The 137528-nt window shown below is 40.1% G+C and overlaps 2 protein-coding genes across 12 annotated transcripts; both read left to right on the forward strand.

Moving 5' to 3' along the window:
• The first annotated feature begins 9894 nt into the window (after positions 1–9894).
• On the forward strand, positions 9895–43300 carry LOC128694019 (scoloptoxin SSD14). Of its 6 annotated transcripts, none has more exons than XM_053784003.2 (13): positions 9895–10347; positions 14969–15693; positions 18025–18113; positions 18285–18340; positions 22287–22432; positions 23150–23349; positions 24151–24346; positions 25007–25204; positions 33854–34088; positions 34340–34560; positions 35128–35240; positions 35578–35804; positions 41256–43300. In XM_053784003.2, exons 2-13 carry the CDS (start codon positions 15578–15580, stop codon positions 41412–41414), a joined length of 1956 nt encoding a protein of 651 aa, XP_053639978.2. In that variant the 5' UTR covers positions 9895–10347; positions 14969–15577; the 3' UTR covers positions 41415–43300. The 6 variants fall into 6 exon arrangements, with proteins under 6 accessions (XP_053639978.2, XP_053639977.2, XP_053639980.2 ...); XM_053784002.2 differs by having other exon boundaries at positions 15007–15693; XM_053784005.2 differs by having other exon boundaries at positions 15007–15693; positions 25010–25204.
• A 17483-nt stretch (positions 43301–60783) lies between these two features.
• Zip48C (Zinc/iron regulated transporter-related protein 48C) lies at positions 60784–119337 on the forward strand. Of its 6 annotated transcripts, none has more exons than XM_053784013.2 (11): positions 60791–61141; positions 74988–75129; positions 75339–75573; positions 76797–76874; positions 79328–79384; positions 79705–79854; positions 82512–82581; positions 102768–102866; positions 106505–106663; positions 113485–113590; positions 119186–119319. In XM_053784013.2, the coding sequence occupies exons 2-10, from the start codon at positions 75022–75024 to the stop codon at positions 113561–113563; spliced, it is 1035 nt and encodes a 344-aa protein (XP_053639988.1). In that variant the 5' UTR covers positions 60791–61141; positions 74988–75021; the 3' UTR covers positions 113564–113590; positions 119186–119319. The 6 variants fall into 6 exon arrangements, with proteins under 6 accessions (XP_053639989.1, XP_053639990.1, XP_053639988.1 ...); XM_053784012.2 differs by lacking the exon at positions 119186–119319 and adding an exon at positions 73798–73837 and having other exon boundaries at positions 60794–61141; positions 113485–118775; XM_053784015.2 differs by lacking the exon at positions 113485–113590 and having other exon boundaries at positions 60786–61141; positions 119186–119337.
• Positions 119338–137528: the final 18191 nt, after the last annotated feature.

The raw sequence follows: 137528 nt of genomic DNA on the forward strand, positions 1-137528 counted from the left end.
CTTTGGAATTGTATTGTTAATTGGGTTGAATGAGGCTTGTTGGTAACATAAGAACATAAGAATGGAGGAACACTGCAGAAGGACTACTGGCCCATGCGAGGCAGGTCCTCATCAAAACGACCTCTACCTAAAGCTACCCAAGAAATAACTCCCGTACCCAATGACACCAATCAAACCCAGCCCCTCCCACTCATATATTTGTCCAATCTCTTCTTAAAGCTACCCAAGGTCCTAGCCTCTATCACCCCACTGGGAAGATTGTTCCACGCATCCACAACTCTATTAGAAAACCGTACAACTCTGTTAGAAAGGAGATGTTTCCGGCTTTACATTCTTCTGAGACATTGATTGGTGGTACTCCATTACCAGTAAGGAATGAAGGGATAAGAGATGCCGGTTCCTTACTGTCACAATTTGAGAAGAGGTGATTTTGTTGTTGCCACTTGGATCATTTATGTACGTTAATTTGCTTGGTGTTTGGGCAGAGACTAAAGCAGCGTGAGTTTCTGTGGTGGTTGATTAAGGTTAGTGGTGTTTCTTCCACCAGGGGAAGGTTTTGTGTTGTGGAGAAGTTGGTAGGATAAAGTTCTTTTCCATGTTCCGCCAGTGGAAAAAATTCATTTGAGTCGACTCCAAATTTGAAGGATGTAGATTAAGCATTGAAGACTTTGCTGACAGAAGTGTATTAGTTGGAGCTGAAATGTTTTTTTTTTTTTTTTTTGGGGGGGGGGGCGAATGGTGAAGGTATTCTTACAGGTCTGTTTCTCCAAGTTATATGAAGAGTCTTCCTGACATTACATTGCAGATGCTCGCTTTTGTAGATGGAGAATTTAGTAGAATTGTTTTAGCCTTTCCACACCCGGATCACCATGGCAGTGACCTCCATCGAAGACACTGCGAGACTCCAAGTGGACATCAACTAAATCTTCGAATGGGCCACTCAAAACAATATGAATTTCAACGAGGAGAAATTTCAACTACTCAGATATGGAAAACTTGAAGAAATTTAAAATGTGTCAGGGTATACCACAAATTCTAACCATACAATAGAGCGGAAAAGTAATGTGAAGGACCTGGGAGTGATAATGTCAGAGAATTTCGCCTTCAAAGACCACAACAATGTATCTACCTCATCTGCTCGGAAAATGATAGGATGGATAATGAGAACCTTCAAAACTAGGGACGCCAAGCCCATGATGATTCTTTTCAAATTGTTTGTGCTCTCTAGGCTGGAATACTGCTGTACACTAACGGCCCCCTTCAAGGTTGGCGACATTGCAGACCTGAAGAGTGTACAAAGAACTTTCACGGTACACGTAAGTGCGATAAGGTGCCTAAACTACTGGGAACGGTTGAAGGTCCTTGATCTGTATTCCCTCGAACGCAGGCGAGAGAGATACATGATAATATACACTTGGAAGGTCTTGGAGGGATTGGTGCCAAACCTGCAAACGAAAATCACTCCCTATGAAAGCAAAAGACTCGGCAGGAGATTCAACATTCTCCCGATGATAAGTAGGGGTGCCACGAGTACACTGAAAGACAACACAATAAGTGTCCGGGGCCCAAGACTGTTCGATTACCTCCCAGCATACATAAAGGGGATTACCAATAGACTCCTGGCTGTGTTCAAGAAGGCACTGGACAGGTACCTAAAGTCAGTACCTGACCAACTGGGCTGTGGTTCGTACATCAGCTTGTGTGCGGCCAGCAGTAACAGCCTGGTTGATCAGACCCTGATCCGCCATGAGGCCTGGTCTCAGACCGGGCCGCGGGGGCGTTGACCCCCGAAACACTCTCCAGGTAAACATACTTTATTTCGATACTTCAGGATGAGATTTGCTCTGTATGTTTGCAGTCTGTTATGGTGTGTCTGAGTGGTAATACCAGTAACATTGTGTTATCAAGTGTTAGCTTCTTTGTGCAATTTATACGTTGGTATAGTGGTGGAAAATATCAGTATTTTTTTTGTTAAGAAGTTTGTTATCATCTTGCGCTGCCAGTCTTATTCTAAGTGTATTTGCATAAGTGGGACTCAGTTACATAGCAATGTGTCATCTCCTGCTGATGTTATTGAATAGTTTAATATAATATAATATCTTTATTTACTACAAGTACATGTACAAGGTATACAGTCCCAGCTGACATCAATAACATACTACCGGGGATTCGAACTCCGGACCTCAGTGTGTGAGATGAGTGCGCTAATGATCGATCTGAACCATGTTCATCTACAACTATTTCTGCTTGTACAAAGACGATGTACTGGTTGCCTTGTGTTCTTCTGATCATCTGATGATGAAGTCTGATTATTTGTTGGCGCCATATACTTATGTATATCTTTTATCTCCATTAAGGTTGACCTTTATATCACAACTTATTTTGAAGAAGTTAATTTGTGGTGTTTGGATGGTTTAAATGTGTTGTTATCTTCTTCAGTAGGAGTTGGACTGTTAGCCTTAGTTACGAAGATATCCAGTTGTTATATCACTGTGGCCCGTGGCCTGGTGGCCAAAGCTCTCGCCTCATACGGTGAGGGGTCCTGGTTCGATTCCCGGCTAAGGAATCGAACACCGGTTGTCTATGTTCACCCATCAGTATAAAATTGGTTCCTAGGTATAGGTCAACTGGTGTGGGTCGCATCCCGAGACAAAATTGACCTAATTAGCCCGAAATGCTCTGTATAACAAGCGGCTTTCTATATAGTAGTATGTCATTGATGTCAGCTAGGACTGTATACCTTGTACATGTACTTGTAGAGATAAAGATATTATTATTATTATTATTATTATTATTATTATTATTATTATTATTATTATTATTATTATTATCATAAGATGAGTCGAATCACTTGGTATGATGTTTGCTCAGATGAATGGTTGTTAGCTCTGTGAAAGTTTCAGGGTCCTAGTTGTTAATATAATTATAGACACGTATGTGTGTTCTTGTCTATATTGTTCCCCCAAACTCGCACGACCATGGGGCTCTGTGACGGGTCAGCTTCCGGGTTGAAGCTCGAGAAGAATAAAGTGACACTTTCTTACCACACCAGCAATGGCGAATGGAAGCATGTAAGGGAAGAGATTTGAAATATACTGGCCAGCGTCTGGGAATCCAGTATCAGCTCAGTGGTAAGGTGGACAATAAAGACAAGACAGCTACAAACGTACACAGATGTGTCACCAACACCAAGCAACAACAGTCATTTGAGTCATCTGGAATTCACAGATCGTCAGAGATGAAGAAGCTGTTTATTATGTTTTGAAGCTACGATTATTTTAAGAGACAGTCCCTCCGGGGTGTGTGTATGTGTGTGTGTACTCACCTAATTTTTGTTTCTGGGGTCGATTCATAGCTCATGGCCTCGCCTCTTCACTGGTCGCTACTAGATCCACTCTCCCTGCCCCATGAGCTTTATCATACCGCTTCTTAAAGCTATGTATGGATCCTGCCTCCACTACATCACTCTCCAAACTGTTCCACTTCCTGACAACTCTGTGACTGAAGAAGCACTTCCTAACATCTCTCTGACTCATCCATTCCCTGATCCATTGCAGTACTTTCCCTCCTATTCCTGCCTGCTCCTCTAGCTTTTCAACCAGTCTCTTGTGTGGTATTGTGTCGAAAGCCTTCTTACAGTCCCAGAAGATGCAGTCTACCCATCCCTCTCTCTCTACTGTCTTACTTCTGATAACTTGTCATAGAGCTCTAATAGGTTTGTGATGAAGGATTTCCCTTCCCTACAGCCTTGCTAGTTGTCATGTATGAATCCATTCCTTTCTAGGTGCTCCACCACTATTCTAATAATCTTCTCCAGCGACACTGGTCTGTAATTTAGTCCAGCCTCTTTGTCTCCTTTCTTAAAAATAAGGACTGAATTTGCTCTCTTCCACACCTTAGGCAATTGCCCTGTTTCAGTAGATTTATTGAAGATTGTTGTTAGTGGCACACACAGTGCTTCTGCTCCCTCTCTCAGTATCCAAGGAGAGATATTATCTGGGCCCACTGCCTTCGAGGTATCTAGTGGCCCCTAGCAGTTTCTTCACTTCCTCCTCCTCCTCGGTTGTGTGTGGTGTGTCCAGCACTTGCTGGTGCACCCTACCACCTCGGTTTGCTGGAAGCCTCTCTGTCTCCACTGTGGATGCCTCCCTGAATCGCGAGCTGAGCTCTTCACATACTTCCTGGTCGTTCTCCTTGAGCTCCCCTCCTTCCTTCCCCAGCCTGATTACCTGGTCCTTAACTGTTGTTTTCCTCCAAATGTCGCTGTATAGCAAGTTTGGTCAGATTTGGCTTTTGATGACATGTCATTCCCGTAATGACGCTGGGCTTCTCTCCTTATCAGTGCATTGTCATTTCTGGCTCTTTGCTTCAACTCACTGTTTTCCTGGGTCCTTAGCCTTCTATACTTTTTCCATACTCTAGCACACTTGGCTTTGGCCTCTCCACACCTTCTGATAAACCACGGGCTCATTCTGGTCTTCCTGTTGTTTCTGTTGCGCTTTGGAACGAACTTCTCCACTGCCTCCCTGCATGTTTTGGTCACGTGTTCTATCATTTGATTTACTGTCTTTCCCTCTAGCTCACTTACCCACTGCACCTCATATAGGAATTGCCTCATGCTTATGTAGTCCCCTTTTTGGAAGTTTGGCTTCTCTTGTCCTTATTGTACTGCTTCACTTTCCATTGTTACCTCTACTATGCATTTGAAACTCAAGATCACATGATCACTAGCTCCTAGGGGCCTTTCGTGTGTGATATTCCCTATGTCTGAACTGTTCAAGGTGAATACGAGGTCCAGCTTTGCTGGTTCATCATATCCTCTCTTTCTGGTTGTGTCCCTAACATGTTGATACATGAAGTTTTCCAGTATCGCCTCCAGCATCTTGGCTCTCCACATCTCGGTTCCCCCATGTGGCTCCAGATTCTCCCAATCTCCTTGTGGTTGAAATCCCCCATGATAAGTAACTTTGCCCTGCTCATGTGGCCCTTCTGGCAACATTGACTAGTGTGTCCACCATCACTTGGTTGTTCTCATCGTATTCCTGTCTTGGCCTTCTGCTGTTTGGTGGCAGGTTGCACATCACTTCTGTCACTTTTGGGCCCACCAGCATGAAGTGCTCCTGTTAGGTAAGACACATATGCAACAGTTAGGTATCTTTATTGTGAAACGTTTCGCCTACACAGTAGGCTTCTTCAGTCAAGTACAGGAAAGGTTGTGTCTTACCTAACAACCTGTCGGTATTTTATAGCATTTTAATGTTCAATCTGTCAGACACTGCAACACAAGGGTATCTTGGTACAGACCTGCAATCAACTTCGACAACTTCCACTAGTGAGAGGGGCTGGATTTGAGAGGGACCTCTCAACATCTGAGTTCTTACCTCTCCTACGTCTCACCTCTTGGCGCTATAAAAGCTCCATCCTGTCACTTCTTCTCCATATTGTTTCATACTTTGGAACAATGCTCTTCTCCAGACTGAGGGACTGACCACCTCAAAACTTTAAGGGTGATGGACTGATTACATCGTCTTCAAGTATCTTCTGCTTCTATCAACCTTTCCTGTACTTGACTGAAGAAGCCTACTGTGTAGGCGAAACGTTTCACAATAAAGATACCTAACTGTTGCATATGTGTCTTACCTAACAACCTGTCGGTATTTTATACCATTTTAATGTTCAATCTGTCAGACACTGCAACACAAGGGTATCTTGGTACAGACCTGCAATCAACTTCGACAACTTCCACTAGTGAGAGGGGCTGGATTTGAGAGGGACCTCTCAACATCTGAGTTCTTACCTCTCCTACGTCTCACCTCTTGGCGCTATAAAAGCTCCATCCTGTCACTTCTTCTCCATATTGTTTCATACATTGGAACAATGCTCTTCTCCAGACTGAGGGACTGACCACCTCAAAACTTTAAGGGTGATGGACTGATTACATCGTCTTCAAGTATCTTCTGCTTCTATCAACCTTTCCTGTACTTGACTGAAGAAGCCTACTGTGTAGGCGAAACGTTTCACAATAAAGATACCTAACTGTTGCATATGTGTCTTACCTAACAACCTGTCGGTATTTTATACCATTTTAATGTTCAATGAAGTGCTCCTACTATGTAGTCATCCACAACTCCTCTGACTAGTCCTCTCGTCTCCTCAAAACTCCATTGCTTTTTGTTGAACACTGCAATTCCTCCTTTCCCCCTGTTCCCCCTGTCTTTCCTCTGGATCTGATATTCAGACAAGAAGATTGCTTCCGTTATCACTTCCGTAAGCTTTGTCTCTGTGATTGCTATGATGTCCAGGGATGCCTCGGTGATTCTTTCCTGCAACTCCTCACTCTTATTTGTAATTCCATCTGCAATGGTGTACCATACCTTCAGCTTCCTTTCTATAACTGTATTCTGGAAGGTGGGATGGGTTAGTGCTGGCTGTGGGTGTAGTAGGCAGGTCTGGATATTATGGTAATCCGCTGGTGTTTCAGTATTAGTGCTGTAAAGTAAAAGGACACAAGTGCAACTAATGTGACATTTATTGTAGCAACGTTTCGCTCTCCAGGAGCTTTATCAAGCTTGATAAAGCTCCTGGAGAGCGAAACGTTGCTACAATAAATGTCACATTAGTTGCACTTGTGTCCTTTTACTTTACATATTGTCGGTAATTCTACCAACTTTATTACAGTATTAGTGCTGGGGGGGGGGGAGACTGTGGGTGTGGAATGTGGCTTGGCTCTGGGTATTGTGTTTGGTCAGTGTGGGGTTGAGGGGATGCTGTGGGTGGTTCTGTGGGCGGTTGTGTTTGCTGTTCTTTTCGAGGCTGTGCTCCTCTGTCTGTCGGTACCTGCCTTGTCCCCCCCTTCCTGCCTCTGGTGCCTTCTTACTCTTTCTCTCAGTTGTTCCCTTCCTTTATGTGTTCTGTTGCTGTCGAGGTACACTCACTGGTATTTCTGGGAACCCTTTAACAATGTGTGTATATACTCACCTATATGTGGTTGCAGAGGTTGAGTCATAATTTGTGGCCCTGTCTCTTCACTGGTCATTACTAGGTCCACTCTCTTCCTGGTTCAAGAGTTTTATCATTCCTCTTCTTAAAGCTATATATGTATCCTGCCTTCACTACATCATTCTCCAGATTGTTCCACTTTCTGGGGTCTGTGTGTGTGTGTGTGAACAGTTCACAGGTGGTGAGTGTGAGAGTCATAGACTGTCAGATGGTAGTCACTGCTAGTGCATTAATCACTGTGAATGGTGGTATTTTCCATTACGTTGTCACCAAGAACGTAATGGAAGTGTGGCTCGTCCCAGGGTGGGAGCGGAGAGGTAGAGTAACAAGAAATTCAGCGGTGACTGCGAGCAGTCTAGTGTTTCGACGAGCATGACTCAGTGTTGCCTGTGGCAATCTGTAAATGGTCCAAGTCGGACCGAAACGTAGTCATAAGCTCCTCTCTTCTATGTGCGAGTTATTTGTGTATAATACATAAGAACGTAAGAATGAAGGAACACTGCAACAGGCCTACTGGCCCATACAAGGCAGGTCCTTATGAAAACCATTCATTCCCACCCACTTATTTGTCTAAGCTTTCCCCCAAACTACCCAAGAATTTGGTAGGTAAGACACATAGGTAACTGTATTCCAAAACGTTTTGCCTACACAGTAGGTTTCTTCAGTCGAGTACAGGAAGTAGGCAGGAGCAGTAGAGATTCGAAGGCGATGCAATCAGTCCATATCCTTGGAAGTCGTAGATTTGAGGTTGTCAGTCTCTCAGCCTGGAGAAGAGTTCTGTTCCAAACTCTAAAACAATCTGAAGATCAAGCGACAGTGTAGAAACTTATATACTGCCGAAAGGAGAGGTGCAGAGTAGTAGTAGAGAGAATGTAGTCACTGAGAGGTCGCGTCCCTCTCAAATCCAACAATTCTCACTTGAAAAAGTTGTCCAAGGTGTTTTCTCTTCTGTACCAAGATGCCATTGTGTTGCAGTGTCTGACAGAGTGAATATCAAAATGTTGATGGACTGATTACATCGTCTTCGCATCTCTACTGTTCTTGCCTACCTCCTGTACCCGACTGAAGAAGCCTACTGTGTAGGTGAAACGTTTCGGAATAAAGTTGCCTAAATGTTGCCTATGTGTCTTACCTACCAACCAGACAGAAGAAGAGTTGAGAGAACAATGATACAGAGAGAGAGAGAGAGAGAGAGAGAGAGAGAGAGAGAGAGAGAGAGAGAGAGAAGGAGAGTTGAGAGAACAATGATACAGAGAGAATAAGAGCTAAGAGAACAATAATTCAGAGAAAGAGAAGGAGAGTTAAGAGAACAATGATATATAATAACAGACTTGAGATGCGAGGGGCGATTATCACGTGACTCTTCTTTCATCCCTCTCTTCCTCCTTTACCAACTTCACCCTCCTACACCTCCTCCTCCTCCTCCTCCTCCTCATCCTCATCCTCATCCTCTTCCCCCTCCGTCTTCTTTTATTCCCTCTCATTCGTCCTCTTCAGCTCTCTTCTCCGGCTCCTCATCTTTTCCCCTTCTCTTCTATCCTCTCCTATGTAGATGAATGGTTCAGAGAACCGACATGTTGATAAATTAGACACATGTGCAACTCTTGGGTATCTTTATTGAGGAAACGTTTCGCCACACAGTGGCTTCATCAGTCCACACAAAGGAGAATCTTGAAGAACAGGAGGAGAATGAGGTAATCAGTCCCTCAACCTTGAGTCGATGTGGTCAGTCCATCAATCTTGAATAGATTGATGGACTGACCACATCGACTCAAGGTTGAGGGACTGATTACCTCATTCTCCTCCTGTTCTTCAAGATTCTCCTTTGTATGGACTGATGAAGCCACTGTGTGGCGAAACGTTTCCTCAATAAAGATACCCAAGAGTTGCACATGTGTCTAATTTATCAATCATCCTCTCCTATTCCTAGTCTTCCTCATCCTCATTTTCATCTCTCTTCTACTCTTAATCTATCTCTTCCTCATTTTCCTTTTCTTTCTCTTCCTCCACCTGCTTCCTCTCTACCTCAGCCCTTCTTCTTTCTTCTATCTTTACTCCATTTACTCTCCTCCTCCCTCTCCCTCTCCCTCTCCCTCTCCTCCCCCCTCTCCCTATCCCTCTCCCTTTCCTACTCCTCCTCCTCCCTCTCCCTCTCCTACTCCTCCTCGTCCTCCTCCTCCTCCCCAACTTATTAAACGTACAGGAATCACGATACACAGCGTCGAACACAAGTTCGGTCTTGTGTAAATTACCTGGAAAGTAACATAGGACAGAGACGCAGCGTAGTGCGCCGGGCAGAACAGGTGTTATAGTGTGTGGATAGCACTTGTGAATGTTCTAGCATGCGTAGAATACACTATAGGATGTTATAGAAAATGGAGAACAGAGCAGAGGCTGTTCTAGTTAGTGTAGAACGCCCCCAAGGATGTTATGTTTATGCCGAAGGCAAATCGGGATGTTCTAGTATGTGTATAACACATATAAAGGTGTTCTAGTGATTGCAGAACACACCAGGGAGTGTTCTGAGTCGTTCTAGTGGTTGAAGAACACACTAGAGGCTGTTTATAGTAATGGAGAAAATACTCGAATATGTTCTAGCGAGTGTAGAACCCATCACCCCGGGGTGTTCTATTTTGCAGAACACTCCAGATGTTATAGTGTGTGTAAAACACTTTCGGAAGATGTCCTAGTTTATTCTAGTTACCAAAGCACTTCACGGTATGCAGCGGTGTTCTCCGTTACTCAGGACGGAACGGGAGATATCCGGTTTGGTGGGCTAAACCATGTTGTTGAATTCTGAGTGACAGTGCCAACGACACGAGCCTCACTGCAACAGTGATAACAGGAGCTGCTGCAGTTCTAGACTCCTTCATACCACTGACAACGGGAGAGTTCTTCAAGTTGCCATAAAAGGAACTGCGACAACAAGAGCAGCTACGACAGTAGCTACAACTGGAGCAGCTACAACAGGAGTAGCTACAACTGGAGCAGCTACAACAGGAGTAGCTACAACTGGAGCAGCTACAACAGGAGTAGCTACAACTGGAGCAGCTACAACAGGAGTAGCTACAACTGGAGCAGCTACAACAGGAGTAGCTACAACTGGAGCAGCTACAACAGGAGTAGCTACAACTGGAGCAGCTACAACAGGAGTAGCTACAACTGAGCAGCTACAACAGGAGTAGCTACAACTGGAGCAGCTACAACTGGAGCAGCTACAACAGGAGCAACTATAACAGGAGTAACCACAACAGGAGCAGCCATAACAGTAGTCCTTCACACCGCTTCAACAGGAACCGGAAGTTATCCGCCCTTGAGGGTTGTGAGACGAAGTTGTCGCGCTGTGCTGTGAGTCTACCTGTTAGATATCATGTAGCAGCACTGTGCTGTGCTGTTGTGCTGTTCTGCTCGTGTAATGTGCTTGTGCGCTGTACTGTGGTGTATTAAGGTCATGGTGTAATGTGTTGTAGTGTACTGTGGTGGTGTACTGTACTGTGCTTGTGTGCTGTACTGTGGTGTACTTAGGTGCTGGTGCACTGTTGTAGTGTACTGTGGTTTACTAAGGTGGTGGTATACTGTGTTGTAGTGTACTGTGGTTTACTAAGGTGGTGGTATACTGTTATGTAGTGTACTGTAGTGTACTAAGGTGGTGGTGTGCTGTTATGTACTGTACTGTGGTGTACTAAGGTGGTGGTGTACTGTTATGTAGTGTACTGTGGTGTACTAAGGTGGTGGTGTACTAAAGTGGTGGTGTACTATGTTGTAGTGTACTGTGGTGTACTAAGGTTGTGGTGTACTGTGTTGTAGTGTACTGTGGTGTATTAAGGTGGTGGTGTACTGTGTTGTAGTGTACTGTGGTGTACTAAGGTGGTGGTGTACTGTGTTGTAGTATACTGTGGTGTATTAAGGTGGTGGTGTACTGTGTTGTAGTGTACTGTGGTGTACTGTGGTGTACTGTGGTGTACTGTGCTGTACTGAGGTGGTGGTGTACTGTGTTGTAGTGTACTGTGGTGTACTAAGGTGGTGGTGTACTGTGTTGTAGTGTACTGTGGTGTACTAAGGTGGTGGTGTACTGTGTTGTAGTGTACTCTGGTGTACTAAGGTGGTAGTATACTGTGTTGTAGTGTATTCTGATGTATTAAGGTGGTGGTGTACTGTGTTGTAGTGTGCTGTGGTGTACTAAGGTGGCAGTGTGCTGTGTTGTAGTGTACTCTGGTGTACTAAGGTGGCGGTGTACAGTGTTGTAGTGTGCTGTGGTGTACTAAGGGTGTGGTGTACTGTGTTGTAGTGTACTGTGGTGTATTAAGGTGGTGGTGTACTGTGTTGTAGTGTACTCTGGTGTATTAAGGTGGTGGTGTACTGTGTTGTAGTATACTGTGGTGTACTGTGTTGTAGTGTACTGTGGTGTGCTGAGGTGGTGATGTACTGTGTTGCAGTGTACTGTGGTGTACTAAGATGGTGGTGTACTGTGTTGTAGTGTACTGTGGTGTACTAAGGTGATGGTGTACTGTGTTGTAGTGTACTGTGGTGTATTAAGGTGGTGGTGTACTGTGTTGTAGTGTACTGTGGTGTATTAAGGTAGTGGTGTACTGTGTTGTAGTGTACTGTGGTGTATTAAGGTGGTGGTGTACTGTGTTGTAGTGTACTGTGGTGTATTAAGGTGGTGGTGTACTGTGTTGTAGTGTACTGTGGTGTATTAAGGTGGTGGTGTACTGTGTTGTAGTGTACTGTGGTGTATTAAGGTGGTGGTGTACTGTGTTGTAGTGTACTGTGGTGTATTAAGGTGGTGGTGTACTGTGTTGTAGTGTACTGTGGTGTATTAAGGTGGTGGTGTACTGTGTTGTAGTGTACTGTGGTGTATTAAGGTGGTGGTGTACTGTGTTGTAGTGTACTGTGGTGTACTAAGGTGGTGGTGTACTGTGCTGTGAATCTACGTTTTGATAAATTAGACACCTGCAACACCTGAGTACCTTTATTTTGCAAATGTTTCACCAACCAGTGGGTGAATCAGTATAGTAAAGTGACATAAACGGAAGACTTGTGTTTATGTCCCCGTTACCGTATTAACCGAGCCACTGGTTGGCCACACAACTACAAAATAAAGTTACCGAGATGTTTGGCATGTGTCTAATTATTAGCTTGTATACCATCGATAAATTACTGGTGTACTGTGCTGTGGTGCATGTGTACAGTGCTGTGGTGCATTGGTACTGTGATGTGGTGCATGTGTACTGTGCTGTCGTGCCTGTGTACAGTGATGTGGTGCATGTGTACTGTGCTGTGGTGCATGTGTACTGTGCTGTGGTGCATGTGTACTGTGCTGTGGTGCATGTGTACTGTGCTGTGGTGCATGTGTACTGTGCTGTGGTGCATGTGTACTGTGCTGTGGTGCATGTGTACTGTGCTGTGGTGCATGTGTACTGTGCTGTGGTGCATGTGTACTGTGCTGTAGTGCATGTGTACAGTGCTGTGGTGCATAGGTACTGTGTTGTGGTGCATGTGTACAGTGCTGTGGTGCATGTGTACTGTGCTGTGGTGCATGTGTACTATGCTGTGGTGCATGTGTACTGTGATGTGGTGCATGGGTACTGTGCTGTGGTGCATGTGTACTGTGCTGTGGTGCATGTGTACTGTGCTGTGGTGCATGTGTACTGTGCTGTGATGCATGTGTACTGTGCTGTGGTGCATATGTACTGTGCTGTGGTTCTGGCGTGATGCTCTGGCTTGCATTCTAATACACTTTATAACATTCAACTCTACGTATTGTTTTGGTATGATACGCATATGGAACAGGCCGGCAGAGGAACATATCTGATGTGCAGTAATTTCTTGGTATCAAACATTAATGGCAGACAGTACAGACAAACTGATATAAAGAAACAAGTGTAGCTCAGATCCGTTTCGCCTCTGCAGCAGGCTTCTCCAGTGGAATAAATAGGAGACTTTTACAGTGGAGACAGTGGAAGACGTGGGGAGATCATTATAAGGTGTACAGTCCCTTAGCCTTGACGAGTTTATAAAAGCAGTTCAGTCGCATTGCCTTGATTGAAGGTGTTCAGTCCCTTAGACTGATCCCTCTGATCACGGGTAGAGGGACTGAATACTTCGTCTTGACAAGATATATCGCGCTGCTTTGCAGGCAAAGTGTTATGTTCAGAAAGTTATAGTGTGGTGCACATCACAAGAACAGTGTTGTGTTCTGAAAGTTATAGTGTGGTGCACATCACAAGAACAGTGTTGTGTTCTGAAAGTTATAGTGTGGTGCACATCACAAGAACAGTGTTGTGTTCTGAAAGTTATAGTGTGGTGCTGCTGGCAGCGTAATCACGAAGATGGTAGCTACAGAACAAGCTTTTAGTGGCAGTATGTTTCGCTCTGTGGAGCGAGAGCACTGCACATTACGAAACGTTGTCCCTTTAAAAAAATTCTGCAATTTGTGTTTTTTCCTGTTATTTTTCTGCTGCAGTGAATGCGCAGAATGAAAAAGTATTGTAAATATTGAGAACCTTTCTTCCGATCGACTTCAAACTTCCTGGTTAGGGGAAGATTCAGATTGTGGCTGGAGTGTACAGGCCTAAGTTGGATAATTTTATTTTTGATATCGTGTGCCTTACTTTTACTAAATAATAACACGAGAGTGTTATTATTGGTCAGAAAGTCTCAACCTTGAGAGACTGACGCGTCTACCCTGAAGCAAGATTAGTTGTACTTTTCGACTGTGTAGGTTCAATTTTTTTCAAATTTACAAAGTTAAAGAGTGATTGGTTTCACCGCAATAACTAGAGAATGCTTCTTCTAATCGACTTCAAACCTTCAGATCTGGTGTATTTTACTCACGTGAAGGTTTTCATTTTTTTTTTTTGAGGGGGGAGCAGCTAATTTGCTAATTTACAGTAAATAAATTTTAATTTAGACTTCAGTGCCATAACTGGAGAATGACTATGCTGATCGCCTTCACACTTTCACGGCTGGTGTGTCGTAGAGGAAGATTTGGATTGTTTTTGGAATATTTAGTTGCTAAATTGTTAATTTTATTAAGAAATTTTGAAAATTGAGACATTGGGTTCCATCAGGATCGGCGCCAGAATTTCTGTACCAGGAAGAAGGGAACTTAGGGGGAGAATAAGAGACGAGTTTTTAGAGGGTTGAGCTATAGCCCCTGGGTCTATTGAGGGGGGTTTAGCTGCGGCTCCCCAGCCTCTTTGGAGGGTGAATTATAGTACAGCTGTGCGTGCACTGATGTACAGGTGTCTGGGGGTCTGGGATGCCTGTGAGGACTCGCTAGAGTTGTAATGGTTAGACTGTCTGGGAAATGAGAGATAATCGTGTTTGATCCATAAAAAGAATGGGTAACTCCAATTCTTTGGAGGGATATGAATGGTAATAAACATCTGTGAGAAATGCTCGCTGGAAATTCATGAAATGCGTGAAATACTAGAGGGAAATGTGGAAAGTAATTTTATAGGTAACGTAAAAAGAAATATATGTAAACATGCAAAACAACACAGGGGGAAGTTGAAGGATGTCTTTATGCCTTTCGTGGTGTAAGCAACACATCTTCAGGAGCTTGCAATGTTTCAGAAATGAGTAGGAGTCCTAATTGATTAGTTCAGTGTTCAATTTCGTAGTCCAAGATGGGATGCCGCCCTTTTTCCCCCTCTTTACCCTATATATCATTGGTTATACATTGCTAATTTATCCAGTCTTGATAAATAAATAAATATGCTTCCTTGGTTACGTAAGGTGGTACGCAGGCAGCCATTCCTCACACCGCTGACATAGAGTGAACAATCACTGATAATTATTGAACAACACAGTGAACAATCGAAATAAACAGCCATGGAAGCGACCACAATAACAAGAAAATAAATACTCTATACACATTCAGAGGTTTTATTCATAAAAAAAATATTTTTTTATCTAGTTTACATTCACTGACCAAGTTTACAATTACGTTTACATCTTACAGGTATTAAACTCTTATCAAAATTTTCTTCTGTGTCTCAGCTTCAGAAAATCATCCACGTTAAGAACCACTTAACAGTTTATAGAGACAGACGCCACCAGTGTTTGAAGATAAAGGCCAACCGTATATAGAGACAGACGCCACCAGTGTATAAATATAGACGCCATCAGTGTTTAAAGATAAAACGTCAGTAATGTATGAAGATAGACACGAGCGGTATATAGACTTTAGCAGTGTGTAAAGATAGACGTCAGTAATGTATGAAGATAGACGCGAGAGTGTATAAAGATACACGCCAGGAATGTATAAAGATATATGCCAGAGTGTATAAAGATAGAGGCCAGCAGTGTTTAAGGCAAGACTCCTATTTGAAGGGTCACATTTTAGTACAGAGAGCAAAATGTCGACATAACAGGTAGACGTCACCAGCAGGAACTATGCAGGCAGCAAACACGAACCTTGATCCCTAACCATAAGTGACGACGTGAGTAGCCGCTATTCTTCGACAGACAGAACTAGACATCCGCATATTTTGACAGCTATCGAAGCGTACACTCATACGTCGGTGGTGCATTCACCTATCAGTCGACGCATACAGCCAGTTAAAGTAAGATGGGACGACGTAGCAAGAGGCTACGTGCTCAACTGTACCAGTACTCTCAAGATGAGACTGGATCGTACTCAGTCATCACACAGTGGCCGCCACCTTCATCCCCGTCCACACCACCGTAAGTAGATTTGTTAGTCAGTCAGTTAGTTAGTTAGTTACCATTTTGTCCTAGGCACATGTCAATTAGACACTAAGCCTGTTGTATATGCGTGCGTGTATGTGTGTGTGTCTGTAATAATAATATAATATCTTTATTTACTACAAGTACATGTATAAGGTATACAGTCCTAGCTGATATCAGTGACATACTATTACACAGAAAGCCACTTGTTATACAGAGCATTTCGGCAAATTAGGTCAGTTTTGTCCCACACCAGTCGACTAACACCCAGGTACCCATTTTACAGATGGGTGAACATAGACAACCGGTGTAAGGAAACACGTCCACTGTTTCCACCCCTTCGCCGGGAATCGAACCCGGACCTTCACCGTGTGAAGCGAGAGCTTTTGCCACCAGGCCACGGGGCGCATGCACATAACTCTTCTCACTTTGTGTAGATGGAGCTCACCTTTCTGCATCTCCAACTTCTCGGGTTTTGTTGTATATACTTGTGAATTCTTGTATGAATATTCCCCCTAGTTATTGAATGCCTCTTTTATCTGTCATGTTATGGTCTCTAAGTGTACATTTATGTGCTCCTGTGATCAGCTGTCTGTGAAGCAGCAATATTACGGAGGAAACAACTTTATTAAAGAAAACTTATAGTGGTTGTCTGAATTATTTTTTCTTCATACAAAGTTTTCGTTGAAAACTTCAGATCAGCAAATACGATGAACTTTTTATTTTCAGCGGTAGTGAACTATAATTAGAATTACAAGACAGTTCGTGAAACTGTTGGAAGAGCAGTTTTCTTTTTGTCAATTTTATGAAGCTTTTTCTGATTTTGGTTTCTGTGCGACAACTTGAGAAAGCCTCTTCTGAGTGGCTTCAAACTTTCAATAATGGTGTATCCTAATTGTAAGAAAGTTCACATTGTTAGAACACTGTGTACTTCCTAATTTAACACATTTATTCTTAAAATGACGTAGTATTTTTTCCATGAAGAGACTTAAGAATCGCTCATCGAAAAACTTGAATTTCTGATTGGTTTCAGCCTTCAGGGATGACTGTTTCTACTGAAAGAAAGGTTTATGTTGATAATTATAATTATTGGGCTATGTAAAATGTAATTCGCAAATTTTATTAAATTGGTTTCTCTACAATAACTGGAGAATGACTCTTCCTATCGGCTTCAAATCCGAAATTCTAGTATATCTTAAATAAAGAAAGTTTGGGAGTGTTTTTGAATAATGTGCCAATTTTCTCATTTTAATAATAAAAAAATGTGGGGTATTGTCTGTGCGGCAAATTGAGAATACAACTTTTGAACAACTTCAAACATAAAAACTGGTGTAATTTGCTCATATGAATATTCGTATTGTTGTTAGTCTAGGTCTTAATCCGTCAGTTTTATTAAGCAAACAAAAATATTGATTTCTATTCAGCCCCTCGACACTCCCTCTTCCGCTTAGCTCTAAGCTTTCAAAACTTAGCTATCTTACTGAAATTTACAGATTGGTTTTGGGCTTTATAATAGCCAAATTTGGTTCAAGAATTGTTACACTAACTATATCAATAATTGCAGCAAAATGCCACTATAAGTTATGAGATGTTTTAATTCTCAACATACCACACTTATAATCTAAATCTCTCTACACTTCTTTCACATCTAGTTCGTGATATTCGCAGGACTTGCCATATTTTTATTGAAACTGAGGTATTAATTTCCATGCGATAACGTGGATTGGGATCCTCTGATCAGCTTCAAATTTTCAATATTGATATTTAACTGCATTAGAATCTTATGCTGAACTCTTTACTGTTTATTCTGTGTAGGTTAAGGTAGGCAGAACTATAACATGAAGTATGTATACATCAAGAGGTGTTTCTCTTAGTATATATACACTAAGAAATTAGATACTCTTAAACACGTCTGGTTTAAGCCTTACGAAGCTTTATCAAATCACCGGCCGAAACGTTATCTGAAACCAACGTTATTCCTCACGTTTATTTCTCATCGGCAGTCTTGACCATCAGTCGCCAGTAGTGGTAGTTACCAATGTGGGGAATCCACAACCCACGACTCTCATACACTATACGTTTTCTCTCATAAGTGAAGTTTGCCTCCAGTGCTTGAGTACCACTTATATGATAAGTGTTAAGTGATTTCTGCATACTGTACTCGTATAAGTATGGTGTAAGTGTAACTACCGTCCACATCATATTTGTGGTGTAGCTACAGACCACATGATGGGTGTAGAGTGCCCAGCACCAACCAGATTGGTATGAGATGCATAATAATGCTATAAAAGTTAAAAATCAAAATCACTACAGCTCCTTCATCATCAGGAGGCAACGGATCAGCCAGAGGAGGGCGCTGGCGTGTGTGGCTGCTGCATTTATCTCTCTCATCCTAGTGGCCGTCGGGGTCACCCTTGGTGAGTAGTACAGTAGTAGTAGTATTTGGTTAAAGAATTGTTACACTAACTATATCAATAATTACAGCACAACGCCACTGTAACTTATGAGATGCTTTAACTCCTAACAAACCACACTTATAATCTAACTTTCTCTACGCTTCTTTCACCTCTAATTCGTGATATTTACAGGACTTACCCGAGACAGATGGGCAGCCACATCCAACAGCAGCTCGTCTCACTCTTCAGTAAGTACTGCTTCAGCCAACAAAAACATTATCATTTACAATTATACAAGCACCTAAAGTCAGTACCTGACCAGCTGGGCTGTGGCTCGTACGTTGGATTGCGTGCAGCCAGCAGTAACAGCCTGGTTGATCAGGCTCTGATCCATCATTAGGCCTGGTCACAGACCGGGCCGTGGGGGCGTTGACCCCAAGAACTCTCTCCAGGTAAACCAGACTACTTACGTTAACTGAGGTAGAGTTTTAGCTCTTGGACTCCGGGACTCCTTACATATATTGAATAATGGATGTAGGCTGACGAAAGGGAAGTAGAAATCAGTATTAGTAAAAAAAAAGTTTATACAAGGTTAGTAGTTTATTACGGTCCGTATGAGCATAATAAACTAAGCTAAGTGGCCCGGTGGCCTGGTGGCTAAAGCTCCCGCTTCACACACGGAGGGCCCGGGTTCGATTCCCGGCGGGTGGAAACATTTCGACACGTTTCCTTACACCTGTTGTCCTGTTCACCTAGCAGCAAATAGGTACCTGGGTGTTAGTCGACTGGTGTGGGTCGCATCCTGGGGGACAAGATTAAGGACCCCAATGGAAATAAGTTAGACAGTCCTCGATGACGCACTGACTTTCTTGGGTTATCCTGGGTGGCTAACCCTCCGGGGTTAAAAAATCCGAACGAAATCTTATCTTATCTTATCTTAAACTGTTATACAGACAGGTAAATTCCAACGCCCATGTCTACTTCCCCACGCCCCATGCATGACCTTATTGTCTACCTACACCCACGCCCAACATCTACACTTGCACCTACGCCCAACATCTACACTTGCACCCACGCCCAACATCTACACTTGCACCCACGCCCAACATCTACGGTTCTACACTCTCGCCCATCCCTCACAGTGTCCGTTACAGTGCTCACCCACACCCGTCACCGAACACTTCCTTCCCATTCCTTACCTCGGTCAGTGTTTCAACAGGGTTTTCAAAGTTTTACATAAATAATTCATTTTTTTGGAGTGTTCCATAAAGGAAATTAAAAGCATTAGTTGATATATCTTGCACTGTGAGAGGAAAATTGTCAAGAAGTGTGATGGAGGATATAGCCTAAATAGCATTAAGAGCGAGATGAATAGATGCTGTGGTAGAGAATGTTGATTATGACTACGACCTGCCTAGCATGGGACAGTAAGTCAACTAGGTCCTGCCTAGCATGGGACAGTAAGTCAACTAGGTCCTGCCTAGCATGGGACGGTAAGTCAACTAGGACCTGCCTAGCATGGGACGGTAAGTCAACTAGGACCTGCCTAGCATGGGACAGTAAGTCAACTACGACCTGCCTAGCATGGGACAGTAAGTCAACTAGGACCTGCCTAGCATGGGACAGTAAGTCAACTAGGTCCTGCCTAGCATGGGACGGTAAGTCAACTAGGACCTGCCTAGCATGGGACAGTAAGTCAACTACGACCTGCCTAGCATGGGACAGTAAGTCAACTAGGACCTGCCTAGCATGGGACAGTAAGTCAACTAGGACCTGCCTAGCATGGGACAGTAAGTCAACTAGGACCTGCCTAGCATGGGACAGTAAGTCAACTAGGACCTGCCTAGCATGGGACGGTAAGTCAACTAGGACCTGCCTAGCATGGGACAGTAAGTCAACTACGACCTGCCTAGCATGGGACAGTAAGTCAACTAGGACCTGCCTAGCATGGGACAGTAAGTCAACTAGGTCCTGCCTAGCATGGGACGGTAAGTCAACTAGGACCTGCCTAGCATGGGACAGTAAGTCAACTACGACCTGCCTAGCATGGGACAGTAAGTCAACTAGGACCTGCCTAGCATGGGACAGTAAGTCAACTAGGACCTGCCTAACATGGGACAGTAAGTCAACTAGGACCTGCCTAGCATGGGACAGTAAGTCAACTAGGACCTGCCTAGCATGGGACAGTAAGTCAACTAGGACCTGCCTAGCATGGGACAGTAAGTCAACTAGGACCTGCCTAACATGGGACAGTAAGTCAACTAGGACCTGCCTAGCATGGGACGGTAAGTCAACTAGGACCTGCCTAGCATGGGACAGTAAGTCAACTAGGACCTGCCTAACATGGGACAGTAAGTCAACTATGACCTGCCTAGCATGGGACAGTAAGTCAACTAGGACCTGCCTAACATGGGACAGTAAGTCAACTAGGACCTGCCTAGCATGGGACAGTAAGTCATCTACGACCTGCCTAGCATGGGACAGTAAGTCAACTACGACCTGCCTAGCATGGGACAGTAAGTCAACTACGACCTGCCTAGCATGGGACAGTAAGTCAACTACGACCTGCCTAGCATGGGACAGTAAGTCAACTACGACCTGCCTAGCATGGGACAGTAAGTCAACTACGACCTGCCTAGCATGGGACAGTAAGTCAACTACGACCTGCCAAGCATGGGACAGTAGATCAACTAGGACCTGCCTAGCATGGGACAGTAGATGAACTAGGACCTGCCTAGCATGGGACAGTAGATCAACTAGGACCTGCCTAGCATGGGCCAGTAGGTCAAGTAAGACGTGCCTAGCATGGGACAGTAAGTCAACTAGGACCTGCCTAGCATGGGACAGTAGATCAACTAGGACCTGCCTAGCATGGGCCAGTAGGTCAAGTAAGACCTGTCTAACATGGGCCAGTAGGTCAAGTAAGACGTGCCTAGCATGGGCCAGTAGGTCAAATAAGACGTGCCTAGCATGGGCCAGTAGGTCAAGTAAGACCTGCCTAACATGGGCCAGTAGGTCAAGTAAGACGTGCCTAGCATGGGCCAGTAGGTCAAGTAAGACGTGCCTAGCATGGGCCAGTAGGTCAAGTAAGACCTGCCTAATATGGGACAGTAGGTCAAGTAAGACGTGCCTAGCATGGGCCAGTAGGTCAAGTAAGACGTGCCTAGCATGGGACAGTAGATCAACTAGGACCTGCCTAACATGGGACAGTAGGTCAAGTAAGACGTGCCTAGCATGGGCCAGTAGGTCAACCGTGGTGCTTTTCTTTAATGTTTGTAATTAACATGCTCAGTAATAACCCACACGGAGACAGAAACTCAGAAGATTTATTGATCTGTATATTTCGCTTCCCTTCTGAGATCCTCTTCAGCAGAAGCTGAAATGTACAAAGCAATTAATTTTCTGAATTTGTCTGCATGTGGGTTATTACTGAGCTCTGTCAAGTGTTCACTACACTTTAGCTATCCATTGTAACATGAATTTAGACAGGCATATCTGGACAGGTATATCTGAGGAGGAAATAAGCTAAATTAGCTTGAATAGATAAGTAGGTTTGTAAATATGATAAAATGCCTCGTAAATGTATCATTGGTGTCTCATAGTTCGATTGCTAGGGCACTACGCTGACACATTGAGGTCCTTGGTTTGATCCCCAGTACGGGTGGAAACAGTAGGACGTGTTTCCTTAAGACACTTGCTGTCCATGTACATCTATCAGTAAAATAGGCACCTGGGTTTAGCCGATTGGTGTGAGTCGCATCCTGGGTACAAAATTTACCTAATTTGTCCGAAATGTTCTGCGTAACAAGCGGCTTTCTGTATGGTATGTCACTGATGTCAGCTAGGAATGTTTACCTTGTACATGTACTAGTAAAAAATAAAGATAATTATTATTATTATTAAAGTTTTTTAGTTCTTTACGAATTAGTTATTAGGTATTTGTGCATCCATATGCTTTTACACTACCGTCCGCAGTAATGACATAGGATGTACAGTATATTAAACTACCGGTAAAATTATAAATAAAATTCAAAATTTAATTCGTCTTTCATCTCTTCCCTCCATCTCTCCTTATCTATTATTCTAGTACTGATGTCCGTGACCCCACCTTCTTACTACACAAAACTATGACAGAAGTAGATAATTCCAATCATATAGTCAGAATAGTTAAGGAATCAACACTGCCCCTTACAGGAGCCAGGCAACCTGTGGAGGAGCTTTAGTAGACCACAGGAAGAAGTAGCAACAGGGCCTTCGTTGTCATCAGCATCACAGCACGGCTTGTTCAACAGGGCAGCAGTAGCTACTGACACTGGCCAGCCCTGTGCACATATCGCCATGTACGTATAATGCTAATGAAAAAATCATTATGGTAAGTGGCCTCTAATGAAGAGGAACTTGATATCACTCTAACGTGAGTTACATAAAAAATACAGTGTGTTGTAAGTTTATTCATCAGGGTAAAAATCCATGCTTCACACCAGCATATATTGTATGAAGTTCAGCCTGCTTCAAGGAATATTATTTAGCACAAGTTTCCTATTCATGTCTGTAATGCCGATACAGAACATCCTGTCGCTCTGTCCTTAACTACCGAGCCATCACATTATACATGGGTCACTTTTAATTCAGGAACACCATTAGTCCTGCCATATTGTATCCTCAACTGTCCTGAATTGTGCATCAGCTTATTCATTTGCATAAATCTTAGGGTAATGATAATTTCTTCTGCAAAGATAAACTGTTTTACTACTTCTACTTCTTGCTATCGTAACCTAAGGTCCTCAGATATCCTCTCTTATTAGGCCCTAGGAACTATTCTTTATTTATTGCCCCTTCTTGAATGACTTGCTAAATTTAAATTCAATCTTAATTTCTTCAGTCATTGTATTTATCTGATATCCTAAAGTTATTCCCATGGCTCTGCACTTTTCTGAAGGAAACATATAAAAACACATAAAACGCAAATATATACAACTAAAAAACTAGATATAACTGAAGCAATATTACGCAACTCAATACTTTCAATGTACTGTAGCAACCTTCACCTCTCACAGGGAAATCTTAGGCAATAGTGGAAGTGCAGCGGATGCAACAATAGCGGGGCTGTTGTGTGCAGGAGTGATTAATGCTCAGTCTGTGGGTCTAGGAGGAGGCTTTCTCCTCATCTACTATGAGCGGGCCACAGGCAAGGCGTACTCCCTTAATGCCATGACAAGTGACCCTCCTCCTGCTCAGGGAGACTCCGTCGGTAGAGGTGAGTAAATCAGTCTTCATGTCTGTTGTTTAGTAATGTAATTGCATATTTTATAACTGAAAATTGTGGGCAAAGTGTCATTCTCATGTCACTGGAGGCTAGCAATGCTTCGAGACAAAGATAAGGTATTATATAATTCTCATTTACATGCTTTATATTGGATATTACTGGTTTTTAGTGTATTATAAATTCTAAAATATACTCCTCGATGATTTTGTTAACTTATTTTTTTTAAATGATGACGAAATCCGACTCTGTTGAGATTAACGCTCACGAAAGCATCATTAATATGTTCGGATAACATCAGCTTCAGCAGCAAATTCAGTGTCAGGCACTTATTAGAAACAGTGTAAGAGTAGAATGTGGCACAACGGACCCGTGTCATACAACCTTATCTTACATTCTAACATAGTGTTGCATACATTATAAGACACTACTGTGTATACCTGGAGCGTACCCGGAGAAGGTTTCGGGGGTCAGCGCCCCCCCCCCCGGCGATCCTATTCTGTTTTAAATAAGCTGCAGGACTTACCAGCACATCTTACGATGTAATTTTTTTTTCCGAACTAGACTCATAAGCCAGTTGAAGGTTTCAGTGAGACAACTAAAAAAAGTCCTCTTAGTGGGTCATAATATGAGCAGGACTCGCATCAAAGCTCTCCTGGCACATAATACAGGATGGCACACAAGGTATATGCACACAGAGGCATAATTTAGAACTTTAGAGAGAGACAGCCTTTGTCACATCTCCCATCCTAACTTAATTCACTCATTCGCCATTTCACCCACATTACTTTCCAGGCAGCGTCCGTTTGTCTGTACCAGGTACTGCACATGGTTATCGTCAGCTGTACAAACAGCTAGGAGGCAGGGTGCCCTGGGAACACCTGCTGGAGCCCACCATCACGCTATGTGAGAATGGTTATACCGTCACCTCCAGTCTGGCCAGGGCGCTCAGAAGTGCCTCCCAGAACATCTACTCCCAGCCTAGCATGAGGTACGATGCTCAACAAATTCGACATTTTTGGAGTTATTCACATTGTGTTTTGATACACACACGTGAAACGTCTTGGCAAAGATTAATGTGAATGATACTGTTAATACTAATTATTATATTTTAACGAGTAAGCTCTAAATTCGTAAGGGTCATGCATTACCAGAGGAATCGGAGGTAATAAAGTTTGATCCAAAGAAGGAAGGGCAGCTCTAATTTCCTTGATCAATGGAACTTTGATCAAGGAAATTCAAGGGGTGGTAATGATGATGCTATAATGAGCTGATTTTACAATGGTAATTTTTTTCAACGAACCGGCCGTATCCCACCTAGGCAGGGTGACCTAAAGAAAGCGAAAGTTTTTCTTTTTAAATTTGGTAATTTATACAGGAGAAATGGTTGCTAGCCCCTTGCTCCCTCTTACGATACGCATGGATTACGGAGGAAGAATTCTTTTCCGCTTCCCCACGGAGACAATGGTCATATAATACAAATAATGGTTGATGTTTCAGCATTTCTTAGCAAAGATCAATGACAGTGATAATATCCATGCTATTATATGGATTATTATAATACTTATATAATAATGTTAACATGGATGCGTAATCAGGGTGTTTATATCACAAGTTCACTGGATGACCCTCCACTGTCTCCTGTACCCAGCAGTGTCTTCGTGAACCCAGCTACGGGGAAAGTGTTTCAGGAAGGAGACACTATGAGGCGCCCTCAGCTAGCCAGAACATTGCGACTCCTTCAGCAGGACCCAGACAGCTTATACACGGGATCACTAGCCAAGGACTTAGCTAAGGATCTCGGAGATTTGGACTCATCACTTGAGCTTCAGGACCTGCGAAGCTACAGGTACTTAGATTCAGCTAATTTCTATCAGTAATTGAGTTTATTTTGATATTTAAGCACAGTATACATTTTAGTCAAGTTGCAATACTAACCCTTTCAGGGTCCGTCCCGTAGATCTACGGCTTTATGGTGAGTGTCCAAACCGTAGATCTACGCCATGAGCTCAGCTCACTCTGATAAACTGTGAGTGGTACATTTGGGCCTAGATATGAGAGAATACATATATGTGGTATGTGTGCACCACATAAAACAGATCCTGCAGCACACTGTGTATAATGAGAGAAAAAAAATGAAATCATGATTTTTCGATTGAAACAGCAACTTTGCAGTGTTTTTTCGTATGTTTTTTATAGTTGTATTTGCGATTTCTTGGTCTCATTTGATAGAATGGAAGACATATTACAGAAATAGAGATGATTTTGATTGGTTTTAGCACTGGAAATGGCTTGAAACTGAGCTCAAAGTAGGGGAAATGTTAAATTTTTGCCGATATTCAAGAGTAAACAAACGACCTCACACATCTAATACACGTCAGCTGGTGGGTCTAATATACATTCACAAATATGGTGATGATATTTATACAATTATTACAGTATTGAATAACAGTAAATCTTCTATTTTTTGGTGTGAATAAAAATTCATTATGTGAATAAAAATCAAAATGGAATTTATTTGTAAAGCCTCAAAACATAAGTAATGAACAGAGGAAATGTTAGTTTAGTGCCAGGAATGCCTACATTGTTTATTCTGGACCCTATTTTGAAATTGGAATATTTTGAACTTTGTGTTAAATTGGCCAAATTAACAATTTCCGATCACTTTATTTTGTAGTTGAAACAGTTGACTTGGCGATTTCTTGTGCTCAATCGATAGAATAGAAGTAATACTAGTGAAATAGCTAAGAATTTGGTTGATTGGAATAAGGTAATTGGCCTAAAATGGGAGTCAAAGTCGGCAAAATCGCTGATTCGTAAATATCGCTGACACATCAAAATTCGCGAGAGCATAATTTCGTCAATTTTCCACCAAATTTCGTACTTTTTGTTTTATTACCTTCACAAAAAGATTCTCTACGATTTCATAAGAAAAAATAACAATTTTTTTTTTTTTTAAATTCTTGGACACTGGTGCGTGACTCCAGATTTGGGCCTTGGACCCTGAAAGGGCTAAATATAGCTTTGTAGAATGTTCAGCACTGTATTTAGGTCTCAGTGCTATAAATTTATTGAATTCTAATATTAGTCCTGTTGCTTTGTCAAACATTATTTGGTAAATCACAGAATGGGTGGGGTTGAAACCTGTAGCAGGACAGTACTAAAACTAGTATGCCAGTGCGCTAACTACTGGCTCAGCTCATGGGTTTGAATTAGGGATGGGACGACACCAAAATTCCTGCCGATGTCGATACCCAATTTTCGGCCGATACTCTTCCTACATTTTTTATTTTTAAAATTATAACGACTTTGCTCGATGTGTAAGGAAATTCTTATTGCACAATGTGTATTAAATAACACAGGAAAGTTAAATATTAAATAACTTAATTTCTTTGAAATGATAATGTTATTACTCATTACTTAACCTGTTGTATTAGTTAGTGGTTGTCAAAGGTACTTGTCGATGGTGTGCATACTCACCTCTCTCTGTGTGTGTGTGTGTGTGTGTGTGTGTGTGTGTGTGTGTGTGTGTGTGTGTGTGTGTGTTGTGTATGTTACATGTTAGTTTAATATCTATATTCTGCACACCATACCCATCCTCTGGGTGGCAGTCAAAACATTACAGAGGTACATAATGGGTCCAGGGACTGGACCCCAAAGTTTTGATAGCTGAACCTGTGTTTCATGTGTTGTGTATGTGTGTGTGTGTGTGTGTACTCACCTAGTTGTGGTTGCAGGGGTCGATACACAGCTCCTGGCCCCGCCTCCACTGGCCGCTACTAGGTCACTCTTCTTGCTCCGTGAGCTTTATCATACCTCTTCTTAAAGCTATGTATGGATCCTGCCTCCACTACATCACTTCCAAGACTATTCCACTTCCTGACAACTCTGACTGAAGAAATACTTCCTAACATCCCTGTGATTCATCTTAGTCTTCAGCTTCCATCTGTGGCCCCTTGTTGCGGTGTCCCATCTCTGGAACATCCTGTCTCTATCCACCTTGTCGATTCCTCTCAGTATTTTATATGTTATCATATCCCCCCTATCTCTCCTGTCACCTTAACATCTCTTCATAGGACATTCCCCTTAGCTCCGGGACTAGTCTTGTTGCAAACCTTTGCACTTTCTCTAATTTCCTTATGTGCTTGGCTAGGTGTGGATTCCAAACTGGTGCTGCATACATCAATATAGGCCTAATGTAAAGGGTCCTGAACGATTCCTTACTGAAATGTCTGAATGCTGTTCTTCATCAGAGTACAAAACAAATTCCGGCCACAAAATAGACCGAAAAAACAACGTCAAAGACCTGGGAGTGATGATGTCGGAGGATCTCACCTTCAAGGACCATAACATTGTATCAATCGCATCTGCTAGAAAAATGACAGGATGGATAATGAGAACCTTCAAAACTAGGGATGCCAAGCCCATGATGATACTCTTCAGGTCGCTTGTTCTATCTAGGCTGGAATATTGCTGCACACTAACAGCACCTGTCAAGGCAGGTGAAATTGCTGACCTAGAAAATGTACAGAGAACCTTCACGGCGCGCATAATGGAGATATAACACCTCAGTTACTGGGAGCGCTTGAAATTGCTGAACCTGTACTCCCTGGAACGCAGGCGGGAGAGATACATGATTATATACACCTGGAAAATCCTAGAGGGACTAGTACCGAACTTGCACACGAAAATCACTCGCAACGAAAGCAAAAGACTCGGCAGACGATGCAACATCCCCCCAATGAAAAGCAGGGGTGTCACTAGCGCATTAAGAGACAATACAATAAGTGTCAGGGGCCCGAGACTGTTCAGCTGCCTCCCAGGATACATAAGGGGGATTACCAATAGACCCCTGGCTGTCTTCAAGCAGGCACTGGACAAGCACCTAAAGTCGATACCTGACCAGCCGGGCTGTGGCTCGTACATTGGATTGCGTGCAGCCAGCAGTAACAGCCTGCTTGATCATACCCTGAACCACCATGAGGCCTGGTCACAGACCGGGCCTCGGGGGCGTTGACCCCGGAGCTCTCCATGTAAACTCCAGGCTCCCGTTTGCTGCAGCAGCTATTTGACTGATGTGTGCCTCGGAGATGTGCCTGGTGTTATACTCAGAGCCGGATTAAGAAGTCTCCGGGCCCTAGGCTATTCAGATTGGCGGGGCCCCTTTGAGTTACGGGGAAGCGAAGAGACCCCTTCCCGCTTGGGGGTGGGGGGGGGTCGGTGTGAGCCTGTTTAAGGTCTAATTAAATACATTCTGGCTATTTAGATTAAATTTAATAGGGAAAGTACATCAAGACAACCAAAACCATTTACCAACAGCCATTATAACTATCTTGTTAAATCATGTATTTTAAAGAGAATAAACTCAAGACAGCATAGTATTACTAGATTAGGCTATTAAAGTAGTGACATCATGTACCTATTATATTCAGCATAACCACTACAGCACTATTATTCCCTTTATAAATCACTGACCATTATTGTTATCATTACATTATGCATAAGACTATCAAATCATATAAACTCAAGAAAGTAAAGAATTGTTTATATTCACAGGCACTTCTTAAATAAACTTTTTCTGGATTTCATATTGGCAAAATCATCAGTTATATTCTGAAAATCAATATTTCTTGTTAGATCAGACTCAATGGTCAACAAGGCTAGGTTACACAATTTGTCTTGGCTCATTGTTGAACGGAGCTGGGTTTTCACTCTTTTCAAAACAGAAAATGAACGTTCTCCTTCACAATTAGTAGCTGGAAGTGTTAGATAAAGGCGATACACTATGTCAACATTAGGGAAGGTTTCTGAGATACCTGTATTTCTTAAATGTTTCAAAGCAGCTGAGGGCGCACATTTTTCAGGTGGAGCTTTAATCTGATTCATATACCCAGAAAAATGAACTATTTCTTCAACAAATGTGTCCTGAACATCTGCTGAAAGGTGTTGTTGCAACTTTAATGCAGCTTCTCTCAATTCTGCATCTGGCACAGTAGTAATTTTTAACAGAAATCCAAACTTGTCATTGAGATTCTGCTAGATTTCTTTTCTTTTCACCAATTCTGTAATCAGTGAATCCAGAATGACGAAGTATGTAGCTGTCTTACGTTTCTGCCTTGGTAGCAACACAGTTTCATTGTCTGGCTCTTCAAAATTGCGTTTCCTCTTCCTTGACCGCTGATGATCAGCCCGGTAACTGTAGTCTTTCACCAGCAGTTTAGCTTTCTCTTCAAACATTTCAAAAGCTTCATCATTGCGAAGTGAGCTTACAAATTCCACTAAGCCTGCATAGAGGTTAGCACAAGTAGCCATTTCAATTTCAATTTTCTGAAGTTCGTGACATTTAACCGTTCCAGTATACAGTCCCAAAGCACACAGAGTAAGGCCAATTCAAAATCTTCCAATTTTGATGCTAAGCTGGCTGCTTCGCTTCTTGTAGTTGCTGTCTGGTCTTCATCCTCTGCTATTTGGATCAAAGCAGAACGTATTTCAGCAAAGCTGTCTTTCAAAGCATGTGTTGCATCATGCTGCGCTGACCACCTTGTTGTTGATAATGATTTGATGACATCTCCATGAATGGTTGACTTGAGTATACTCCACCGATGCGTTGAAGCAGAGAAAAAATTAAAGAGTGCTTGTAAAAGTCCAAAAAATGAAACTGCAGCGACACAACACTCTGCAGCACATGACCCAACAAGATTAAGAGAATGTGCTGAGCAGGGCACATATTCAGCAAGTGGGTTGATTTGCTTGATACGGGCTTGCAATCCATTATATTTACCCGACATGTTACTTGCATTGTCGTAGCTCTGGCCACGGCAATCCATAATAGAGATATCATGTTCAAGCAGAGTATCCAGTACTACATTCATCATTGTTTCTCCATCATGGCCTGAAAGAGGAATGAATTTTATAAAGCGCTCTACAGGCTTACCACTGGAGTCGACAAAGCGAACAACGAATGTCAATTGATCTGTATGTGAAATATCTGGTGTTGAATCTACACTTATTGCAAAATATTTTGCAGTTTTCACAGCTGCTATGATGTTATTGAGGACCTTCTTAGTCATCAGTTCAATAAATTCATTGCATATAGTAGATGACATGTAAGATACAGTGCCTCTTCCTGCATTCCCAAGGCGTGACACGTGATTTGCTAAGAATGGATCGAATTGTGCTAACCGTTCTATGATCCCTAGGAAATTGCCATTGTTTTCCGAACCAAAAACCTCATTTTCTCCACGGAAAGCAAGTCCTCTTAGAGCTAAGAATTTTACAACAGCAACAACTCTTTCTAGAACTTTTCTCCAATAAGTGCGCTCTTTTTCAGTTTGATTTTCCAAATGAGAATCCAATAGGCCTTTTTTCTGTGTACGAAATACACTGGCTAAAATGCAGCTCCTGTGAGTGGTGCTGTTTTCATGTTCCTCGAAACGCTTGGAATTTTTCCAGTCATTGAACCCCCTGTGTGATGGTATTTTCTTTGGTAGAAAATAGCTTGCATGCTGAACAGTACACTTTTCCTGAGCTTTCAGAGTATACCATCCATGATCTTTTCACAATTTCTGAATTTGCAAGCTTCCTATAAAACATAGATGACTTTAAACAACGACGACTTCCATCATCATAAATCCTTGCTGATTTCCTAAAGCCAATGTTCAGAGTTTGACCGAAGTTTTCTGCAATGAAAGCATTACGTAGAGAATCTGGGATTACATTTGGCCATGAGGCAGGATCTTTTAAGACAAATCCTGTGGATGAAATGTCCGTTGAGACATTGAGAGGAGACACAAAAGAAGTAGATGCTGGCTGAGTAATAATGGAGGGAGGGCTTCCTGTATGATCTGACGTATCTGCAGATTCAACTGTACTGGTAACATCAGAAACTGTTTTCGTGAGCATGTCTGTGATCTTTCTGCAGCTTCCTACATCTTTCTTTTTCTGTTCTTCTTCTTGAATTTTCTTCTTTCTTTTCTGTGACCCACTCGCATAAGAACGTGCAACATCACGTTCACGAGATGCCATAATGAGGATGTATCACTGTCTGTAATCATGCAAATACAAATTTTTCATTATCAATTATTATTAATTTTTTAATTATTATTAATGTTTTTCTGTCAATTGGGGGGATATGGCCCTTGTAGCCCCCTTTCCTCTGGCTGCGCATCTAAAAATTCAAAACGTTACCAGAAAGGAGTCATATACAGAACTTTTACCATAGATTAGGTTAGTGATTTGGGCTACGAATATTTTACTAATTCATCCTCCTTGATCTCCAATATACTTAAACAGAAATCATACTGAGTCCAAGAACAATGCACAATGGTATTTATATTACCATTTTCATAACTAAACTAATCATTATGTTTTGCATGATATATGGCCTACCACCATAGATAAGGACATGAGAATTAAAGAATGCAGGGACAATTTTCAATTTCACCCAACCAACGATTTTCTGATGTGGTTTATGTGTTTCTGGGGAAATATGTAGTAAATTAATTGATGTTCTACATCACTTCCGTCGCAACTTGAAAACTAAGCATTTGCGACGGAAGTGATGTAGAACATCAATCAATTGAGATCTGTTATTGAAATGATAAAGACTTAAAGACAGGACAAAGTGCTTTTAAAACCTACAAACGAAAGTCAGTTTGCGTTTTTAGGTTTTTCTTTATAGTATTTTTACCAAAAATGCGTCTTTACTGGTCCATGCGTCTTTACTGGTCAAGTAACCCTATCAGATACCTCCCTTAACATTTAGAGGCGAAAACAAACATTTATCCATACACATCAATGTCTATCAACAACACTTCAGTTAATTTGTCACAGTACAAGTCTAGATAACGTGTAATTACTACAGAAAATTGGAGAGGAATCTCCCATACTCACCCATTAGCGGGAAAACACAGCTGTTCTGATGTAAACAAAGGCGTGTTGAGTGTTGCCATCTATGGTTAGGTTTATTTATTTTTATTTTATTTTATTTCATTTTTTTTTTATTAATTTTTAAAAATCAGTTTTACTTTCCGAACACTTGAACTTTTTAGGTAGGGACCCCTTTGCACTTGCACCATGGATGAGCCCCTGAACCCCTTGGACCACGGGGCTTCCAAATGCGCGGGGCCATAGGCAAATGCCTAGTTTGCCTATGCGGTAATCTGGCCCTGGTTATACTCACCTTAAGATCCTTTTCCTTGAGTGAGGTTTGTCGTCTCTGGCCTCCCTAGACAGTTAGACAGTACTCTGTCTGTGGTCTTCTTTGTCCTCCCCTAATTCGTTATTCCATCATTATTCCATCAGTATTGGTGTACCATACCTTCAGTTTCCTCTCTAACACTGTGTTCTGGGGAGTTTGTAGGGGTGTTGGATCTGGCAGTATGCTGTGGGATTCTACAGCATAGTGTGGGCTGGGAGCTGTAAGCTTGGATTGTGGGTTGTGTTGGGATAGCATGTTTGGCTGTGGGGTTCTGAGGGTGGTTCTGTGTGTGCTTATGCTTGTTGCTCTGCCATGCTCTGGTTGTCCTCTGCAGATTCTGTCCTAGTCTCTCTTCCTAGCCCCTTTCATTTATGTGTCCTCTCCCTCAGATGCTGTCGTTCTGTTCTTGTTCTGTTGTGGTCTAGGAACACCCTCTTGTATGTTGATGATTCCTTCAGCTGTGGTTTCTCTTGCAGGATCCTGTGTGTGTGTGTGTGTGTGTGTGTGTGTGTGTGTGTGTGTGTGTGTGTGTGTGTGTGTGTGTGTGTGTGTGTGTGTGTGTGTGTGCATGTGTGTGTAACTCACAATCGTGAGGTAGTGTTAAAGTTGATACTTTTAAGCACATGTAATATTAATATTTTAAATAAAATATCTGCTGGTATCGGCAGTTTTTCACCAATATCTTAAAAAATGGTCGATACCAATACTTTGGTACATCCTTAGTTTGAATCCCACCCTTTCTGTGATTAAATTCCAAACATGCAAATTACGAGTTATTTGGTACTTGTTAATATTTCTTTCGAAGGAAGTCAGCAATCTATTAAAATCTCTAAAATCAGCTTCATTTAGTTTTATACTTGTCATTTACATTTTGTGTCTGACTGATTGATCAAGTTAGCAGTTTAAAGTTAATTAAGGTTCCTTGAGAAGATTTAGAATAAAACCTATTTTTTATGCACTAAATGGAATCCACCTAATTGTGTTGAGTTGGTTTGAGCTGGAACTTTCGGTTAATAATGGTTTATGTTTACATAGGCTATTAGTATACATCTAAAGGGTCATAAAGCGCATATTAAAAAAATTACTAACAGCTCTCGTAATTGATGATATAAATGACACACGTATAATGTAAACAAACAAGCCTGTATATTGGGCATGGCACAATATCAGCTTTGTGATTTTTTTGGGGGGGAAGGGGTACATAAAACTTTATACAACAGATGTTTTAAACTTTTAAACCAAGATAACTCTGCAGTTTTTAAGATATTTTATAACTTACTTTTTTCCAATTGACTATAGCTCAGTATGGAAGAAGCCTGTAAGTGTGAGTCTTCAGCATGGTAACCTCACTATGTACTCCGTGGGGCCTCCTGGCTCTGGCCTCACCCTGGGCTTCCTCCTCAACCTGCTGGACGAGTTCGGTCTCAGCCCTGGCAACGTCAGCGAAGCAAACACGGTCCTCACACACCATCTTCTTGCACACATATTAAAATGGACGTTTACCAAGAAGGTCCAGCTGGACAACACTGACCGTGTGCGTTTAACCCAACACCAGTATAATATTTGCACTTGTACTTGTACTGTATTTTATAAACTTTGTTCACCATATTGCTTAACGAATGTACAAGTAATATATACGTAAAAGATGGAGTGATAGTAGAATATACAAACATCCTGGAGAAGAGATCTCGATATTTTTAATCGAATCTGTTATATATTATTATACTTTTCATCGTCTAACTTAAAGCATATCTTGTTAGAATAATAAGTTCACTTTCCGTCCAGCTTGCCCATGACTTGACCTCCGATGCTTTCGCTGCCAGTGTTCGACATCAGATTCTGGATGATATGAACTTCCATGACTCTGGACACTATGGTGCCGCACCTGGCATGGCGGATGACCTCGGAACTGCCCACTCTTCTCTTGATGACTGTGGCACCTCCCAGTTCTCCCTGCTGGCACCCAACGGTGATGCCATCTCTGTCACTAGCACCCTTAACTCGTGGTAACAAACATCACTCGACATCTTTTTCTGAACTCTGATATTGTATTCATTGTAACTCCTAAATTTATTTTTTACATACACCTAAGAAACTGTATATAAAAGCACTCAATTAATCATTGCCTTATTAATCTTAGAGTAGTTTTAAGTTTGCCCGAAATGCTTAGCATATTAAGGGGCTTTCTGCGCGCGCACCCGAAATGCGCAGGCACGCTAGTGGCTTTCTTTGTAATTAAAATTTTATAATATGTAAACTACTCAATGTAAACTTTTGCAAGGAAATAAACATTTTCATTTTCAGATGTAATTTACCTCTGTACAGACATTGTATCATGTTTAAGTAAAGAATCTTAACCGAAGTTCTTAATAATAATAATAATAAAAATAATAATAATATTATTATTATTACTGTTATTATTATTATTATTATTATTATTATTATTATTATTATTTATTATTATTATTATTATTATTATTATTTATTATTATTATTATTATTATTATTATTATTATTATTATTATTATTATTATTATTATTATTATTATTATTATTAATGCTGATGTCCTCAGCCTGGGAGCTGCGATGCGGTCACCAAGAACTGGCATCATCTTCAGCAGTACTAAGGTTGATCATTCTCACCGTCCCTACCCCACTACACCTGATGGGTCCTCCAACACACAAGGTCGGAAACTGAGTCAATGTTAGAATCAAAGCCAGAGATATGTAGTCACATGCGGAATTAAAGTAAAGCTAAAATTGTTGAACTACTGGAAGCAAAACTTGAGCAACGTATTGTGATTCCTTCTGAGTCACCAAGTCGATGGTAAGGACGGCCCGAAACGTCATCCAAGGTGTTGTTTCTAATTTGTGAGTTAGTTGTGCCAGGGTATTGTGATACTGTGGCAGCCAGGCTACTGTGACACTGTGGCAGCCAGGCTACTGTGACTTCTTCAGTGAGGAGTGAGCTGCAAGCTGGATACGATTCTCTCTCTCTCACTCATCCATTTTCTATGTGACAGGGAAGCAGCGTGTTAGCTCCCCCATGGCTCCTGCGGTGGTGGTAGACGGTCGGGGAGAGGTACGTCTGGTGTTAGGGGAAGCTGGAGGTGGATTATCTTCGTCAGGTGTATGGTGGACTGCCCTTCGCTACCTCTGGCTCCATGAAGACCTCAAGAGTGCTGTCGGTGCCCCAAGGCTCCACCTGACTCCCTCCTGGACTCTGGTTTCTGAGGAAGGCTTCTCACCTGTAAGTTTGTTTATGAGGAGCAATTCTCTCCTGTAAGTTTATTTGCGAGTAACAACGCTCCCTTTTAAGTCTGTCTACAGGAAGCAACTCACTCCTGTAAGCGTTGTCAGAATTTCTGTACTGGTGGATTTAAGGGTGGCTTTCTGGTGAGAAATTGAAGCCAGGAGACTTGCTTTGAAGCAGCGTTATTATTACTATTTTTATTACGGGGACTCTGGAGGCTAAGGGAGTTTTGGGGATTAAAGCTTCTCCATTGGCGCCGTCCCTGCCTGTAATGTTGTCAGGCCTCAGTGAGGTAAATCGCTGAAAGGATTCTTGCCTGTAATTATTTATGGTAGGAGGGACTCTTAATCATGCTTAGAATGAAGAACTCGCGTCTGTGTGCTCACTGTACGCACGTTTTGCAAGAAGGATGGATCTTGTTTGCTGTGTTAAGAAGTTCTTATATTTACGTTATACTTTCCTAATGTTAATCATATCGGGATATTGTGTTTTGACCCTTCAAGGGAGAAGGGGCGTCTTGATGCTGGGGAAGGTATTTTGATCCAAGGAATTGGGACTACCCTCTCCTTCCCTGGATCAATGCACATGCCAGCGACAAGTGCATATTAATTCTTCTGTGAAAATACTGTCTCCAGCAAGCTTCCGTGGTTTAATCAGTTGTTACTATATCCAGAGTATACCTGCAAGGTTAGTTAGGTTAACTTTTAGGTTTAACCTTTCGGCTCCTATGATTCGTTTGTCGTGTACTATATTCCATGGGCACAGATAGTTCATAATTAGGTCACTTGAAAGACATTCGAGTTGCGCAGTGGTTTGTAGTACTTGACCATTCCCCAGGATGCAACCAACAACGGTCAATTAATGCCCAGGTAACTTTTTACTGAACGTGAACAGTGGTAGTGGGTGTAAAAAGCACTAAACCCACTGTGTTTATGAAGAGGAACATGTGTTGTTCTGTATAAATTAAGACACTGACATAAGAACTGATACTGATCGACGGGTGATGCCATACTTTTTGCTTGTGTTGTCTTAAATTGGTCATATAAATGCGAGAGATAAGTAATGGTGCACACTCCTTTGTTTTTAAACACGGTTTTACAAGGTTAGGTTAAGGGTTCCTAACTTTATTTACAAGCTAAGAGCTGTTACCTACATGAGACATACAAATAGTGAACAGCATGAAGTTAGAGCCATCTGTGGGCCTAGTGACGATGCCGGATTCAGATGAAGAGAGGCCCTAGGTTATTTCGCTTGTGAGGCCCCTCACAGACCATACCCCCGGCCGGGATTGAACCCGCGGTCATAGAGTCTCAAAACTCCAGCCCGTCGCGTTAGCCACTAGACCAGCTAGCCATGCCCCTCGCAGTCCCCAGCCTCATCACTACAAGATGGAAGAATGTTTTAAAAAAAATTCAGTGAAGCCCAGGATGAAGATTGTTTGAAATTCCTAAGTTTAAAATTCCTCCTCTAAAGGATATAAGATGTTATTGTTAAACATCATAATAATTGGAAAAAACATAAATGTTAATTAAAATTAACACTGAAAAACTTTTGCAATGCCGAACTTTGTAAAAATCTTGTGGAATAAGCAGGAATTTTACGAAAATGAAATTGTAAGTTTACTGTTACAGCCTTTGAAATAAATATATTCTCTTAAAATACACATTAAGAAATAAGAAAGCCTAGGGAACGAATGGATTTGTCAGTTCAAAACAGAGTAGGGGAGTTAGTAGATGGGGAGCAGGAGGTATTGGGTAGATGGCGAGAATATTTTGAGGAACTTTTAAATGTCGATGAAGAAAGGGAAGCGGTAATTTCATGCACTGGCCAGGGAGGTATACCATCTTTTAGGAGTGAAGAAGAACAGGATGTCAGTGGGGGAGGTGCGTGAGGTATTACGTACAATGAAAGGGGGTAAAGCAGCTGGAACTGATGGGATCATGACAGAAATGTTAAAGCAAGGGGAGATATGTTGGAGTGCTTGGTATTTTTGTTTAATAAATGTACGAGAGAGGGGTTATTATTGAAAGAGCAGGATTACAGATGAGCAAGGAGGCTTCAGAATGGGTAGAGGATGAGTAGATCAGGTGTTTACATTGAAGTATATATGTGAACAGTATTTAGATGAAGGTAGGGAAGTTTTCACTGCATTTATGGATTTAGAAAAAGCATAGGATACAGTGGATAGGGAAGCAATGTGGCAGATGTTGCAAGCGTATGGTAGTAAGTTACCAAATGCTGTAAAGAGTTTTTATGAGGATAGTGAGGCTCAGGTTAGGGTGTGTAGAAGAGAGGGAGACTACTTCCCGGTAAAAGTAGGTCTTAGACAGGGATGTGTAATGTCACCATGGTTGTTTAATATATTTATAGATGGGTTATAAAAGAAGTAAATGCTAGGGTGTTGGGGAGAGGGGTGGGATTAAATTATGGGGAATCAAATACAAAATTGGAGTTGACAGTTACTTTTTGCTGATGATACTGTACTATTGGGGAATTCTAAAGAAAAGTTACAAAGGTTAGTGGACGAGTCTGGTAGAAAGTTGAAAGTGAATATAGATAAGAGTAAGGTGATGAGGGTATCAAACTATTTAATTAAAGAAAATTTGGATATCACAATGGAAGGAGGGAGTATGGAAGAAGTGGATGTTTTCAGATATTTGTGAGTTGACTTGTCAGCGGATGAGTTTATGAAGGATGAGGTTAACCATAGAATTGATGAAGGAAAGACGGTGAGTGGTGCATTGAGGTATCTGTGGAGACAAAGAATGTTATCCATGGAGGCAAAGAAGGGAATGTACGAGAGTATGGTGGTACCAACACTCTTATATGGGTATGAAGCTTGGGTTGTACATGCTGCAGCGAGAAGGCGGCTGGAGGCAGTGGAGATGTCCTGTCTAAAGGCAATGTGTGGTGTAAATATTATGCAGAGAATTAGTAGCGTAGAAATTAGGAGGAGGTGTGGAGTTACTAAAAGTATTAGTCAGAGGGCTGAAGAAGGGTTGCTGAGGTGGTTTGGTCATTTAGAGAGAATGTAACAAAGTAGAATGACTTGGATAGCATATAAATCTGCTGGGGAAGGAAGGCGGGGTAGGGGTCGTCCCCGAAAAGGTTGGAGGAAGGGGCTAAATGAGGTTTTGTGGGCTAGGGGCTTGGACTTCCAGCAAGCGTGCATGAGCGTGTTAGGAGTGAATGGCGACGAATGGTTTTTGGGATCTGACGAGCTGTTGGAGTGTGAGCAGGGTAATATTTTGTGAAGGGATTCAAGGAAACTGGTTAGCCGGACTTGAGTCCTGGAAATGGAAAGTACAATGCCTGCACTTTAAATGAGGGGTTTAGGATGTCTAAACTGTTGCATCTGAGCGTCTCTGCAAAGACAGTGATTATGTATCAGTGATGGTGACAGTGTTGAATGATGATAAAAGTTTTTCTTTCTTTCTTTTTGGGTCACACTGCCTTCGTTGGAAATGGCCAACGTGTTAAAAAAAATAAGAAACAAAGAAACTACGATAATTAAATACACTAAAACTAAACAAAAAAATTAAGCCTTCCTCATAGCAAAATCATCCAAAAGTTCATCAAACTTTGTTTGTCTAAGTCTGTCACTTTCAGTGTACAGAATGTTCAGTGCGGACAACTTCTCTTGAGATACTGTGGCCTTTAATTCATTTTTAATTCTCTTGAGGCTTGAAAAAGACCTCTCTCCCGAGCAGTTAGTGACCATTAAGCTAAGAAATAGCAGCAAGTTTACTTCCACATTAGGAAGGTCATCTGAATGTTTTCCTTGTATATAATTTGATAAAATTCTGTATGAGACAGTAACTGCTCTTCTGTAGGCCTATGGTTTTGTCTCAGGTACAAGTGAAAGTGCAGAAGTTCATCAGTAAGTTTCGGGTCAACATTTGGGTATTATGCTGCCATCAACAGTTCAACACCTTGCTGAATTTCTTGTTTAGATGCTGTCAGATTAGCAAGAAGGAAAACATTTGTACAACATCACTGTACACAGTAACTCTTCTTAAACTGGCTTCAAGGGCATCTAGTATAGGAATAAAGGATTTTGTCCTAAACTTATCTCTTGAAGAGAGTTCATCTAAGGCATCAGGACCAGGCGAACTTCCCTCATTTCCTTGCCGCTTCCTTATTCTTTGTCTCCTTGTGACAGTTCTATTATTAATATTTGGCAAGGTGGCTTTTGCTTGTTGCTCAAACTCATCAAAATATTCTCTGATTTTGCTTAAAAAATCCTGAAGTAAAGAGTAAAAACTTGCACAAGTACTCAATAACAGTTCTGATGTCTGAATGGCTGTGCTGACCTTGTGAAAATGACCTAGAACACGGGTCCAAAAATTAAACATAAACACAGATTCCAGTTCTCTCATTTTCTGCATAAGATTGTTAGCGTGAAGCCTGGTATCACCCTTCTCATTAACATTAGAGTACAAATGACTGAAGGCCTCAGTGATACCACTGTAACTTTCCAAAATAGGTTCTGTGACTTTTGCATTGTGCCTCCCACCTAATGTCTGACAAATATTTAGGCACTTTTGACTTAAGTTGCAAAAATGGTTTTAGAACTGCCCCTCACTTTGTGGAGGATGAAAAAAACGGTGTAAATTTATTTGACAATGCCAAAACATTTCACTGCATCAAGGCAGCAATCAACAACCGAACGGCTCACCATATTTAAAGAGTGACAGAGCATGGAATAAACCTTGCAATTTTTTTTTTCTATTTTTTTTTCTGCTGCTTACCGTTGTACCTATTAGCCATGTTGGCACCATTGTCATAAGACGGCCCTCGGTATTTTCTAAAGTCAAATTCAAGCTCGGTAGTGAAATAGTTAAACACTAAATCAGCCACGCTTTCTCCTGAGTGGTCTTTTAGCTCAAAAATATTATACACCTTAGCCGGAGGACTTCCTAGATTTTGAGGCCCTTGACTTCAGCCTGCCAAGCCTTAGATAAATCTGGCACTGGCCAATGATTTCATTTGGTCAGCTGACTTTATTTCGTTAATGTTATTATGCTGTAAGAACATGTTCCAGACTCTAGTCATCCTAGGAATAAATGATCTTAGATGAAGTGAGGTTCTAGAGACTCTCTCTCTCTCTCTCTCTCTCTCTCTCTCTCTCTCTCTCTCTCTCTCTCTCTCTCTCTCTCTCTCTCTCTCTCTCTCTCTCTCTCTCTCTCTCTCTCAGCACATAATGCAACACATACTCGCCCAACGAGTGATACTTGTATTGCGGTCTTTTGTTTTTTTCTGATTTATAGTTCAGTATACTTTTTTACAAGCTATCTTACCTAACCTAATCTAACTTAAAATAAAGAAAATAATATTTTTAGATTTACAGGAAACATTAATGAACTGACGCTGGGAACCTTGTCAGAAAATGAACATAACAAAATAAGAAAAGGTTGCATAATGATCAGCATCTTTGCTTCTTTGCAGAAAGTCATCACGGGTCTGCAAGACGTAGGTCACAGGATACGGAAGCAGGAGCTAGGGAAGACAGACACTGCTGTCTACGCCGTCGCTAGAGAGCAGGACGGGAAGGTGCAAGCTGTCTCTGACCTCCGCAGTCCTGGGGGAACAGTGGACGGCTTTTAATTAACACCTGAGGCCTTACACTTTGCTCAGACATTAGAAAAATAACACTGCAGTAGGTTTACCGGTCCAAATTAGGCAGGTCCAACATACTCCCATTCTCACCAAGGTTAAAACTTCCCAAACAATGACTTTTATTATAAATTATCTCTGGCAGAATGACCAGAGATAATTAATAATTGAAAGAAGAACTGAAGATGCATTATACTGCCGTAAAATCGAATTTAAGAAGGCCTATTAAAAACTAACATTTTGAGTGATATTTACATAAAAAAAATACAAATCGTACTAAGTTTAATAAGAATGGAAGGCATTTACAATAATCTTTTCTTGAAAAGCTGTGCTGAGTTTTTCTCCAAACATCACGCTTTACCACTCAACTTTCTAAAATATACCAAAGATGCCTCTGATATCTCTAAACATTTTTGTACATTTTTAATTAATTTTTATATTTTTATAATTCGTCTAAGAGAGATAACATATGTCATTGTTATTTCCTTGTTTCGGTATAGTTTACGGTGACCACAGTAACGCGGAGGGGCGGCCATATTGGCGATACCAGAGAGAAACAATTTGATCGTTAAATAATGAAAAAATGAAATAAAGCTTCCGAAAATTTGAAAGAAGTAGCTTTAAAGTACCGAGATGGTTTCTATATGATAAGGTGAGTTACGAAAGAAAGTTAAAGCTAACAAATGATAAACATCGACATTAAATGATAGTAGATAATACCGTTGTTACCAGTAGTGATGCAGCCACACATTAGGAACTTCCATTTTTTCACCAACATATGCATCAGAGAATTTAAAATACTACAAAGGCTTCTAATTATATATTCAGTCGACTCATAACTGTATTTATTAAAAAAAATTCTGTTGATACATTATATTGTTGTACACTACCCTGCCGAAAATCTATGTAAACATAGTTGTAACTTAATTATCTGAAAATGATCCACTAACTAGCACATACTATAAAGTATTTTTTCTGTATACAGTACATGTATTTCTTCTGTGATCAGTTCCTATGCAGGAAACTGAAGGAAACAGTTTCTCAAGCAGGAGAGAAAAATCTCCCTCTATCAGATCCAACAGAAGATGAGTTTTCAGACTTTTTCATAATTTATTAAGCACTGGGTCCAAACAAGCATTATCATCATCATCATCATCATCATCATCATCATCATCATCATCATCATCATCATCATCATCATCATCATCATCATCATCATCATCATCATCATCATCATCATCATCATCATCATCATCATCATCATCATCATCATCATCATCATCATCATCATCATCATCATCATCATAAAGAACAAAGTTACAATATCGTGGCTGGAGCAATACACAAATAACCCGCACACAGGAGAGCTCTTAAATTTTCAGACAATTACATCTCAACATCTATTAAAGACAATTTCCTCAAGACAAGTACAGAGTTAAAAGGTGAAACAGCAGTTCATCTAAATTTTAGAGGCACAAGTACAAGCAGTGGAGAATGCCACTCCTCAGTATATCCAACTTAAAATGTTACTATTTTCGTGCCGGAGGAATAACTGCTTTGAAAATTAAAGCCGTTGTACTGATCCTCCCCAAAAAAAATTGCTAAAAATCCTCATTAAAGGCGTTTTTTTTTTTTTATCCAGAAAAACAAACAACGTCCAATATGGCCGACTTCCGTGAAGACACTGCTGTCCAACATACATAAACACTAGTATGTATTCAGAAATTTATAATTTACTTATATTTGCATTATATATCTTTAGTTCACATTATCTCCACAAATAAAATGGTTGTATGTATTTTCAGGCTGTTTTTATAATATTAATGTAATAAATATTTTAGAGGTATCAATAATTTTAAATATATTAATATATATATTTTATTGTTTTCATATACTCCTATACAAATCTAATCTATACTGACGCCAAATGACTTCGAACAGGCGATAAATGACATGCCCATGCACTCTGCCCCAGGGCCAGACTCATGGAACTCCGTGTTCATCAAGAACTGCAAGAAGCCCCTATCACGAGCTTTTACCATCCTATGGAGAGGGAGCATGGACACGGGGGTCGTCCCACAGTTACTAAAAACAAGACACAGCCCCACTCCACAAAGGGGGCAGTAAAGCAATAGCAAAGAACTACAGACCGATAGCACTAACATCCTATATCATAAAAATCTTTGAAAGGGTCCTAAGAAGCAAGATCGCCACCCATCTAGATACCCATCAATTACACAACCCAGGGCAACATGGGTTTAGAGCAGGTTGCTCCTGTCTGTCCCAACTACTGGATCACTACGACAAGGTCCTAGATGCACTAGAAGACAAAAAGAATGCAGATGTAATATATACAGACTTTGCAAAAGCCTTCGACAAGTATGACCATGGCGTAATAGCGCACAAAATGCGTGCTAAAGGAATAACAGGAAAAGTTGGTAGATGGATCTATAATTTCCTCACAAACAGAACACGAACAGTAGTAGTCAACAGAGTAAAGTCCGAGGTGGGTACGGTGAAAAGCTCTGTTCCACAAGGCACAGTACTCGCTCCCATCTTGTTTCTCATCTTCATATCTGACATAGACAAGGATGTCAGCCACAGCACCGTGTCTTCCTTTGCAGATGACACCCGAATCTGCATGACAGTGTCTTCCATTGCAGACACTGCAAGGCTCCAGGCGGACATCAGCCAAATCTTTCAATGGGCTGCAGAAAATAATATGAAGTTCAACGATGAGAAATTTCAATTACTCCGATATGGTAAACATGAGGAAATTAAAACTTCATCAGAGTACAAAACAAATTCCGCCCACAAAATAGAGCAAAAAAACAACGTCAAAGACTTGGGAGTGATCATGTCGGAGGATCTCACCTTCAAGGACCATAACATTGTATCAATCGCATCTGCTAGAAAAATGACAGGATGGATAATGAGAACCTTCAAAACTAGGGAGGCCAAGCCCATGATGACACTCTTCAGGTCGCTTGTTCTATCTAGGCTGAAATATTGCTGCACACTAACAGCACCTGTCAAGGCAGGTGAAATTGCTGACCTAGAAAATGTACAGAGAACCTTCACGGCGCGCATAACGGAGATAAAACACCTCAAATACTGGGAGCGCTTGAAGTTGCTGAACCTGTACTCCCTGGAACGCAGGCGGGAGAGATACATGATTATATACACCTGGAAAATCCTAAAGGGACTAGTACCCCAATGAAAAGCAGGGGTGTCACTAGCACGTTAAGAGACCATACAATAAGTATCAGGGGCCCGAGACTGTCCAACTGCCTCCCAGCATACATAAGGGGGATTACCAATAGACCCCTGGCAGTCTTCAAGCTGGCACTGGACAAGCACCTAAAGTCGGTACCTGACCACCCGGGCTGTGGCTCGTACGTTGGATTGCGTGCAACCAGCAGTAACAGTCTGGTTGATCAGGCTCTGATCCACCATGAGGCCTGGTCACAGACCGGGCCGCGGGGGCATCGACCCCCGGAACTCTCTCCAGGTAAATTCCAGGTACCATATACCACGATCGCCAGTATAAATTGACCTCCATGTTACCAAGGTAACTGAGTTGTCAGGATTGTGACAGTTATGAAATTATACTGTTTCTGCCCAAAAAAATTCTTCACTCTTTTATTTCAAGTAGGGAAGGAAAAACTTTACTTTGAAACGCTTTTTTGGTGAAAATAAAATGTTTATTTATGTATTGATATGACGGAGGCTTCGTTGTAAATGACCATTACTCATTCGACAGGCTTAATCAATAAACCAAAATCTCACCATGTTAGTCTGCATTCATTTTAGTCCTTTAAACATGGATACATCCTCATTGTGGTGTGTCTTAGCATTATTTTGATTTTGTGAATGTGTTACAGCATAAAAAATATTTAGACTGGGTTGAGTTCTCGTTCCTGGTCTACTTAAGTGTTGGTCTTTGGATCCTGGACCTTTTCAAGGTGTTAATCTGAAGGTCTTAGACCTCTTGAGTGTATCGAGCTAAATCCCCTTGATAAGTTAAGGCATTTGCCTAGCTAAGTATATATATTTTCGAAACGTTTCGCTTACACATTAGGCTTTTTCAGCCGATTTAATATGAAGACAGAAGCGATGGAGAGGTAAAGATGATGCTCCGCTGTCTCCATATTTAGTCACCTCTACTCGACTAAAGAAGCTTTATATGGATGCGAAATGTTTCGGAAATAAAGATACCTAACTGTAGCACGTGTGCTTACTCATCTACTTGTTGGTATTTTATACCATTATTACAATAATAAAGCTCCTAGGTTTCTAAAGTGTTGAACTCCAGCACCTGGACCTCTTGCGAGAGCTAAGCTATGCCCCTTACGTCTCTTAAGGTACCTAACCAACGGCTCCTCTCCTCTGCCTCTTCAGGCTTGACGTGCATCCATTATACCTCTTGCGTACATTGAGGTAATGGGGCCAGCCACATTATCTCAAAAAACGCAGGAGGCATGCATACCTATGAAATATGGGTTATAGCTTTCTCGGATCGCGCTGCGACCGAAACACATCATTGTTATTTGTATTAATCACCATTATCACTGACTAGTCTCCCACCAAGGTAGGCTGATCAAAAAAAAAAAACAATGAAATATTTACTAATACTATCCAAAACGTGACTTTCGGAGTTGCTTACTTGCTCACGTCAGGCGTTCCTCTCCTACGGTCCTCGCTTCCCATGTATAGGATAGGATACTCCTGGGTAAGACCCATGAGGGAAATTTGGATAGCAGAAGAGAAGCTAGGGAGAAGAATGGCTGAGAGACTGAGGGAAAGAGCCGGAGCTAGACCCAACCGCATGGCGTTGGTTGGCCAGAGAAGAGGGAAAATGCTGCCAGTTGTGCTGACTGTGAGCTTGCCACCCGAATGCGTGATCCAGATTCAGGTGGCAAAGGACCAGCAATAGACAGCTCCTGAACGTCATTCGCAAGGTTGCTGTTTCTCGAGTGCTGTTTGGATAGATGAAGAGAAATACAGAATTGATGGCTAGAAAAGGGCGTCTTAAAAGGTCCACCCTGCAGTGGACAGGGCAGAAAGATTAGTTAGAGAAGAGGAGGATTAGGGTTATAAGATTGAAAAAGGTTTTGAGGGTTATGTGGCCGTCTTACGATTTCGTTAAGATATGTTTTCCATGAGTCTGGTGGGTTTCCAGTCGGTCTGTTTGTCTGTCACTAAGCTCTTTCTAGAAGACGTTCAGCGCTGGGGTGCCTGTCCTAGTGTGGAGAGACTCGCTAGTAGCAAAGTCGCTCCACACTACACCCAACACCCAACACAGTGCACGGTTCTGGATTCGCTGTAGTTTTAGGACATTAGTCTTAGCAGCTAGTGAAAGAGCGAGAGGTGTGTATGTAATGAGCAGCCGTATAAGCGCCTTGTATAGGCACTCGCCTAATTGTACTCACCTAATTGTGGTTGCCGGGGTCGAGACTCAGCTCCTGGCCGAGTGCTGCTAGGTCCTCTCTCTCCCTGCTCCATGAGCTTTATCATACCTCATCTTAAAGCTATGTATAGTTCCTGCCTCCACCACCTCACTTGCTAGGTTATTCCACTTCCTGACTACTCTATGACTGAAGAAATACTTCTTAACATCCCTTTGACTCATCTGAGTCTTCAACTTCCAATTGTGACCCCCTGTTTCTGTGTCCCATCTCTGGAACATCCTGTCTCTGTCCACCTTGTCTCTTCCACGCAGTATTTTATCTGTCGTTATCATGTCTCCCCTGACCCTCCTGTCCTCCAGTGTCGTCAGGCCGATTTCCCTTAACCTTTCTTCGTAGGACATTACCCTTAGCTCTGGAACTAACCTTGTCGCAAACCTTTGCACTTTCTCTAATTTCTTGACGTGCTTGATCAAGTGTGGGTTCCAAACAGGTGCTGCATACTCCAGTATGGGCCTGACGTACACGGTGTACAGTGTCTTGAGCGATTCCTTACTAAGGTATCGGAACGCTATTCTCAGGTTTGCCAGGCGCCCATATGCTGCAGCAGTTATCTGGTTGATGTGTGCTTCCGGAGACGTGCTCGGTGTTATACTCACCCCAAGATCTTTCTCCTTGAGCGAGGTTTTCAGTCTTTGGCCACCTAGCCTATACTCCGTCTGCGGTCTTTTGTGCCATTCCCCGATCTTTATGACTTTGCATTTGGTGGGGTTAAATTCGAGAATCCAGTTGCTAGACCAGGTGTCCAGTCTGTCCAGGTCTGTTAGGTAAGACACATATGCAACAGTTAGGTATCTTTATTTCAAAAAGTTTCGCCTACACAGTAGGCTTCTTCAGTCGAGTACAGAAAAGTTGACAGAAGCAGAAGCGACGTGAAAACGATGTAATTAGTCCATCACCCTTGAAGTTTTGAGGTGGTTAGTCCCTTAGTCTGGAGAAGAGTATTGTTCCATAGTCTGAAACAATATGGAGTTGAAGTGACAGGATGGAGCCTTATATACCGCCAGGAGGTGAGATGTAGGTCATAAGTAGAGGTAAGAATGTAGTCGTTGGGAGGTCACGCCCCTCTCAAATCCAGCCATTCTCACTAGCAGAAATTTTCAAAGTTTTCTGTTCTGTACCAAGTTACCATTGTGTTGCAGTGTCTGACAGAGTGAATATTAAAATGGTATAAAATACCGACAGGTTGTTAGGTAAGACACATACGCAACAGTTGAATATGTGTCTTACCTAACAACCTGTCGGTATTTTATACCATTTTAATATTCACTGTCCAGGTCTCTTTGAAATCCTGCCTGATCCTCATCTGATTTAATTCTCCTCATTAACTTCACATCTGCGAACAGTGACATTTCTGAGTCTAACCCTTCCATCATGTCATTCACATATACCAAAAATAGCACTGGTCCTAGGACCGATCCCTGTGGGACCCCGCTCGTTACAAGTGCCCACTGTGATATCTCATCACGTACCACGACTCGTTGTTGCCTCCCTGTCAGGTATTCTCTGATCCACTGCAGTGCCTTTCCTGTTATATGTGCTTGATCCTCTAGCTTCTGCACTAATCTCTTTTGAGGGACTGTGTCAAAGGCCTTCTTGCAGTCCAAGAAGATGCAATCAACCCACCCCTCTCTCTCGTGTCTTGCTTCTGTTACTTTATCATAAAACTCAAGAAGGTTTGTGACACAGGATTTGCCTTCCATAAATCCGTGCTGGTTGGCGTTTATACTCTTGTTCCATTCCAGGCACTCCACCACTTTCCTCCTGATAATCTTCTCCATGACTTTGCATACTATACACGTCAGTGACAGTGGTCTATAGTTTAGTGCCTCTATTCTGTCTCTTTTTTTAAAAAATGGGTACTACATTTGCCGTCTTCCATACCTCAAGTAGTTGCCCAGTTTCAAGGGATGTGTTGAAGATTGTGGTTAGTGGCACAAACAGCATATCTGCTCCCTCTCTAAGGACCCATGGGGAGATGTTGTCTGGTCCCATTGCCTTTGAGGCATCAATGTCCCTTAGCAGCTTCTTCACCTCCTCCTCAGTTGTATGTATGTCATCCAACACTTGTTGGTATATTCCTTGCTAGTGTCCCCCTCTGTTCTGTCCTCCCAGAGGTCTTCCTGTCTCCACTGTAAATACTTCCTTGAATCTCGTGTTGAGCTCCTCACATACCTCTTGATCGTTTCTTGTGAGTTCTCCACCTTCTTTCCTCAGCCTGATCACCTGGTCTTTGACTGTTGTCTTCCTCCTAATGTGGCTATACAGCAGTTTTAGGTCAGACTTGACTTTCGATGTTATGTCGTTTTCTTACTGTCGCTGGGCCTCCCTCCTTACCTGTGCATACGCGTTTCTGGCTCTTCGATTAATCTCTTTGTTTTCCTGGGTCCTTTGCCTCCTGCATCTTTTCTCTGGTGCACTTAGTTTTTGCCTCCCTACACCTTCGGGTAAACCAAGGACTTTGGTCTTCCCATTATTTCTGTTACCCTTGGGAACAAACCTTTCCTCTGCCTCCTTGCATTTTGTTGTTACATATTCCATCACCTCATTTACTGACTGTCCTACCATTTCTCTGTCCCACTGAACCTCCTGCAGGAAGTTCCTCATACCTGTGTAGTCCCCCCTTTCATAGTTTGGCTTTTCCAATTAAATTCCTGTTACCTCTCTCCACTTGTACCTCTACTATACATTGAAAACTCAGAACCACGTGATCGCTAGCTCCAAGGGGCCTCTCGTAAGTGATGTCCTCAATGTCTGAACTGCTCAGGGTGAATATAAGGCCCAGTCTTGCTGGTTCATCCTCCCCTCTCTCTCTGGTAGTGTCCCTGACATGTTGATGCATGAGGTTTTCCAGTACCACATCCATCATCTTGGCTTTCCATGTTTCGGGACCCCCATGTGGCTCCAGGTTTTCCCAATCGATCTCCCTGTGGTTGAAATGCCCCATAACCAGTAACTTTGTTCTGCTCGAGTGAGCTCTTCTTGCCACCTCAGCCAGTGTGTCCACCATCGCTCTGTTGTTTTCTTCGTACTCCTCTCTTGGCCTCCTGCAGTTTTGTGGTGGGTTATACATCATTCCAATGACTATGTTCCCCAGACTGAATTGTGAAATTCTGAAATTGTTGGATGTGCATTCCTGCATAACTTGAGATATCAGGCGACAGGACAGGACAACTCCAGGAACCTCAGATAAGCTGTCTAATTTATGTTTAAATTCTGGCCAGTAAATTTTTCATAAATGTAGGCAAAAAGGATGGGGTCCTGTACATGACACATTAATCTCCAGTCAAATTGGTGAGTGTTATGATTAAGATATATTCTCCTTCTGTTATATAAATGTGTTTATATATAATCATTTTTTAATTTAATATACAGTCCACAAATTTATATATTTACCAGAATTCCTGGTGATGCATTTTTCATTTGTAATTAATAGGTCCAGAGCAACTTGTGGATATGACAGTTGTAGGTTTCGAAGTGGGACATTTTTTGCGACTTAGGTGTCCCAAATTCCTACTTGTCTAACTGATATATAATAATTATCTTTGTTCATTTACTGTTATGTACATAATGATACATTCAGATAAATGCAATTTTCCACATGTATATGAAGCGTCTCTCTCTTTCTAGTTTACATCTTCTCTTTCTTTTTCTTAATGGAATGTGTCTTGAGCAGATCTCATGAACTACAGAATTAATTTTTTTCAAGGTAGATGTTCGGGTCCGTGTTGTTTAGGATATCTTCCCAGCTTGTTTCACTTAGGACATGGTTTACTTGATCCCATTGTATGTTTTTGTTATTGAAATTGAATTTCGTGAAGAGACCTTCATGACTGCTCACATTTGGCTGGTCTGGAGCCCTGCGCATACATGTCTGTACCTCTTTTTGTTATTGAAATTGAATTTCGTGAAGAGACCTTCATGACTGCTCACATTTGGCTGGTCCGGAGCCCTGCGCATACATGTCTATACCTCTGTTATGTTGTGATCTGAGTGAATTGTCTTTGATACAGTTATATTACATATCAGATCATCATTGTTAGTGAAGATGAGGTCCAGCGTATTTTCTAGTCTTGTAGGCTCTACTATTTGCTGGTTTAAGGTGAATTTGTTGCAGAGATTTAATAGTTCGTGTGTGTGTGAATTTTCAACTGAGCTGCCTTCCGGGGTGATCTCTGCTAAAACATTGTTTGCTATACTCCTCCATTTTAGGTGTCTCAGGGTGAAATCTCCCAGTAGTACGATGTTTGGGGCAGGAGTTGGGAGATTTTCCAGACAGTGGTCAATTTTCTCAAGCTGCTCCTGGAATTGCTGGGAAGTTGCATCTGGAGGCTTGTATACTACCACAATGACAAGGTTTTGGTTTTCGATCTTACCACCAAAACTTCAACTACATCTTTTGAGGTGTTTAGTAGTTCTGTGCAAATGAGCGACTCTGTGACACACAGGCCAACCCTCCCTTGTTGCATGTTTAGTCTGTCGCATCGGAATAGGTTATAACCTGGGATCCATATTTCGGTGTCATGATGATCCTTTATGCGGGTCTCTGAATGATGCAAACATTGCATTGTAGCATTTTCTTTCATGGATTAATGAGTGACACATTTCTGGGTGAAATAAGTTGCAAGAAGGGAAGTTGCACTCTCCTGTTGTCATGTGGGTGCGGCATTTTTTGGGATGGTCAAAGGTACATGTCCCACCTGTATTACCAGATATACCGTTCCTGCAGATACCTAAACCAAATAAGTTTAATTAATGTTGTGGTTGGAGAAGTGGCAGATGCAGGTCCACGTGACGAGATTAAGGTTTTAATCCTAGGAAAAGAAAATAACTACGGCAATAATAAGCTAGATAACGCATATATTAGTCACTGAATGCAGAAATTTAAAGTCTAGACAAGGGTGCACAAGTGTTCGTAATAAAGCTAATAGAATTCCTGGCTTCATATAAACAATTCCTAAGGTACTCTTACGTAATAATAATAATATAATAATAATAATAATATCTTTATTTACTACAAGTGCGTTTACAAGGTATTACCTGGAGAGAGTTTCGGGGGTCAACGCCCCCGCGGCCCGGTCTGTGACCAGGCCTCCTGGTGGATCAGCGCCTGATCAACCAGGCTGTTGCTGCTGGCTGCACGCAAACCAACGTACGAGCCACAGCCCGGCTGATCAGGAACTGACTTTAGGTGCTTGTCCAGTGCCAGCTTGAAGACTGCCAGGGGTCTGTTGGTAATCCCCCTTATGTGTGCTGGGAGGCAGTTGAACAGTCTCGGGCCCCTGACACTTATTGTATGGTCTCTTAACGTGCTAGTGACACCCCTGCTTTTCATTGGGGGGATGGTGCATCGTCTGCCAAGTCTTTTGCTTTCGTAGTGAGTGATTTTCGTGTGCAAGTTCGGTACTAGTCCCTCTAGGATTTTCCAGGTGTATATAATCATGTATCTCTCCCTCCTGCGTTCCAGGGAGTACAGGTTTAGGAACCTCAAGCGCTCCCAATAATTGAGGTGTTTTATCTCCGTTATGCGCGCCGTGAAAGTTCTCTGTACATTTTCCAGGTCGGCAATTTCACCTGCCTTGAAAGGTGCTGTTAGTGTGCAGCAATATTCCAGCCTAGATAGAACAAGTGACCTGAAGAGTGTCATCATGGGCTTGGCCTCCCTAGTTTTGAAGGTTCTCATTATCCATCCTGTCATTTTTTCTAGCAGATGCGATTGATACAATGTTATGGTCCTTGAAGGTGAGATCCTCCGACATGATCACTCCCAGGTCTTTGACGTTGGTGTTTCGCTCTATTTTGTGGCCAGAATTTGTTTTGTACTCTGATGAAGATTTAATTTCCTCATGTTTACCATATCTGAGTAATTGAAATTTCTCATCGTTGAACTTCATATTGTTTTCTGCAGCCCACTGAAAGATTTGGTTGATGTCTGCCTGGAGCTTTGCAGTGTCTGCAATGGAAGACACTGTCATGCAGATTCGGGTGTCATCTGCAAAGGAAGACACGGTGCTGTGGCTGACATCCTTGTCTATGTCGGATATAAGGATGAGGAACAAGATGGGAGCGAGTACTGTGCCTTGTGGAACAGAGCTTTTCACCGTAGCTGCCTCGGACTTTACTCTGTTGACGACTACTCTCTGTGTTCTGTTAGTGAGGAAATTATAGATCCATCGACCGACTTTTCCTGTTATTCCTTTAGCACGCATTTTATGCGCTATTACGCCATGGTCACACTTGTCGAAGGCTTTTGCAAAGTCTGTATATATTACATCTGCATTCTTTTTGTCTTCTAGTGCATTTAGGACCTTGTCGTAGTGGTCCAATAGTTGAGACAGACAGGAGCGACCTGTTCTAAACCCATGTTGCCCTGGGTTGTGTAACTGATGGGTTTCTAGATGCGTGGTGATCTTGCTTCTTAGGACCCTTTCAAAGATTTTTATGATATGGGATGTTAGTGCTATTGGTCTGTAGTTCTTTGCTGTTGCTTTACTGCCCCCTTTGTGGAGTGGGGCTATGTCTGTTGTTTTTAGTAACTGTGGGACGACCCCCGTGTCCATGCTCCCTCTCCATAGGATGGAAAAGGCTCGTGATAGGGGCTTCTTGCAGTTCTTGATGAACACAGAGTTCCATGAGTCTGGCCCTGGGGCAGAGTGCATGGGCATGTCATTTATCGCCTGTTCGAAGTCATTTGGCGTCAGGATAACATCGGATAGGCTTGTGTTAATCAAATTTTGTGGCTCTCTCATAAAAAATTCATTTTGATCTTCGACTCTCAGTCTGGTTAGCGGCTTGCTAAAAACTGAGTCATATTGGGACTTGAGTAGCTCACTCATTTCCTTGCTGTCATCTGTGTAGGACCCATCTTGTTTAAGTAGGGGCCCAATACTGGACGTTGTTCTCGATTTTGATTTGGCATAGGAGAAGAAATACTTTGGGTTTCTTTCGATTTCATTTATGGCTTTTAGTTCTTCCCGCGATTCCTGACTCCTAAAGGATTCTTTTAGCTTAAGTTCGATGCTTGCTATTTCTCTGACCAGTGTCTCCCTACGCATTTCAGATATATTGACCTCTTTTAGCCGCTCTGTTATTCTTTTCCGTCGCCTGTAAAGGGAGCGCCTGTCTCTTTCTGTTTTACGTCTACTCCTCCTTTTTCTTAGAGGAATAAGCCTTGTGCATACATCGAGTGCCACCGAGTTAATCTGTTCTAGGCATAAGTTGGGGTCTGTGTTGCTTAGTATATCTTCCCAGCTTATATCGGTTAGGACTTGGTTTACTTGGTCCCACTTTATGTTTTTGTTATTGAAGTTGAATTTGGTGAATGCTCCCTCGTGACTAATCTCATTATGTCGGTCTGGGGCTCCGCGCATACATGACTGAACCTCAATTATGTTGTGATCTGAGTATATTGTTTTTGATATGGTGACATTTCTTATCAGATCATCATTGTTAGTGAAGATGAGGTCTAGTGTATTCTCCAGTCTAGTAGGCTCTATTATTTGCTGGTTTAAATTGAATTTTGTGCAGAGATTTAAAAGCTCGCGTGAGTGTGAGTTTTCATCAGAGCTGCCTCCTGGTGTTATTACTGCAACAATATTATTTGCTATATTCCTCCATTTTAGGTGCCTTAAGTTGAAATCCCCCAGGAGCAAGATGTTGGGTGCAGGAGCTGGAAGGTTTTCCAGACAGTGGTCAATTTTTAACAGCTGTTCCTGGAATTGCTGGGATGTTGCATCCGGAGGCTTGTAGACTATCACAATGACTAGGTTTTGGTTCTCGACCTTTACTGCTAGGCCTAGCTGACATCAATGACATAATACTATATAGAAAGCCCCTAGTTATGCAGAGCATTTCAGGCAAATTAGGTCCTTGTCCCAGGATGCGACCCACACCAGTCGACTCCAAGGTACCAGGTAATGGGTGTAAAGAAACACGCCTAATGTTTCTACCCGCGTTGTGAATCGAACGCCGACCCTCGCCGTGTGAAGCGAGAACTTCAGCGATCAGGCCTCCATATTACAGAATGGACATAAAAACGTTGGAAAGTATACAGAGAAGGATAAGGTTGGTACCATGTATTAGGCTTGTAGGAAAGGTTTGTAATACATGGTTTGTACTCTGGAAAACCGTAGAATTACTGGGAAACAAGAATGAATAAAAGGGATATAATTAGAGTGTTGAAAATAGCTAACCAACACATGACTCACAATAGATTCAAGCTGGAGAAATTTAAATTTAGAAAGGATATATGTAAGTATTGGTTTGGAAACTGAGTTGTTGATAAGTGAAACAAACTGGCATGTAGTGTCACTGGGGCGAGGACTTTGGGTAGCTCTAAATATGAGTTGGAGACGTACATGAGTGGGTGCGAGTAGACCTGCCTAGCACGTGGCAATAGAGCAATTGCAGAGTTCCTTAATTCTTGTGTAAAATCAAGATCAAGACCCCAATGCAAATAAGTCACTTTGACTCTTTTGGGGTTATCCTAGGTAATCTACACATATGGTGCTATATATGTGTACCTGCACCTGAATAAACTTAACTGTGTCCTAAGTGAGGCACATGAGGGTGACACTACGAAGGTAGATAGATAGATATATTCTAGGTAAGGCCCCAAGAAGGGTGAGTGGGGAAGTGGGGATAGAGGAAGAGTAGGTTGGTTAGAGGAAGGTTTTTTGTATGAGGGAAGGAACCAGGGCTTAACCCAGTAGCTGAGTTGATGGTGATACAGGAGGTCGTGTGCATCTTCGAGACTAGGGGGGGGGGGGCAAAGCGTGTATCGCAGGTACAAGGGCAATACTACTAAGGTAACTGTAAATAACAAAAAAAGGCACAATACCGTGACTGGAACGATACACAAATAACCCGCACATAGAAGAGAGGAGCTTACGACGACGTTTCGGTCCGACTTGGACCATTTACAAAGTCAGGGTAACCTCTGTGATGAATGGTTTGATAAACCGACAAGTTGAAGATTGAGACACTTATGCAGCATATGGGAATCTTTATTCAGGAAACGTTTCGCCACACAGTGGCTTCATCAGTCCAATACAAAGAAGGCGTAAGGAGAGGAGGAGAATGAGGTAATCAGTCCCTCAACCTGGAGTCGATGTGTTCAGTCCATCAATCTTGTAGAATGTACAGCATAGGGCCGTAGACGTGGCTTATATACTGTAGTGAGGTGAGGTGAAGAACCGGAGGCGGGGTCATAGTGGTACCATCCACTAGTCGAAGTAGGTCTTCGTAAATAACAGAAAGGCACAATACCGTGACTGGAACGATACACAAATAACCCGCACATAAAAGACAGAAGCTTACGACGACGTTTCGGTCCGACTTGGACCATTGACAAAGTCACTCTTGACGTTGAGTCCCTCTTCACCAATGTCCCTCTTGATGATGTCCTTGATTTCCTTAGAGAGAAGGCCCATGAAGGGTTTCTTCATCTCCCTATCCCCACTGATGTCTTTCTTGATCTGATCCGCCTCTGTGTGGACTCTAACTCCTTTTCCTTCCAAGGGAAATATTATTCCCAAACCTTCGGTGTCGCTATGGGCTCTCCTCTCTCTCCTGTCCTTGCTAATCTTTACATGGAATACTTCGAGACTGTTCTTCTTCCTACCCTCGATGTGCAACCTTCACTCTGGCTCCGCTATGTGGATGACATCTTTGCTCTGTGGCCTCATGACTCCAGTCTCTTCCAACCTTTTCTTGAAGCTCTTAACAATCTTGCCCCTTCCATCAAGTTTAAAGCTGAATGGGAATCTAATTCCTTACTTCCTTTCCTTGATGTCCATGTCCACCGCTCAGATACAGGTTTTTCCTTTTCCGTTTACCGTAAACCTATGCACAGTGGCATGTACATTCACTACTTTTCCTATCATGCTTCCCCTGTCAAGAGAAGTGTTCTTATCTCCCTCTTTCTCCGTGCCCTCCGCATCTGTGATCCTCAGTTCCTTCCAGCAGAAATTTCCACTCTTTATAATTCGTTCTCCCGTCTTGGCTACCCTTCCCATTTCATAGACTCTGCCCTCTCACGTGCTAAACGCAATTTCTTCTCTCCCAAGCTCTCTACTCATGGGAACTCTTCTATCCTCTGCCTTCCCTACATTTCCGGTCTTTCTAATCTCAACAATTCTCTCCGTCCCTTAGACATCAAGCTTACCTTCCGCCAGACTAACACTCTTCGCACTAATCTCGTTCATACCTCTCCTCCCTCTACAGATGTTCCTGGTGTCTACTCTATTTCTTGCTCCTCCTGTCCTCTTCAATACTTTGGAGAAACTGGTCGATCTCTTTCTGACAGACTTAGGGAGCACAAAAATAGTGTTAGGCTTGCCGACACTAACAATGCTCTTTTCTGTCACGTCAGAGATCATAGCCATCCTATTGACTGGTCTTCTGCTAAAACTGTCTTCCCTACTTCCAACTCGAACAGTCGCCGTTTAGTTGAATCTTCTCTTATACACAACTTTCCTTGTATGAACCTTAGTCCTGGCTTCGTCTCTGTAGATGCCTTCCTCTCCCACTACATTGTAAAATGCTCCAAACTTCAGAACACCCGTGACTTAACCTGAATCCTCATTTTTTTCTTCTTCTTCTTCTTTTACTTCTTCCTCTTCCCCTTTCCTCTCTCCTTTTCTCCTCTGGGTTGTCTTTCTCTCTCCTGTCTCGTGTTTCTGTTCCTTCTTTATTTTATTTCACCACTTCCCCTTTCACGCACCTCGGTGCGCTTGCTCTCCCTCTGTGGGTTTCTAGCTCTCTTGCAGTGCTCCCCTTCCTTTGTATTTGACTGGCTCGTCTTCCTTATTTCCCACTTCTACCACTACCACTACTACTACCTCTTCTTCTTCTACTACAACTACTGATGAAATTAGACACATGTGCGGCGTCTGGTTGTCTTTGTTGTGGACGTTTCGCCATCCAGTGGCTGGCTGGATGGCGAAACGTCTACGGTGGGGATGCCCGGGTGTTGTGCATGTGTCATTTCATCCTGTCGGTATTATATACAATTCTTGTACTACTACTACTACTACTACTACCACTACTACTACCTCCACCTCTTCCTGCCTATATATAGCCGTCCTGCTCCTCCTCTGTTAGTGTGACTTCGTCAATGGTCCAAGTCGGACCGAAACGTCGTCGTAAGCTTCTGTCTTTTATGTGCGGGTTATTTGTGTATAGGTCTTCGTCCAAAGGTTGAACAAGTGTTGAAGAATTCTTTGTAACAAGATCCCATGATGCTGCAGTGTCTGACAGTTGTGATGAATGGTTTGATAAACCGACAAGATACAAAGAATTCTTCAACACTTGTTCAACCTTTGGACGAAGACCTACTTCGACTAGTGGATGGTACCACTATGACCCCGCCTCCGGTTCTTCACCTCACCTCACTACAGTATACAAGCCACGTCTACGGCCCTATGCTGTACATTCTACAAGATTGATGGACTGAACACATCGACTCCAGGTTGAGGGACTGATTACCTCATTCTCCTCCTCTCCTTACGCCTTCTTTGTATTGGACTGATGAAGCCACTGTGTGGCGAAACGTTTCCTGAATAAAGATTCCCATATGCTGCATAAGTGTCTCAATCTTCAGGGTAACCTCTACATGTTCGACAATGTTCGCACATCGTGTTAAAATCAAACCAGCCAGTGGTGTTATAAATGATTCCACTAAACTATTACTTGCTGCCGCTATGAGGACCTGCCTACATCTCAAATTCACAGCGATCCACTCACTCAAGGATTCCTTTATTGTCGTCTGCACCGACGACAATGAAGCAGCTAAACTTATGGACGACACTGCAATGAACACATTACGGGACCGACAATTCATCATATCACCGTCTCCCTCCTTGCTGGCGAAACGTTCAGTTTTTGTTAAACAATTGGATAAGATAATCACATCTATTCCAACGGATGAACTGAAGACCTCTATCGAAGACCAAAATACCTGGGCCTCTGTAGACACCATCACACGAATTCCCAATGCCTCATCTATGATCAAAATCACCTTTTCAAACATAGATATGGCTACCCAAGCACTCGCTAATGGACTAGCTATATCATATTACCACATACATCCACGCCACGTTGAACCTGAACGTTTTGCCCATGTCTCTCCCTGTTGGAACTGTTACTCTTATCAACATTCAACAAAGGACTGTCCCATTAAAGACAAAAAGTTCTGTTCTACCTGTGGAAAAGAAGGTCATAACTTCAAAGCCTGCACCACCACCACCAATGCCACTCCAACATGACTTAACTGCAAGGGTACTCATCATACCCTTGCAGCTAAATGCCCACTACGAAAAGAAGTATTGTCGAAAAAAGTTAAAGAAGAAACCAAGAAGAATAGTCCCAAATCGCCGACATATATCGCCATTTCAAAACTCCAGTCGGACACCACCAGAATTCTACAAGCCACACAGCAGTCATCTCTATCCAGCAATTCCCTTTCTGCACTCCCTGACGCTGCTCCCTCTAAGTCTAAAGTGTTGTACTGCATGATGTATGCACACCTTGCAAATGCAGCAAACCCAGGCACATTCAACACTACAATTAACGAACTATTCCGTCTTAACAACATGCCGTCATTCAACTTTCCTGACTCGCCAACATCACAGGACTTCCTCAAGATTATCCCAAACATCGCTAACTTCACATCAACTTCAGGCCCAAATCCTAACTCTTCCCCAAAAAACACTCCTGAACCACGCCCAGTGACCACTGCCACCTCTCAACAACCACCAACAACCAGCCAGACCGCAAATACTCTAGACTCCCAGCCTCCTCTTGACACAATCACTGTAGAAACAATTGAACAAGAATTTCCTGACGAATCCCCCGACGAAGCAGATAGCGACGACTCCAGCACACCCTCTTGGGAAAACCTTACTTTCTACACCTCTCCCTCGAACGCTGACACCATGACCTGCTCTGAACTCTACAAAGGCCTCGGTGATGGAACAGTCAAGTATGCCTGCGAATCACCTCTTCACTTCACACTCACGCAAGTTCTTGAGTTCATCAAGCCTCTTCGTTTCACTTTTTCCAACAAGACAACGCTATACCACCTCTCCAGGAGCAGCTTCAAGAAGTTTGCAAATGGCTCCACTGCAAACCTGCCTCCTCAACTACTAAAATAACCTCCCACATGTCTGCTGCCCTCTCCTGCGACCTGGAAACTTCCAGCTCTCGAGACTCAAAGACCTCACCTACCACGAGACTGGTAGGTAAGACACATAGGCAACAGATAGGCGACTTTGTTCCGGGGCGTTTCGCCTACACAGTGGGCTTCTTCAGTACAGAGGGTGGCCCGGTGGCCTGGTGGCTAAAGCTCCCGCTTCACACACGGAGGGCCCGGGTTCGATTCCCGGCGGGTGAAAACATTCGACACGTTTCCTTACACCTGTTGTCCTGTTCACCTAGCAGCAAAATAGGTACCTGGGTGTTAGTCGACTGGTGTGGGTCGCATCCTGGGGGACAAGATTAAGGACCCCAATGGAAATAAGTTAGACAGTCCTCGATGACGCACTGACTTTCTTGGGTTATCCTGGGTGGCTAACCCTCCGGGGTTAAAAATCCGAACGAAATCTTATCTTATCTCTTAGGAGCAGTGTAGATGTGGGGACGGTGTGATCGGTCCATCGCCCTTGAAGTCGTAGAATTTGAGGTTGTCAGTCCCTCAGCCTGGAGAAGTTCAGTTCCATACACAGCTCTCTCTCTTCCCGTTTTTTCTCCAAGTCTGTCCCACGATCGCCTTAGCTGCTGGGTTAAGCCCTAGCTCTATTTCTAAGACTAAGAACACTCCTCTCCAGCGCTATTCTTCGTCTGTCCCGTCTTCCCCGCTCATCCCATTGGGATCTTACCTGCACTTGCTTGCTTGCTTTTTTACTTCTTGTTAGTGTGACTTTGTAAATGGTCCGAGTCGGACCGAAACGTCGTCGTAAGCTCCTCTCTTCTACGTGCGGGTTATTTGTGTAAGGTAACTGTACTGGGTTCAGTGGTAGCCAGTGAGACGAGGCTCCAGGAGAGATGGTCGCTGGTGGACACTGACGCTGTAATGGGTCTTAGGTTGGTCCCAGCAAAATACTCAAAGTGGCAGGACTGTTTAGTATTAGCGGCAGCTGGACTCTATTGCTGTAAGGTTCAAAGTCGCTTGATACATAGCAGGTGTTTGCATGAAAAATTACCCATAGAGCGTAAAGCCTCGCTGCTGACAGTCTCACACCGTACATGCAGGTGAGATGTACTGTCCTGGCTACTCTTATTTACGTATTTGTTTGCCACTTTTACAATATTCTGGGGCATTTATTTCCTCAATAGAGGCTCCTTGATGTTCTTGATAAGGAGGGGCTCTTGGTTCAAGGAATTGGATATGCCGCCCTCTTCCTGGAATGGAAATCAGTCATTCTGTCTTGAATTTTGGGTCCTAGGTTCTCTACACATATACTGCTGTGTATGATAATCTATATAACTATTTGTGTATACGTTAATAAACTTAAATTTCCCCATCCACTGTATGACTCCCTATGGGTTTAGCGCTTTCTCCTAAATCGATAATTGAGGTAATACGTACATACAAAAAAATATATATAAACTTCGATAATTGCAAGTTATAATTGGAATATGCTGCTCCACGGAAATCATATTATCTTCACAACGGAATAAACATATTTCTTAGAAGTTGTTAGCGATTTTTTTTTTTTTTGTCACGAGCGGCACTGGTGGCGAAGTAAGGTTAAGTTGCTTTAAGTTAATGTTGGTTGGTTTCGTTACATTTACTTAAGTTTTCAACAATTTATGCAGCATTACCATCTCTAGTAAAACCCATACAGTAATATACAATTTAAACTATTTTATTGCCAGAATCAGCCTGGGGGTCCTCATAGTATAGTATAGGTCATATCTGTTGCTTATTTAAGTTAAAACACTTGTGTGTTAACATCCACAGGTGATATTTATTTTTGTCACTGTTATAATTTCTTATTTTACTGATTTGGTTGATTTTTATTTAATATTTTAAGGTTCCTTGGTATATTTTAGGGTGACTAGCATTACTGAATCTTAAAAAAGTAAGTAAAAATCCTCAGGCATGTTATTAGCTTTCTTTGTGTTTAGCAATATTTTATTAAATGTAAATCATACATTGTATACTATGCAAAGAAATAAAAATTTGAATTATGCAAAAACACACTGATTAATATTGTCTTCCAATTAACATACATAGTAAAAAGCACAAACACAACTAATGTTATATAAATTGCAATCCTTGTGGTATAAACACAGTTATGGTACTCAGATACAAATAATCTTAGGCTCATTTCATGTTCAACAAGTTTCTGTACCCTGATATCTCTCACACCGAATTACAGAAAATATCTACCTGGATGAGGACTAACAAACTTAAACTAAACATTGACAAAACCTACTTCATTCAGTTTGGTAGCAGAGCTACAGATGTACCTCTTAACATAACGATAAACGGATCACCTATCACACAGCTAACAGAGGGAAAATTCTTAGGAATCCACCTCGATAATAGACTCAAATTTCATACACATATACAACAAATTTCTAAGAAAATTTCCAAGACTGTAGGCATACTATCAAAGATACGGTACTAAGTTCCACAGTCAGCCCTCCTGGCCCTTTATCACTCTCTTATTTACCCCTATCTCACCTATGGAATTTGTGCATGGGGCTCAACAACAACTAACCATCTCAGACCACTAATTACCCAACAAAAGGCTGCAGTTAGAATGATAACAAATTCTCACTACAGGCAGCACACTCCACCAATATTCAAAACACTCAACCTACTCACCATACAAAACATCCATACTTATTACTGCACCTATTACATACATAGAACACTTAACTCTGATATTAACCCTCCCCTCAAACATCTCCTTGCCAACCTCAACAGAACACATGACCATAACACAAGGCACAGATCACTCTTTGATGTTCCTCGTGTCCATCTCACGCTATGCAAAAACTCAATGCACATAAAAGGCCCTAAAATCTGGAATTCATTACCTGTAAATATAAAAGAAACACTACCTGTTTATAAATTCAAGTCTCTTCTCAAAGTTCACTTACTCACTCAAAACCAAATAAATACTGAATAACTGAGCCATATAAATTGTATATCCTAAATGTTACTCACAATTATATCACACAAATGTTAAACCTAACTTTATTTTTTTTTTAAATACACTACCTGAATGAACAGCAATGCATGCAACCACATGACCTGTCTTTGTAATACTCATTTGTATTTTATAGTTATCTGTTTACAATAATGTCTTATCACTGATTTCATCATTGCTTAGTTAATCTTAAGTTAATTTTAAGCCAGCCCGTAATGCTATGCATATAAGTGGCTTTGGCATGCTGCTCTTACCTGTATTTTTTTGTACCTCCTGTATGTATGCTAAAATTTATAAATAAATAAATAAATAAATAAATGGCACTTAACTCTTAAAAAAATCCACCAGTATGAGCTTCAGTTAGTCAATTATTCCAAGTCTTGTAAGAATTTTCAATAGAATTTATTACTGCATAAGATTTTTGTTAAGTTTCAGAGAGGTGCATAGACCAAATAAGTGATAATGAATATGATGAATTAGTAGCTGGCCTTGTAGGCAACACTTTCACCTCATACACTGAGCGCCTGTGGGTCAATCTCTGGCAAGTGTGGAAACATTGGGCATGTTTCCTTACACCTGTTGTCCTGGTCATCTAGTAAGCAAATAGGTATCTGGGTATTACGTACTTGACTGGTGTGAGTCACATCCTGGGGGACAGCATTTAAGGACCCCAGTGGAAATAAGACAAGACAGTCCTCTATGATGTACTGACTTTGTTGGGTTATCCTGGGTGGCTAATCCTATGGGGTTAAAAATTCAAACAAAATCTTATATCTTAACTTTATAATGCATGCCTAGATCAGTGTGAGGCCACAGAGCCAGTGTTGTTACTAGATGAAATAACACTATATGTATATTTGCACTGTACTACTAAGGGACAGAGGAAGAACAGTAAATACACCATACGTGAATTTTGTAAGGAGTGGGTGTTCAACGAATGTATGTTTAGTTATGTTAACAGTGCTAAATATCAGTTTGTCTGTAACAAATGCACTTGAACTCCATTACCCTTTAGTAGTTCTGACCTTTATTAATCGAACTTTTTTACTACAAATGAACCCTTTCAAGAAAGCAGGCCTTCATTTTATTTATCTCAATGCTAGGTCAGTTTTACCCACAGTGCCAGAGATTAGAATTCTAGCCAACATACTTATACTTATTACTGTAACATTTATGTACCTAATGCAGTGGACCCCCGCCTTACGATATTAATCCGTTCCTGAGAGCTCATCGTAAGCCAAAATTATCGTTAGCCGAATTAATTTTCCCCATAAGAAATACGTAATGGAAATCAAATTAATCCGTTCTTGACACCCCAAAGTATGACAAAAAAAAAATTTTACCACATGAAATATTAATTTTAATACACAGAAACTGAAGAAGACATGCACAATTACTACTCAACTAAGAATAGAATACATGACATTTTCCTTTACTGAAGATCTGGTGATGATCAATGGGATGAGAGGAGGAGAGAATGTGGAAGTTATTGTTTAGAAGGGGAATCCCCTTCCATTAGGACTTAAGGTGGCAAGTCCTTTTCTGGGGTTACTTCCCTTCTTCTTTTAATGCCACTAGGACCAGCTTGAGTCACTGGACCTCTGTTGCACAACAAATCTGTCCATAGAGCTCTGTACAGGTTGCCAACATGGCTTGCAGTGGCTGTGTCAGGGTGATTTTCATCCGTAAAGGTTTGCAGTTCAACCTACTTTGCACACATTTCCTTAACCCTTAAATGGTACAAACGTATATATACGTTTTTTCAACATCTGAAAGTATGTAAAAAAATGTACAGGTCTCCCTCAACATTCGCGAGGGTTAGGGGATCAAGAGCCTTGCGAATGTTGAAAAACCGTGAATGTTTGGTGCCCCAATATATTGTAGGGAAATATATTACAATACTGCTTCCTTAACTTGTTGAACCATGAATAATCATAAAATACATGAAAACGTCGTAAATTGTACTAAATATATACATGTTATGCTTTAATAACGTATGCTATTTAATAACATGTATGTTAATAACATGTATGTTATTAAATACCACAGACTCCACCACTGCCTCCACCAGTGCCTCCACCACTGCGAGTCCCTACTACCCTCCCTCCGACCCCCACAACTGGCAGCCAGCCCTCCCACCACTCAGTGTGGTGAGTGTTTTGTTTGTTCATTATTTGCTATTAAACTACAGAACAAATAATGTAAACCCATTCATGACTGCATATTGGAATGGCTATTAGGAAAGGTATTAGACGGTGACATCATGTGTTTACTCTTGAACACAGCAAAGAATCAAGCATTTCTGCTATTGCTAATAATACAATAGTAGTAGTAATAATAATAATAATAATAATAAATACGATATAATTGAAGAAGGAAATTGTACAAAAATACGAGGGAGTGGTTGACACATCGTCAGTGTGACTTTGTTTATGCTGGAGTGAACATTCCCCTCATGGAAGGTTCCTTGATGTTGGTGAGGGGCTCTTGATTTAGGGAATTGGATCTGTGCTCCAGTTCCCCGAATTAAGCCTGAATGCCTTCCACATCCCATCCCCCCCCAGGCGCTGTATAATCCTCCGGGTTTAGCACTTCCCCCTTGATTATAATAATAATAATAATGGAGTGAACATTAGTCTCCCTGCTCTTCCAAACATTTCACAATAATTCAGCGGTTGAGGCAGTGGTATTTAATAACATATATGTTATAAATAATAATAGTACATGTTATTATTAATAACATGTATTATTATTAACATGTATGTATTTAATAACATATATGTTATAAATAATAATAGTACATATTATTAATAACATGTATTATTATTAACATGTATGTTATTAAATACCATTGCCTCAATCACTGCCTCTACCACTCCAGTCACACTCAATCTACAAGCACCAAACACAATGAATTATTGTGAAATGTTTGGAAGAGCAGGGAGACTAATGTTCACTCCAGCATAAACAAAGTCACACTGATGCTGTGTCAACCACTCCCTCGTATTTTTGTACAATTTCCTTCTTCATTTATATATTTATTATTATTATTATTATTATTATTATTATTATTATTATTATTACTATTGTTATTATTAGATGTAGCAGAAATGTTTAATTCTTTGCAGTGTTCAAGAGTAAACACATGATGTCACCGTCTAATACCTGTCCGAATAGCCATTCCAATATGCAGTCATGAATGGGTTTACATTATTTATACTGTAGTTTAATAGCAAATAATGAACAAACAAAACACTCACCACACTGAGTGGTGGGAGGGCTGGCTGCCAGTTGCGGGGGTCAGAGGGAGGGTAGTAGGGACTCGCAGGTGGCGGGAAACTTAAGTATGATTTGGCGGCTGGGAATTTGGTGGCTGGGAATTTGGCAGTTGGGAATTCGCGAATGTGTGAAGCCCGTGAAAGTTGAAAACGTGAATGTTGAGGGAGACCTGTAGATCTTTTTTGTTTTACATTTGAAAATGTGTAAAAAAAACTTTTATCTACATTTTTTTTGTTACATTTGAAAATATGTTAAAAAAAAAGTAGATCTACTTTTGTAGCACTACGAATTTGAACGTCGATTTGTTTGGACCGTTTAAAGGTTAATCTATTTTTTCAATTCCATACTAATTCTCACCCTTTTTACCACAAGGATGGCACTAGAAGCTTTCTTGGGGTCCATGGTGACTTAATTTGCAGTTATAAGCACTAAAAACACTGGGATAGTGTGAAATGTATCGAATGTATGCCTAGATGCGACCACACTGGCTGGCTTGTTAACACTGGCGCTGAGGCCACGTGGGACGCTTCCCGGACGAATCACGTAAGGCGAGTTTTTATCGTTAGGCGAGGCAAAATTTTTGCATTCAAATGCTTTGTTTGGCGGATTTAACATAACGTGATGCGTTCGTAAGGCAGGGGTTCACTGTATTGTGATCTGATCCTCTCTCTAATGTTGATGTAAATAACTCAGTTTATCTTATTCCTAGTATATCTCATTTTATTGTAACTGATTTTCACACAGTTGAGTTACTTACCCGTTTTAACTTTAAGGTTTAAATAATAAGATATTACAAGGACCCCAATGGAAATAAGTCACTTTAACTTCTTTTGGGTTATCCTAGGTAATCTACACATTCGCTGCTATGTATGATAATTTATGTAACCGTATTTATGTGTACTTGTACCTGAATAAACTTAATGAACTTAAGAAAGGTAACTTGGCACTTCCCAAGGCAATGTTTATAGTCCTACACTGTTTAACCCTTTCAGGGTTTCGGACGTACTAGTACGCCTAAATTCTAGCGCCCTCAAATCTAGTGAGAGAACGCTGGTAGGCCTGCATATGAAAGAATGGGTCTATGTGGTCAGTGTGCACAGTATAAAACAAATCCTGCAGCACACAGTGCGTAATGAAAAGAAAAAAAACTTTGGCCGTGTTTTTGGATTAAAACAGCAACTTAGCACTGTATTTTCATATGGTATATATTGTTGTATTCTAGTTTTCATGGTCTCATTTTATAGAATGGAAGACATTACAGAAATTGAGATGATTTTGACTGGTTTTACAATGAAAAGTACCTTGAAATTGAGCTCAGAGTAGCAGAAATGTTCGATTTTTACCAAAGTTCAAAAGTAAACAAATCATGCTAAGCGTTCATTACACGTCAACTGGTGAGTCTAATATTCTTTCACAAGTGCTCCGATATTATTTATACCATTTCTACACTAATGCAGTAGTCTGCATAACAGTAAATCTTCTATTTTTTGTGAAAATAAAATATTCAAAGTGGAAAGCAAAAGAATGTAAGAGGGGCATGGGGACGTGACTAATGAACAGAGGAAGTGTTATTTTAGTGCCAGGAGTGTCTTTCTTGTTTATTCTGGACCCTATTTGGAAATTGGCATCTTTTGAAATTTGTGTGAAATTGGTAAAATTGCTAAATTCTGACCACTGTATTGGATAGTTGAAATTGGTAAATGGGTGGTTTCTTGTACTCATTCGATAGAAAAAATGGAGTTCTAGCAAAATAGTTATGATTTTTCTTGACTAGTACACTGGAATTGACCGAAAATAGGGATCAAAATGGGCGAAGTTGCTGATGCTTAAACATCGTCGAGACTGCTAACTTCACGAGAGCATAATTCCGTAAGTTTTCCATCAAATTTCATACTTTTGGCGTCATTATGATCGGGAAAAGATTCTCTATCTTTTCATAAGAATTTTTTTTTTTTTTTTTTTTTTTTTTGAAATTTGGGCAACCCTGAGAACAAGTCTGGGAGAGGGCCTGGGGACCCTGAAAGGGTTAATGTATTAACCCTTTGACTGTTTTGGTTGTATATATACATCTTACGAGCCACCGTTTTTGACGTATATATACTACTCATAAATCCTAGTGGCTTCAAATCATGCAGGAGAAAGCTGGTAGGCCCATATGTGAGAGAATGGGTCTGTGTGGTCAGTGTGCACCATATAAAAAAAATCCTGCAGCACGCAGTGCATAGTGAGAAAAAAAAATCCGACCGTGTTTTTTTTTTTTTTTTTAATTAAAATGTCGATTTTGTGGTCTATTTTCGTATAGTATTTATGGTTGTATTCTCGTTTTCTTGATCTCATTTGATAGAATGGAAAACATATTATAGAAATAGAGGTGATTTTGATTGGTTTTATTATGAAAAGAACCTTGAAATGGAGCTCAAAGTAGGGGAAATGTTTGATTTTTGCCAATGTTCAAAAGTAAACAAATGATGTCATTTTCCAATAAATGTCCAAGTAGCCATTCTAATATGCAGTCATGAATGGGTTGACATTATTTATACAATTATTACAATATTCCAGCAGTCTGCATAACAGTAAATCTTCTATTTTTTGTTTGAATAAAAATTCAAAATGGAAATCAAGAGTAATATCAGAGGGGCCTGGAGACGTGACTGATGAACATAGAAAATGTTATTTTAGAGCCAGGAATGTCTGCATTGTTCATTCTGGACCCTATTTTGAAATTGTCATATTTTTTATTTTTCGTGAAATTGGCCAAATTGCAAATTTCTGACCACGTTATTGGGTAGTTAAAATCGGTAAAGAGGCAGTTTCTTATACTCAATCGATAGAAAAAATGGAGTTCTAAAGAAATAGCTATGAATTTGGTTGACTGGAGCAATGGAATTAGCCGAAAATAGGACTCAAAGTGGGCGAAATCGCCGATTCATAAATATCGCCAAGGTTGCTAGCTTTGTGAGAGCGTAATTCCGTCAGTTTTCCATCAAATTTCATTCTTTTGGTGTCAATACAATCGGGAAAAGATTCTCTATCAAATCATTGATTTTTTTTTTTTTTTTAAATTTTGTGACACCAGTTGACACCTCAGGATTTGGGGTTGCTACAGTCAAGGGGTTAACCAGTGCCCTTCTTAAATTTTTACCAGTAATATCACAATTAGATATGCTGATGATATTCTTGTGCATACTAAAATGCATTGTGAAAATACAAACCACTCTAAATCATATACAGATAGCATGTGATAATCTTGGACTTAAAATTTCTGCAGAAAAGACCAAAGTGTTTATCAGACACATTGGTAACTGTAAAAGTGAACCATCAAAATGAAAGGTTAATGGGAGCCCTACTAATAGCTGTGAATAAAATTAACCAGCAGTGTAAGGAGAGACTTAAAGCTCTCAGAATTGTTGTAGGGTATAAACCCATACAGTGGACCCTCGACTAACGCTATTAATCCGTTCCTGAGAGCTCATCGTTAGTCAAAATAATCGTTAGTCAAGTTAATTTTCCCCATAAGAAATAATGGAAATCAAATTAATCCGTGCAAGACACCCAAAAGTATTGAAAAAAAAAATTTTAACACATGAAATATTAATTTTAATACACACAAACTGAACAAGACATGCACAGTTACATGACACTTACCTTTATTGAAGATCTGGTGATGATTGATGGGATGGGAAGAGGGGAGTATGTTGATGGTCTTAATGTTTAGAAGGGGAATCCCCTTCCAAAAGGACTTGAGGTGGCAAGTCCTTTTTCGGGGTTACTTCCCTTCTTCTTTTAATGCCACTAGGACCAGCTTGAGAGTCACTGGACCTCTGTCGCACAACATATCTGCCCATAGAGGCCTGTACCTCCCGTTCCTTTATGACATTCCTAAAGTGTTTCACAACATTGTCAGTGTCACCATTAAACACTTGTTCAGGTTTCAGTCCTTCACTGTCTATGTACTCCTTGAATTCCTGCACATATTTTTCAACTGCTTTTTGGTCCAAACTGGCAGCCTCACCATGCCTTATCACTCTATGTATGCCACTACGATTCTTAAATCTCTCAAACCAACCTTTGCTGGCCTTAAATTCACTCACATCACCACTAGTTGCTGGCATTTTTCTAATTAAATCGTCATGCAACTTCCTAGCCTTTTCACATATGATCGCTTGAGAGATGCTATCTCCTGCTATCTGTTTTTCGTTTATCCATACCAATAACAGTCTCTCAACATCTTCTATCACTTGCGATCTCAGTTTCGAAAACATAGTTGCACCTTTGGCAAGAACAGCTTCCTTGATTGCCGTTTTCTTGGCCACAATAGTAGCAATGGTTGATTGGGGTTTTGTGTACAGCCTGGCCAGCTCAGAGACATGCACTCCACTTTCATACTTAGCAATGATCTCTTTCTTCATATCCATAGTAATTCTCACCCTTTTTACTGTAGGGTTGGCACTAGAAGCTTTCTTGGGGCCCATGGTGACTTATTTTGCAGGTGCAATCACTAAAAAGGCTGTGATAATATGAAATGTTCCGATTGTATGCTTGGAAGCGACCGCGGTGGCTGGCTGGCTTGTAAACACTGGCCAGAAGTGGACGCATCTCAGACGGAACGAATAGTGTTGGTCGAGTGCTAATCGAGGCAAAAATTTTGCGATTAAATGTATCGCTAGTCAGATTTATTGTTAATCGATGCCATCGCAGGTCGAGGGTCCACTGTATATGGTACAAACGTTAGAATTGCAAAAATGATGTACTTATCATACATAGGATCATTCATGGATTACCAAGCATCACTGTTGAAAGACTTGAGAAAACACAAAATGATGCCCTGAGAATTATTCAGGGCTGTCTTATAACAACTAAAATTATTTGATGGAAGAATTAAGAATACTTACTGTTGCTGTAGGTTAAGATGAGATTTGTTCGGATTTTTAACCCAGAGGGTTAGCTACCCGGGATAACCCAAGAAAGTTAGTTCGTCATAGAGGACTGTCTTATTTCCATTGGGGTCCTTCAATCTTGTCCCCCAGGATGCAACCCACACCAGTCAACTAACACCCAGTTACCTACTTAGTGCTAGGTGAACAGAAACAGCAGGTGTAAGGAAACATGCCCAACATTTCCATCTGTGTCGGATATTGAACCACAGACACTGTGTGTGTGATCAAAACAATGTTGTCTAGAGAATTACTGAAAAATGTAATTCAGGGAACAAGTGAAACAAGATGGTTTCAGATAACAGCCACACACAGCCTGGTTGATCCGGTACCTGGTGAAGATACTTGTCCAGCTTTCTCTTGAAGGCTTCTATGCTTGTTCCAGCCGTGTTTCTGATATCTTTTGGTAGCTGTTGAATAGTCTGGGGCCACGAATGTTGACACGTACAGTATTCCCTTATTGTCCCCACCGCACCCCTGCTCCTCACTGGGTTTATTTAGCACTTCCTCCCATATCTCTCACTCCAATATGTTGTTATGGCAGTGTGCAGATTTGGGACGAGGTCCTCTAGTACTTTCCAGGTACGTATTATCATGTACCTCTCTCCTCCATTCCAGCGCGTACATGTTCAAGACCTTAAGGCATTCCCAGTAATTTAAGTGCTTTGCTGGCTCAGTGTGTGCCATAAACAATCTCTGAATTTGTTCCATTTCTGGTATTGCCCCTGCTTTGAATGGGGCTGTCAGCACTGAGCAATATTTTAAATGAGAGAGCACTAGTGATTTGAAGAATGTCACCATTAGCATTATTTCCCTTGTTTTGAATGTTCTCAATACCCACCCCATCATCCTCCTTGCTGTCATGATCTTTGTCTTATTATGTTCTGTAAAAGAAAGGTCAGCTGACATAATTATTCCCAAGTCTCGTGTGTGTTCCTTTTGTTCTCTTTGGCAACCCTCTTGAGTTTTGTATGCAGGATATGGCAAAACATATTGTTAATGATATCTGAAATCTTGAGGTTGTATCCACATTTTACATCAGCTGAATGAATGAGATGTTTATATAGATATTGCAACTCAATTATGACTCGGTTATTTAGTGGTAATAATTTTTTTTTTTTATAGATTTTGTTCTATACTGTATTTGTACATCTACTATTTAAATTAAGATGTGAAATGACTAATATTTCTTTCTAATGTTGTAACAATGCCCAATGAGGTCTGATAAAGACCTGTTGTGACCTCTGGAATCCTCTTTTTTGCACTACCACTCAAAGGACGACCATGGGGTGCACAATAAACTAGTTGCTTAGGTGGCACAACTAAAACTGCAATCATATTTACCTGTACAGTATATATCCTGTATTTTTGTTCTTTCTGGCAAGCCTTTTACATTGTATATACAGTACATGTAAATAGTATACAGTTGACCCTTGAACTACAGGGGTTTGAACTGTGTGAATTCACTTACATGTGGATTTTTTTCAATAAATATACGTATTGGAAATTTTGGGGGGAGATTTGCGACCAAAAAATTAAGAAAAATGAAGTATGTCATGAATGCATAAAATATATGTAGATACGTGTATTAATCTATTGTATCATTTACTACCATAAAATATACACAAATCTATTATAAAAAGTCACATTTATCAAAACTTGCACAAACAATTACAGATAGACAAAGACAAAATTTATTTCTTTGCAGAGGTTACAGTGTGTATTGACATCTTATACATGTTAGGTACAAAGAAAGCCACTGATTTGCCAGGGCATTTCAGGCAGACTAATCATTGTACATGTTTAATTCACATTCGAGAGAAATATAAACAGATGTAATGATGCAATATTAAAGCATAAATATGAATTTCTTTTTCGCATTGTTTCATTTTTGATGTCTAGTGTTAGTAATACAGATAATATCGACAGCATTTTATATCATGTAAGATAGTATTGATGTAGGTACTGACAGACAGAATATTCATCTTGTAAACACACGATGTAATCTTATGGTATCAGTAAATACAGTAGTATTTTCTCTTCCTTATGATTTTCTTAACATTTTCTTTTATCTAACTTACTTTATTGTAAGAATACAGCTAATATGTAATACATATAACATACAATGTGTGTTAATTGACTGTTTGTTATCAATAAAAATTCAGGTCAACAGTAGGCTATTAGTAGTTATGTTTTTTTGGGAATCAAAAGTTATATGTGGATTTTCGACTACTTGGGGGGGTCGGTGCCCTTTACCCCCAGTGTTGTTCAAGGGTCAATTGTGTATATACACAGTGTCTACATATGACCAGTGTGGTAAAGAAAAAATTTATGTACAGTGTTCTATGCAGTATATAATTTATTTATGTATATGCTACATGGGGAAATGAGTTCTTCCTCCATTAGCCATGTGTGTTGTAAGAGGCAACTAAAATGTCAGGAGCAAGGGGCTAGTAACCCCTTCTCCCATATAAATTACTAAATGTATAAAAAGAAGAAAAATAATAAAACTGGGTCTTTTTTTTTTCAGGTCACTCTACCTCAGTGGGAGACAACTAGTGTTAAAAAATGTAAATACATATGTACTACTATTTATTTTGATTATCAGCAGGTTTTTTCATCTCCAACTTTCTCTTAATTTTTTTCTATTAATTTTATAACAAATCTTGTTAATGATATTGGCCTGTAGTTTAAAAGGTCTTGTTCTTCACATCTTATAAAGACTGACATTGTATCTTGTTTTCTATTTGTTAATTTTCCTTCTATTGAAATCCCTCAAAATTTCTTGAATGGATAGCCTTAATTTTTTGTTTGCACATTCTTTAAGAACTCCATTGTGTTATCTCATTAGGCCTAAGAACTCAATTGTGTTATCTCAGGCCCTGTTTACTTTTTTCAGCAATATATTTTAGAAGAGCATCATTAAATTTTCAAAATATCTTTGAGATGGAGTACAGTTCAACCCTAGAATTTGCAGAAACAAGTTCCCAGTTTTTCTATGAATCCCAGCCTATCCTTTTAACAGTAGTTCACTGTTGCTAAAACAGCCTAATGGGCCACTGTTTAACATGCTTTAAACACTGATTATCTGATTAAGATTTTTCTAATGCTCATGGTGGGGTCTTGTTTTCTGTTTGTGTCGGAACTTTTTTAGTGCATTTATTTTATATTCCATTTGTGTTGTGTTATAATTCGTTTATTTTCATGAATAGAGAACAGTCTAATGTAACATAAATAATGTAATTAGAGAAACTTGTTGCAAACTGTGAGAAATCACAGGTTGTGGTTCGTACATTGGGTTGCGTGCGGCCAACAGTAACAACCTGGTTGATCAGGCCCTGATCCACCATGAGGCCTGGTCACAGACCGGACCGTGGGGGCATTGGCCCCCAAAACCCTCTCCAGGTATAGGCTATGAACCCAAGTGCAGTGTGGATAATAGAAAATTTCACATGAACAGTTTTAGAAGTTATTGACCATATCTCATTAAATATTGTTTTAATGTGCTTAATAAAAGTTGTATGCCAAGCAAGAAAAACAGTTGGCACCAAGAAAATCCTTGAATAATTGAAGCTATTTGCAGCATGCCTTTTGGTAAAAACATTATTGTTGAATTTTCTGGATTATGGAGCACACAAGTTCCAGGGTCCATCTGTACAGTAGTAATGTACAGTACTACTGTTCACTAGCCCAAGATTGACCACTGTATGTAACTTCCAGGTTTTAAGAATAGTACTGAAGCCAAAAGCAGAAAATGATAGAGGGCACATCACCAATGATCCAGGCCCTCTTGGGTACCCTCTTGACTTGGGGTCTCACAGCAGCTGGGTCTGCTGTAGTCTTTCTTCTAGCAGGCACAAAGGTTAGCTTCATAGCAATAGTCTTAAATTATTATTTAACTTCATTTTTATATAAAATTTTGTAAAAAAATAAATTAAGATAAATTTAATTATTTACTTTGTATTAATAAATGTGCCTCCACATATATAGCCAGTGTGTATAGAAAAATATATTGTACAGTATAATCGTAAGTTGATCTCTTCATTAGTAATAGTTCTTTATTTTTTCTAGAGAAAAGTTTTAGATGGGAGTTTGGGTTTTGCTGCTGGTGTTATGACAGCAGCATCTTTTTGGTCACTACTGGCACCTGCCATAGAACTTGCAGAAACTTCAGGCTCTTATGGTAATGATGGAGAGTGGGCCTTCTTGCCTGTTGCAGTTGGCTTCCTCCTTGGTGCCTTATTTGTCTATACTGCTGATGTGTTTATGAGCTCAACTAAGACGTACTTGCCAAATATTTCTCTAGGTAAGAAATTTTTAGTATAAATGACTTAAAAATTTTGTACTGTAATTTTTCTTAGCTTAGCAGTAGTCTTTCATAAATCTAGACGGGACCTGTAGAATTGCCACTGTAAATAGTTTAGTTTTGGCAGAAACCTTGAATTAAACTAGGTCTTGTATTATACTTTTTTTTTATGTACAATACTGTACTCCCATAAATGGAGATTATTTTTGAGAAAAGTTTATTTTCTTTAAAAATTAATTTAATACTTCATATGATTATATAGAATGTGATTGGATAAGTAAAATACAATATTTGTGCGTGTTATTACTTAACCCTTAAACTGTCCAAACGTAGATCTATGTTCACGTGCGGGGGGGCTCCGAACGTAGATCTACGTTTTTTTACGTGCTTTCAAATGGGGAAAATAAAGGTCGGAGTACTACGCACGTGAACGTAGATCTACGTTTGGACAGTTTAACCCTTAAACGGTCCAAAAGTATATATACGTTCACTCGCGTAGTGCCCCAAATTTTTTGAGGAAAAAAAATCTTTTAAAAGGAAAAAAGAGCATATGGTGCCCAGGCATCCCCAATTATTTTAATATGGCGCACAGTGAGTGCACACACCCATTCTCTCATGTCTAGGTGACTCGGGCTTATTGTGGCAATGTTGAATGAATGACAAAGAAAACGTATACTATATACGTTTGGGGCGCTACGCACATGAACGTATATATACGTTTGGACCGTTTAAGGGTTAAGGGTTAAGTAAGGATAGATACCATTGCTGTTTTGATTTGGATTCTTTATCTACAGTCATTGCATATAAAAATACAGTGGACCCCCGCTTAACGATCACCTCTCAATGTGACCAATTATGTAAGTGTATTTATATAAGTGCGTTTGTACGTGTATGTTTGGGGGTCTGAAATGGACTAATCTACTTCACAATATTCCTTATGGGAACAAATTCGGTCAGTACTGGCACCTGAACATACTTCTGGAATGAAAAAATATCATTAACCGGGGGTCCACTGTATAACAAATCAGGAAGCCCATAAGATACACAAAATTTTGGAAAATGCACATCATTTCCATTGGTTTATGGCTTATTGGAAATATTATTGTAAATTAACTAATATTTCTAATTTATAACTTTTTTTTTTTTTAATGTTTGTCATTTGCCCAAATCACCTGTCCTAATAATATTTATCTTGAAAGAAAACTTTATTTTCTTCCCTACAGCTCTCCAAGCAGACAGGAAGAAAACTGACAGGGATAATGGAATAGCTCACCATCCTTCATATTATTCTTCAGACTCCTGTAAGTTGTAATTGAAAATATATTGGAATAAATTTAAGTTCCTCATCTTTTGATAAATACATCCATGTATAACTTGCAGCTTATTACTACATATGTTTTACAATTTGTTCATGAAATGTGAAATATATGAGTGTAAGTTTTTTTTTTTTTTTAACAAGTCGGCTGTCTCCCACCGAGGCAGGGTGACCCAAAAAGAATGAAAATCCCTAATAAGAAAATACTTTCATCATTCAACACTTTCACCTCACTCACACATAATCACTGTTTTTGCAGAGGTGCTCAGAATACAACAGTATAGAAGCATATACATACGTATAAAGATACACAACATATCCCTCCAAACTGCCAATATCCCAAACCCCTCCTTTAAAGTGCAGGCATTGTACTTCCTATTTCCAGGACTCGAGTCCGGCTGTATAAAAATAATTGATTTTCCTGTTGGTCACGTCGTTACCAGGATAGGTTGGCGCAATTTCAACAAAGTAGAAAATGTACATTTTATACATTATTTGGGTAAGAAAGTTAGCCCTTTCACTGTTTCTTGCACTAAACTATGTCATCAAGACCATCGTCACTTGTGTAAATCATATATGCTGTGATCTGTAAATTTTGGCCTAGTCATTGAGAGAGTGGGTGTGTGGTGGAAGTGCGCAGTATGAAAAAATTCTGCCTACAGTATTGATTAGAGACTGATTTTGAATTGGATTTTTTTTTTGTGTGTGTGTGTGTAAAATTTACCAAATTCCTGCCTTATGGTTCCTATATAAAGTAGTTCTGATAGATGAAGGGGCATCTTTGTGTGCTCAATAGAGCAGAATACATACTAAAAAAGTAGCCAGAAATTGGGTCAGTTTAAGCAGTGAAGTTTGCCTAAAATATTTGTGGTCATAATTATCAAACCAATCCATTATAACGCTGTCATTCATTAATAGTCCCTGGTATTCATGAAGTTCTTCTCGGTAGTCAACTGTATGCCTAACTGCTGTTTAAACCTAAGAATTTAATCCTTAGTGACTGTCATCCCAATTGGACAAAATTGCAGTTTCATAAAGTGCTCCCTGACCAGTTTTGCACCTACATAACTCTGTAAGTTTCCATTAATTTTCAGTCTTATTGCTTTAAATTTTTTTTAAATTGCAACACTTGTGGACTTTTAATTTCGGGGTCACAACAGTGAAAGGGTTAATAATCTGTAGTACTGTATAGCAATACTGTAGCAGATATGACTACATTTTTTATATATTTATTTCTGTGTTCTTGGAATTTTCCTTCACATAGTTGAAATAGTCCAATATAGTAATGCTGCTGCAACTGCATGGTACCAACAACCTTCCGATGAGTTATTACAAATTATCAAAATTTGAGTTACAAAAATGGTTAATTTGATGTCTCCCTTGTAAATAAAATGGTAGATGGTCTTCCATAGTGATGGAAGATGCTACAGAAAATTGGTTGTTATTCTTTTAGGTTTTCTTTCTTGTTTGTGACTTTTTAATGAAAGAGTTTAATAATATAACCTAATTTAATAACTTTCTGTGCAGAAGTACTTGAATTTCAGTAAATAATGCAAAAACATTGATTATGTGTGAGTGAGGTGAAAGTGTTGAATGATGAAAGTATTTTCTTTTTGGGGATTTTCTTTCTTTTTGGGTCACCCTGCCTCGGTGGGAGACTGCCGACTTGTTAAGAAAAAAAAAATGTAATACAAGATTCAAAAATATTGAATTTACTAGAGTACTTGAGATTTCTACATAACTTGTTTATGGGGTAAGCAGAACATCACTGTATTGGTCTGCAGTAGTTTTCCACAAACTATAGATTTTTTTTTCATCTTTTCTCCTTGTAGCTGTACTGTTGTCTTATTTCATTTGCACACACTCGTGTACCCTACTGTATTTTCAATTATGTGAGCATTTGACAGTTGTTATATAGCACTTTATAATTGGAATAACATTCAGATTATTGCTCCAAATAGGATTCTCAGATCAAACAGAATATGTAGATATACGTATTTGAAAACTAAAGGAAATTCTATTCTATCATTGTACCAGCCGTATCCCACCGAGGTGGGGTGGCTCAAAAGGAAAAACTTAAGTCTTTCCTTTCAAATTTAGTAATATATACAGGAGAAGGGGTTACTAGCCCCTTGCTCCCGGCATTTTAGTTGCCTCTTACGACATGCATGGCTTACGGAGGAAGAGTTCTGTTCCACTTCCCCATAGAGGACTAAAGGAAATATCCCACTAATTATGCTTTTGCATGTCGGGAGAGATTGTTAACAAACAAGTTAAAATTAAGTTGTATATAACTTTGCCCCCATAATTTAGAAATCTAGTTACATCAATTGTGATTTTGTTCCATTGTACTGTATTAAGTAAGTTGGTGTATATAAACCTTAGGCATAGTTTTAATTCTTAGTCATATTTTAAAGATTGAATTTTATTTTCCTTCAGATAACAATGAAGTTGGGCAAGGCTCACCTGCTAATTCTTTTACCTCTATCAACTTCAGTATGTATGCCATAATTCTTATTTTCACTAAATATTCTTTTTCTTTTAATTTTATTTTGTGGGTCAGAGTTCTGCCCATACTAATCTTAGGTTCAGTAACAGACTGTAATGAAAGATATACTAGTAGAAATTTGCATGGTAATGATGAAGGTTTGAATAAGTGGATGCTATTTATTTTAGAAACTGTTGCACATGTATAGAGGCAATAGAATGCCATAAAAATGTAAAATTAGGTGATGGGTGATATGGTAACTTAAATGTTGAAATGTTAATATAAAAATATGAATTAAATTGTTATTATGTCAGTTTTGCATTTACAGGTGCAGTCAAACAGCGAAGGGGTGATGCAGGGGACAAGCTGTCTCCTGCAGAAGATGAAGAATGTCAGTATCAAGAAAATGAAAATAAACTTCTTCAGTGGCGAAGAATATTGTTACTAATCATTGCTATCACAGTGCACAATATTCCTGGTAAATCTTATATTTAATTTGTGATGAATGTTTTACAGTGAAAGAAAACAGCATATACATGGTGAGGTACTCGGCATCATTTTCAGAATATTGTACTGCACCTGTCCATTTTTAAGAAATCCCTTAGCATTTTTATGTTTTCCCAAATTATTCTTTAACGTGTTAATTTCCACACAGCACATTATTATCTCCATTTGTTCTACATTAAGCACATGACCAAACAGGGATCATGTTGAAGCTCTTATCATTGATATAAAAAAAATTCTCCTTCATAATTGTTGAAGGACAACGTAAACCATAGAATTGATGAAGGAAAAAAGGTGGGTGGTGCATTGAGGTACCTGTAGAGACAAAGAGGATTATCCATGGAGGCAAAGGGAATGTATGAGAGTATAGTGGTATCAGCACACGTATATGGATGTGAAGCATGGGTTGTAAATACAGTACTGCAGCAAGGAGGGGGCTGGAGGCAGTGGAGATGTGTCTAGGGGCAATGTGTGGCATAAATATTATACAGAGAATTTGTAGTATTGAAATTAGGAGGTGTGGAGTTACTAAAAGTATTCTTCAGAGGGCTGAGGAGGGGTTGCTAAGGCAGTTTGGTCATTTAGAGAGGATGGAGCAAAATAGGATAAATTGGAGGGTGTATAAATCTGTAGTAGAGGGAAGGAGGGGTAGGGGTTGTCTGTAGAAAGGATGGAGGGAAGGGATGAAAGAGGTTTTGTGTGCAAGGGGCTTGGACACACAGAGGCATGTGTGAGTGTATTACATAGGAGGAGTGAGTAGAGACAAATGGTTTTTATGACTTGACGAGCTGTTGGAATGTGAGCAGGGTAATATTTTGTGAAAGGAATCAGGGAAACTGGTTAGCCAGACTTGAGTCCTATGGTGAGAAGTACAATGCCTGCACTTTAATAGAGGGGTTTGGGATATTGGCTGGAGTGACATCTGAACTGTTCTATCTGCATGCCTCTGCAAATACAGTGATTATATGTGAATGATGGTGAAAGTTTTTCTTTTTTGGGTCACTCTGCCTCGGTGGGAGATGGCCAGCGTGTTGAAAAGAAAGAAGGAAAAAAGAATTGTTGAACTGAAGCCAACTGAGTATTAACCCTTTCTCTGTTGGGACCCTGAAATTAGAAGTGCTGGCAGTGCCAGAATTTAAAAAAAAAAAAATGGAAAAATTTTTCTTGAGGTAATGGCATTGAAAATACAATATTTAATGAAAAACCTTGGAGAATTACACAGGTACACAGTTTGTGGCCTTGACTCAACTTGTGCAGTGGCAATTTTTTCCCAATTTGGGTTCATTTTTAAGCCAATTCCATTGCTCATTTGTCATAAGTTCCTAGTCATTTCATTTGTATGTCCATCATCTTGCACAAAAAAATTTACCCTCTTTCTCGGATAATAAAATATAACCAGGAATGATTGGTCATGGTTTAGAGCATCCCAATAATTTAAGCAAACCTAGTAAAAGCCCATAAAACAGACCATGGGGTAGGGGGAGGGCCTTTCCCTTCCTCAGGAATATCATCAGAAGCTGAACATTTCTGCTACTTTGAGCCCTATTTAAGGCTACTTCTGTTCCTCAAACTGACCAAAATCATCTCTATTTTGGTAGTATGTTTTCCATTTTATCATTTGAGACCAAGAAATGGCCAATAAAACCTTTAAAACCATCCTAAAAAACACCTCAAAGATTCCATTTTAAACCAAATACAGGGTCAGAGGTTTACTTTTGCCATTGTTCACTATATAGGGCACAATGGGCTGTTAACCCTTAAACTGTCCAAACGTAGATCTGCGTTCACATGCGTAGCACTCTGACCTTGATTTTCCCCATTTGAAAGCATGTAAAAAAAACGTAGATCTACATTTGGAGCCCCCCCACACATGGACGTAGATCTACACTTGAACAGTTTAAGGGTTAAGTACAAGGTTTATTTTAAACTATTTTTAAATTGAAATTTTTTAAAATTTGTGTAAAATTGGCCACATTACTAACTTCTGTGCACATTATAGAGTAGTTCTGATAGTTGAATGGCTGATTTCTTGTGCTTGCTAGATAGAATGGAAAACATACTAATGAAATAGCTCAAAATTAGGGCAAAAATACTTCGTTCCTACTGAAAATATTCAGACTTTCATTAGTACTGATCTGTTTTACTTAAAGGAAGGTTTTGATTGTTACTCAGCTGAGTAGAATCTGCAGAGTGGCATCTGCTCTAAATGCCAATTTACAGACTGATTTTTTTTAGCTTTATAATAAATCGAACCCAAAGGGCATTGAAATGGGCTTAAAATAGAACTTAGTCAACGATATTGTTGATGTGTAAACTCCACCCAGATTTCTGACTTTGTGCTTGCGTAATTCCACAAGTTATGTGTCTAATTTTACACTTTTGGTGTCATTACTTTCTGAAACAGATTCTCTGTCGTTTCAAAGTTTTTTTTTTTTTTTTTTTTTTTTTTTTTTTAACTTGCGACTTTTAATTTCAGGAATCGTGACACTGAAAAGGTTAAGGTTGACCATTGAAATCCAGCATTTTTTCATGTATATGCATTAATAAATAATCAATTGATCTAATTTTTATGTCCTTTTTAAGTTATGTTAAGTGTGAGGCATTTTATTTATATATTTTTATTTTCTGCAGAGGGTTTGGCAGTTGGTGTTGGCTTTGGTGCTATAGGTAAAACTCCACTTGCTACATTCAACAAAGCTAAGTAAGCTATACTATGCACTTTCATTCTTATTATACATGTATGTATTTCACAATACTTTGTATTACGTTTTAGTCTTGAAAACTTAATAATGTATAAAGGGAAATAAAAAAAAAATGAGTATTCTTTCACAGATTTTCAGCACTACTCCCAAACTGCACTTTAGCAGTACATTTTTAGCACAGTAGTCATTCGCTGCTTAACAACCTTTTGGTCAACAACGGACCAAACAAACTTACTGAGCTGCCAGTCATATAAAAGTACAGTGGAACCTCAAAAATTGAACGTATCAAATATCGAACGTTTCGAAAATAAGACCATTTTTTCGGACAAACTGTGTCCCTATTATCGAACGCGCTCCTAATTTCGGACCGCCGGGTACAGGACCTGTCTGCCGGCCTGCTCTGTCCGCATCCCTGCGCAGGCACTGTGAGCAGTCTAGCTTTGTTTATGCTTGAGTGAACACTAACCTGCGCTCTCATTCACACATTTTACAATTATTTTGTTGTGTTTAGTGCTTGTGGGACTGTGAAATAAGCTGCCATGGGCCCAAAGAAACTTGCTAGTGGTACCCCTGTGGTAAAGAAAGTGAGAAACACCATAGATGTGAAGAAGGAAATAATACAGAAGTATGAGAGTGGTGTGAGACTTCTTGAGCTTGCCAGGATGCATGGGAAAAATAAGTCAACCATCGGTTCTATCCTGGCAAAGAAAGAACAAATCAAGGAAGCTGATGTTGCAAAAGGTGTTAATATGCTAACCAAAAAAAAGACCACAAATAGTTGAGGAGGTTGAGAAGTTGCTGCTGGTGTGGATCAAGGATAAAGAGATTACAGGTGATAGTGTTTCAGAGACGATTATTTGCGAAAAGGCAAGGAAGTTGCATGCTGATCTGGTACAGAAAACTCCTGGAACCAGTGCTGATAGTGAATTTAAGGCCAGCAGAGGCTGGTTTGACAGATTTAAGAAGCATAGTGGCATACACAATGTTTTAAGACATGGTGAGGCAGCCAGACAGTGAAGAATTCAAACCTGAACAAGTGTTTAATTGTGACGAAACAGGCTTGTTTTGGAAGAAAATGCCAAAAAGGACCTTCATCACACAGGAGGAAAAGGCACTGCCAGGACACATGCCTATGAAAGACAGGCTTACTCTTTTATTCTGTGCTAATGCTAGTGGTGATTTTAAAGTGAAGTCTTTACTTGCGTATCATTCAGAAAATCCCAGAGTGTTTAAGAAAAACAATGTCTTTAAGAACAAGTTGTGTCTTGTGGAAAGCTAATCATAAGGCATGGGTCACAAGACAAATTTTCAAAGAGTGGGTCTGTGAAGTGTTTGGCCCCAGTGTGAAAAAATACCTCCAGGAAAAGAAATTGCCACTCAAGTGCCTCCTGTTAATGGACAATGCTCCTGCTCATCCTCCAAACTTATTAGACTTCTTGTCTAAGGACTTCAGTTTTATAAAAGTGAAGTTATTGCCTCCTAACACCACTCCTCTCCTCCAGCCCATGGACCAGTAGGTCATTTCTAATTTCAAAAAACTCTACACAAAAGCAGTGTTTCAAAAGTGCTTTGAAGTGACCACAGACACTAAGTTGACCCTAAGAGAGTTCTGGAGGAATCACTTCAACATCTACAACTCCATAAGCTTTATAGGTAAGGCTTGGGAGGGTGTGACTTCCAGGACTTTGAACTCTGCTTGGAGACAATTGTGGCCAGATTGTGTCCAAAAGAGGGATTTTGAAGGGTTTGAGGCTGACCCTGACCCAGCTGACCCTCTGCCTGTTGTGGACTCTATTGTGGCATTGGGGAACACCCTGGGGTTGGAGGTGAGTGGTGAGGATGTGGAAGAGTTGGTGGAGGACCACAGGGAAGAGCTAACCACTGAAGAGCTGCAAGAGCTTCATCTGGGGCAATATCAGACCACAGCTGAGGAACTTGCTTCAGAGGAGGAGGAAGAGGGAGTGGATGAGGTGCCTTCTTCAAAGATTAAGGAGATTTGTGCCAAGTGGAATGATGTCCAAATGTTTGTGCAGAAGTACCACCCTGAGCAAGCTGAAACAAGCCATCTTTGCAACAAGTTCAGTGACAGAACCATGTCCCATTTTAGGGAAATGTTAAAGAGGCGCCAGAAACAGAGGACTGTGGACAGTTATTTTGTGAGGCAGGGGTCCAGTGACTCTAAAGCTGGTCCTAGTGGCATTAAAAGACAGAGAAGGGAAGTAACCCCAGAGAGGGCTTTACCTGAAGTCCTCATGAAGGGAGATTCTCCTTCCAAACACTTAGCCCAACTCCCTCTCTCCTCCTCCCTACCTTCCAGATGCCATCACCAATCTTCAATAAAGGTAAGTAAAAATTTTATTTTATATGTATTACTATACATAATTAAAAACTATAGTATTTGTTGTATGTAAAACTGTAATTAATCTCTATAAAATGTATTTTTGTGTGAATATTTTTGGGTTTCTGGAACGGATTAATTGTATTTCCATTATTTCTTATATGAGATATTGCTTCGAATTTCAGACTTTTCGAAATTAGAGCTAGCTCCTGGAATGGATTAAGTTCGATTTTTGAGGTTCCACTGTATAGCACATACAATAATGTGTAGTACATGATACTTGACGATAAACTATGTTACTGGTTTATGTATTTACTGTATGTACTGTACTTATTGTTGTTATGCTAGAGTATACTCTTTCTGCTTATAAAAAAAAAGTTTACTGTAAAACAGCATTCTGTTAAACTGGCAGTAGCCTCGTACATCTTGTGTTTATCATATCTTTTGATAGCATCATATTCCCTTGTGCTTGATTTAGTCTAGTGTTTTGTTCATCATGGCTCAAGCAGGAGAGGAAAAAGAACAACCCGCCAGACCACAACAAGCTCTTTAACCCTTTGACTTTCGGTCATATATATACGTCTTACGAGCCACTGTTTTTGACGTATATATACTCATAAATTCTAGCTGCTTCAAATCAAGCAGGAGAAAGCTGGTAGGCCCACATGTGAGAGAATGGGTCTGTGTGGTCAGCGTGCACCATGTAAAAAAAATCCTGCAGCACGCAGTGCATAATGAGAAAAAAAAACTGACCTGTTTTTTTTTTTTTAACCCTTTGAGGGTCCGTCCCGTAGATCTACGGCTTTACGTTCAGGGTCCAAACCGTAGATCTACGTCATGAGCTCGGCTCACTCTGATAAACTGTGAGTGGTACATTTGGACCTAGATATGAGAGAATACATCTATGTGGTATGTGTGCACCACATAAAACAGATCCTGCAGCACGCTGTGTATAATGAGAGAAAAAACTGAAATCATGATTTTTCGATTAAAACAGCGACTTTGCAGTGTTTTTTTGTATGTTTTTTTATAGTTGTATTTGCGATTTCTTGGTCTCGTTTGATAGAATGGAAGACATATTACAGAAATAGAGATGATTTTGATTGGTTTTAGCACTGGAAATGGCTTGAAACTGAGCTCAAAGTAGCAGAAATGTTAAATTTTTGCCGATATTCAAGAGTAAACAAACGACCTCACACATCTAATACACGCCAGCTGGTGGGTCTAATATGCATTCACAAATATGGTGATGATATTTATACAATTATTACAGTATTGCATAACAGTAAATCTTCTATTTTTTGGTGTGAATAAAAATTCATTATGTGAATAAAAAATCAAAATGGAATTTATTTGTAAAGCCTCAAAACGTAACTAATGAACACAGGAAATGTTAGTTTAGTTCCAGGAATACCTACATTGTTTATTCTGGACCCTATTTTGAAATTGGAATATTTTGAACTTTGTGTTAAATTTGCCAAATTAACAATTTCCGATCACTTTAATTTGTAGTTGAAACAGTTAACTTGGCGATTTCTTGTGCTCAATCAATAGAATAGAAGTAATACTAGTGAAATAGCTAACAATTTGGTTGACTGGAATAATGTAATTGGCCTAAAATGGGAGTCAAAGTCGGCAAAATCGCCGATTCATAAATATCGCTGACACATCAAAATTCGCGAGAGCATAATTTCGTCAATTTTCCATCAAATTTCGTACTTTTTGTTTTATTACCTTCAGAAAAAGATTCTCTACCATTTCATAAGAAAAAATAACAAATTTTTTTTTTTTAAATTCTTGGACACTGGGGCACCACTTCAGATTTGGGCCTTGGACCCTGAAGGGGTTAATTAAAATGCCGACTTTGTGGTCTTTTTTCGTATAGTATTTATAGTTGTATTCTTGTTTTCTTGGTCTCATTTGATAGAATGGAAAACATATTATAGAAATAGAGGTGATTTTGGTTGGTTTTACTATGAAAAGAATGTTGAAATGGAGCTCAAAGTAGAGGAAATGTTTGATTTTTGTTGATGTTCAGAAGTAAACAGATGATGTTATTTTCCAATAAATGTCCAAGTAGCCATTCTAATATGCAGTCATGAATGGGTTGACATTGTTTATACAATTATTACAATATTGCAGTAGTCTGCACAACAGTAAATCTTTTATTTTTTGTTTGAATAAAAATTCAGAATAGAAAGCAAGAGTAATATTAGAGGGGCCTGGAGACATGACTGATGAAAATAGAAAATGTTATTTTAGAGCCAGGAATGTCTGCGTTGTTCATTCTGGACCTTATTTTGAAATTGTCATATTTTTTAATTTTCGTGAAATTGGCCAAATTGCAAATTTGTGGCCATGTTATTGGGTAGTTGAAATCGGTAAATGGGCAGTTTCTTGTACTCAATCGATAGAAAAAATGGAGTTCTAAAGAAACAGCTATGAGTTTGGTTGACTGGGACAATGGAATTAGCTGAAAATAGGGCTCAAATTGGGCAAAATCGCCGATTCGTAAATATCGCCGAGGTCTCTAACTTCACAAGAGCGTAATTCCATCAGTTTTCCATCAAATTTCGTTCTTATTTCGTTACCTTATATTTTTATAATACATTGGTCCCTCGCTTTTCGTAGTTCTCGGCAATCGTAAATTTCACCAATCATAGGGGTATTTTCGTATAAACATGGACTCGCTTTTCATAAGTTGACTCGCGAGTCGTAGTTCATCCGGGACGCGTACCCACGGGGTGAGCCATGGCGGCAGCCAGTCTGGCATTGTTTACCAGTGAGCGAAGGTCCCCTCACGTGCTCCTGCAAAATATTTCATAATATTCCATTTATTTTAGTGCTTGCAAGTACTAAATAAGCTACCATGGCTCCAAAGAAAGCTCCTAGTGCCAAGCCTGTGGTAAAGAAGGTGAGAAATACGATTGAATTTAAGAAAACCATCATTGAACAATATGAAAGTGATACAAGTGTGGCCGAACTGGCCAGGATGTATAAGAAACCCTACACAACCTTATGTTCCATAGTGGCCAAGAAAAAGGAAATCAAGGATGCTGTTGTTGCAAAGGGGGTAACTATGCTGACAAAAATGAGATCACCAGTACTCGAAGAGGTTGAGAAGTTATTATTGGTGTGGATAAATGAGAAACAATTAGCAGGAGATACTCTTATGACTTTGATTATTTGTGAAAAGGCTAGGCAGTTGCATGACGATTTGATAAAGAAATTGCCTGCAAATAGTGGTGATGTGAGTGAATTTAAGGCTAGCAAAGGCTGGTTTGAGAGATTTAAGAACTGTACTGGCATACACAGTTTGGTAAGGCATGGTGAGGCTGCCAGTTTGGACCACAAGGCGGCTGAAAAATATGTGCATGAATTCCAGGAGTACATAGAGGCTGAAGGACTGAAACCTGAACAAGTGTTCAATTGTGACGAAACTGGCCTCTTTTGGAAGAAAATGCCAAAGAGGACCTTCATTACACAAGAGGAAAAGGCAATGCCAGGACACAAGCCTATGAAAGACAGGCTGACGCTAATGTTCTGTGCTAATGCTAGTGGAAATTTCAAAGTGAAGTCATTACTAGTGTACCATTCTGAAAATCCCAGAGTGTTCAGGAAAAACAATGTTATGAAGAGTAAATTGTGTGCGTTTTGGAAATCTAATAGTAAGGCATGGGTCACGAGGGAAATTTTCGTCGAATTGTTCAATGAAGTGTTTGGCCCTAGTTATTTTTATTATCACACTGGCCGATTCCCACCAAGGCAGGGTGGCCCGAAAAAGAAAAACTTTCACCATCATTCACTCCATCACTGTCTTGCCAGAAGGGTGCTTTACACTACAGTTTTTAAACTGCAACATTAACACCCCTGGAAATAAATGGTATAAAATACCGACACAATGGCAATATAAACACAAATGCAGTATAACATAGTTCAACCAGGTCGATGAAGTCGCTGGCTGGAATGGGAAGATCTTCCCATTCCAGCCAGCGACTTCATCGACCTGGTTGAACTATGTGTTGGCTTTACGTGTTTCTCTTTTGAAAATCACCTCTTTCAGCAGACTTTTGGACTACCCATGGGTTCGCCACTCAGTGCAGTCCTAGCGAACCTATACATGGAACATCTAGAAGCCGAACGTTTCTCCACCATTATTCCTTCGTCTGTCACCTGGCTCCGTTATGTTGACGACATTCTCCTCATAACTCCTAAACGCTTCAACGTTCAAGCTCTCCAAGACAAGCTCAACCAGGTCGAGCCTTCAATCCAGTTCACACTTGAAGAAGAGGTCGACAACACTCTTCCTTTCCTTGATGTTCTACTCTGCAAAGCTGACCACGAACTTCGTTTTAAAGTCTATCGAAAACCCACCAACCAAAACGATCTTCTCCACTTCTACTCTCACCACGACACCAAAACCAAACGTGGTGTAATTATAGGCTTCTTCCTGCGTGCACTCAGAATCTGCAGCAACGAGTTCCTTGAGGAAGAATGCACTATAATTGAACAGGTATTTTCCAAACTCCACTATCCTCGTCACTTCATCAGAGACTGCAGACGGCGAGCACTAAACATCTTCAACACACCCAGAGAAGACACTGCCGAGAAGAGATACATAGTCCTTCCCACCAACTCCATTGCCAAACATGTTTCCAACATCTTTGCCAAAACATCATTCCAAGTATCTACCTCCACAACCACGACCATCAAGGACATCACCAGTAGTAGGCAGGACAAGCCTCCATCCTCTGCAGGGGTATACATAATCCCTTGTAATGACTGCAACAAGTTATACGTGGGCGAAACATCAAGGGACCTCCAAACACGTATTTCAGAACACCAATACGCAAGCAGGTCTGACGACACAAGGAATGCCTGCGTACAACACCGTAATTCACACAACCACTTGATAAACTACAGAAACTCAAGACTTATCGCCACAGAAGACAACACCCAATACCGAAGAATCCTGGAATCATCACTTATTTCTATATCCGACAACTTCAACCAGAATAGTGGCTTCTATAACATAGCTGAACCACTTGCCAAGAAACTTCTTCATCGCTATCCCACATAAGAACACTGTAGAAGGTCTGCTCACAAACTTGTCCAGTCTCCTTTCCAAGCTACCCAAGTTTTTGGACTCTACAACCCAACTCGGTACATCATCAGATGCAGCATTCTTCACCTGACCTCAGCCGGACTATAAATACTCGCGTTCCTTCCACCCCAGGTAGTTCTGTTTGTGACTTGAAAAAGCCCACTGTGTGGGCGAAACGTAGTCAATAAAGGATCACATTATACTGCATTTGTGTTTATATTGCCATTAACACCCCTCCTTCAGAGTGCAGGCACTGTACTTCCCATCTCCAGGACTCAAGTCCGGCCTGCCGGTTTCCCTGAACCCCTTCATAAATGTTACTTTGCTCACACTCCAACAGCACGTCAAGTATTAAAAACCATTCGTCTCCATTCACTCCTATCAAACACGCTCACGCACGCCTGCTGGAAGTCCAAGCCCCTCGCACACAAAACCTCCTTTACCCCCTCCCTCCAACCATTCCTAGGCCGACCCCTACCCCGCCTTCCTTCCACTACAGACTGATACACTCTTGAAGTCATTCTGTTTCGCTCCATTCTCTCTACATGTCTGAACCACCTCAACAACCCTTCCTCAGCCCTCTGGACAACAGTTTTGGTAATCCCGCACCTCCTCCTAACTTCCAAACTACGAATTCTCTGCATTATATTCACACCACACATTGCCCTCAGACATGACATCTCCACTGCCTCCAGCCTTCTCCTCGCTGCAACATTCATCACCCATGCTTCACACCCATATAAGAGTGTTGGTAAAACTATACTCTCATACATTCCCCTCTTTGCCTCCAAGGACAAAGTTCTTTGTCTCCACAGACTCCTAAGTGCACCAATCACCCTTTTCCCCTCATCAATTCTATGATTCACCTCATCCTTCATAGTGTGAAGGAGTATCTCCTGGAAAAGAAATTGGATCTCAAGTGCCTGCTAGTAATGGACAATGCACCTGCTCATCCTCCAAACTTGGATGACCTAATTTTCAAGGAGTTTGGGTTCATCACAGTAAAGTTCTTGCCCCCGAATACCACTACTCTCCTCCAGCCCATGGACCAGCAGGTCATTGCAAACTTTAAAAAACTCTACACAAAAGCAATGTTTCACAGGTGCTTGACTGTGACCACAGACACTCACTTGACCCTAAGGGAATTTTGGAAAGAACATTTCAGCATCCTCCATTGCATAACCCTTATAGGTATGGCTTGGGAGGGAGTGACTACCAGGACTTTGAACTCTGCCTGGAGAAAATTGTGGCCAGATTATGTCGACAAGAGGGATTTTGAAGGGTTTGGGACTGACCCTGATGAGCCTATGTCTGTTGTTAAATCAATTGTGGGACTGGGGAGTTCCATGGGGTTGGATGTGAGTTTGGAGGATGTGGAAGGATTGGTGGAAGACCACAAAGAAGAGCTCACCACTGAGGAGCTGCAAGAGCTTCAGCAGGAACAGCAACAGATCGCAGCTCAGAATCTTGCTGCAGAGGAGGAGGAAGAGAGATGGAAGATGGTGCCTTCTTCAGAAATTAAAGAGATTTTTGCTATGTGGGGTAAGATGGAAAGCTTTATGGAGAAACATCACCCTGACAAGGTTGTTGCAAGCCATGTTGGCAACATGTACAGTGACAAAGTCTTGGGCCATTTTAGGGAAGTGTTAAAGTGATGCCAGAAACAGAGCTCTCTCCACAATTATTTTGCTAGACAGGACTCCAGTGACTCTCAAGGTGGTCCTAGTGGCATTAAGGAACAGAGAAGAGAAGCAACCCCAGAAAAGCAATTGGTACCTGAGGTGTTGCTGGAAGGGGATTCCCCTTCCAAACTATAAACAATCTACTCTCCTCCTCCAGTCTCCCATACACTAAGAAGAATCTCCAATAAAGGTAAGTGTTATGCTGTTAATGTTTCATTCATCATTTCCCATTGTAATGTTTATGTACTACATGTTTATTTCATGTAAAAAAAATTTTGTTTTAATACTTCTGGGTGTCAGGAACGGATTAATTGTATTTACATTATTTCTCATGGGGAAAATTGATTCGCAAATCGTAAATTTCGTTTATAGTAGCTCCTCCAGGAACGGATTAATTACGAAAAACGAGGGACCACTGTTCAAGCAATCTATCCACAGCCCAACAAAAGTTATTTCATGTGCAAATCATTATATTGGCTGATATTAAACAAATTTTTTTTCAACTTTCTACCTTCACACACACTCCCAAACTCATCCACTAACCTTTGCAATTTTTCTTTAGAATCTCCCATAAGCACAGTATCATCAGCAAAAAGTAACTGTGTCAATTCCCATTTTGTATTTGATTCCCCATAATTTAATCCCACCCCTCTCCCGAACACCCTAGCATTTACTTCTTTTACAACCCCATCTATAAATATATTAAACAACCAAGGTCTTAGACAGGGATGTGTAATGTCACCATGGTTATTTAATATATTTATAGATGGGGTTGTAAAAGAAGTAAATGCTAGGGTGTTCGGGAGAGGGGTGGGATTAAATTATGGGGAATCAAATACAAAATGGGAATTGACACAGTTACTTTTTGCTGATGATACTGTGCTTATGGGAGATTCTAAAGAAAAATTGCAAAGGTTAGTGGATGAGTTTGGGAGTGTGTGTAAAGGTAGAAAGTTGAAAGTGAACATAGAAAAAAGTAAGGTGATGAGGTATCAAATGATTTAGATAAAGAAAAATTGGATATCAAATTGGAGAGGAGGAGTATGGAAGAAGTAAATGTTTTCAGATACTTGGGAGTTGACGTGTCGGCGGATGGATTTATGAAGGATGAGGTTAATCATAGAATTGATGAAGGAAAAAAGGTGAGTGGTGCGTTGAGGTATATGTGGAGTCAAAAAACGTTATCTATGGAGGCAAAGAAGGGAATGTATGAAAGTATAGTAGTACCAACACTCTTATATGGGTGTGAAGCTTGAGTTGTAAATGCAGCAGCGAGGAGGCGGTTGGAGGCAGTGGAGATGTCCTGTCTAAGGGCAATGTGTGGTGTAAATATTATGCAGAAAATTCGGAGTGTGGAAATTAGGAGGTGTTGAGTTAATAAAAGTATTAGTCAGAGGGCTGAAGAGGGGTTGTTGAGGTGGTTTGGTCATTTAGAGAGAATGGATCAAAGTAGAATGACATGGAGAGCATTTAAATCTGTAGGAGAAGGAAGGTGGGGTAAGGGTCGTCCTCAAAAAGGTTGGAAGGAAGGGGTAAGGGAGGTTTTGTGGGCGAGGGGCTTGAACTTCCAGCAGGCGTGCACGAGCGTGTTCGATAGGAGTGAATGGAGACGAATGATATATGGGACTTGACGATCTGTTGGAGTGTGAGCAGGGTAATATTTAGTGAAGGGATTCAGGGAAACCGGTTATTTTTATATAGCCGGACTTGAGTCCTGGAAATGGGAAGTACAATGCCTGCACTCTAAACGAGGGGTTTTGGGATATTAGCAGTTTGGAGGGATATGTTGTGTATCTTTATACGTATATGCTTCTAAACTGTTGTGTTCTGAGCACCTCTGCAAAAACTGATTATGTGTGAGTGAGGTGAAAGTGTTGAATGATGATGAAAATATTTTCTTTTTGGGGATTTTCTTTCTTTTTGGGTCACCCTGCCTTGGTGGGAGACGGCCGACTTGTTGAAAAAAAAAAAAAAAAATGTACAATATTTGGTAAAAAATATGGTTGAAGGGACAGTCAACCAATTAGCAGTTAGTAATCAGTCACGCAACTTACTAGGCAAGTGAAGTACACATTTCCAATACCAATACCAGAGTAATTCTCCCGAATGCTATTCATATGAATTGACATTTTACAACATAATTCACAACTTTTGTGGACAAAACGAGCATTCAGTAACAATTATGTTGAAAATGGTATAAAATACCAACAGTTGATGCGCCTTACTCATCATATAGTAACATTGTTGATTAATTACTTAAAAGGTAAGGTTTCATTCTGTTAGGTTATTTTGGATTCCATTAATTTGAATGAGGTTTTGTTGAGTTAGGTTGGGTTAAATTGTTAGCTGTGATATTTAAAAAGAAAGGTCGTGTTTTAAACACAGCATTTTGAAAATACGTACAATATACCCCAAAACAACAATTTTTCTTTTCTTCAAAGTGTACAAATTAAATCTATATTATTTTCATTGTACAAGTCAATCAAGTTTCAATTAAAATTTTTTGTGAAAGTCGGTAAACCTCTTAAACTCAATATTTACTCACAGTTCACATAATGCTGATATCTTATTTGAGTAAATTATTAATGAAGGATATACTGGGTATTAATATCCTGTACTGTACTAAAACACCACAGTAATCCCCCTTCTTATCAATACCTTCCAGAGAAATCTGGTTACTTGATCATTAGGATTACCATTCATTATTCAAATCCCATTTTCCACATAGATATCTAGGTCATAATCTTACATGCATTCTTCAGAATTTATTTTAGACAAATGAACATCTTTTTGAGCATATGAGCATTTGGAGTAATTTTAGTATTTTCAAATTATTTTAGATTAAAATTGGTAAGTAAATGTGGATTTTTTTTATTTGGCAAGTTTGTAATGAGGATTCTTTATTAAAAGCAATTATCATATTTTTATGAAATGCATTAATTTTTTTGTATATAATCTTTTGGTTTAGAGCTGTATGTGTGAATCTATTTTTAATTGGTCAAGAAATGTAGGAGTTTTGATATTTTTTTAAGTTTAAATTGGAACCCTTCACTCGAAAGATTGAATAGGGATGATGTTTAAGAGGGTGTATTCACTTTTGGAAAGATAGCTAGAGTATGAGTGACTATGACGTGAGTTTCATATTTGAGTTACCCTGTCCTGGTGGAAAACAACCAGTGTTAAAAAAAAAAAAACTTCAACAATATTGTAATCCAACACTTGTTTTTTATAACTGTCCTTTCACCAGTTCATTAAGTGTCTTCCAAAAGAGATTTCATATAATGTTTCTTTAATTTACTTTCATGTAGACCCATGGTTTCCGGTTCTTTTTGTACAGTTGACTGTTGGTGGACAGTGTATTTACATACCTGAAAAGTGCTTGTAATCAAAATAACTGTATAAAATGAACTGAAGAGCATATGGGAAAAACAGGGTTATAATCCTTAGACTCCAAAAAAAAAGTCAACCAAATTTAATTAGGTCTCAAAATTGTAAAAAATCAGTAATAATATAATTGCAGATTGATGTAGTGATGTGTTATAGTTAATACAATATTTATGCTTGCAAAGGTTACACAAGTAGTATTTCTTGCCTTATATTTTGGTTGCTAATATATGTCAGTGATTTTAAAAGGATTAGAGGGATAACATGGAAGGATGTGGATCATTGACTGAGGTGGATGACTGAAGTTCTTGCATTGATATTGATTATACAGGTTGAACATTACTGATCCAGCATCATTGGGACCTGTAGGATGCTGGATTAGTGATTTTGCCGGATTACAGAGTGGTTAGGTTAGAATACACTTAACCCAACAGCGATATTTATGTATCAGCGATTTCACCCACTTTACGCCCTATTTTTGGCCCATTCCAGTGTTCCAGTATGCCAGACTAATAACTATTTCGTATTCCTTCTATTCTGTCGATTGAGTACAAGAAACTGCCCATTTACCTATTTCAACTACCCAATAAAGTGGTCAGAAATCAGTAATTTGGCCAATTTCACACAAATTTCAAAAGATGCCAATTTCAGAATAAACAATGCAGAAATTCCTGGCACTAAAGTAACATTTTCTCTGTTCATTAGTCACATCTCCAGGCCCCAATTATATTACACTTGCTTTCTATTTTTTAATTTTTATTCACACAAAAATAGAAGATTCTGTTACGCAGGCTACTGCATCATTGTAATAACTGTATAAATAATGTCAACTCATTCATGACTGCGTATTAGACCGGCCAGTTAGACACGTATTGGATGATGACGTTATTTGTTTACTCTTGAAGATCGGCAGAAATAAAACATTTCTGCTACTTTGAGCTCAATTTCTAGGTACTTTCTGTCGTGAAATATTTATTTCTGTAAATATATCTTCCATTCTATCAAACGAGACAAAAAATGAGAATACAACCATAAAAACACGAAAATACACTGCAAAGTCGCTGTTTTACACGAAAATCACAGTTGCAGTTTTTTCTCATTATGCACTGTGTGCTGCAGGAATTTTTTTATATAGTGCACACTTACCACACACACCTATTATCTCATATGTAGGCCCAAATTTACCAGTCACAGCTTATCTGAGTGAGTTGAGCTCATGGCAACCGACAGTGGCTGGTGTATGTGCTTTACACAACGAGAAGCATTTCTTTTATTCTTTGGAACCATGGCTAGGGCTAAAAGTGAGCAGCTTGTAACAATAAATGGAAACAAAGAAATTGGAATAACTTGTGTAGCAAGTAGCGCCACTAAACAGTAGTGGCAGGTTGGTGTGGCGACCCCAGTATGAAGATAGGCTTAAAGCCTAAAATCTCCACTCTCTGGAGAGACGAAGAATGAGGGGAGATATCATTGAAGTGTATAAGTGGATGACAGGCATAAACAAAGGAGATATTAATAAAGTACTGAGAGTGTCGAACCAGGTAAGAACCAGAAATAATGGGTTTAAGTTGGTTAAATTTAGATTTAGAAAGGACATAGGTAAGTACTGGTTTTCTAACAGAGTTGTAGATGCGTGGAACAATCTTCCCAGTTGGGTGATAGAGGCTAGGACCTTGAGCAGCTTTAAGAAGAGATTAGACAAATATATGAGTGGGAGGGGCTGGGTTTGATTGGTGTCATTGGGCACGGGAGTTATTTCTTGGGTAGCTTTAGGTAGAGGTCGTTTTGATGAGGACCTGCCTTGCATGGGCCAGTAGGCCTTCTGCAGTGTTCCTCTGTTCTTATGTTGTTATATTATGCTAGCCAAAATTAGTGCCAGATTACTGATGGAACCGGATTAATGATGGAACTGGATTACTGATTGCCAGATTAGTGATGGCTGGCCTGTACTAGAATACTGACGAATTCTGTAAGGCATCTCTGGTCTGTTTTACCCTGCAGTACTTTGTACAATTGATGGTAAGGCATCATCAGCTGTTCCATACCGTGTTTCAGAGCAGTGCTTTTAGATTTATCAGACCCCTTTTCAGTAAAAAATCTGCAACTTTATGAAAAATATGGAACTCATCACATAACTGTTGCAGTGTTAACTTTTTTTCTTCATGTTCTTCCTCATCTTCATCTGTTATTGGTCTTCCTTGTATCTGGGCAGTGAGCTCTGCCAACATTTCCTCTGGACTCCTTGCTTCTTCTTCAAAACCCTCACCTTGCAATCTCCTTGCCAGCTGAACAGTTTCCTGGACACGACTCTACTGAGTGGAAAACCTGTGAAAGCATTCACCACACTAGGCCATAACTATCCCTAGCCTGCATTTAATGTTAATTGGAGCACTTCCTTCCATACACATTTGACATATCTGATGGCATCTGTAATGTTAAATTTAAGCCACAAGTCTGGCACTCTAAGCCTGGAGTTAGCATACTTTGCTCTAAGTTTCCACATCACTTTTCATATGTAGTTACATCTAAATGTGTTGATGATTCCACAGTTCATTGGTTGTTGTAAAGATTTTTGTATTTAATGGATGCACATCCATTAAAACTTCTGGATGAGTACAGGAATTATTAAGAGTGAAGAGAACCTTGAAAGCAGGGTTCTTCCTGAGCAGGTAAAATATGACTGGGAATAAAGTGATGCTTAAACCAATCAAAAAATAATTCTCCTGTCATCCATGCTGACTGGTTTGACCTCCAAATAACTGGTAAGGTGGTTTTATTTGTACCTTTCAAAGCACAGGGAGTCAGCGTGAAGCAGTAAATAACATTGGGTTTACACTTGAAATTGCCTGATGCACTTTCATCAGAAAATTTAATATCATATGACCAAGTGCACAATTTAAGCTTGTGAAACCATCCTGTACTGAAAATGCACTCATGTTCAGGCCTTTGTCATCTCACACTGTTTTATAGTACTCTAAGGCATTTTTACATATTAAGATGAATTTAAATGATGCACCTTTCTTGTTTTTTCCTCAGTCCACTTTCTCAACTTTTCTGCCATTCTTTTCAGGGTATAACAAGTTTATATCTTTACCTCATTCTTCCTAATTTTATGAATTGATGCCTCATTCAGGCCATAGACTCATGCCACCTCCATCACACGTGCACTACCCTTAAGCTTAACTAATGTCTTAATTTTATTGCATTTATGCTTCTTTGCACTTGGATGATCATTCACATTTCCTTTGGGTGCCCTGGTTACTATCCAGAAACAAAATGGAATGATGAAAATATAAACAAAAATTGATTCAGTAACACAGACTGAGTATTGTATTGTATTGTTTAACATATTTATAGATAGGGTTGTAAAAAAGTAAATGCTAGGGTGTTGGGGAGAGGGGTGGGATTAATTTATGGGGAATCAAATACAAAATGGGAGTTGACAGTTACTTTTTGGTGATGATACTGTGCTTATGAGAGATTCTAAAGAAAAGTTGCAGAGGTTAGTGGACGAGTTTGAGAGAGTGGGTCAAGGTAGATAGTTGAAAGTAAACATAGATAAGAGTAAGGTGATTTTTTTTTATTTATTAACACATCAGCCGATTCCCACCAAGGTAGGGTGGCCCAAAAAAGAAAAACTTTCATCATTCACTCCATTGCTGTCTTGCCAGAGGGGTGCTTTACACTACAGTTATAAAACTGCAACATTAACACCCCTCCTTCAGAGTGTAGACACTTCCCATCTCCAGGACTCGAGTCCGGCCTGCCGGTTTCCCTGAATCCCTTCATAAATGTTACTCTGCTCATACTCCAACAGCACGTCAAGTATTAAAAACCATTTGTCTCCATTCACTCCTATCAAATATGCTCATGCATGCTTGCTGGAAGTCCAAGCCCCTCACACACAAAACCTTTACCCCCTCCCTCCAACCCTTCCTAGGCTGACACCTACCCCGTCTTCCCTCCACTACAGATTTATACACTCTCAAAGTCATTCTGTTTTGTTCCATTCTCTCTACATGTCCAAACCACCTCAACAACCCCTCCTTAGCCCTCTGGATAGTAGTTTTGGTAATCCCACACCTTCTAATTTCCGAACTACGAATTCTCTGCATTATATTCACACCACACATTGCCCTCAGACATGACATCTCTGCTGCCTCTAGCCTTCTCCTCGTTGCAGCATTCATCACATATGTTTCACACCCATACAAGAGTGTTGGTACAACTAAACTCTCATACATTCCCCTTTTTGCTTCCATGGACAAAGTTCTGTGTCTCCACAGACTTCTAAGTGCACCACTCACCCTTTTTCCCTCATTAATTCTGTGATTCACCCATCCTTCATAGACCCATCTGCTGACACGCCCATTCCTAAATATCTGAATACATTCACCTCCTCCATACTCTCTCCCTCCAATCTGATATCCAGTCTTTCGTCACCTAATCTTTTTGTTATCCTCATAACCTTACTCTTTCCTATATTCACTTTTAATTATCTTTTACATACCCTACCAAATTCATCCACCAACCTCTGCAACTTCTCTTCAGAATCTCCCAAAAGCACCGTGTCATCAGCAAAGAGCAACTGTGACAACTCCCACTTTGTTTGATTCTTTATCTTTTAACTCCACTCCTCTTTCCAAGACCCTAGCATTCACTTCTCTTACAACCCCATCTATAAATATATTGAACAACCACGGTGACATCACACATCCTTGTCTAAGGCCTACTTTTACTGGGAAATAATCTCCCTCTCTCCTACATACTCTAACCTGAGCCTCACTATACTCATAAAAACTCTTCACTGCTTTCAGTAACCTACCTCCTATTCCATGCACCTGCAACATCTGCCACATTGCCCCCTATGCACCCTGTCATATGCCTTTTCTAAATCCATAAATGCCACAAAAACCTCTTTACCCTTATCTAAATACTGTTCACCTGAATATCAAAATGGTATACAATACTGACAGGTTGGTAGGTAAGACACATGGCAACATTTAGGCAACTTTATTCCGAAACGTTTCGCCTACACAGTAGGCTTCTTCAGTCAAGTACAGAAAGCAGGCAGGAGCAGTATAGATGTGAATAAAGTTGCCTAAATGTTGCCATGTGTCTTGCCTACCAACCTGTCGGTATTGTATACCATTTTGATATTCAGTCTGTCAGACACTGCAACACAATGGCATCTTGGTAAAGAAGAGAAAACACCATGGACAACTTTTTCAAGTTAAAATTGTTTGATCTGAGAGGGACGTGACCTCTCAGTGGCTACATTCTCATTACTACTACTCTGCACCTCTCCTTCCAACAGTATTTAAGTCTCAACACTGTCACTTGATCTTCAGTTAGTTCCTGACTTTGGAACAGAACTTCCAGGCTGAGGGACTGACAACTTCAAATATACGACTTCAAGGGTGATGGACTGATTACATCGTCTTCACATCTATACTGCTCCTGCCTGCTTTCTATACTCGACTGAAGAAGCCTACTGTGTAGGCAAAACGTTTCAGAATAAAGTTGCCTAGTGTCTTACCTACCAAACTGTTCACCTATATGTTTCACTGTAAACACTTGGTCTACACACTCCCTACCTTTCCTGAAGCCTCTTTGTTCATCTGCTATCCTACTCTCTGTCTTACTCTTAATTCTTTCAATAATAACTCTACCATACACTTTACCAGGTATACTCAGCAGACTTATTCCCCTATAATTTTTGCACTCTTTTATCCCCTTTGCCTTTATACAAAGGAACTATGCATGCTCTCTGCCAATCCCTAGGTACCTTACCCTCTTCCATACATTTATTAAATAATAGTACCAACCACTCCAAAACTATATCCCCTCCTGCTTTTAACATTTCTATCTTTATCCCATCAATCCCAGCTGCCTTACCCCCTTTCATTCTACCCACTGCCTCACGAACTTCCCCCACACTCACAACTGGCTCTTCCTCGCTCCTATAAGATGTTATTCCTCCTTGCCCTATATACGAAATCACAGCTTCCCCATCTTCATCAACATTTAACAATTCCTCAAAATATTCCCTCCATCTTCCCAATAAGGGTATCAAATGATTTAGATAAAGAAAAATTGGAAATCACATTGGAGGGAGTGAGTATGGAAGAAGTGAATGTTTTCAGATATTTGGGAGTTGGCTTGTCAGCAGAAGGGTTTTAAGAAGGAAGAGGTAAACCATAGAATTGATGAAGGAAAAAAGGCGAGTGGTGCATTGAGGTATCTGTGGAAACAAAGAACATTAATGAGGAGGCAAAGAAGCGAATGTATGAAAGTATAGTGGTACCAACACTTACACGTATAGGTGTGAAGCATGAGTTGTAAATGCTGCAGTGAGGAGGCGGCTGGAGGCAGTGGAGATGTTGTGTCTATGCAGAGAATTCGTAGCTTGATCATCCCTGAAAAGGTTGGAGGGAGGGGGGTAAAGGAGGTTTTGTGGGCAAGTTGCTTGGACTTCCAGCAAGCATGTTAGGAGTGAATGGGAACAAATGGTTTTTGGGACCTAATGAGATGTTTGGGTATGAGCAGGGGAATATTTTGTGAAGGGATTCAGGGAAACCGGTTGGTCAGACTTGAGTCCTGGAAATGGGAAGTACAATGCCTGCACTTTAAAGAGGGGTTTAGAATACTCGCAGTTTGGAGGGACTTCTAAACTGTCGTATCTGAGTGCCTCTGCAAAGACAGTGATTATGCATAAGTGATGGTAAAAGTGTTGAATGATGAAAGTTTTTTTCTTTTTTTATTGGGTCACCCTACTTCGGTGGGAAATCGCCGATGTGTTAAAAAAAAAGAAAAGGCATGTGAATGGCGGTGGTTTTTAAGAACTCATCGTAAACCATGTTAAATAAGATTCTAATGTACTGTATTGCCTGAAGGTGATTGGTAAATGCTGCCTCCATGGACATAAAATTTACCAAAGCATGAGTATGGAAAGTTGAATGCCAAGCCGTAATTAGGAAAAGAAGGAAATTGTGTTAATACAGCAGTCCCGCTGTCTCCGTGGGAGATACCCAAAACCATGGATAGTAGCAAATCCTATGTATGTCATTTTTTTTGTTTACATACTTACCTGTGATAAAGTTTAATTGACAAATTATGCACAGTAAATGCAGAATTAGCACTTTCTCACTGATGGGAAGCACTTCATGGCTTCTTTTAGGTTTTGAAGAACTGCCATCATCACTACTTTTGTGCTTAGTATGATTATTGTTATTATTATTATTATTAAGCACAATTAACCCGTAAACGGTCCAAACGTATATATACGTTTTTTCAACATTTGAAAGTATGTAAAAAAAGTAGATAGTTTTTTTTTTTTACATTTGAAAATGTGTAAAAAACTTTGATATACTTTTTTTTTTTTGTTGTTATATTTGAAAATACGTCAAAAAAAGGTAGATCTACTTTTGGAGCACTACACATGTGAATGTAGATCTGCTTGGACCATTTACGGGTTAAGGATTATTTTTTGGGCTACGATAACACGCAGAAACCAAATCCACAGATACAGTGGTTCTACTGTATATGTACTTCAAATTAAAAATTTTTGAAATTTCTCTTTTTATTCTGTAGGAACTTGGCACAGTTATAAAGGACAACGTTTATTAATATACTGCAGATTATAAAACACTTTAATATTGTTAATTTACTCAATAGGAACTTAGCACTGGGCATAGGAATTCAGAACTTTCCTGAAGGCATGGCAGTTAGTCTTCCATTGAGGGGAGCTGGCCACTCTGTGTGGTGGGCATTTTGGTAAGTACAGTGCCGTTTACATTCTAAGTAAATTTATTTACAGTTAAATACTATAATATATAATGCAGTATTGTACGGTATATGGATTAAGTAATTGTATATTTTGAAGTTTATATTATTCACTGCATTTAGGTGAAACAGAGCTTTTCTTTCTTTCTTTCAACACACCGGCCGTATTCCACTGAGGTGGAGTGGCCCAAAAGGAAAAACGGAAGTTTCTCCTTTTACATTTAGTAATATATACAGGAGAAGGGGTTACTAGCCCCTTGCTCCCGGCATTTTAGTCGCCTCTTACAACACGCATGGCTTACGGAGGAAGAATTCTGTTTCCCCATGGAGGTAAGAGGAAATAAATAAGAACAAGAACTAGAAAGAAAATAGAAGAAAACCCAGAGGGGTGTGTATATATATGCTTGTACATGTATGTGCAGTGTGACCTAAGTGTAAGTAGAAGTAGCAAGATGTACCTGAAATCTTGCATGTGTATGAGACAGAAAAAAAAAGACACCAGCAATCCTACCATCGTGCAAAACAATTGCACTCACTTGGCAGGATGGTAGTACTTCCCAGGGTGGTTGCTGTCTACCAACCTACTACCTAGGTGAATTAGAGCTATCATATAAATAATTTTGTAGGATACAAAATTACATATGCAGTTAACCCTTCTTGTCTGCAAATGTAGAATTCCTGACTGCAGTTACCTCCTTGTTTGCATTATTATTAATATAATCAAAATGAAGTGCTAAACCACAAGGGTCCTTGTTTGCAAATGTAGATTTCCTGACTACAGATACCTAGATTCAGTAGGCATAGGGGACTCTGGTACACATGGCAGACTGATAACTGGAGGATAAAAGAGAAGTGCTAATATTGTAGACTACTCAGATTTTCAGACTTTGGAGTCACTAAAATGCAAGTGTGTTTCACTCTTCTCCACACGCTTCACAGTACCTTGCTAGCTGTTGTAATGCACATATTTTTTCGTGCTCACAAGAGAGAAATGAAGGAGGCAGAGAGAGGAAGAGATGGTGGCCACAGTAATGAAGGAAGATGAGGCTGCAGTGGCAGAAAAAAGATGGTAGCAGAGAGGAGAAGTAGAGGTAGAGGAGACCTGTCACTAGTATCACTATAATTAAAGGCTTACACTGAATATAAAGTTCTACAAAGAATAGCTTCAGTGAGTGACAGGTTTCTTAGACATAACAGATGTAGGAAGCTGTGAAATTAGTCATAAGATGCTGAATATTTATGGTACCAATTGCATCTTGTTAGAAAGTGAGATAAAAAAAATTCAAGAATAGTGTAGCACATTTTTCCAGTCATTACATTTCATGTAGTGCAAGAAAGTGACTTTGAGAGTCCTCAGCCCTCAAGAATCAGCAGACTGGTGGAGCATCAGTATGCATTTGCTGATAAAAAAAAAATAGCATTCATCATCATCCATCATTGTGTCTTCTCAAACTGACATTCCTCATTAAAGATTAAATTAGATAGAGTAGTAATTCATTGGACTACAGATCATCAATTATCCAAAATGTTGTGTGTGTTTTGGGTGGGGGGGAGTAAGAAGAGCACCTGATTTTCAACCACACTAGATCACATCATTCTCATGTGGTCCCTCTTTATTGCACTTTATTTAGCATTATCTGTTTAACTGCTGAATTGAATAATGTTAATTACCAAATAACCAATTACCAGATAATCGTTGATCTGCTGTATATACACTGTTACCATGCAAATGTCTTCATCACAGTACTCATCTTTAAACCCTTAAACTGTCCAAGTGTAGATCTACATTCCCGTAGCACTCTGAATATTTTGGATTTTTTTTTTTAATAAAGAGCGCATTTTTCTACATGTTATAGGATAAAAAAAAATTTTAGGATCAGTACTTACTGAGATATAAGCCCGTAAAGTTGGCGCTGGATGCTCCCCTGACTGCAACATCGACTCCTGCTGCTTGCAGGAGTGTTGCCGATATACCTTTTTCTCTCGTTTTTGTTTTAATTTATATATTTTTTATGTTCCGGTAATTACAATTTATAATAGTTCTTGTGATTTCATAAACAATCTTTGTTCTGACACTAATATTAGGTACTGAAATAGTGCTCAGATAGTCACAAGCACACTGACAGGTGAACATTTTCACCTGCCTGGGTCATTTAGTATTTGTAGGTCCCAGCAATGTTTTAGACAAGTGTCGGTAAACTGCTGACATGCAGTGACACTTGATGAATGTGCACTCAGGGAACCCTCCTTTATTTGTTTTCACTGTTACACACAAATATTGTCTGTCTATCTGTCTGCCTGTCTATCTGTCTGCCTATCTATGTCTGCCTGTCTATCTGTCAATCTGTCTGCCTCTCTATCAGTCTCTGTCTGTGTCTGTCTAGCTCTGCTTATCTGTCTTTCTGTCTGCCTGTGTGTGCCTGGAGTATATATGAAACTCCTTGAAGAATGGTGTTACGACAAGTATCAGTAAACTGTTGACAGCCCAGTAACACTTGATAAATGCCACTGCTCCAGGTCCCAGCAATGTTTTACACAGCTAGAGTATACCTTGAAGCATGGTGTTATGGCAAGTGTCAGTAAACTGCTGACAGGCAGTGACCCTTGATGAATATGCACTCAAGGAACCCTCCTTTATTTGTTTTCACTGTTACACATAAACATGTCTGTCTGTCTATCTAGCTCTGCTTATGTCTGTCTAACTGTGCTTATCTATCTTTCTGTCTTCCTCTGTGTGTGTGTTTGTCTTTCCATCAGCTTGTCTGTCTTAGGGAGTGGCTGTAAAACTGTTGGCTTACGAGTCACTCCCTGATTGCTGAGCAAGTGAAAATGTGTCATGGTATAGCACTTTGCCTGTAATTTTTGGGTTATCCTAGGCAACTTGCAAAATGTATAATAACTGTACTTATGTGTACATGTGAGAGAGAGACAGAGATGTAGATAGAGATATGAACAGAGATATAGACAGACAGATAGAGATATAGACAGAGACAACCCCAGCCAGCCAAATACATAAGAACATAAGAAATAAGGAACACTGCAGCAGGCCTACTTGCCCGTGCAAGGCAGGTCCATCTCCCCCATTCCCCAGCTTAGACCAATGACCCACCTATTCAGGTCACATCCACTGAAGAAAGGAGCACAGCATCAGACCTAGCAGCACAAGCTAGTCAGGTCCAACTCTCATCCACCCACAATAAATCATGTATTTATCTAACGTATTTTTACTTTCCTCTTAAAAAGGGGTGTTAATATGACATGACATCAGTGAATCCCTGGTGTTTGCTATGCTATTTGCTCTAGCTGGCGCTCAATTGATCTGGTGCTCCCACAAGGTACTAAGTGGTCCCAGATTTTTTAATACTGCACACACTTAGTGTTAAGACCCATTCTCTTGTGTGAAGGAATGAAAAATAAAACGTTGATCTATGTTCGGAGCGCTAAGCGAGCAAACGTATGTCTACGTTTGGACAGTTTAAGGGTTAATGATAGCCTGAGCAACTATTCTAATATTATACGTACAAAAAATGGCACTAAGTTTTATTTATTACTAATGCTGTACTCTTCTTTAAAAATGGTGTTAATATGTTTGAACAAATACATAATTTTATTATTTTTGGTACTTATAGGTATGGTCAGTTGAGTGGCATGGTTGAACCTATTGCTGGAATATTCGGTGCAGCAGCTGTGTCATTGTGTGAGCCTGTACTGCCTTATGCTCTAGCATTTGCTGCTGGTGCCATGATATTTGTTGTTGTGGACGACATCATCCCAGAAGCACAAATGGGGTAAGAAATATTTTACCTTAATTAGGAATTTTTGCTGACACAAAAGAGAGGAAATGAACAGGAAAGTATTATCATACTACAATTCAGGAAGAGAGGATGACGAAAAAAATGACTATCCCAGACTATAATAACTTCCCTAATTACATATTCGCTTAACACTTTCAGGGTTGACAGGCCCTCTCAGAGACTTGCTCTCAGGGTCGGCCAAATTTAAAAAAAAAAAATTATTTTTTCTTATGAAAAGATAGAAAATCTTTTCCCAATCATAATGACACCAAAAGTATGAAATTTGATGGAAAACTAACGGAATTATGTTCTCGCGAAGTTAGCGATCTCAACAATGTTTACGCATCGGCGATTTTGCCCACTTTGAGCCCTATTTTCAGCCAATTCCAGTGTACTTGTCGACAGAAATCATAACTATTTCACTAGAACTCCATTTTTTCTATCGAATGAGTACAAGAAACCACCCATTTACCGATTTCAACTATCCAATACAGTGGTCAGAATTTAGCAATTTTGCCAATTTCACACAAATTTCAAAAGATGCCAATTTCTGAATAGGGTCCAGAATAAACAAGAAAGACATTCCTGGCACTAAAATAACATTTCCTCTGTTCATTAGTCACGTCCCCATGCCCCTCTTACATTCTTTTGCTTTCCACTTTGAATTTTTATTCTCACAAAAAATAGAAGATTTACTGTTATGCACACTACTGCATTGGTGAAGAAATGGTATAAATAATATCAGCACACTTGTGAAAGAATATTAGACTCGCCAGTTGACGTGTATTGGACGCATAGCATGATTTGTTTACTTTTGAACTTTGGTAAAAATCGAACATTTCTGCTACTTTGAGCTCAATTTCAAGGTACTTTTCTTTGTAAAACCAGTCAAAATCATCTCAATTTCTGTAATATGTCTTCCATTCTGTAAAGTGAGACCAGGAAAACTAGAATACAACAATAAAAACCATACAAAGATACAGTGCAAAGTCGCTGTTTTAATCCAAAAACATGGTCAAAGTTTTTTTTTTCTCACTACGCACTGTGTGCTGCAGGATTTTTTTTTTATACTGCGCACACTGACCACATAGACCCATTCTTTCATATGTAGGCCTACCAGCTTTCTCTCGCTAGATTTGAGGGCGCTAGAATTTAGGCGTACTAGTACATCAAAAACCTTGGCTCGTAAGCCGTACTAGTACGGCTGAAACCCTGAAAGGGTTAATGACCAAGATCTGTTCTGCATTCACTTTCGAGAACACACCAGCTAACTCGTTTACAGTGAACTTTCTTTGTACTTCCATTCTTTCCCCCTCTTCCTCTTCCAAGTGCTGCTGTGCTTCTAACTATTAAATCTTCGTTAGTTAGTTCTCCCTCAACCAAAGTTCTCATACAGCGTACAGTACCAGCTGGTCAGAGAGCTAATCATAAGTCCGTGCGGTCGTTAAACAGGTAGGATAAGTGAGGAGTGTCTGTAGTTGGAATGCTTAATACAGAAGGCCCAATGTTGTCATTGTTATATACAGTCCAGCACCAGGTAACAAAGACTAGGCTGAAATATAACCCTGTCATTGTCCAGACCCCAAAAATTAATGGCTCTCACTGTCCACATGTGTTTTTTTTTTTTTTTTTTTCCCTGAAGTTAATGACCTCAAAAGTACTAAATTTGATGGAAAACTTTCAGAATTACACAGGCGTAAAGTTAGTAGCCTCACTGCAATTTACCATTAGTGATTTTGGTTCACTTTGAGTCCTATTTTAATCCTTTCAGGGTCGCCAGGCCCTCTCCCAGACTTGTTCTCAGGGTCGCCAAATTTTCAAAAAAAAAAAATTATTTTTTCTTATGAAAAGATAGAGAATCTTTTCCCGATCATAATGACACCAAAAGTATGAAATTTTATGGAAAACTTACGGAATTATGCTCTCGCGAAGTTAGCGGTCTCAACGATGTTTACGCATCGCCAGTTTTGCCCACTATGAGCCCTATTTTCGGCCAATTCCAGTGTACTAGTCGACAAAAATCATAACTATTTCGCTAGAACTGCATTTTTTCTATCAAATGAGTACAAGAAACCACCCATTTACTGATTTCTAATATCCAATAAAGTGGTCAGAATTTAGCAATTTTACCAATTTCACACAAATTTCAAAAGATGCCAATTTCCAAATAGGGTCTAGAATAAACAAGAAAGACATTCCTGGCACTAAAATAACATTTCCTCTGTTCATTAGTCACGTCCCCATGCCCCTCTTACATTCTTTTGCTTTCCTCTTTGAATTTTTATTCTCACAAAAAATAGAAGATTTACTGTTATGCAGACTACTGCATTAGTGTAGAAATGGTATAAATAATATCGGCACACTTGTGAAAGAACACAGTGGACCTTCGCCTAACGCTATTAATCCGTTCCAGAGAGCTCAGCGTTAGGCAAAATTATCGTTAGGCGAATTATTTTCCCCATAAGAAATAATGGAAATCAAATTAATCCGTTCCTGACACCCCAAAGTATGAACAAAAAAAAAAATTTTACCACATGAAATATTAATTTTAATACACACAAACTGAAGAAGACATGCACAGTTACATGACACTTACCTTTATTGAAGATCTGGTGATGATTGATGGGATGGGAAGAGGGGAGAGTGTTGATGGTGTTAGTGTTTAGAAAGGGAATCCCCTTCCATTAGACTTGAGGTGGCAAGTCTTTTTCCGTGGTTACTTCCCTTCTTCTTTTAATGCCACTAGGACCAGCTTGAGAGTCACTGGACCTCTGTCGCACAACATATCTATCCATAGAGGCCTGTACCTCCCGTTCCTTTATGACATTCCTAAAGTGTTTCACAACATTGTCAGTGTAATAGTCACCAGCACGGCTTGCAATAGCTGTGTGAGGGTGATTTTCATCAAAAAAGGTTTGCACTTTAAACCACATTGCACACATTTCCTTAATCTTTGAAATAGGCAACTTCCTCAATTTCTCTATCCCCTCTTCCGAAGCAGTTTCCTCAGGTCTGGCCTCTTGCTGTTGAAGATGATCTAGCAGCTCATCAGTGGTTAGTTCTTCATTGTCCTACTCCACCAACTCTTCCACATCCTCCCCACTAACCTCCAACCCCAAGGACTTCCCCAATGCCACAGTGGATTCCTCAACTGGCATAGGATTCCCAGGGTTAGCCTCAAACCCTTCAAAATCCCTTTTGTCTACACATTCTGGCCACAGTTTCTTCCAAGCAGAGTTCAAGGTCCTCTTAGTCACTTCCTCCCAAGCCTTACCTATAATGTTTACACAATTGAGGATGCTAAAGTGATCTCTCCAAAACTCTCTTAGAGTCAGTTGAGTTTCTGAGGTCACTACAAAGCACCTTTCAAACATAGCTTTTGTGTACAGTTTCTTGAAGTTGGAAATGACCTGCTGGTCCATGGGCTGCAGGAGAGGAGTGGTATTAGGAGGCAAAAACTTGACCTAAATGAAGCTCATTTCTGCAGAAAGTCGCTCTGCCACATCTGAAGGATGACCAGGAGCATTGTCTAATACCAGGAGGCACTTAAGGTCTAATTTCTTTTCAATTAGGTAATTTTTCAGAGTGGGGGCAAATGCATGGTGTAACCAGTCATAGAAAAAGTCCCTAGTGACCCATGCCTTACTGTTTGCCCTCCGCAGCACACACAAATTAGCCTTGAGGACATTGTTTTTCCTGAACACTCTGGGAGTTTCAGAGTGATACACCAATAAAGGCTTCACTTTGCAATCACCACTAGCATTGGCACACATCAACAGAGTAAGCCTGTCTTTCATAGGCTTATGTCCTGGGAGTGCCTTTTCCTCCTGAGTAATGTACGTCCTGTTTGGCATTTTCTTCCAAAACAGGCCTGTTTCGCCACAATTAAACACTTGTTCAGGTTTCAGTCCTTCACTGTCTATGTACTCCTTGAATTCCTGCACATATTTTTCAGCCGCTTTGTGGTCCGAACTAGCAGCCTCACCATGCCTTATCACACTATGTATGCCACTACGATTCTTAAATCTCTCAAACCAACTTTTGCTGGCCTTAAATTCACTCACATCATCACTAGTTGCAGGCATTTTTCTAATTAAATCGTCATGCAACTTCCTAGCCTTTTCACATATGATCGCTTGAGAGATGCTATCTCCTGCTATTTGTTTTTCATTTATCTACACCAATAACAGTCTCTCAACATCTTCTGTCACTTGCGATCTCTGTTTCGAAAATAAAGTTGCACCTTTGGCAAGAACAGCTTCCTTGATTGTCGTTTTCTTGGCCAGAATAGTAGCAGTGGTTGATTGGGGTTTTGTGTACAACCTGGCCAGCTCGGAGACACACACTCCACTTTCATACTTAGCAATGATCTCTTTCTTCATATCCATAGTAATTTTCACTCTTTTTGCTGTATGGTTGGCATTAGAAGCTTTCTTGGGGCCTATGGTGACTTATTTTGCAGGTGCAATCACTAAAAAGGCTGTGATAATATGAAATGCTCCGATTGTATGCTTGGAAGCGACCACAGTGGCTGGCTTGTAAACTCTGGCACCCACAGAACAAGTGAGGCGGGCTCAGGCCGCACGTGGACGCATCTCGAACGATCCGCACTGAGTGAGTTTTTTAGCGCTAGCCGAGGCAAAATTTTTGCGTTAAAATGTATCGCTAGGCGGATTTAACGTTATGCGATGCGTTCGTTAGGCGAGGTTCCACTGTATTAGACTCGCCAGTTGACGTGTATTGGACGCGTAGCATGATTTGTTTACTTTTGAACTCTGGCAAAAATCGAAGATTTCTGCTACTTTGAGCTCAATTTCAAGGTACTTTTCATTGTAAAACCAATCAAAATCATCTCAATTTCTGTAATATGTCTTCCATTCTATAAAATGAGACGAGGAATACCATCATAAATACCATACGAAAATACAGTGCAAAGTCGCTGTTTTAAACCAAAAACACTGTCAAAGTTTTTTTTCTCATTATGCACTGTGTGCTGCAGGATTTTTTTATACTGTGCACACTGACCACATAGACCCATTCTTTCATATGTAGGCCTACCAGCTTTCTCTCACTAGATTTGAGGGCGCTAGAATTTAGGCGTACTAGTACGTCAAAAACCCTGGTGCGTAAGCCGTACTAGTACGTCGGAAACCCTGAAAGGGTTAAGCAAATTCAGTTGCTCCATTCGACCAAATTCATAGCTTATTTGCTAGTATGCCTTCACTCTGGTGATTGAGCATAAGAAATTACCCATTCAACTATTTCAACTACCCTATAAAATGCACAGAAGTTGATAATTTGGCCACTTTTTACACAAAATTATTTTTGACCAGGGGTAATTGCAGAAGTTTTATATAGAAGGGGTCTTAGAAGTGACAATATAATTGATAGAAGGAGGACTTGGGGAATTGTCTTGAAGCAGCAGCATCAGTGTTGTTATTATTTGGGGCTGATGGACTTTGGGGGGCTTCAGCACCTCTTGGTTCTGTCTCTGTTAATAACATGCAATGAAACACATGCACAGCACTGCTCATATAGAGTAAGTCCTTGCTTAACTAAGTTTCACAGTACGAAAATTCAGTAATGAACTCCAAAAATGAAATGCATACCTTTCACTTAGCTTGTCATCTGAATGCAAATTCTCTTGTCTGAAATCCTTCCAAACATTGCAGTATTGTCCAGATAGCTTACCTTATGCATTAATTTCGATGATTGATTTGATTTGGTAAAATAAAATTTATGCACTGTTATGCCTTTGGTAGGTCCTAGGACCTGTTAACTTGTTATACTACATACTCAAATCACCACATAAGCTAATAAACAAGCTGCTGAAAACATGCTCAGAATCTTTAGTTGTACTCTGAACTGTAGGTTGTTGCCTTGGTGCTCAACAGTGGGCACCATGTATAGGGTATTGGCACTCACTACCAATAAAGAAGAGGGTTGCAAGATGACCAAATTGTAGATAGTGGGTAAAAATTAGATGCTTCATATTATGAAATGATGGATAGTATATCTTTCCTTAGTCCTCACTAAAGGCCTTTCAATCCACCTTAACACCCTGGAATCACTTAAACCAAGAAGAAATAAGTTAAAAGAAAGAAAAATGTTCTGTTTGTTTTCCCATTGTTGCTTACAGTTCATATTTTCGTTGATTTTTTTTTATAGCTAAATAGGGTCTTCAATATGATTTCTTTCAGGCATTAAAATTGGTGATTTCTAATTTGTTTTGGTGATTTTTAGATCACTACGGAGTGGAACCCCCTTATTGTAATATTGCATCTGTGGGAAGTAGTGATTTTCATAATGAAATTTTATTCTTGAGAGCTCTCTCAAGGAATATAACTACTGTATTCATAAGAGTGGGGACTGCTGGTACATTACATTCTTTTTGATCCCTGTTTGTTATCCCATGTTTTGATAGGGCAATCTATACATACAACCTATTCTGTATACTTAATTGAACTCCCAAATCTTATGCATCTTTTGACAGCTTTAGACAATTTACAATAAAGTTATGGTATTGTTGTGAAATGCCTTTTATAGTATCAAATTCATTATTATAATTATTGCCTTATGTTTGCATTTGGATTGCTGGAGAAATCTACATTGGTGATATATAACACATCTTGCAAAATTCAATCTACACTTATGCAGTTTTAGGGTAGAGTTAGCCGAAAAATGTAAACAAATAAGCCATTCAGTACCTGTCTTGTAAGAAATATGTAGACATCACAGTTCAATTTCAAGTAAATCTAAGCTAAATACCAGGTACAACAACACTTGCAATAATTATTTTATTTCTTTATCACCAGAGGAAATGGGCGATTTGCATCAGGCTGGTGCATAGTCGGCTTCATAGTAATGATGGCTTTGGATGTTGGGCTTGGATAGCTAGGGCTGCATAGCCCTCCTCAAGTTGTTAGTTTGGTATTTTTTATATGTACAATTATTTTTATTTTTTATTACAAGAAGGTAGCTGACTAGTCTTTGTTATAAGGTTGAGGGTGTGTGTTAAGTGTATTTCCTTTGTAAAATAAAATTATTTACAAACACACACACACATAAACACACACGTACATGTAAACACACACACACATGCATGCACATACACACACTCACTCTCATTGAGGAATATGGAAAGGAGAGGAAGATACTAAAAAAAAATATTTGATGCTGTAAATGTAGCCAGGAAAATAGCTGCTAGAATTCAGTTCTAAGAATTGCAGTGTAATGACAATAGGGGAGGACAAATGAGAATACAGGGCATGGAATACAACCCAAGAGAAGAAATATTGTAGATGCATAAAAAGGGAGACTGGAGTAATCATTGCATTAAACATGTAAATTTTTATAGCTTCTGCTGTATATGCAAAACTAGCTAACCTACCTAAAACCTGCTTTAAGGAACCCTTACAAAAACTCATTTAGTATAGACAGCCTATGTTAGCTCACCTACATATGTATTGCATAGAGCAAGCCTAATCAAACATTAATTACATGAAGATTCATCAGCTAGTAATGAAATTAATAATGTGACTGAAAGGATTGGGAAATGAGGAAAGACTTGAAGAATTCAACCTAACACTAGAAGAGAGTAGAATCAACATGATTACAACGTACTGCTCAAAATATGCTGGGAATTAGGTAGCATGAACAGCAACAAAATGTTTAAATTGCAAGAAGAGGGAGCCATGGCATTTCAAATTATCTTGTCACTCCTGGAGGAATGTAGAATAAGAGATTTTATGAATACTACTAAAAAATATAATTGGAAGCATTATCAAGGTAGACAAGAATACAAATGCTCTTCTGTATTTATTTGCTGTTAGAGTACTGAGGATGTGGAATAGAAACTTAACTAGGATACAGGAGTTCAAAGAAAGATGAGTTAGTTATGTTATGGTATTCACTAGAAAGTTTGTCTCGATGACTATAGGTTATCCCTGCAAGCTCAAACCAGTTGCAGGCACACATGTTTGATGTCACCACTGCCTCAACATGCATTAATGACCTTTCTGAAAGTTCCACCTTTGATGCAGACTCCTTGACTTGTTAACAAAAACTAACTTATTGCATCAAGTTTGATTTTATTTTGCCCCTTTACTTTCCACTAATCTTTATCCTTGCACATTCTTGCCTCTCACTCTCTCCTAACTTCTGAATATTCCTCTAGTACATCTCTCACTTCAGCGCAGTATGACCCTTTTAGGGTTAGCACTTAGTTTGATTGTAATATTATTATGGACACAAATTTATATACACTTAGAAATATACATAGGCATGCTGACAAATATATTTTTATATATCTATCTACACATGTGCATATACTTTCAGTATAGTACAGAGATAGTGGATTATATACTGACATTGTGTGAGTGAAATGTTAGTAAATAATAATACATTCCATTAGTTTATACATGGGTCATTGTGTAGCTAAGTTGATCTAAGAGAATAGATTTCCTGAATTGTATGTGATACAGTAGCATAGTGAAACTTTACTTTTGTTCATCTGTTAAGTTGCATGAAGTTTTCCTAGATGGCATTTCAATTTTGATTGTACATACAAATGAACAAATGATATTTAGATACATTGAGCAAATGATTGAATATTTTGGTCTGAAATTGAAAGCATCAAAGGAAAAAAATTAAATCTATGTATTGCAGACATTGTGCCAAGTTGGACAATACTGAAAAGGTATTACTAGTGGTATTTGAATAATAATACTATTCATAAGTCATGTTTATTATTTTACTGAACTAAGGATTCATGCCTCTTAAGCACATTTGGCTAATGCATGCCGTTGTAAAAGATCATTTATTAATGAAGAAAATAGAACCTTTGACAAACTTTTTTCTATAATGCATAGTTAATGAGCCAAAGAAATGTTTTGAAAATCTTTCTGTATGTAATGTACATCTTGTATACATATATTTCAAAGTGCATATCAAAATATGTACATTCATATGTGTTTTATCTTCTTACTATCCTAGTATTCCATACTGTACTACCTAGGCCCTTGCATGCTTGTTAATAAGATTTTTTTTTTTTGGGGGGGGGGATGTGGATAGTTTTGGTGTTGGTGTGATTATGTATAACTTTCTATTGGCAAAACTGGTGAATAATCTCACATTTCAAAACGCTTAGAAAATCTTGCAGCGTAGTTTTCTCTTAACTCCTTCACAATCAGAATCCTCAAAATTGAAAGTGCTCACAATATCTCCAGTTAAAAAAAAAAAATCTGAAATGATAGAGAATTTTTTCTGAAAATAATGACATAAAAAAAATTTATGGAAAAACTTACGGAATTACACATACGTATAATTAGTGGTCTGGGTGCAGTTTGAACATCAGCGATTTCGCCCACTTTGAGCCCTTTTTTAAGCCAATTCTATTGCTTAAGTTGACCACATTCTAAGCCATTTTGCTAGTGTACCTTTCGTTCTATTGAACGAGCACAAGAAACTGCCCATTCAACTATAAAGTGCACAGACATCGGTAATTCAGTCAGTTTTACACAAAATTAAAAAAAAAAATTTAAGAGTAGAGTACAAAATAACACTTTAGACATTCCAGGTTATAAAGCAACATTCCTCTGTTCTTTCATCATGTCTTTAGGTTTCTCCTATAGTACACTTTCCCTGCATTTTGAATTCATCCTGCAAAAAATTGATGATTTTCCCTATCTTTTGGATAAAATGTAATTAGGAGTGATTGGTCATGGTCACAGCATCCCAATAATTGAATCAGACTTAGTAAAAACCCATAAAACAGACTGGGGGATATAGGGGAGCCTTATTCATTCTCAGGAAAATTGTCAAAATCTTATATTTCCTCTGAGCCTGATTTCAAGCTTCTTCTGGTCCTGAAACCAACCAAAAATCTTCTCTATTTCAGTAGTGTTTTTTTCTATCAGACGATACCAAGAACGGCCAGTAAAACCATTAAAACAAAAAACTCTTCAATAGTCATTATTTTAAACCAAATATAAATTCTGGGTTTTTCTTTTGCCATCATGCACCACAAGCAGGATTTTTTTTTTATACTTTATATACTCACTACAGACCCATTCTCTCATGTTTAGGCCAAAATTTACTGCTCACAGTTTATCTGAAGGAGCTGCACTCAAAATGTAGATCTCCAAAACGACCCTGGTGTTAACAACAAAAATCTACGTATGAGACAGTGAGAGGATTAAGCCCTATTTCACTACACAGAAGGCAAGAGTAACCTTGATATAACATCCAAAAGTTATCTGTATACTTTTCTGCAACTTTCTCAGTTTGGAACCCTCATCAAGCACATTCCTTCATTCTGGTTTTTTTTTTTTTTTTTTTTTTTTTAATTATTTAAGTATTATTTTCATATAGTCGGACTTGAGTCCTGGAAATGGGAAGTACAATGCCTGCACTTTAAAGGAGGGGTTTGGGATATTGGCAGTTTGGAGGGATATGTTGTGTATCTTTATACGTATATGCTTCTACTAAACTGTTGTATTCTGAGCACCTCTGCAAAAACTGATTATGTGTGAGTGTGGTGAAAGTGTTGAATGATGATGAAAGCATTTTCTTTCTGGGGATTTTCTTTCTTTTTTGGGTCACCCTGCCTCAGTGGGAGACGGCCAACTTGTTGGAAAAAAAAAAAAAAAAAAAAAAAGTATTCGTTTACTATGCAAGAGCAATCTGGTGAACTTCTTTTCTTAGAAGTGAACAAATACAGTAGGGCCTCAACTTGTGATGTTCCAACTTAGTGTTCCACACTTGCAACATTAGCTCTTTGGGACCAATTAATTATTTACTAGTGAGTATCTCACTTTTGACAGCATTATAACTATACATCTATACTGATTTTTTTTTTTTTTTTTTTTTTTTTTTTTTTTTTTTTTTTTTTTTTTTTTTTTTTTTTTTTTTTTTTTTTAACAAATGCATACATGCTTTGTGTATGTTCAGTCAGAATGAATAAATAAATAAATAAATATATTATCACATTTATTTGGTAGAGATAAGGCAAGAATCACAATTTATTATTTATATTTTTATTAAGGATGAATTATAGTAGTACCTTGGTACTTGAACTTAATTCATTCCAGAAGGCTGTTCGAGTGCCGATCTGTTCGAGTACTGAATAAATTTTTCCCATAAGGAATAATGTAAATTAGATTAATCCATTTCTTACCCCCAAAAATACACTTACAAAAGCATTTTAACATGAAGTTTACAAGCCTAGCATGACTTCTCCTCTCAAGTGATCTAGGTTCTGTTTAGCATATTTTTCCAAAATAAACCTGTCTTATCACAACTGAAGACTTGTTGGGAAATAAAACCCTCAACCTCTACATACTCACTAAACTCACTGATGTATTTCTCAACAGCATCTTTGTCAGAACTAGCAGCCTACCCATGTCTCACTACACAGTGTATGCCACTTCTCTTTGGTCTTTGTTTCGTAACCGCTTTCACTCCTTTTGCATCATCAGCCTTTTTAATGGCCTCTTTATTTTTTAGTATCGTAGATTTCAGCATATGAAACTCGGTAGCAAGATCAGACACACGGGCACTGCTTTCGTATTTCGCTATGATTGCTTGTTTCACCTCTATTGTGACTAACCAATTTTCTTTTTGGTTGACTGTTATCACTTATCTTCTTAGGCCCTATGGTGACTTATTTATACAAATAATATAAAAAATACCAAAAAATGCAAAGAAACACGTCGAGTTTGTTTGGTCGAGTGCTGAGCCATTTTTTTTTTTACTGAACAAAGCGTTTGAATACCAAATTGTTCGAGTTGGAGGCTGTTCGAGTACTGAGGTAATGCTGTATAAATATTTTTCTTCATGGTTAAGTTTTTACCAAATGCATTTGTACTTCAGGTGTGTTAATTCTTTGCTTGTGTAAAGTGGTCACATTTGTGTGGTAGAGATTGGTTAAAAGCTCTGAATTTAGTCATACTGCAGTAGTCACCAAATAAACATGTCAGTGGGTGAGATATGGGGACAGAGGGCACTCCAAATACTGAATTTTCATGAATGCTTTAATGTCATTATTGTAATGATGTCCTCAGGATTATAGATTTCATGGCTTAAAAAAATAAAATTAATATTATAATTTCTGTTTTTATTATGAACATTGTATACTCGAGCACAATATAGGTTGAAGTTCTAAGACCAAATTTTAATGCAGAATGTAGTAGGTTGACCTATTCATGGGTAATACCTCTGAGAGGTTCAGATTCTTATATAATGAGGCCCAATCTCTCACTAGATAACCATATTTCACCTTAAATATACAAATAAATTTGGTAATATCCATTAATTTCATTTAAAAGTGCCACCCTTGTGCCTCAGTTTCTTTATAACAGCAGATCATTGGAAATGAAGACAGTATTAGAACCCTTATACTACAATGTTTCACCCAACACTGGGCCTTATCAAGCTATTGCCTACCAGTAGAGCACTGCAGAGTTCTCAGATTGGCTGTTCCCATTCTCAAGACTAATATTTTATTTCTTCTTTCAGATTATTGCTATGAGATGCAAATCATGGTTCATAGCATAATGTAAGCAAATATTATTGTTCTGTTTATTATGATGTGGGGAAGTGTGCTGAACGTTATTGTGTGGGGAGGAAATGTAAAGAATAGGCCAAGACAGGGAGAGGGGAAAGGCCTGAACCTCTTATCCTTCCTCCCACGGCCAACCATCTTTGCCTGCCAACCATCGACACATGTAAGATATGGATAATTGTACTGATAAACAGAACAACACCTTGTCGGTTTAGAGCGCTCTCTAATTATAATAATTGAATGACACAACTAATAAATCTACAGCTCTCTACCAAACATGTTTGATGTGAGTAAGACCTACCTAGCATGGGATGGGCTTGCTGCAGTGCACCTCTATTCTTATGTTGAGTGCAAGCAGGCTGTGCTGATGATGGGTCAGTCCAGCCACATCAGGAGGAAAGCAACAGTCAAGGACCAGGTAATCAGGCTAAGGAAGGAAGGAGGAGAGACAACAAGAAATGACCGTGAAGTATGTGAGGAACTCAACAAGAGATTCAAAGAAGTGTTCACAGAGGAGACAGAAAGGGCTCCAGAAAGACAGAGAGGTGGGGCACACCAAGTGCTGGACACAGTGCACACAACCGAGGAAGAAGTGAAGAGGCTTCTGAGTGAGCTAGATACCTCAAAGGCAATGGGGCCAGATAGCATCTCTCCATGGGTCCTGAGAAAGGGAGCAGAGGCACTGTGTGTACCCCTAACAACAATATTCAATACATCTATCGAAACAGGGAGATTGCCTGAGGCATGGAAGACAGCAAATGTAGTCCCAATCTTTAAGAAAGGAGACAGACATGAAGCACTAAACTACAGACCAGTGTCACTGACATGTATAGTATGCAAAATCATGGAGAAGATTATCAGGAGAAGTGTGGTGGAACACCTAGAAAGGAATGATCTCATCAACAGCAGCCAACATGGTTTCAGGGACGGGAAATCCTGTGTCACAAACCTACTGGAGTTCTATGACATAGTGACAGCAGTAAGACAAGAGAGAGGGGGGTGGGTGGATTGCATATTCTTGGACTGCAAGAAGGCGTTTGGCACAGTTCCACACAAGAGATTGGTGCAAAAACTGGAGGACCAAGCAGGGATAACAGGGAAGGGCAAGCAAGGCCAAGCGCACACACAACTATTCTCAGAACCATACAACCTATCACACCATCCCAACACACACTACAATCCATACCCACAGCCTCCACCCAACACCGAGCTATAGAATCCCACAGTATGCCACCAGGTTTCCCACCCTCACAGGCCCCCCAAACCACAGTGTTGGAAAGGAAACTGAAGGTATGGTACACAAACGCTGATGGAATAACAAATAAGTGGGAGGAGTGGCATGAAAGAGTCAAAGAAGCATCACCGGACATCATAGCTCTCACAGAAACCAAGCTTACAGGTATGATAACAGATGCCATCTTTCCAACGGGATACCAAATCCTGAGGAAAGACAGAGGGAACAGGGGGGGTGGAGGAGTGGCGTTGCTGATCAAAAATCGCTGGAATTTTGATGAGCTGGAGAGAGGAGACAGCGGAGAAGAAAGTGATTACATAGCGGGAACACTTCACTCTAGAGGTCCCAAGGTGGTAATAGCAGTGATGTATAACCCACCACAGAACAGCAGGAGGCCAAGGCAAGAGTACGACGAGAGCAATAGAGCGATGGTTGATACACTGGCTAGAGTGGCCAGAAGAGCTCATGCATGCAGGGCAAAGCTCCTGATCATGGGTGACTTTAACCACAAGGAGATCGATTGGGAGAACTTGGACCCACATGGGGGCCAAGATACATGGAGGGCTAAGATGATGGAGGTGGTACTGGAAAACTTCATGTGCCAACACGTAAGGGACACTACAAGAGAGAGAGGAGAGGATGAACCAGCAAGGCTGATGAGAAGAATTCACTCGATCGAAGACCAGGCAGAACTACAAAGGGATCTGGACAGGCTGCAGACCTGGTCCAGCAATTGGCTCCTGGAGTTCAATCCCACCAAGTGCAAAGTCATGAAGATTGGGGAAGGGCAAAGAAGACCGCAGACGGAGTACAGTCTAGGGGGCCAGAGACTACAAACCTCACTCAAGGAAAAAGATCTTGGGGTGAGTATAACACCAGGCACATCTCCTGAAGCGCACATCAACCAAGTAACTGCTGCAGCATATGGGCGCCTGGCAAACCCCAGAACAGCATTCTGACATCTTAATAAGGAATCATTCAGGACCCTGTACACCGTGTACGTTAGGCCCATATTGGAGTATGCGGCACCAGTTTGGAACCCACACCTAGCCAAGCACGTGAAGAAACTAGAGAAAGTGCAAAGGTTTGCAACAAGACTAGTCCCAGAGCTAAGAGGTATGTCCTACGAGGAGAGGTTAAGGGAAATCAACCTGACGACACTGGAGGACAGGAGAGATAGGGGGGACATGATAACGACATACAAAATACTGAGAGGAATTGACAAGGTGGACAAAGACAGGATGTTCCAGAGATTGGACACAGTAACAAGGGGACACAGTTGGAAGCTGAAGACACAGATGAATCACAGGGATGTTAGGAAGTATTTCTTCAGCCACAGAGTAGTCAGTAAGTGGAATAGTTTGGGAAGCGATGTAGTGGAGGCAGGATCCATACATAGCTTTAAGCAGAGGTATGATAAAGCTCACGGCTCAGGGAGAGTGACCTAGTAGCGATCAGTGAAGAGGCGGGGCCAGGAGCTCGGACTCGACCCCCGCAACCTCAACTAGGTGAGTACAACTAGGCGAGTACACACACACACACACACACACACACACACACACACACACACACACACACACACACACACACACACACTCACTCACTCACTCACTCACTCACTCACTCACTCAAACTCACTCACACTCGCTCTCACACACACACACTCACTCTCACACTCACACACACTCTCACTCTCACTTTCACTTTCACTCTCACTCTCTGACTTTTTGTCAGCAACAGCTTTATTACACAGACTTTGAATATACTTCCTCTACCACTCCTTACCATTCTTACTAACTCTGTCTCTGTTATATTCTTCACCTTCGCTGGTCTCTGATCAAGAATATTACACCTTTAGCACACCCCACCCTGGAGTTTACCTGGAGAGAGTTCCGAGGGTCAACGCCCCCGCGGCCCGGTCTGTGACCAGGCCTCCTGGTGGATCAGCCTGATCAACCAGGCTGTTACTGCTGGCTGCACGCAAGTAAGTAAGTTTATTCAGGTATACACAAATACAGTTACATAGAATTATCATACATAGCAGCATATGTGTAGAGAACCTAGGATAAACCAAAAAAGTCAGACAGAGTGACTTATTTCCAACGTACGAGCCACAGCCCGGCTGGTCAGGTACCGACTTTAGGTGCTTGTCCAGTGCCAGCTTGAAGACTGCCAGGGGTCTATTGGTAATCCCCCTTATATATGCTGGGAGGCAGTTGAACAGTCTCGGGCCCCTGACACTTATTGTATGGTCTCTTAACGTGCTAGTGACACCCCTGCTTTTCATTGGGGGGATGTTGCATCGTCTGCCAAGTCTTTTGCTTTCGTTGTGAGTGATTTTCGTGTGCAAGTTCGGTACTAGTCCCTGAAGTGATGTATGACCCTTATGAGTTTAGCACTTAGTTCTGATTATAATAATATTGATAGTTTGCACCTACACTGAAAACCTACCATTTTTATAGATCAAGTGCCTCAAGACAATATCCATTTTATTATATGCAGTGCTATATGTACAAAGTGTTTTAGTGCCCTCCCCTACCCCTGTGAATATTAAAATAACCACAATTAGTAAATGTCTCATTTAAAAGACCCCAGATTCTCTCTGACAGCAATACTTAAATGTGTGTAATAGGGACACTAGACTCCTTGAATTTATATATAAGGTATAAGTCACCCTTGCTAGTTTCAGATCAAGTATATTACATAGTTCACATACCCTACCCTGCAGCGCTGTATGACCCTGGTGGGTTTAGTGCTTAGTTTTGATTATAATAATATACTGAAATCTCTGAACATGCACCCTTGAAAGCTGTATAGCCCTTGTGGTTTAGCGCTTTTTTTTAATAATAATAATAATAATGCACTCTTAAAAGGCATGCTGTATAGTCCTTGTGGCTTAGCGCTTCTTTTTGATTATAATAATCTTAAAAGGCATACCCCTCAAGGAAGGTTCCTTGATGTTGGTGAGGGGCTCTTGATTTAGGGAATTGGATCTGTGCTCCAGTTCCCCGAATTAAGCCTGAATGCCTTCCACATCCCCCCCCCCCAGGCGCTGTATAATCCTCCGGGTTTAGCGCTTCCCCCTTGATTATAATAATAATTAATAGGCATACAATGAAGAGAAATCAGGATGTTCTATTATATAATCTTGAACTAAAAGCTGAATCAACAAGGGTCATACAACAGTGCAGGGCAGGATGTGCCCGTAATGCGCAGAATGCTAGTGGCTTTCTTTTCTTTTGTGCTTAATATTTTATTACATGTCAGCCACATTATGTATACTGCACAAAGAATTTTTTTTTTTTCAGTTAAATATGTCAGCTCTGTATGACCCTTCCCCTCAAGGAAGGTTCCTTGATGTTGGTGAGGGGCTCTTGATTTAGGGAATTGGATCTGTGCTCCAGTTCCCCGAATTAAGCCTGAATGCCTTCCACATCCCCCCCCCAGGCGCTGTATAATCCTCCGGGTTTAGCGCTTCCCCCTTGATTATAATAATAATCCTTGATGTTGGTGAGGGGCTCTTGATTTAGGGAATTGGATCTGTGCTCCAGTTCCCCGAATTAAGCCTGAATGCCTTCCACATCCCCCCCCAGGCGCTGTATAATCCTCCGGGTTTAGCGCTTCCCCCCTTGATTATAATAATAATAATGTATGACCCTTGTGGGTGTAGCGTTTAGTTTTGATAATTTATGAAATATCCGAGAAACTAGCACTAGCGAGGGTTAGTAGTATGCGCAAGGCAAGAGTCAGGAAAAGTAGTGGGGAGTGACATAACGAAAATATCAGTTGGTATAATAAAGCAATCGCTGACAAAAAGTCAGAGGGAGTTTGCGTCAAAGGTGGGAAAAAAATAGATACAGTACTGAGGTGGATTTAGCGCTGTTATGCTTGTACAGTATTGAGGATATTTGACCAGGAAAGAGTTCAAAACTGGTTTCGGGTTTGACAAGATCAGATTCAGAAAGAATATAAACAAAGTGATTTAGCGACAGATATGCAATATAATGGAACCATTTACCAAGTAGTAGCTAAAGCAAACACCTAATAGGTTTTAGTGGTTTAATATAGTACAGTGCATTACATTTAGAATTAAACAACTAACCAGCGCTGAACGTTTGAAGCAGATCACCCCTCAAGGAAGGTTCCTTGATGTTGGTGAGGGGCTCTTGATTTAGGGAATTGGATCTGTGCTCCAGTTCCCCGAATTAAGCCTGAATGCCTTCCACATCCCCCCCCCCAGGCGCTGTATAATCCTCCGGGTTTAGCGCTTCCCCCTTGACTATAATAATAATGAAGCAGATCAAAACTAACTCAAGTTATCATTCGCTGTCACTGAAACTAACTTATTGCATCATTTTTTTTATTACTAACCCATACCTCCATTAACCCCTAACTTTGCACACCCCTTTTCTTTCAAATTCAAATTCAAAGTTTATTCTCTATAGGGATTACAATGCTGAGTTTACAGAAATTTGGTTATTGTTTGGTTTACATGTAGTAAAATTGTGATTACAGAGTGTACCACTAGAACTTAATCTTTGCACATCCCTCCCCACAGCACTACATGGCCTTTAGGGTTTAGCGCTGAAGTTGATTGAAGGGGATACTAATAATGATCAGCTATCAAACATACCTTGCAGGAAAAAAAGACTGACAACCACTGTAGACATCCCCCAAAAGGGGATACTTGGTGATTGTAAGATTGTCAAGGTTTCATTTGGTGTTAGTGCTTTCTTGTGCATGTTGTATTCGGTGAGTAATCTCGCTAGATTGTTAATGAAAATGATTGGCCCAAGAACTGGAATGCAATCCACGGTGTGGGGTGGAGTGGAACTGGGCATGGCGAGGCGCTTGCCCAGGTGGCCAGCGGTGGTGTGGCAGCTGCCTCAACCATCAGGAAGTTCTCCAGCCCACACCCTCACGCACGAAAGAAAAAAAAAAAAAAAGCACACCTCAACACATTACTGCAGTAAGCTGTATTCGGTCTTATAGAAAAAGTTTGAGAAGGGGAATTTTTTGTAGTTATTTTTAATTGAACATGCTGTATAGCCCTTGTGGCTTAGCGCTTCTTTTTGATTATAATAATAATTTAATTGAACATTAATCCGTCCACACATGAGTAATGAATCTGGCGAGTGGTGTACCCGCCCCATCATCCCCCGTCATATTGTCAATCCCTGTCACGTGTATAGGGACAGATGGTACCAGCTTCCGTGCTTACTAAAAACTTATACTTTTTACGTGGGTATGTATTTGTACGTAAATGAGCTTGTGGGTGTTGAGTTTCAGCTCTTGGTTCCTTTAATTGACTTTTGGTTGGGTAGCGTCCATTTTTTTCATCGAAGATTAGATAGAGCACATAAATGAGTGCACTCGGGCGGTCCTCCAGCCTGCCTGGGTGGATATACCGACATTCCCAGGAACATGCTCAGCGCTGCCAGATTTAACCTGCCTGTTTCTAATTTTGTTATATGTAAATATAAGGTAATTTCCTTTAACCTAAACTAGAATGAGAAATATTAATTTTGGCAAAGCTTAGCTCGGGGACCTTGCAAGGGAGGAACGTTTGAGCTTATTTCTTGTAAGTAAATTTACTTGCATGATTCATTACCTCTGTAACTTGTGAGTTCATTACCTTTGTACTTAGTTCAGCTATCAAAGCTTTGGGGTCCAGTCCCTGGACCCATTATGTACCTCTGTAATCTTTTGACTACTGACCCCATGGATATGGGGTGCATAATAAACATATTAAACTAAAACTCTTAGATCAAATCTGATTGCTTCCCATTTCCTAAACGCTGTATGGCCCCTATGAATTTAGCGCTTTTCAAATTTAATTTAATCTTGTCACACTCCAGCTAAAGGGTGATTTTCCTATCTTACTCGTCACACATAATGGTCCTTGGTTCAGTAATAGCGTCTTCAGCTAACAATCGGACCCGGGTTCGAGCCTGAATCGAGAGGAGACTTGGAGCTTGGGTATATTTACTTTTCCCAGTGTTAGCTGACTTATGGGTCTCATCCTGGGGAAGCAGTGGTAATAAGACATTGTTGGGCTTTCTTGGGTTATCCTGGTAATAGTTCAAATAGTCTTCCTTTTCTCTCGTATCATACTCGATCACAGGAAAGTTTTCCTGTTATACTTCATACAAGATGGCTTGCCCGTTATATTCCATCATAAAGAGTGACTCTCCTATATACATCATGCTGGATAGCTTATCTGTTTTATTTTACCAAGAAAGATAGCTTCCCTGTCATGCTCCACCACGTAGGATGGTTTTTCTTTTATACTCCTTCACCCAGGATTATTTTTCCTCTTATATCCAAAATGTAAGATGATTTTCCCTGATATAATCCAGCATGCAGGATAAATTTCCTTTTAGTAAGTATATTTAGGTATAGGTCCATATAAGTCCGTTATTATACATAATATAATATCTTTATTTCTACAAGTACATGTTCTAGGTATACAGTCCTAGCTGACATCAATGACATACTACTATATTATAGAAATGTCCGAAATGCTGAGCATTTCAGACAAATTAGGTCAATTTTTGTACCAGGATGCGACCCACACCAGTCGACTAACACCCAGGTACCCATTTTACCGATGGGTTAAGAGTAGGTACCTTGAGGAAACACGTCCTACTGTTTACTGCCGTACCGGGGAATTGAACCCGGGACCTCAGTGTGTGAGCTGAGTGCGCTAGCGATCGAGCTACGCGACACTGTGACATATATGTGCATTACCGAGGATAACCCATCATACAGGATGGCTTTCCTGTTATACTCCATGTACGATGATTTTCGTCACATTCCATCACAAATGATGAGTTTCAAATAAGAGATTGTAAAATGTCAGCCTGAGCTGGGAGACTTATGTAGGGCGGAGAACATCGTCAAGTATTATTATAATTAAAACTAAGCACTAAATCACCAGGATCATACAGTGAAATATCGTCAAACATTCCATTATTAAAGTCGATTTCCATTTTTTTTACATTTGAAGGGATGCCTTGTTGTTGACGAAGGGCTCTTGATCCAAGGAATCCAAACTACCCTTCCCTTGGATTAAGCCTGATTACCTTCCATTCACCAGGGGCTTCATAGCCCTTTTGAAGTTATGATGTCTGCTGCGTCTGTATAATTGTATCATGTGTTTGTAGAAATTGTTATTGTTATAGATTTCTTGCACGGGAAATGGGAGGTATAAAGTTGAATCAAGGGAGGGGAGGGTAGTTTCACTTCCATGGATCAGGGCACCCTTCCTTAAAACGTAGTCATAAATATCTTTTTGCAGCAAGGGGCGATAGTTAAATCATTGAATTGTTTGGCCTTTAAATGCACACTATGATTTCTTGAGTCACACTGACTTATTGCACCACATATGACGTCATGGCTCATGGCACATGAGCTCTCTCAACACTTATAAGTCACCATCACTTCCATGATACACTCACATGAGTTTAAGGAATTTTTATGTATATAATAGGTATGGAAAATTTTCTAGGGTGCTTACCTGTATGTACCTCAACATTATATACATACCAGTAATCTCATTGGGAGACAATCACATTGTTTACCGTAGTCACCCCGTGTAGACATGTGAGAAAACTTAACCACCCCTGGTCGCACCAAGTGGTCCCCTCGACCTCACAATCTTATCCATATCTATCCGAGACCAGTATGGATTGGGTAACACCCACAAGTACGGTGCTACTAATTAATTGTGGACTGTATAGATTATATTAGTTTAACTGAATGAAGGGGGGGGGGGGTAGGACACACATGGATACATCCGTCAAGGAAAACATTTGTACATAATCCCACCACTTACCAGATGTTCTCTGGTGGTCACTTGATGTAGCTGGATCACTCGTAACCTATCTAATTATAACATACCACTACTGGCCAGTCTAAGGTTGCTATAACTAGAAGGGTTACTTAACTGTGGGTGATTGATATTCCTCATTTCTTGATTCACCATCTCATTTTCGATGTCCTGCTGCACCGACACGATTCTCATTCCAGCAGGACGAGGTATCCGCTGGTTTGTCCTGCTTTAGACGTCGTGACTCAAGGAGTTTCCCTTTCCTCGTCTCGTTAACAACGAGGTCTAGCGTGTTCACTCGGAGCAAACGACTTATTTCACTTCACATATTCTCTTAACTTAGCGTTATTATCATTAATTACATTACAATTCACAAGCCGATTCAACGTCTCATAACTATTATACAAACTAGAGGTCACTCCACTAAGATCTGAGACCGATGAGTGATGATTAATCCAAGGGTAATTTTCCCCAGGACACAGTCCATTGTGGCGCGTCAGTCACCCGCTCCTTCTCTTATCACACTTTTACCACTCTATTACTGCGGTCCCGCAAATCCCGTTCCCTCACTCTCCACCAGGAACAATCACGACACTTCCCATTATGAAATGAGGCCCATATTAATCCCTAGGCCACTGTGAACGTCAATTTCGTGGTTCCATGCTTTCTCAGCTTCCCCACCACCATTCAAAACAATACCCCCCTCCTCCCGGCACATCCGCGCATGCGCAAAGGGAACTCTTGGTTCTACTCTTATTTTCAAAAACATTTTTGACCCATATAGACACATTAAACACCTATTAGGCACTATAGTTTCGGAAAATCAAAAAATTTTCCACACTGCGGCCGGGCGGAGGTCGTTGCTAGACGACTTACATAATGTGGAGTACAATTTTTTCCATCTTCACTGGCCACCCATATTTATTGAACTCTCAAAATGGACTAATTGGTGTTCCATTCTCTCAGGGGCATAAGCCTATGCTCCCTGGATTAATTTATTGGGCATACTGGAATTTTGAGACTTTAACAATAACAAGTCTCTCAGTATCCCAAGTCAGCCCCAGCACATTAATGCATATAGGCACCAACTCCATGGCCATCCATATTTATTGAACCCTCAAAATGGACTAATTAGTGTTCCATTCTCTCAGGGGCATAAGCCTATGCTCCCTGGATTAATTTATTGGGCATACTGGAATTTTGAGACTTTAACAATAACAAGTCTCTCAGTATCCCAAGTCAGTCCCAGCACATTTCTTCATTATTTCATTAACCCCTTCACATATCCTCATTAGTTCCTCTTCAGTTGACGTCACACCCGGAAATTGTCCACATAAGATTATTTACCCAATTACTTCGCTCAGTGGACCGCCTGTGCATTTAAGGTGTGCATTTATCGTCGCCTGAAGTAAGAACAATTTATTATTTAACTGCTTATTAATTATATCATTATAAGCAGTCAACAATTTTGGTGTCTTGCTCAGTTCGCAGAGCTGGGCCCTTTAACTGTCCATATGCCATCCTATAATTAGTAGGTAATTCTGGACGGTCAAGCTTCCACGGAAGTCGCACCCAGTAATGTCCAGATTCACATTTAACATCCTTCAGGTATTGTTCCTGAGTAAAGGAATCATTTGGACTTTCCTCATTTACATTAATCCCTATGCTGTCCAGCTCCCACAAATTAGACTGGTTCAACATCATTCTCGATAGAAGAATACTTGTACTGGGTTGACCTTTCATGAGTAAGACACCGTGACCGTATTCACTACTTCCTCTAGTCATTATTACTAGGCGGTAGTCTGCCATATATTACATGGCCCGTACCAGTGTTGAGGAGAGTGACACCGTATGGTTTTGGGTTTATGCCCTTTATCCTGAATTTTTACATCCAACACCGGCAAGGCTACCTCAGCTAGGCCATCATTATTGCCATTAGCTGCAACCTTTACATCAGTCACTGTAGTGTCAGGGTTATTAACATTATCATTATTGTCACCATTATTATAAGAATCACATACAACCCTGCACATAACTGTATGGTGCTTTCCCTTGTTGCATTGATAGCAACTGTTCAATTTGGTATGACAATCCTTTACATTATGATTGTCTAGACATCTGATAAATCTGTCAAGTTCTTTCATTCTTTCCACTTTAATGTCCCATGAATTACAGGCATTACAATTTTTAGTGAAATGAGTACCCTGGCAGAAGAGGCAGTCTCTCTTTTCCTTGCCTGACCTCTTATTAACCGGGTTACACTTACCGAGGTACTTATTCCTCTTACCTTGATGTGAGGAACCACTATTACTGATTCCTGACTTGATATGTGCCTATTTAACTCTTAACTATGATTATTACCACTGGGATTAATTTTCCCTTTTGAGACTTGACAGATACTTCAGCGTCATTATGTGTTATATCCTTAGAACTGTTTGGCTGGCTGGTCTGCAATTGAACAATTAATTCCTGCCGACCTAGTCTGATTTCCTCCAGACCGTACTATGGAGGTTTTGGCAAACCCACCCTCTGCATTAATAGGTTGATCAACTGCCTGGCTTACACCCTTTAATTTATTCAAAGCCTTACTTTTACAAGACAGTTTTTCTTCCAATTCGTAAGGTTGATTAATTAAAACATTCATTTCCATTCTATCTGCACAATTCTCCAGCAGATCTCTTTCACAGTCTTTAAACCACAATTTGTACCAATCAAATCTACTCTCTAAAGCATCTAAATATAACTTTAATTCATTAGGGTTCACGGTTCTTTGATTCACTAAATCAAATGCCTTCGTCACATGGCTTTTAATAGCCTGTAATGATGCTTTCATTACTCTAAAATTCACGGACTTGTCAGCCACATTAACTCCATTAGATCCAGTCATGGTTAGAGAATTATTAATCACTGATTATACAACTTAAGTAGGCGCCTTATAAGAGTAATTCTTGCACTTTACTCTTGTATAAATCCTAGCCACACATGTGCTAGCAATTAATTGGGCTAATTGTCATCCATCACACGATCGATTAAACTTGTGCACCCTACACCCACTTCCTTCAATCAGTCACTTAATTATTAAGTAATTAATTCAATTAATTTTTTCACTGATTGCATCCGGTTCGAAGGACCAACGGGCAGATATGGAAAATTTTCTAGGGTGCTTACCTGTATGTACCTCAACATTATATACATACCAGTAATCTCATTGGGAGACAATCACATTGTTTACCGTAGTCACCCCGTGTAGACATGTGAGAAAACTTAACCACCCCTGGTCGCACCAAGTGGTCCCCTCGACCTCACAATCTTATCCATATCTATCCGAGACCAGTATGGATTGGGTAGCACCCACAAGTACGGTGCTACTAATTAATTGTGGACTGTATAGATTATATTAGTTTAACTGAATGAAGGGGGGGGGGGTAGGACACACATGGATACATCCGTCAAGGAAAACATTTGTACATAATCCCACCACTTACCAGATGTTCTCTGGTGGTCACTTGATGTAGCTGGATCACTCGTAACCTATCTAATTATAACATACCACTACTGGCCAGTCTAAGGTTGCTATAACTAGAAGGGTTACTTAACTGTGGGTGATTGATATTCCTCATTTCTTGATTCACCATCTCATTTTCGATGTCCTGCTGCACCGACACGATTCTCATTCCAGCAGGACGAGGTATCCGCTGGTTTGTCCTGCTTTAGACGTCGTGACTCAAGGAGTTTCCCTTTCCTCGTCTCGTTAACAACGAGGTCTAGCGTGTTCACTCGGAGCAAACGACTTATTTCACTTCACATATTCTCTTAACTTAGCGTTATTATCATTAATTACATTACAATTCACAAGCCGATTCAACGTCTCATAACTATTATACAAACTAGAGGTCACTCCACTAAGATCTGAGACCGATGAGTGATGATTAATCCAAGGGTAATTTTCCCCAGGACACAGTCCATTGTGGCGCGTCAGTCACCCGCTCCTTCTCTTATCACACTTTTACCACTCTATTACTGCGGTCCCGCAAATCCCGTTCCCTCACTCTCCACCAGGAACAATCACGACACTTCCCATTATGAAATGAGGCCCATATTAATCCCTAGGCCACCGTGAACGTCAATTTCGTGGTTCCATGCTTTCTCAGCTTCCCCACCACCATTCAAAACAATACCCCCCTCCTCCCGGCACATCCGCGCATGCGCAAAGGGAACTCTTGGTTCTACTCTTATTTTCAAATACATTTTTGACCCATATAGACACATTAAACACCTATTAGGCACTATAGTTTCGGAAAATCAAAAAATTTTCCACAATAGGTATTATACGGTATTGCTATTATTATTACTACAATTTCACACGTCTCCCTCATCTCGACCACAATTATTTTCTCTCTCTCTCTCTCTCTCTCTCTCTCTCTCTCTCTCTCCATATATATATATATATATATATATATATATATATATATATATATATATATATTTTTTTTTTTTATTATCACACCGGCCGATTCCCACCAAGGCAGGGTGGCCCGAAAAAGAAAAACTTTCACCATCATTCACTCCATCACTGTCTTGCCAGAAGGGTGCTTTACACTACAGTTTTTAAACTGCAACATTAACACCCATCCTTCAGAGTGCAGGCACTGTACTTCCCATCTCCAGGACTCAAGTCCGGCCTGCCGGTTTCCCTGAATCCCTTCATAAATGTTACTTTGCTCACACTCCAACAGCACGTCAAGTATTAAAAACCATTTGTCTCCATTCACTCCTATCAAACACGCTCACGCATGCCTGCTGGAAGTCCAAGCCCCTCGCACACAAAACCTCCTTTACCCCCTCCCTCCAACCCTTCCTAGGCCGACCCCTACCCCGCCTTCCTTCCACTACAGACTGATACACTCTTGAAGTCATTCTGTTTCGCTCCATTCTCTCTACATGTCCGAACCACCTCAACAACCCTTCCTCAGCCCTCTGGACAACAGTTTTGGTAATCCCGCACCTCCTCCTAACTTCCAAACTACGAATTCTCTGCATTATATTCACACCACACATTGCCCTCAGACATGACATCTCCACTGCCTCCAGCCTTCTCCTCGCTGCAACATTCATCACCCACGCTTCACACCCATATAAGAGCGTTGGTAAAACTATACTCTCATACATTCCCCTCTTTGCCTCCAAGGACAAAGTTCTTTGTCTCCACAGACTCCTAAGTGCACCACTCACTCTTTTTCCCTCATCAATTCTATGATTCACCTCATCTTTCATAGACCCATCCGCTGACACGTCCACTCCCAAATATCTGAATACGTTCACCTCCTCCATACTCTCTCCCTCCAATCTGATATTCAATCTTTCATCACCTAATCTTTTTGTTATCCTCATAACCTTACTCTTTCCTGTATTCACCTTTAATTTTCTTCTTTTGCACACCCTACCAAATTCATCCACCAATCTCTGCAACTTCTCTTCAGAATCTCCCAAGAGCACAGTGTCATCAGCAAAGAGCAGCTGTGACAACTCCCACTTTGTGTGTGATTCTTTATCTTTTAACTCCACGCCTCTTGCCAAGACCCTCGCATTTACTTCTCTTACAACCCCATCTATAAATATATTAAACAACCACGGTGACATCACACATCCTTGTCTAAGGCCTACTTTTACTGGGAAAAAATTTCCCTCTTTCCTACATACTCTAACTTGAGCCTCACTATCCTCGTAAAAACTCTTCACTGCTTTCAGTAACCTACCTCCTACACCATACACTTGCAACATCTGCCACATTGCCCCCCTATCCACCCTGTCATACGCCTTTTCCAAATCCATAAATGCCACAAAGACCTCTTTAGCCTTATCTAAATACTGTTCACTTATATGTTTCACTGTAAACACCTGGTCCACACACCCCCTACCTTTCCTAAAGCCTCCTTGTTCATCTGCTATCCTATTCTCCGTCTTACTCTTAATTCTTTCAATTATAACTCTACCATACACTTTACCAGGTACACTCAACAGACTTATCCCCCTATAATTTTTGCACTCTCTTTTATCCCCTTTGCCTTTATACAAAGGAACTATGCATGCTCTCTGCCAATCCCTAGGTACCTTACCCTCTTCCATACATTTATTAAATAATTGCACCAACCACTCCAAAACTATATCCCCACCTGCTTTTAACATTTCTATCTTTATCCCATCAATCCCGGCTGCCTTACCCCCTTTCATTTTACCTACTGCCTCACGAACTTCCCCCACACTCACAACTGGCTCTTCCTCACTCCTACAAGATGTTATTCCTCCTTGCCCTATACACGAAATCACAGCTTCCCTATCTTCATCAACATTTAACAATTCCTCAAAATATTCCTTCCATCTTCCCAATACCTCTAACTCTCCATTTAATAACTCTCCTCTCCTATTTTTAACTGACAAATCCATTTGTTCTCTAGGCTTTCTTAACTTGTTAATCTCACTCCAAAACTTTTTCTTATTTTCAACAAAATTTGTTGATAACATCTCACCCACTCTCTCATTTGCTCTCTTTTTACATTGCTTCACCACTCTCTTAACTTCTCTCTTTTTCTCCATATACTCTTCCCTCCTTGCATCACTTCTACTTTGTAAAAACTTCTCATATGCTAACTTTTTCTCCCTTACTACTCTCTTTACATCATCATTCCACCAATCGCTCCTCTTCCCTCCTGCACCCACTTTCCTGTAACCACAAACTTCTGCTGAACACTCTAACACTACATTTTTAAACCTACCCCATACCTCTTCGACCCCATTGCCTATGCTCTCATTAGCCCATCTATCCTCCAATAGCTGTTTATATCTTACCCTAACTGCCTCCTCTTTTAGTTTATAAACCTTTACCTCTCTCTTCCCTGATGCTTCTATTCTCCTTGTATCCCATCTACCTTTTACTCTCAGTGTAGCTACAACTAGAAAGTGATCTGATATATCTGTGGCCCCTCTATAAACATGTACATCCTGAAGTCTACTCAACAGTCTTTTATCTACCAATACATAATCCAACAAACTACTGTCATTTCGCCCTACATCATATCGTGTATACTTATTTATCCTCTTTTTCTTAAAATATGTATTACCTATAACTAAACCCCTTTCTATACAAAGTTCAATCAAAGAGCTCCCATTATCATTTACACCTGGCACCCCAAACTTACCTACCACACCCTCTCTAAAAGTTTCTCCTACTTTAGCATTCAAGTCCCCTACCACAATTACTCTCTCACTTGGTTCAAAGGCTCCTATACATTCACTTAACATCTCCCAAAATCTCTCTCTCTCCTCTGCATTCCTCTCTTCTCCAGGTGCATACACGCTTATTATGACCCACTTCTCGCATCCAACCTTTACTTTAATCCACATAATTCTTGAATTTACACATTCATATTCTCTTTTCTCCTTCCATAACTGATCATTTAACATTACTGCTACCCCTTCCTTTGCTCTAACTCTCTCAGATACTCCAGATTTAATCCCATTTATTTCCCCCCACTGAAACTCTCCTACCCCCTTCAGCTTTGTTTCGCTTAGGGCCAGGACATCCAACTTCTTCTCATTCATAACATCAGCAATCATCTGTTTCTTGTCATCCGCACTACATCCACGCACATTTAAGCAACCCAGTTTTATAAAGTTTTTCTTCTTCTCTTTTTTAGTAATTGTATACAGGAGAAGGGGTTACTAGCCCATTGCTCCCGGCATTTTAGTCGCCTCATACGACACGCATGGCTTACGGAGGAAAGATTCTTTTCCACTTCCCCATGGACAATAGAAGAAATAAAAAGAACAAGAGCTATTTAGAAAAAGGAGAAAAACCTAGATGTATGTATATATATATATGCATGTGCGTGTCTATGAAGTGTGACCAAAGTGTAAGTAGGAGTAGCAAGATATCCCTGTTATCTTAGCGTGTTTATGAGACAGAAAAAGAAACCAGCAATCCTACCATCATGCAAAACAGTTACAGGTTTTTGTTTCACAGTCATCTGGCAGGACGGTAGTACTTCCCTGGGTGGTTGCTGTCTACCAACCTACTACCTAAATATATATATATATATATATATATATATATATACAGTGGACCCCCGGTTAACGAACTTTTTTCATTCCAGTAGTATGTTCAGGTGCCAGTACTGACCGAATTTTTTCCCATAAGGAATATTGTGAAGTAGATTAGTCCATTTCAGACCCCCAAACATACACGTACAAACGCACTTACATAAATACACTTACATAATTGGTCGCATTTGGAGGTGATCGTTAAGCGGGGGTCCACTGTATATATATATATATAATATATATATATATATATATATATATATATATATATATATATATATATAATGTCGTGCCGAATAGGCAGAACTTACGATCTTGGATTAAATAGCAACGCTCATCTTGCCATATAGGACAAGCGAAAATTTGTATATGCAATAACTTCGCCAAAATCATTCTGAACCTAACGAAAAAAATATATTTCACTGTGCTTGTTTAGTATTAAATTATTGTAAATAAATCTAAAATATATTTAGGTGGGTTAGGCTAAAATAAATTATTCTTGTTATAATAAGGTTAAGTAAGTTTTCTAAGATTCTTTTGGTGCAAAATTATAAATTTTTACATTAACATTAATAAAAAAAAATATACCGTTAAACGTATAAGAGAAAATTTTAGAAAGGACTTAATTTTAAATGAGTTCTTGCTGATTGACCAGTTTTACATATTCGGCACGACATATATATATGTCGTGCCGAATAGGCAGAACTTGCGATCTTGGCTTAAATAGCAACGCTCATCTTGCCATACCTGGAGTTTACCTGGAGAGAGTTCCGGGGGTCAACGCCCAGGACAAGTGAAAATTTGTGTATGCAATAATTTCGCCAAAATCATTCTGAACCTAAGGAAAAAAATATATTTCACTGTGTTTGTTTAGTATTAAATTACTGTAAACAAATCTAAAATATATTTAGTTGGGTTAGGCTAAAATAAATTTTTCTTGTTATAATAAGGTTAGGTAAGTTTTCTAAGTTACTTTTGGAGCAAAATTAAAATTTTTTACATTAACATTAGTGAAAAAAAATATATCTTTAAACTATATATATATATATATATATATATATATATATATATATATATATATACATATATATATATATAATATATATATATATATATACATATATATATATAATAT

The sequence above is a fragment of the Cherax quadricarinatus genome, chromosome 33 (assembly GCF_038502225.1).
Source record: "Cherax quadricarinatus isolate ZL_2023a chromosome 33, ASM3850222v1, whole genome shotgun sequence".
Lineage (NCBI taxonomy): Eukaryota > Metazoa > Arthropoda > Malacostraca > Decapoda > Parastacidae > Cherax > Cherax quadricarinatus.

What these genes read in the sequence shown, in the direction of transcription:
- Zip48C (XM_053784013.2), top strand. Translation starts at nt 75,022, where the DNA reads ATGATAGAGGGCACATCACCAATGATCCAGGCCCTCTTGGGTACCCTC. An exon ending in TTTTACCTCTATCAACTTCA is followed by an intron (nt 79,385 to 79,704) that starts GTATGTATGCCA and finishes TTGCATTTACAG; the next exon opens with GTGCAGTCAAACAGCGAAGG. An exon ending in CACAGTGCACAATATTCCTG is followed by an intron (nt 79,855 to 82,511) that starts GTAAATCTTATA and finishes TATTTTCTGCAG; the next exon opens with AGGGTTTGGCAGTTGGTGTT.
- LOC128694019 (XM_053784003.2), top strand. Translation starts at nt 15,578, where the DNA reads ATGGGACGACGTAGCAAGAGGCTACGTGCTCAACTGTACCAGTACTCT. An exon ending in CCCTGTGCACATATCGCCAT is followed by an intron (nt 22,433 to 23,149) that starts GTACGTATAATG and finishes CACCTCTCACAG; the next exon opens with GGAAATCTTAGGCAATAGTG. An exon ending in AGCTGGACAACACTGACCGT is followed by an intron (nt 34,089 to 34,339) that starts GTGCGTTTAACC and finishes CTTTCCGTCCAG; the next exon opens with CTTGCCCATGACTTGACCTC.